The 124,668-nt window shown below is 41.3% G+C and overlaps 1 protein-coding gene across 1 annotated transcript; it reads right to left on the reverse strand.

The window, feature by feature from the left end:
* Positions 1-40,631: 40,631 nt before the first annotated feature.
* Positions 40,632-117,040, reverse strand: TRPC7 (transient receptor potential cation channel subfamily C member 7). Its single transcript, XM_026063348.1, has 12 exons — positions 116,270-117,040; positions 91,458-91,640; positions 74,627-74,791; positions 67,901-68,117; positions 62,716-62,949; positions 60,826-61,090; positions 52,952-53,147; positions 49,342-49,563; positions 46,451-46,531; positions 43,188-43,241; positions 41,486-41,561; positions 40,632-40,774 (listed from the first exon to the last, which is right to left on the reverse strand). The coding sequence occupies exons 1-12, from the start codon at positions 117,020-117,022 to the stop codon at positions 40,632-40,634; spliced, it is 2,589 nt and encodes an 862-aa protein (XP_025919133.1). The 5' UTR covers positions 117,023-117,040.
* Positions 117,041-124,668: the final 7,628 nt, after the last annotated feature.

A 124,668-nucleotide genomic window follows, 5' to 3' on the forward strand; every position in this document is an offset into this window, starting at 1 on the left:
CAGAAGGAGCTTGACTGTTTGTCCAAGAGGACACGCAGGGATCTGGCTGGGATGCACAACATGAAGGCAACAGCAAAAGGTCAGCAAATGTATTTTGCAAAACTTTGTTACGAGATTGATTTACAAGAACTTAAACATATAAGCCTCTTATTTGGAGATAACTATGGGTCTAACACTGGAAGAAGCTATGCTGTAAAAATAATAAGTGACTCATGATGATAATGAGGCTATAGTTATGCAATAACAAGTTATCCTTATTTCCTTTGCAGGCACTGCACAATTGTACATTTTGATATTCAAGATAAGCTGGGTTGTTCCTACCTTGGGGCCTGTGTTCATATCTCTGTGGAATATCGTCTTGCAGAAGAAAATATACTGATATTTTCCAAAATAAAGACTTCCACAGTCTCTTTCACAGGCAAACATATCATAAAAGTTATTTGTCTACTAGATTCATTGACAATAATGTTCAAAGAGGCATTTTAAAACATATTTCTTCTCCTAATCTACCTTTCTATTTAGGGCATTTTGAAAGCATTTTCCAGGTTGTAAGTCCTAAGGAATCAGCCCTATATATGCTTGTGTTTCCTCGACAATAAAGTCTCTTAACTCCCAAGAAACACTTGGCAGTCTGAGTTGCGTAGCTGCCGCAGTTCAGTGGAAGGCAGAGTTCACAGCAATTCACTGTGACATGACCAATTTACAGGAACAGGAAAGTGTGCTGGGCGGCCAGTGTTTGTATTTGACTTTCCCCTGGCAGCAGCTGAGATGTAATAGACCTATTACTGGCAAGAACACACTATTTTCTTAGACCATTAACTGTGCTTGGTATCAGGGTGGATGTGGCCTCCAGCAGAACGGGCAGCTGGGACAGAGGACATTCAATTCTGGGTCTGTCCGAGGCTTCCCAGCAGGTCTGAGTGCCTTCACCAGGTGGTCAGCCTGGGCCAGGCGCTTGCTTGGGTGTCCTCTAGGCAGTAGCTGGCCGGATCCCTGAGGATGAGGGGCAGATCCTGCATCTCGTTCACTTGTCACAAAGCTTTGGACACCCGTAATCTAGTTGGGGCAGCCAGTTTGAGACCGTCACTGGCTGCAGAACTAAAAGCTCCTTGGTGTCAGAACGGAGGAAACGGAGCTCATTAATCCTTTTGGAGGTACTGCTGATTTTCACTTCAGGAGTTTGTATCTTTTCCTAAGCCTTAGCCTCAATGGAATATTTCCATAACTCATTAAGGGAGCTAATTCCAGATGACTGTAACAAGATCCTGGACTGAGATAATGGTAATAATTCACTAACATCAAACTCAGAAATATACATAGATGCAAAGCAAATTCTCTCAATTATAGTTATTTTGTCTTGAGTTTGGAATTTTCTTCGAAGAAGCTCTAAGAAACCTTCCCTCCCTGTTAGTGTTACTACTGAGTAAGAAATAAACTTTGCAAAGCTGTTTATTTAAATGAAGGAACTGTTTTATGTATACAGCTGCTAGAGATCATACGGGAGCTATTGTGTTCTACTTGCCTTCATTTCAGTGTTGTTATTTGGATTGTGGTTAATGTACTTAAAGCAGATTACTGTTTTCTATTTACTGTATATTCTTGGTAAATTCGTTTAGTTCAACTTGTTTTTGAGAAATTGAGGGCTTTCTTACTGAAATGTTTTTATCAAAGGCATTTCTGAGGAGTCGGTTCAGGTAACACATCAAGTTCCTTACATTCATGTGACAAACAGGCCTGTTGAAGATGTTTTTCCCCTGAAAATATTAGCATAACCCTGCTGGAAGCAATTTCCCTCATGTTTCTGCTAGTGTACGAGTCTGAGAGCTCTCCCTGAGCCACGTCAAACTCGGACTCCTTCAGGGGAGGAATAGCAGTAGACATCTGATTTACCTCCCATCGCTCTTGTCCCCTCCTGACTCCTGATTCAGGCAAGCTCTGTGCAGCAGTGTTGAACAGAGCCTCTCTCCGACCCTTTATTAGCAACATTTATCATACGGCTCACAAGATGCTAGACTAGATTCTGCCAGTCTTGTTACCCTCTCTAACACCTTCCCAACCTATGGTTCAAGTGTGGCCGCTTGGACAGTAATGTACATGGAGGTGTCAGTATTGCAGCCCTCTAAGTACGGTAGAGATATGATTTATCAAGGACACTTGGAGAAATGGAAAAAATACTTCTATGCACAGCTGTTTCAGTCCCTGCTGCAAAGTCAGCCTGTTGGCAGGGGCAAGTAATCCCCTGGCTATGGAGAGAAATTAGGCCATACTTCTTCAGCTACTTTAGGAACACCCAGAGGCATAGTGGGATTCTCAGGTTTGATAATTCTCTGCCTCTCTCCTTGTCGTGATGTGAGCAACTAATTATTCCATACTGTGCTTTCCCTTCCTAGGGAATGTGTCAGCGACATCCCTCCTGCCCCTTTGCTGATCAAAGATCCATTTTTATCCTCAGGCAGAAAGCTCGTTATATAACAAGGTCTGTATTTTGCAGTCTCTATCACCGGTCCCTTCAAGAGAATGTGTAAGCAGTTATTGACATAGAGCCAAAACAAGACATCCCAGTTATCTGATCGGCTACACTTTTGATCCCTCCTGATCTCCTCAAGGGCATGTCCTTCACCTCTTCAGCCCTCTGCTCTCCTGAGTGTCCTGCCTGTGGCCCACTGTGATGAAACCTCAGCAGACCTGAGTGACTGCCAGTGCCTGCGGTTTGGCTCCACCGGGACAAATGACAGAGCTGGGAAGCAAACAAAGCCGTATTTATTTACCCCTTAGCACTGAAGACCTGCAAATGATTAATGTGCCTGCATGCGCGCAGGTCTGCCGTTTCCCACATGTGCAGGAAGGCCCAGGTTCATCAGATGGTGAGTACAGAATATCCCTTGTGTCGCTGCGCCCTTCTGGGTTGCTCCTGAAAGTCTTGCTTTCCCCCTTTTCCAAGCAGGGTGTTTCTTACTGTGCATATGTGATCTACAACCCACCATGGGCAAAATACCTGTCAGTGGAGTTTTGTCACCTGCCACGGGTGTAATTGAATGTTTTGCAAGAGAGTGGAGGTGGCAGCCGGCTCCATCAGCCTGCAAGCGGAGTGACCTGCTGGGCGAGAGCCACGATCGCTGCAAAACCTGTCAGAGGAGCATTGCAAGAGAAAAACCCTTCTGAACGATGGTGGTGTTTAAGAAATTCTGTAACACAGATGATTTTTCTAATGTGCAAATGTAAGTCAGATCTTGTGAAGGGCTAAGCATCTTCTTTTTTTCTCCCCCCACTTTGTTTGAGAATTCAGACCATCTATTCAATTTGCCTGGAGATAGTTTGCTTTTACTGAACTTTGACACTACAGTATGTAAATGCTTATTCTACTTAAATGGTTGGTTTGAATCGAAGAGCTCTGAATGCAATGTAGCACACCAACCTTGCTTACACCCCTTAGATCACATACCCCAAAGAGCTGCAAGGGAAGTGTAGGGTTACTGTCTCCAGGCCCCCAAAGCCTTCCCTGACTCATGAAATCTCCAACACTTCCATTCTCTGAAAGGGAGAATTACCACCAGCACCACAGCAGTGGCTGCCGGGACTATTAGCTAGGCAAGTCCCCCGTCATTTTGCTAATCTGCTCATTGCATCAGTGAGTGTTAAACTGAGGCCATCTCTTTATTCTTCCCTTTCCACCTGCATCTTTTTTTTTCCTCAAAGGCTGCATCACTGTTCATGCCAACGCATCATAGAAATTGCTGCACTCTGGCCTTTGTGTTACTGCAGCAGTATTCGGTTTTTCTTCATTTCTGAAGTGGAGTTGTGAAAAGAATTGCCTAAATCCGGAGAAACCCCACGATGAATCAGACCCGTTAGCTCCTTGATGTTTTATTCCTTTGTTCAGTTTCTGTTTAAAAGTGTGTGGTGACAACTGACATAGTGAGACAGAACCAAAAAGCAAATATCTGAACTTCCCCGACTGAAGCCCTGGTAGAGCATGTGAATTATATATATACACGACAGTAAACAGGCTCCTCTCCTCCCTTCCATTCCTTGTTGCTGACAATTTTAAGCCTGCCAAGAATGAAAGAGGTGCAGGAACTTGTCTCTGGGCTTGTTACAAAAGTTTCAATACAAAAATTCATGTTTCTATCCTCAACAGACTCCAAGCACAACACAGTCAGCTGGAATTGTTGGCAGCAGGTGTATGGTGACTCTCAAGCTTTTGAGAGCTACACAAAATCTTGTTTTGTTTTTGAGCTTTGAGAAATCAAGAAAAGATCCAAACTTGTGCTTTTGCAGGGAAAATGATAGGAAGCTCCTGGTGGAGGTGCCAGACTGTTTCCAAGTTGAGACTTCCTCCCTCTTCCTTTTAAGCCTCTTGGAGAATAGGTTGTTATAATTTGTTTATGAATTACCATATGGTGGCTATGCGGATATAAAAGGTCTTTGCTGGGCTGAGTCCATTTACAACTTGTGACCAAATGAATTAACTAGTGGGAAACATTAATATACTAAGTGCATGCAAAGACTGTTGGCTAGAGTCTTATTCCACTCTGCAGCCCCCACGGAGAGATCCAGCTCTGACTGACGTTGACTAGTGGGCCGTGGGTCAGATTGTTCCCCAGATACACTGGCTCCCGCTCCCTCATTTGGTGTCTGGTATGTCTGACATAACTCCAGATTTCAAAGGTCAAGGTGACAACTGATTTTATCAGTTTTTATGGCAATGTCTGCGCTGCTGTACGGGAAAGACCCGCAAGGCTGGGATGAAGGCCAAATTGCATGTTTTGGCTTGCACAAGTGCTCGGGGGGGGGGGGGTGGTCATGGGGTGGCCCTGACTGGTGCTCCCCGGGCAGGTGGTCTCCAAGTGCAACCTAAATGTCACGGTCTCCTCAGCAGCGTGCTGGGGCCAAGTCTTCTGCTTGCACCTGGCCTTGTTGGCTCCATCCAGCCTTCCTGGTGTTGCACGGGCACCACGCAGCTTCCCTGGACGTGTGCAGGAGCCCTCGGAGGGCAGCAGGTGTTGGGTGCACTGAGGTCCAGCCTTGTCTGTCCCCACGCAACCATGAGGAGAGGTTCCTCTGATCGTTCCTCCAGTTTGCTCATTACCTCCCTCTCTTCCTCTCTGTAGACAAGATGACAGAAAGACTTTGAAGGGAAGGATCTGAAAGAAGCAAAGCTACTCTTCATTAATCCATTGCAGGTGGTGATTTTTCTTTCCTCTGCAGAGGACCCAACCACCTCAGAAGTTTTAAGGAATATAGTGCTTATCACTGTATTCACTTGTCTCTTTGGTAAATTAAGAAAAAAAAGCAGCTCTTGGTTTTCTTTTATCTTTGAAGCTTTATTTACACAATCCATCAAGAGGTATCTTACCAGCAGCATCATTTAAGCTGAAATTGGAGACTTGCTATTAGTCTTGAAAATTCATAAGATAAACAGATTTTGACATTTAATTTGTTGTAGCCAAAAATAAAATAAATTTATGGAATTTATGGAAAAATAAATTACTGAGAAAGCATCATGCAGAAACTATTTAAGCAAAGGAGAAATCAGCATGCTCTGTATGTGATCTTATACCAGCACCATACATTTTGTGTGTTCTGTTTGTTTTTATATTGGGTAAGATTAAGTGTGCAGTTTGTATTGTTTGCTTAGGGAATAATTTAAACATAGCTAAAGATGGAGCATCTGTCGAACACCTCTTTGGTCAGTAAACATTGTGAGATATATTTTTATTAAACATATCCCAACTCACTCCTTTTACTTCCCTGCTGCTGTGAATGGTAGGCTCATTAGTTATCTTCAGGAGAACACACCAGGCTTAGTTGTGCAAGAATAAATGGCTGCTTTGTTTCAGAGCTCTGCATACATATAAATGATTTGTGCTGCAAAGAAAAGAACTGAGGGGTAGAGCTAAAACAGCTGGGGTCCGGAAGAACTAATGAACATCAAACAAATGAATGCCTGAGGTACCATCCTTCAAAAGAAAGTAGAAGTGGGATTGTACTGGTGGATAATAGGTTTTCCATTAACATCCCCACAGGCCCACTGTTTCACTAAGTTGATGTCAGTAGAGCAATGACGTTAGCACTAAAAGGGCCAACACATCCAATTTGAGAGATGTGCCTGCTGAAATCCAGGAATGGTAAATACAAACAGATGCCATGCAGGACAAGGTGTTCCTCAAGGGCGAAGACATGGAAAGAAACCCAGGCAGCATAATTGGGTCTATCATAAAAAGAAATGTCTTCCCTTGTGTTGTAGTTGACACCACAGCTGGGATGAAGAGAATGACAACCAGGAGCGCAAAAGGACTGTAGTGGATGGAGTCTCCTAAAAGTGTCCCCTGAGAGACTCCTCTCTCCTGAGCCTGAAGATGATCAAACCAAGATGACCAGTGACAGGCTGCAATGCTCAGCTGAGGACTGAAAGACAGCCAAGGTATTGAAAAGGTAGGTGATTGTGATGAGTTGTGTTAGGGAAACAACACACACAACAGAGTGTGAGCATCTGAAGAGCTTATGAGGGCAGTTAAAGGCAAAAGAGGTGTGGGTAAAGTGTCGGCTTAAATATTCCCCGGTTGTGATCACCACATCACCAGACAGCAACTGTTTTCCAAACCATCTGATGCAGAGACCTGTTCCCCCGAGACTCCTTGGTTCCCAGGACTGTCTTGCTTAGTCTGGCTTTTGGGACTTCACTTACCCCGCTGCACCTGACAATACTCAGAGCTGGCAGTCCCTGCCCTGATTCCTTTACCATCCCTGGCGCTGCCCGTCCTGACCTCTAGAATTGATTGTTATTGTGCTGGAAAACACCCCTGGCTTTGATACCTCTGATGAGCCAAACATTAAGGTTACGATTTTAAAAATGCCTTCTTCGAAAACTAGTGGGAAAATTCTGTTCAGAAAGTAGATAAGCCTGGTAGAGATGTACCTACTGCTTCTGATTTTTTTTTCTTTTGAGAAGTTATATTAATAGCTTCCATTAGAAAAATACCCTCATGAAAGTGTTATTAATCTGAAGTGAACATATGAACTGGACCATGGAGAAGTTTTGCCTGTCTTTGCTTGTCTTGCTCCCTCTTTCCTCTGCTTGCTTCTCCAGTGTGGACTGCAGCCCTCACCTGGTTGTGAACGATCCTGCAGCGGTGAGATCCCAGGGTTAGTTGGGTTTCTAGCTACTATTATCATGTAAATAATAAATGTAATGAAAAGACATTATGAAAAGACGTTTTCATGTACAGCAGAGCTATTTTGATTATTTCTAATAACATATATGGAGCTCTCCAATTCAGGTACCAATTACTTAATTATACTCTTCATTTTATCTAATGCAAACCGCGGTACAAATAATGGAGATGAGGCTGGGACTGAGCAGCCCTTGCTGGAGACCAAATATGGAACAGCAGATGCTAGAGACTTTGGTGAGAGATTGGATTTGATTAACTCTTTTGCATTGTAGATGCTATAAATCTGGGAGCGGGGCGGGCCAGACTGAAAAAGAACAGCGGCAGACGGAACGAGAGGAAGATGATTAATAGAAAGATAAGCAAGCATCCTTGTATTAGCTCCTGCTGTTTGTTTTGAAATGTGCGGACTGAAAATGGGACTAGCGGAAGGTGGCACAGATGGAAAGGGGACTGCTAGTGATGCAAGCTAAGACAGAGATCAGCAAAAGAGATGTGAAACTCCTCAGACCTTTTCCTGCGTGGTCTGGGTGGAGCCAAGTCCAAGGGAGAGGCATTAGTTGGAAGATGCAGATTAGAACGAAGCTGTCTTCTCTTTTCATGTATTTTGGTCTGGAAGGAGAATTTCAAATGGAGCCTGAGTGGATGCTAATGAGAGCTGAGGAAGAGTTGGCAGTGATGTGCTAGACTGAAAAGTGTTCGCTTTTAATTTTGTAAACAGCAGCAGAAACAGAATGGGTGTTGTGAAGACCATATCTCGATTTGGGGCCAATCTGCCTCTCTGTGTTTCCATATCAGATGGTGGCCTTCAAAAGCTCTGCGCTATCCAGGTTGCCTACAAAGCTGGGAAGTGAAGCAGCAAAGGAAAAAAAAGAAAGGGATCAGCAAAAATATAGGCCTCACACATGAACTGAGAAAGGGGGCAGTTCCGTGAAGTCCATTTTAAGTCATCTCTGCACCTCTCAACCGTCAGCAGCAAGAGGAGTTGTAGAAAACCATTAAATAGACAGCATTATGCCAGACAGGCATAATGATAGTGACAACCTTTTAGACCAGCAAGAAACCACGAGGACAGGTCTATTCAATAAAGAGCTTATGACAGGGAACCACAGGGATAGCATATACCAAATGACATCAATTATCACTCTGCTTGTTATCACTTATTATACTGTACACCCTAATACATGCTTCTTAACTGCAAATCTGGACCCTGCTGTGCTAGGCACATTACAGAACAAGAAAAAAAAGTCATTCCTTGCCCAAGGAGTTCATGATGGAAAGAAAGGAGTATTGCTATGAAAAATTGCATTGTCAGTTCTGTGTTGGAGGCTGTGGAAGAGAGTGACAGCTGGACAGTGTGTTTCTGAGAGTTCACAGTTTAGTAACAAGAAAAATTATATATATGAAATAGAAATGACTATCAGTTGACTAAATTACAGAGCGAACCTTGAGAGATACAGTGGTTTCAATTTGTAGGGGACAAGTGATTCTTTTTAGTGGTATAGAAAGCTTGGAAGAGATTTCATTTGATCTTAGATTTTAGTAGACTTAGCCCCTTCTAACCTAACTAGCCAAATACTATGAGGCTTGGTGGTATGTGCGGCTGCCGTTTGAAACCTGACAAACTTGACAGCCACTTTTGTTTGGAAATGATGACTTCTTCCAATGCCGAACTCAAAATTCAGCAGGTGATAAACCCCAGAAAAGGGAAGGATTCAGAAAAAGTCTTCTGATCCAAAATGATCTCTTTTTAAACAACTCTGAGAAATGTCTATAACAAAATGGCAGTCTGAGATTAAAGAAGGGGCAGAAATTAGAAGGAAACCGGTGGGGAGGAAACTGTGGTGAGACCAACAGATCTTAGATTTACCAGCAGGTGGCACCTGGAGATTCCCCTAAATAGGAAACAGAGAAAGGCCCATTTAATGCCCTCAACTACCAGGTTACGTAGCCAATGCTCCTGGTGTTTTGTTTCAGCAAAGAGTAGAGAACGTGAAAGAAACTAGCTACAGAGAGATTAAACTGAATTTAGGATAAATGAGAGAGGCTTGTTTTCAGCCCTTGTTAGGAGACAGCTTGAAGACATGTAGTTGGTGTTAAGAAAAAATTGTTTGGTTCAGCTGGCAGGGAGCATCAGCTACTAGGTGTTAATTCTGATGTTTTTGATGCCAAGAAATTGAATTCTCATCTTTCTTTTGACATGAAGGGACAATTGCTATCAGAAGCTGGCTTGTAGCTACAGAAGGATGCATTCCACACCCGAGATGCCCTTAACTATCCAAAATTACTCTGTAAAGCACAAAAGTACCCTGAGACCTGAGAGCAAGGAAGTTTCTGCTAAATTCATCTGCTGAGGTAAGAAGGCTTTGACCACTCTTTGCAAGGAAGGAAGTGTAAGGTACAAAGCTCAACAAATTTCAGGGTATAAATTGAACTGTGCAGAGCCTTTTAATACTTCTTCCAGTGTTTAATTCACACATTTAAGTGAGCAAATTCACCATGTAAGTAACAGCATAGGATGCCCCTGCCATGGCCCCCTAACCACTGTTGCCTTCCAAGCCCTGCAATTGCCCAATTGCTCTGAGTTCCCTCAACTTAGTCTTGGTTAACTGGTTTTATTTTGGGGAACGGGCCTTATTCTACAGAACATGCCCCTTTATTGTGTTTCTGTAAAGTCCTCATCAACTGCAGAGGTTTCCTTCTTTGTTTCACTAAATTTAGCATCAGAAATGAATTTTCTTCTCTCAACTGGCAGATTAACCATTATAGTTTGTGAAAAATACTGTCCAGCATGGTTAATTCATTCCACTTAGATGGAATTAACTTTGCTATGCCAGTTATTAATTTTCATGAATTTCAAAATATGTTTTATGCTGATAAAGCTTCTTAAAGCGTTTCCTCTAAAACTGTATTAAAGAAAGTGGTGCTTACATAAGTCCTTTGGAATACCTAATGCGCCATGGTTTTACTATAAATATTCACCAGTTCATTATTTTCACTAAACTTTGATAGTAGGTAGATATTGATTATTTAATCAGTTATGAGAGAAAAGTCACTTGGATGGTTGCATGCATTCTGAATAAGCTTGCAAAGCAATTTGCTGCTTTCAGCCTGACCAAGAGGGCAATTATCTTCCCAGTCTTCCTACCCTCTTTTTCCTCTTTGTGAATCTTCAGCTTTTTTGGCTTTTATATTTGAAGTTAATTTGCTGCCTGAGAAAGGCACCTGACTGACAGGATTGACTCAGGACCCCCTCACTCCTCCCTCAGGGCTTTTCACTGCAGGGAAGAACTTTTAAAAAAAAGGCTGATGCTTTTCAGACTAATATCTTGCCCTGTGAGCTTGGCTGCTGTGTCCCAGAGGAGCCGTGAAGGCATTCGGAAGGCCAATTTGTCCCTGGCATCGCTGTCTTTGACTACTCCTTATAATGCTGGCAGCCCCTTGGTGAAGAAATGCCGGTTGAGCCATTGCAGTGGGCTGAGTAGTGCAAGGCAGCACTTAAATGTTCTGACTTCTAATTGCTTCTTTGCTGCCATCTTTAACAGACCTAATAAAGAAAGCAACTGAAAAGCTGTTGGTCTGGAATATTTCAAGCACCTGGGAGCAAATGTGCCGTGCTCTGTTGTTAATGAAGCTGTTGTCAGCTAAAGGACATCTTGCAGGCTGCACTGGTGACATGCAATCAGCTCTGGGGCAGTTCTGTTTACTGCTTTGTTTTTTCCTGTCATTTTTCACACAGGAATAATTTCCAAGGTCTTATGTTCTATTCAGTATACAAAATCATCTTTCTCTAACAAAAAAAGAAAAGAAAAGAAAAGAAAAGAAAAGAAAAACCACACAGCTAATGGTCTTCTCAGCTCAGTCATTCCTCAGGAGTTCCACAGACATCCTGGATGCGAATTCCAGTTAATCCTGAAGTTTGAGAGTGGAATATTCCCCTTTCTGAATATCAGAATTTCCCTTTCTGAATGTCAGAAATGAGTTTGCTGATTAAGAAAAAACAAAGGTCTATCACTATGGGGAAGTTTAAAAGATCAAAAAAAGTGTCATTCTTCCATGACAATGACATTTAACAACAGTAGAACACCTTTGATGGCAGGAAAGACATTACTAGCTGCTGGTATTGCAGAAGTCTGGAACTTAAAAGGAGTAGAAAAGCTTGTTCTACAATTTGATCTTTAGAAGGGAACAAGAAGAAAAAGTAATACATGTAATTTTGTTACTTAAAATAAAATAGTGGGTAGGAAGTGAGGGAAGATGACTCTCCTACCTTCAAATGAAAATATGTCTAAAGACCAATCTGGAATATCTGAAACAGCAAGCAGAGCAGATGTTGCTGAGCTGCAGCTTTTTGCATTACTTTCCACAGCAACCCTTTCATTCCTCACTGAAATTCCCTTTATGTTGCTGAGGTCAGTCCAGTTGGGGAACTAGATTAGGCTGAACTGGGAAAAATTAATATCAGTGGAGAACAGGAGGACTTAATGTCAATGCTTATGGCACTCAGACTTCACATCCTAGATGATTTGCGCTAATTTTTCAGTGTAGACAAGCCCTAAGGATCAGACTTTGGTTATCTGAATCAGGCAGCTCCAGACTCCGCTAATACTTCTGCTGACTTCATCTGACTGTTCCCACAGGCAAGGCACATTAAGCAAGCACCAGGATATGGCCTTAAGTAACTGAGATCGGATCAGCTCTAGGTGCTCAGTGAAATCCTGGGAAATTGTGTAGTGATATGAAACTTTGCCAAAGGAGACTGGAATAGCAGCATTCGCTCATGACGGGTGAGCCCTAATTTATTTCCACTGCAAGAGGATTTGGAGTCATGTTTACCCTATAAATAATGTTTAAATTGTAATTTCACTAAATACCTTTATTCTGTAGGAAAAAATAAATTGCTTTCTTCTTTCATTCTGCCGAAGAATCAGTAACACATCTTCAGGTCCAATGGTGTCATTTGTTTTATATAGTGTATCTGTATTTCTCTATATATTTTTATCAACAGAAAGATGATTCATTGATTGATGCCTGATCCTAGCATGGCTAACATCTTCAAAAATCTGTCAGAGCCGAGGAGAGCCATCACAGCCATATCCACTGCGAGGTGACACAGAGCACCCCCGTATGGGACAGCTTGTAGCATTTTGGGGAATGTGCCGTCATGGCATTTCCTTCTAGGAGTACCTCCTCCAGCTCATAAGAAGGGAAGAGATGCTCTTTCCCACATGAGCGACAGACAAAAAGTGATCGAAATCATACTCCAAAAATGCTAATATGGAGAAGGAGGGAGAAAGCCCTTGTTTCCCTGGAGAACACACCAGGAACTCTCCGAAGATTCGGTGTGATATACCAGCACGTGAGTGGGTGTGCATGGGATTTGGTGTTGCACATGAAGTAAGTGAATTCCTATCTCAACCTTTACCCAAAAAGCCTCAAATGTGTGTTTGGTCAGATATTAAGCAGAGCAAGTCAGTGAACAGATGACTTCTCATTTGTGACTCCCTCATTTTTCTAAATCTCTTAACAGAGGGCATCGGAGTAAATTAAAAATAGGGACTATTGCCGACAGATACTGTGGCATGTGCATTGCTGTCCCAGCGATTTCCCAGAACGAGCTGTCATTTGTATTCTCTCTGTGCTGGTAATGTATATGGCTTCATTACGAAGTGGCTGACCTTTACCGAGCAGACTGTCAGAAGGAAAAGGTTTCAGCTTGACGATTCCTGGCTCCGGAAAGGCTACGTAGTGACTTGCTGCATTCCTGAGAGAAAGGCAAGCTGCAAACACATCCCTCAGAAATCCTGCTTCTTATTCGGAAGGCACGTACCAGGGCGCTCACAAACTTTTCTCTCATGATGCTTGAGACGGACAAATAGTGGCTGGTTCTTTTGAATGCACAATTATTATTACACTAGCTGGCTGTTAGGTTTCCCCAGCAAAGGAATGGGATGCTAATGGGATTTGTTTTAAAAGATTAATTTTTAATAGGAATTTGGCATTTGATGCCATCCTATTAATTTTCAGAATAACACATTGTGACAAGCCTGCATGAATTTTACAATAATTATTCCACCAAAAGCCCTTCCTATCCTTTTACAGCCATGTTAGTCAGATGCAACTTCAGAACAATAAACAAATAATATCTGATACTGTGTGGCAGTAGGAATTTAACAAGCTAGTCTGTTTTAGCCCATAGGGATATGTCAGCCAGCAAAGGGCTGATTGATGTCTCAGATTCAGGCTTGATCTCTTAAACAAGCAAAAATATTAACCTTGAATCCAGGAGATATGGAGCATGTCATTTTAAATAAACTTTAAAAAAACCCCTATTTGTTAAAGTCTGCTTTCAAGAATTCAGCAGAGAGGTGAGAAAATTTTCCACCATTGAGCGAATTTGCTGGAGCACAACGCAAGCTTGTAGCAATGCTAACAAAAGCAACATCACCTGTTTTACAAGCAGGTGTATCACAAACACCGTCTGGAAAAAAACATTTTGAAGGGTATCATTTGGAGTTGCTTTGGCTGGTATGAATACCTAGAGCAGAGTAGTGCAGGTTTAGCGATGAATAACAGAGCAGGCAAACTTGTCGGCTTGGTGCGTTGGAGAGCAGGCGGTGAGGAGAGGACAGCCCTGTGCTGCCCAGGTTGGAGGGAGGATCAGCTCCAGCAGCTGTGCTCGCCCCTGCCACACCGGGCAGCCAGCCTAAGAACTGGCATCCATCTTCAGCCAAAAAAATCCCCCCTCAAACAATCCAAAAAACCTTCACAAGGAAATCGAGGAATTATTGATACGAAGAGAAGTGAATCAAGATGCTTGCAAAGATGAAACAAGTGCTTTCTCCTATCCCAGACAGTCAGAAGAGCTTTAGGTTGGGTCATATTTGGTCATTGTCCATAAAGAAAACATAAGATCATGCCACAGGCTCCATGCCCAGCTATCGGGGAAGGACTTCCATGAGCTTCAGAGATGTGCTTTCGCTCAGTCTGGAGGGCTGAGCTTCCTGTTTCACTACAATTATCTACCACGAAGACTAACATCATAAGGCCTTAGCTTTTGGCTATGGGAAGTTATCTTAATAGCTGAGTCATTTGGCTTAAAAATGTATTCCTTTCTAGAGTGCTGCTACAGGTGAGACAGGCTTGAAGAAGAGCAAAGTGCAGAAGCTTCAGTTCAGCAGGTCCCATTATTGCCAAGTTAGAAAGCCTAGAAAATAATGGGTTGCAGAAGAACATTGGCTTAACCTTAACTACAGATGTATTGCCATAATTACGGATGTTGTTTATTTGCAGAGCCAAGTCTGTTTTGTGACTTTTTCTCTGCTTGAATTAATGAAAGAACTCAGCAGCCCCATTGACTGAGCAAATCAGCAGCCATTTAAGTGCATCCTGTCAGCAGAAGGTAATTTTAATGCTAGGCCAGTGGTCTCTCACTAATTAAAAAACACATTTATTATTTGTTTTTGGGATTCTTTCCAAGAAGGAAAATACAGTTCCAAAAGGTTTTCAGAGCAGATTGCCTTCAGCAGCCTAGTGCTGCTTTTTTGGCCAACAAAAGAAAGAACGAGGTGGGGGGGAGGAAGAGAAGTATGAGGAGGAACAAAAAGTGTTGAAAACCTCAGATTAGTCTCAACACTGGAAGAGAAACAAATCAATGTCAGGAATTAGAAAAAGAAATGACAAGGAGAGAAGAGAAAAAGGAGCAGAACAAACCCAAAAAAGACAAAACCCAATTGATTGGGAGGGAAGGTATCAAAAGTCAGCTGGGTAACTGGTGGATAATGAAATAGGTACAAAGCTGGGAGAAGTGGGTCTGGAGACACCATCACTGGTGTCACTGGTGCTGCCAGTATATGCTTTTCTCTAAGGAAAGGCTGGAGAACATTTGTCAGGAGTGACATTGGTATGCTGGATCCTCTTTCAGGGTGGAGATGGTAGGATGAGCCCTGGAGGTCTCTCCTTGCTTGGTTTGTGGCCAGGTCTCCTAAGGTTCCCACTGGCTGGCTGCCTCCCACTCCTCCCAGACTGCTTAGGAACCACAGCTGTGTTTAGCCACGGACAGCAGAGTGGACACCTCATGGGTAAGACCTTCTCACAAGTTTCTTGGCAGTCAACACAGGAGGCAGCCAGCTGAGGGAAAAGCTGAGAGACCAGTTCTGCTTGGCCTGCAAACTGGCCAATGTCATGTATATACTGGCCGGCACATGCAGAGCTCAGGCCCAGCTGCAGCCAGTGCTGCTGGTGTCCAGCTGTGTTTGTTCAATGGGCAGATATCCGGTAAACATATCTTTCCTCCGGGAACTCAGGAGGAACTCCATGGTACTTCCATGATAAGTACAGCTAACAGTACAACAGCTGTCAATGAAACGTCATCAGTGTGCATGCGAGCCGGGGACTTCAGGTAGGTGCTTTGAAACCTGAAACAGCAATCCTTATCTCTGTCTCTGAAATTCCTCCTCTAGCAGTATCTTCCCTACTAAGAAATGGGATATTGCAAAGCCCCACAAGTATTTCTTCAGCCATCTGAAATGTTGCTGAGAGGTAGAGGAAGAGGAGCTCTTGGTCCCAGCTTCTGCTTTCTCTGGCCAAGCAGTGTCTCTGCAAGTCTCTAGGCTGCTTCTGCGCAGAGTGCTGCTCTCAAAAGGCTTCTTTTGCCATGTTTTAGCTTCTCCTTTTCTTTTTGCAGGGAGGAGAGAAGGAAGCAGAGGGTGTGGGGTGCTTGGCAGTGACAGTGACTGATCTGTGGTTGTTCCTTGGTGAAGTTTCCAGTGGCACACTCTAGCAAGCCACTGCTCTACCTGTTTTCATCGCTGTTATTTTTCCTTCAAGCCAAAGGTTCATCAATACCACATGAACGCATTAACTTTTCAAAGAGCAGCTGTGACTGGACATGACTTTGCTCACTGAGCAGAGAAGCTTTTGTGGGGTCTGTTTGTTCTGTGTGGACCTCATGTCTTTTCCTGTCACTGCAGGAGATGCAAGCCTGCATCTAGCCATAGTTTCTGATTTAAGTTTAGCTCCCAGTAGAATAAAGACCTGCTTCTCTTTCATACGAGGTGTCAGGCAGGAGATTTGAGGATGGAGGGAAGAAAATGTAACAGCTCTTCACATTGTTTCTGAAGAAAGAAAATAAAGCAACACAGTAAAATCTCAGATTTTCTTACTGCTTGATGCTACACCTACAGAAGTCAGAGGAAAATCTACCAGGGACGTCCACAGAACCATATTTAGTGTTAATGTAGGCACTTTGCATATGATATTGTCCAGTACCCTGCCAAGTGGCCACAAGGCTGGACCATATTTGGCAGCACAAGGTTTGTAGGCAGAAAAAAATCTTTTATCAGATGATCTCATATTAGTGGAAAATTAGGAAAGCTTCTCAGTATCCAAGCGCTTGTGAGTAGGAGCAGCAAGTTTCAAAGCTAACTAGAAGTTAAGAACAGTTGTTAAGAGCTTAAATGGATATGTGTCCCTTAGACCATTTTAGAAAGAAGACTAGCAGGTGTTGTACTTGTGCATGGTTAGAGAGTTGTCCCTCTCTTCCTTTAAGGCAGGACTGGAGGTGAAGGGATTGCTCCACAGTCATTTTGTGCTGAGCTGCTGAGAGCCAAGGCTATCTGGAAAGCCTGTTACTGAAAGTCCTGCTTCATTTACCCCGTCTCCTCTGGATCTCCGTGGCTGGGAGCACTCTAAACCAAGATGGCAGGAGGTGCGTATCCGCATCCCAGGTACTTTCACCAGTATGGGTCAGACTCCTGCAACCTTCTTGCCCACTGTTGGCTGGAAGGGTCAGACAAGAAGTGGGATGTAAACTTTGGTTTCCCCTGAACTCCAGCTGCCTCCAAACAGCCCAGCTAACCCAGGGCAGGATATTCCAGTTAATTAGACCGGCACAGTGCGGTGCTTCGCATGACTCACTGGGAGCAGTTAGTGGCTGCTGGGTCAAGGCAGTGTGGGCAGCTGCTTCCTCCTTGGGATAAAGCGGGAGCTGAGCTGGGAGACGCAGGGCTTGGCACACGTGGGGAGCTGGCAATGGTTGGGAAATTCTCTAATCTGGCTCGGATTTGCATTTGGGACCTGCTGCCCTGAAATGGCAGGGTATTTCACACCTTCCAACTTTCACCTGCTCATTTGCAACTTTGAGTGCAATCTTTTTTTCCCTTTTTAAGTCAAATTTGTTCTACTTTCAGGTCTTGCAGCAGAAGAGCCAAATGAGTGAAACCCATGCAAACCCTGCCCAGAACAAACCAGCCTCATTTGTCATGCCAGACATATTCACTGAATAAATGCTGCTGGAGCCTCAGAGGCCCTGCTGTTGGGTCTGGCTGCCTGAGAGCTGTACACAGATGTAAAGAGCCCGCCAGGATCCCCCTCTTCTCAATGCCCAGGTGTTTCTCACTCTCTTTACCAGGATTTACCCCAGGACAACACTCGGTGCCTTTTACTTCTTATTTCTCAGACCTAATGCAAAATGAGCTTTGACATAAACTCACAACTTCTCCATCCTTCTTCTTGTTCCTATAACCCCTGGGATCTTTGTGGAAGGGGAAGATGGTGTTGAGAATCCATGCCTATCACAACAGAATGAGTTTCCACAGTTTTTCACTGCTGCGGAAATAGCCTCAGGAATCCCTTAGGATTCCCAGGTGAGTATGGACAGAGAAGGAGCCCTGAGCTGTGTGGCTATGTGCAGTTTGATAAATGTTTAGGTGAATTCCCTACTATCATTTCGCTCCACTGGAGTTTCTTCTCTTTGATTTTGAAGCTAATGGCCAAGAGTAGTAAAGAGTTACCAATGATATATTCAAATGTCAGATTAAAGGCACGACATGGCTTGTGTACTGCAGACTAGTGACCATTGTTATATTAGAGCATTTGCTTGATTGTACTGTTCATGTTTTCCTCCTTCCTTTAATTAGCAGGGAAATCAAAATCCGCTTTTGAAACAACTATAGACAATGCCCATTTCTAATGGAGCCAGGTATGGCCAGATGCTCAGCACCTCCTGTGTGATTCTGTGCTCCTACTGAAAAGGGCAGCCAGCACAGTGCAGGATGGGGCCCTATGTTAGCATAAGTTACCTAGGAAACTAGCCTCTTCTACAGAAATCGAGCATCTGTTTCTATTAGCAACAGCAGCCTGCTCCTGCACACAAGTGTGTGTGCGTGCACGCATGTGCACTCCTCATTGCTAGATTGCATTTGGTGGTGGGCTTTGGTGAGTTAGTGAGCCTGTGTGGCATTGGGTAGGAAAGGAGTTGCCACTGGAGAGAAAATTGCTGTCGTTAGGGGGCAAACGGAGGGGGTGAGAGGCGAGCACCTTTCCCATATTCATGCTATGTAACAGCTGGGACGCCGTCTCTGCAGCCCGCGTACACACTCCCTACGAAACCATTGCGGTTCTGGAAGCTAGAGACAGGCTTGCCGGTTTGCGAGGAGCAGAAATAACTCATGCCCCACTGTGTCCCAGGAAAGGGCAGGCCCTTTTCAACCAGCGTTTGCATATTCAGAAAACGTGTCTTGGCCAGCAAGGAAAGAACTGCCGCGTGGGTTAGCAGAGGAGTGAGGTGACACGGGAAAGCTCTTTGGGGGCAGTTCTCTTTCAGAAACAACAGAATGCTGCCAGTATGCGCCTTGCAGCTGATCCTAGTAGGTACACAGAGATGGAAGGGTTGTTGTCTTCACCTTTCACTGTCAAAAGCGCTGTGCTCAAAGTCTACAGCCAAATTAGAGTGGGATTGGCTCAGACCTGTTGAAGTCAAGGCTCTCATCCACGTCCGCAGGCTGGTGGAGCAAGCCCAGGGTGAGCTCTCCGTTCCTGGATGTCAGTGCATCTGCTGCCAGTCATCCAGAACAGCACAACATGGACCTGCTGAAGGAGAGCTGGATGCGGGAGGGTGAAACTCTGCAAAACAAGCAAAATTCCAATGAAACGCAGATGTATGCCCTTGTCCACAACACCAACAGACCAGCAAAGATGAAAGGCAAACCTCTCACTGGAGAGTAGTTGCAGAGCAGTTTTGAAAATGTTACCCTGTTTTGCCAGGAGGAATTCTGTTACATGTTTCAAGGAGACTTTTAAAATTACCTTCAGAAAATAGGTTGCACTTGCCCAGAGAAATGGTGTGTGGAAAGACTAGGGTAATAATCACCAGTGTGATGAACATCCAAAGTGAGGCACAGTCTATATAAACACGTTTAATTAAAGAGGTGCACATTTTGTTCTGGTGGGAAAAAGTTGTTTGTATCTATAAAATATCAGTGTATTTTTGTTAAAGAAAACAAACTCATGTAGGTCAGAGGATGCATGAGGTGAAAATATCTCGAGGTTTATTTCAGCTTCTGACTTTTCAGTGCATATAAATATTACTCCTACAAAGCGGAACTATCATTTTCTGCAATATTAAAACTAGGTTCTTCCGACTCAAAAATTTTGCACTGGAATGACTAAAACTAATCAGGTAGGGTTGTTTGGTAGCTTATAGCAAGTCTTAAAAGTCAAACTAAGCTTATAGGAACTCAGCTAAGTAGATTAACATTTATGACTCTTCGAAGCTGTCAATCCCTTGTGGAGAATTTATATTAGGCACTTTTGGATGCATCTGGCTAGTCCTTCCTGGCTGATATTGCTTGCTCACTACAAGAGTAACTAAGCATGCACGCTTTTCTTTTGTTGTGGTATTTTTAATTTCTTTTTTTTTTTCCCTTGGGAAGGGGAAATGAAATACATTGGTGTATCGCCATGGTTGCAAACTCTGAAATTCAAAAAGCAAGTCAGTTCCCTTTGTGTGTTATTAGGTTGGCCATAGCGAAATGACGGGCAAAGAAAGTATCTGAGCCTTTCAGGTTTTGGATGCTCAGTCCGAGAAACATGTAAAGGGCATAGCCAGAAGGTCTCCTATGATCTTGCTGAAGCAGCTGAAGAAACTACCTCCACTTGGTGCTTGTTGCAAATCTGCTGCTGCTGCTAACTGCTGTCACAGCTGAAGTTGTCCAAAACTGCATAAGGGCACCTCTCAACTATTTCTGTGCAAAATCAGCTAGTTTATTTTAACAGCCTTAATTGACGTTATCGGTGATATTGGTGACTGTAGCCCCATGAACTGAACTAGGAGGGACAGTGAGTGAGCATTCACAAGGTCAGTTGCTCCAGGCTCGTGATGGAGGCAATCTCCTCCAGCAGAGTCAATAGCAAACAGGGGTAGGGCTGGAAGTGGAAGGGGAGCAACACAAAAAACTTCTTAAATTCTTCCAGGCAAATATCCTGGGAAGAATTCTGACGAAGCACATGGAGGCTTTAAGGTGTTTTAGCCATTGTTGAAAAATGGCACGCAACAGTGATGCTTGATGTGAGTGGTACTCGATGCAGAAGTAGATGGTGACCAACTCCTGCAGTCTTCCTGCTTTCCTGATGCCGGTGAGTCTCTCAGTTTTGCTCAGGAGAAAACTTAGGCAGCAGTTTTTGGTGTAGTTGCTCAAGGATCTTACCTGTATATGTTGTAACAAAGCAGTCGAGAAGATTAGGAAATGCTGCTGAGACCTCTCATTTTACTTCTCCTACATTCTTGCCTTGCTGTTGCTGTTTGGTAGCTTTCAAAGCAGAATATTTTCTGTTTTTCTTTTCCAGTGCTGATATTATTCCTTAGTACTGCCGTGTAGATGATGTTCCTAAATAACTCCTCCAATGGATACTATCCATGTTCTTCTCAATACAGCAGATGGTAACTAGGAAAATACACTCCTGTGGATCCTTCCGCAGAAAAATATCACAAGGCCATATGAGTCCTCTACATCACTGATGGAGGGGCTGCCCTCCGTGCTTCTGGCTGTCTTTGGTTTTCACTGAGTTGGGAGGGAATGCACAATGCTCAGCACCTCACTGGGCTCAGGCTGCTCCGTGACAAAGGAGATAGATATCATTCTGCTCAGGTTTCACTGCCATGGTATCCATCTATAATCACCTTCATCGTTTGCAGTGAGAATACACTAGCACTGTTAGGAACCATCTGTCTGGAAATGAGCTTTTCCTAAACAGCTAAATGTTCTGCCTCCTAGATGAATTATTATGAATGTGTTTATAGTTATTTGCCTAATTGCAAGTGCCTCCGCAAATGATTTCCCTGGAACTTAATGGTAAAAAAAAATAACATCTGAAGCTATAGTAATGGAAATATAATGCAACATGATAAGAATAATAACACCAAGACTGATCTGAATGGGATTAATATCTCAAGATCCCAATCACAGGCAAGGATAGTTAGGATATGCAGGAGCTTACAGTGCAGGGAACTACTCTAAACAGTATTCAATGTGAACGGGCAGCAGGCAGAGAGCACAGGCAGAAGGGCAGATCATGAGGACATTAAATAAAAGAAGTGTACTGCAGGGCAGCAAGTAGTAAGGACCCTTTTTTAGAAGCATTGTCAGGCTAGGGGTTGTGAGTAGGCACAGCCAGAAAGAAACCACAAGTTTATATTTGTTTTCACTGGACAGTTATTCCTTCTTTTTATATATATATATAGTGATAGGTACTCTGCATAAGGTATCCTAAATTTCTTTATATTTTTCTTCTAAGATTGAGAATTGCAGGCCTCCCTTATAGTGAGGTCTTGTGTCCGTGCTGTGACTGTCTTGGAAGTACTGCCAGGGCATAAGGCTATCATTCCCATCTTCATAGTGATAAGCCACATTAACTGCCGAATGAAGGATCACTGCTTCTCAGGCTGCAGAACAGTTACTCTTTGCCTGTTTGGTTCTCAGATTGCTGCTATCCACATGACATGCAGAATTTCTTACAAATATACTGACCATTTTACCTAGAAGAGTATCTTGTAGGATGAACAGTAGCTGGCAGTGCCCGGAGGGCAGCAGTGGATAGTGTGACTTTGTGCTGTCACCTGCTGCTATGCTGGAGAAGCCACTGATGCAGCTGAGTGAGAACTTTGTGCAGGTCCCCTGTGGGCATCTACTATTAGCCAGGAGGCAGGAGGCATGTGTGTACTGGGAACTTCAGAACAGGAGGTTTTATTTATGGAAAAGGGGGATCCAGGGACTGTTCAGCATGGACGTTTGGGCCTGTACAACAGCAGGTGGTCTGGGACTTGGAGCAGTTTCTAGCCAGCAGGATTTGACCCTTCACATTATTCTTCAGCTTATTTTGTCCTGTGCTTTGGATAAAGTCAAAGTACAAGTCAAAGTCAGTAACTACTGACTTGCCTGGGACACATTCTTGCTAGACTGTTAATTTATCTTCTTGAAGAACAGCTTAATTCTTAAAATTGTTATGGCCGCTCCAAGCAATGTATGCATTATTTGATACTTGGTACAAAAATTGTAAAGAAATTCTTTGTGACTTGCCTATTTTAGAGAAGTCATGGATGTTTGTATTGACTGGCGAACTGAATTACTTTAATTTTAGTAAGAGTGATATGAGATAATAACAAGTATCATTTCTGTCCGGATAGCAAAGCTGAGGGATGAGGCACTTTCTAATAGCTCTCACTTAAGACTCATTAAGAGACAACAACAGGGCAAGTAACCTCGGTGGCTCCAGCCTGCTTACCTGGGGAAGACTAAACCATTTTAAAAAGACGGCTTAGGAGGAACCAGACTGAGTTTGTGATTTGATGATGCAATAAATCTAGGTTTAGGGCTCTGCTGGATGTGAAGCACTGATCTAATAGAAACTCACTCTGCCGCTTAAGAAATTTTGGATTGATTAACTTTATCTCATGGGGTGACATCTGTCCTCCTCCAGCTTCCATAAAGTCAATGTAAACGCTGGATAATGTGGCAGAAATGCAATTACATGCTTACCTCTGATCTAGCTCAAATTGGTGCTGCTGTCTTAGGGGGTAGGCACAGCTCTAGTATTAATGGTTGTGAAACTAGCCTGAGGGCTCTAGAGAGCTACAGAAAGGACCAGGGAGGAGAGGAGACCGTAAATTGTGTGAGTGTTGTTCAAGGGACTTTGAGAAGAGCCAAGCCTCGACTACACTGAGAAGCCACTGAAGTGGGTGATAGACCCAGGACCTGGTCTCCATTCAAAGCAGAGTACTTATTTCTAAATAAAGACTATTTCCATCTAGAATATAGTGTCCTTAGAGGGGATTTGTATGGAGCAGCTGTATAGCAAGAGTTATTCAGCATCATTACGGCGAAGTAAAGCCCTTTCCGAAATCCAAACGCAGCAGGTACCGTGGGATGGGTGGAAGGCGCAGAGGTGACGTTAACCAGGCCAAGGGGACATTTGGCCCCTGTCTGAGAATGCTTCTGTTTATAAATTCAGCATCCACTTCCCAGGAACATATTTTTGATGTTGACTTACGACATCCTCTTTCTGAGAACACCCCAGCCTCCTAGCTTGTCCATCAGACAATAGAAGGAAAACAAGCACAATGGATGCATGTGCTAAACACTTTAATGAGCACTTCCACACCATTCTCCAGTATTTCCCCACATCCTCATGAGTCAATAAGCACCTCATGCAGCTTTCTAGATAGTGTGTCTTAAACTGATACAGTTACGGAGTAGCCCAAACGTTAGCTCTCATTTACTGAATATCTAATAGACATCTGAGCTTGGTTTGCTCCGTTGTAGTCTCTCTATATAATTTTACTAGTAATGCCTTTGCCTGTGTAAGCTTTCTACCATAAGCTTGTGCCATCTACCTATGCTTAAAATATTTTAGATACAGTTATACAGAATCACAGAATCACAGAATCACTGAGGTTGGAAGGGACCTCTGGAGATCATCTAGTCCAACCCCCCTGCTCAAGCAGGGTCACCTAGAGCACATTGCACAGGATTGCATCCAGGCGCATTTTGAATATCTCCAGAGAAGGAGACTCCACCACCTCTCGGGGCAACCTGTTCCAAGTACAAGTTTATGCAAAAAGTATTGTGACAAATTTTGCACAAGTGTGCATCTGCATGCACATGCGCAAATGCACACCCTATTTATCTGCACCTGCACACAGAGAAAGGCCTTTGAATTTGTTGCCCTGTGGCTCTTGAGGATGTGTATCTCTCAATTGTCTCCAGTTGGTTGTGAATAGCGAGATAATGATAGCACACAAATCTCCAGTGATTATGTTTCAGTTTTCATTGTCATCCATCATAATATCCTTGTCCAGTAGCCTTTGTCTTGTTGTTCTATGATGCACAGAGCATTCAGTACGAAGTGGTGTAAGTTCTGTATCAGAAATAATAGTTGCTTGGGACAATCTTATGTGCTGGAGACAACAGGGCTTTTGAGTTAGAACTGATATTATGCATTGTATCTGGGATCCTTTCATGTCCAACTTTCCCTCAAATATTTAGCTCAGATAAACTTATGCTATTTCCAAACTGCCCAGTCTTTCTCTTCCAGGCCACACTCCTTGGGAATAATTTTTGTGATTTATGTAAATGGCAAATTATCAGGTTTCAGAAATTTTATTTATTTTTTAATATTGTTTATACACACTGAGGAACCAGTAACAGGATCTGGAGCAAGGGATGTGGATCACAAAGCCTCAGAAAGAACAGAGATAGGAGTAAGAAGACTTAAGCTCCATTCTTTTAAGCATTAATAAGTAGAAAATGTGCTGCTTTGGGATGAAATTCTGCCTCCATGGTCAATGGGGCCAATCCATTGAGGCTAGCTATTATAATAATGTAGGGTTGGCTTTGAGATGTACTTTGGTGGTACCAGCTCAGGAACTGTTCTGATTATTTCTGCCTCTCTGCTGACTCAAGGGCTTATCAATGGCTTTGTAATTATTTGAACCTGTGAAAAGCTCATATTTCAATATATAAGAATTACATTTCACTTAGTATTTTCCATCATGCTTTAGCATATGCTAAATGCCCAACATATTTGCATGCTTTGGAAGCATGTGATTTCGAATATAATTCAGGGTGAAAATTCAGAATTAGGACTCATAGGGATTTTTTTCAACACAATAGCTTTGCAGAAGACTTCTCAAACTGGGAATGCACAAATATAAGCAACATTTCTACTGGGAAAGTTGAAGGGCCACAGAAAGTAGATTGCTTGGGATGTGGGAAACCAGCATGGACTGCTGTTCTTCACGCTGCCTTTTCCTCCCATCTCTGGGGAATGCCTTAATGCTGTTTTTGCTATTCTGGGCTTGGTTTCTCACTCAGATGAACCTGCTTTCTTATTGGAGGAGGGACTTGAACCTGAATCTCTCAGTCTACAGCCATGTTATTAAAATCAGAAATGCTTCCCAGTTCCTGGCTCTGGGCACCTCACCTCAGCAACGTCCTGTCTCCTCCTCCCCCTTGTATACTGATTTTCTTGCAAAGGCAACCCAAGACTGTGAGTGGGAGCTGTGATCGTATTTTTCTGATCTCTGCCAAGTGCTGTGATGTATCTCATGCACTTCTAAGTAATGCCCCACAGACTGCTTGCTTGCCCCTGCTGTTTGTTATACAGGAGGCTTCCTTTCATTTTTGTGTGAAAAAAAGGAGAAACATTTTTAGAAAGTTTTTGACTTCATCCTTCTGCCAAACCATACTTTCGTGAATCTTTTTGAAGGCCAGGAAACTTTGGCAGAAAGGAAGTGTTCCCCATTGCCCTTTTGCGCTTTAATCAGGCTGCTTTTCCTTGTTATTTGTACAATAATCTCCAAATTGTAGCTTGGTTGGCAGCTCAGCATCACTAGCAGTTTCTCCTATATCATTAATATTTTATTTATGTTTTATTACATTTTGCATCAGTCTCCATGCCAACAGCTCCTACCAGAAGCAACGTATGATAGAATAATTTAGATCTTCAGTGATAAGGGACCTTTTTTTTTTTTTTTTTTGATAGCATCACTTAGTCAGATTCATTTTCTCCTCTGTTTTACAGTATCGCAGAGCCAAGGCTGGATGCATTCCTCTTCTGTCTCTGTACCATGGTTATGGCAGCATCCAAAGAGGACACCTCTTCACACAGCAGGAATCCAGGTTTAACACTTGCTGAAGCTGGGATCAAGTGGGCTCCCTCTCATGTTGGTGCGCAAGCTGCCAGCTTTGTCACCTGCCCCGGCATCTGGGAGTGCTGGCAGTAGGATAATCTCCAGTCGGAGGCTGCCTTTCAAACGCCTGCCCTCAACAGGATCAGGGCAGCGGTTCAGGAACATTTCCTACTGTTGCCTTTCCAAAGGCAAATGAGTTTCCAGGCCAGCCTGCTGGCAGCTCTTATGGCCAGACAAACTACTGGGATCCTTGAGTCCAATCCCTGTGTTTTGCAGGGGTATGTCAGCCGGTAACACAAAGCCCAAGCCTGCTGCATGGAGAGACCTCACGGTGAGAAAGGAAAGGAGGGGAATCTCCCTTACACGTGCTGCTCATGCTGGGAGAGTGTAATCCGCAGCTGACCCCAATTCTGTAGGGAAAGGCAGTGCCTTTTTTTAGAGTGGATGATAATTCTGGGAAAAGACAAGGTTTTGGGTAGAACATCCATTCCTCAGGACACTTACAACTCTTGCTTATAGCATTATGCTATTATGACTATACCACCATTACCCGTCTCATTCCCACGTAAATATAATCCACGTAATTATTTGTTTTCCTTTTTATAGTATTTATCTGAACTGCAGGTTCCTATCTGTTTCAGCTACTAGCAAGCAAATCCCTCCAATTTTGGATTAGTGAAGAAGCCATTGAGAAGGGAATACAGAGGTCCACTCAGCTCCATTTTAACCTTTCATGGGATTGTCATAATTCTGATTTCTGCTGTAGATTTGTTGAGATCCATGTAAAGTGTCTTCTAAGAGACTTATCCAGTGTCTGCACTGAATGTCCTACAAGGCAAAGGTTGTTGGAAGTTATCTCATGTGTATCACACCTGAGCCGGATTGAGCATTACATTTGTTTTTCCAGCCTTTTATAACTATCCAAAAGAAAGAACAAGGAATGGTATTCAACCCTTCCTTTTCTCTTTGCCCAGTGGTTACAGGACTAGCCGGGAAGCAGGGTAAGTTTCCCGTGCTTCAAGCTGATATGATTCAAACCTACATGTCCCTTGCAAGAGGGGACCACTCTGCTGGGACTGGATGACTTTAGTGCTACCCTCTCTGGGATGCTCACAACAGCACCAGAAAAATGCAAAGACCAATAAGAAATAAGTTAAAAACTGAGTAGAAATGGAAAAGAAATGTAAATCACTCAGGTTTAAGTAAGAAGGATTAGCAGGAAGGTACAGCCTAAAAGGGATGGAGTATCCAGAGAAAGAGCAGCAGAAAAGCTTGAGGATGTTTCTCCATGCACAACAAAAAATGGCTACAAGGGACACCTGCAGGACTGCCATTTGAAATGTAAAGTCTGAATAAAATAATACTGCAGCAATTAGGATAATCTGATGCCACAGAGGAAACATATGTAGCACTAAAAAAGCACTTTAAAGACTCCTGAGGCCTGGCAAATTCAAGTTTTCTTCCACCGTATTCTTAAAATCCCAAGTCCTAAGACCCAGGAACAGTATTAATCAAAGGTGTAGCCAAAGGCAGAGATCCAGGAATCATGACTGCCTTCATGAGCCTCTGTGCTAGAAGGGATTAAAGAAAAATGAGTTTACTGGAGGGACTGTGTGTTAGCACATATCATCCCAGAAGCAATTTGTCAGTATATAACACCTCTATGTGAGCAAAGGAGAAGGAAAAGAAAGACCTAGGCAACAACCTTATCTTATACACAGGGCTGCAGTGATTTTCTATGCCAATTAATGCTAGCTAAGACTATATCCCTGGCGATCACACAGCAAGCACTATAGCCAAAATTTCCTAGGTTGACATTACAGATGTGTTTGCAGACTCGCAGTATCAGCCCTGTTCATTTACTTCTGTTTCTTTTATTAAAAATCCACAGTGGGAAAGAAACTGGTGTGTCTTCCTGGCACTTCTATATTGAAGGAATACCCATCTGTTTCAGCAAGTCAAATCTATTATCTGTCTTGCTATGTATTTTCAGTTATGTTCTTCATGAAATATATGGGTGACGGCTTTGCTTATTTTTCTCAACTAGCCATTCCTTTACAGATCAAATTACAAGCAGCCCTATAACTTTCTGACATGGCAAGATGATAAAAGACCTGCAGAAGTGTCATGCAGTCTCTGCTGTGAAATCTGTCAATTTAAGAGGTTCCATCCTGGTCCTGGCAGCGGTGATTTTTGATGCCCTCTTAAAATGCACTTCTATTTCTGCTCTGACAGGTATTGGAGAAATAAATGAAATCTGAAATCCTCTGTGCCTGTGGGAGGTCATTAGATGATTCACTGGCTTTGAGGGTGCTAGCAGCCGTCCTCTGCTCGTGTCCTGTGTTGGTTTAATGGGTAGTTTGCAGCAGTGGGATCATTGCTATATTTTGTAGTTTTGTTCTATTATTAACTATTAAAGGAGAATTAGGCTGCAGACAGCTTTGTCTTAAACTACCAGTTCCTGTATTTATTGGCACCACCTGGGGATTAAAACAGAGGCTGCCACTCTGCAAAGTTATCCTCAAAGCAAGGGAGATATAATGAATACTTGATCAAAGCATCCTCCGTTCATCCCATTGTGTCGTAATTATAGACAGAAACATTTTCTAAACAGGAAGCTTTGGCTCCGACGCTGAGGGGAAATGAGCAGTGCGGAGGCTTTGCTCTGAATGGCAGGAGCAGGCTGGGGAAGGCAAAGCCATTCCCTGAAGCTGTTCAGAGACGGGAAACGCTTGACAATCACGACAGCCTCTTCCAAGAAAAAAGGCCACTGCGAAAGGGTCTGCAATACTCTCTGGGGGAATTAAGTGCTCCGTGCTTACCAGGACTGCCAGGTTACTCACGCTGTCCTGGACCACGCTCATAAAAAAAGTTCTTTCAATGGCCCTTTGGGATTCTTTCAGCTCCTGCCGTGGCTGCTGGGCATATTTTTGCCTCTCCAAAGACTGATGGAGGCCTCTTCACCCAACAGGAAACATACTTATCTCAAAGATAGCACGATACTTTCTCCTTTGGAAGAAAAGTGAAAGAGACCATTGGATCTAGGATGATATATCAAATCCATAGCAAAATCACTAGTCCTTGTTCCTAGCACACATGTTCTTTTTGTGTGCAGTTAACAGGGTTGAAAATGCACAGTAAATCATTTAAGTATCATGGGGCTTGGCTGAGATGTGTGAGACACCTCTAAAATTTACAGTGCTTCTCTCTTTTGCATTGCAGAAAGCCTGCAGCTGCTCAAGCCTACGTCAGTGGCGTCCTGAGCTTATCCCATACCTGGTGCACATTTCCTTAGGCAGGTAAGTCAGCTACGCAAGAGTGGCACAACCTTTCCAGCACTCTACGTAACACACTTTGAACTCAGCTGAATTAGGGCCAGTCTTCACTGAAGTAGTCTGAGGTGCATCCATCAGCGGCAGCATTTTCAATGTCAGGTGATATCTTCCAGCCACATCAGGTCCTGGGCTTGGAGAAAGGTCACAAAGGTTTCCCTCAAGCACTGATGAACAACCTTGCCCCTTTCTCCCCCTCTCAAGCTCCTGCTGTCTTCAGATGTGGCTCCAGTTTGAGCAATTATCATGCTGAAAGGTGGCACTTTCAGAAAAGGTGAGTGTCTGTAGAACTGCTGATTGAACTTTCATTGGCATTAATGTTAAGCACATTTGTGCTACCTGGCTGCAGGCCAGTCCAGGTCAGCACGTGCCCACTCTGTTTAAGCCAGTGATTCTCCATCTGTAGTCTAAGGTAAGTCAAACCCTGGAACCAGATGGCCTTTATGGTGCTTTCAGTTCAAAGTTTGATGATAAGAATGTGTTGTGGTTAATGATAAATTTTATATTCCTCATCCAAAGAACGTGGGAACTGCTAAGGTAAACCTTAGTATAGGGCTGGGAGTGGAGCAAAACAAAACATCGAGGAGATCCATCCCTGCAACTCTTCTGTCCTCCAGGGGCTGAGCACGAGGCTGCTTTCCTCCAGCAGTGTGGATCTGTTACTAGCAGGAGTAATCCAGTACCCTTTGCTGAGAAGCTCTTGCCTGGGAATGGGAGGAAGGGCTGGATAATACCCAAATTACAACCCAACAGTGAAACCGTACCACATGATAATTATGAGTAAAGCACTGTTCTTCCAAATCACTTTATAAAACAAATCGTCCAGATGGCTGTAAGCGAAGATCTAGTCGTCAAGCTGAGTAAAGCATATTTCGAGAGCATTTACCAAGAAACATGCATAATCGTGCTAAATTATGCATGATGCAACTCAAACAGATATACACTCAGAGGCAGGAATATCACAAGTGTTAGACACCAGCAGCTCGTCCTGTCAGTCTCTTATTAGTCTTTGAGTCAGTTCTGAGATTTATGTAAGGGTATAAAACATGTAGTTTGTGTATAGAGAGGAAGAATGTCTTTTCTCTTCTACAGCTTTATAGGCACTGAAATCTTTCAAAAATTAACAGGAGGTATTCAATGCTAAGTGGCTAAGTGAAGATAAACGTTCTCTCTCTTGCTCTCTCTGTTCTTTTTTTGAGAGGAGGTGGAAAGGACAGATTTTGTTAGAGTTGGTGAGAACAAGGTTAGCTGGCTTTTCAGCTAGCACTGGTATTCCCCCTCAAGCCCCTAAGATGTCCAATTAAAACTTGCAAAAAAAAAGAACATTGAAAAAACGATACTAACAGAGGAAGGTAAAACCCAAGCGCTCTGCCAGGACTACACAGTATAAATTCACAGAGATGTTTTCCAGCCAGCTCTGCCCAGACTGACATGCTGGTTTAGTACTCGCACTGAAAGGTCTGGTAAGCGTGGAGAGGTGCGCTTGATTGCTTTCCGTGGGCGCACTCAGTAGGGTGGCTTTCAACCGCATTTGCTACGTGAATGGAGAGGTAATAGCCATAAGGTCTGTATAGCTGAGGAATGCTGGAAGGGTCTTGCTGGCTGCCTTCGGCGCTTTGTGTTTCCTGACTTCACTCCTCAAACTGAAACTAAAAGGCTTTCAGCCGGGACCACCTCCACAGTCCATAATATTATGGAAACTGCTGAAAACTAGCTCCCCCCGGCATTAGGACAGAAATGAGGCTTTATATTAGCATGGCCATGGAGTGTCCCACAGTGCCCTCCTGCAACTTTCAGAAGTTTCAACTGAGAAAAAAATCATCTGGAATCCGGTTTGTCCACTATGTGTCGATTTACGTAAGTAAACTTTGTGCTAAAGTACAGCCTGAGTAATGACAATTGCTTTATTTTATTTTTTTTCATAAATACAATTTTTATTAGCTGTGAAATTAAGCCCTTTCCTTAGCTGGAAGTATGTGAGCAACCTTCATGTATAGGAAAATTATAGTGGCATAGTGGAAAAATAAAACTATTAGAATTTCTTGAGGAATAAATTCAAACCCTCATTAATCTCCGTGGGCTGCATCTCATATCTGAATTTTTATAGAACGTGGGTGGTATTTTTAAAGCGCCTTGGTAGAATTGGTTGGTTTAGAGGGCTGACTTAGATGTTAATATGTTTCTAAACTGCAGTCCTGTGCCCGAATAAGATGCAGGTTGTAGTTTATTCCATGTACGTCACCAACACACCAGTGCACCCGTGGGGCAGAGGTGGCTCCGGTGTCCTGGCAATTCTTGTGCTGGAGATCAGAGTGCCTATGGGGAACGTGTGGGACTGACAAATAGAGGCTGTTGATAGACTAGTTTTGATATTTCTGATCTTCACTAATAGAGTTGTGACATGTTCTTTGTGAGTCTTTGCTTAATTCTTTCTCAAGAAACTGTTGAACTTCCCTATTTGGGACAACTCAGCTTTTCTACGGTGAAACCCCAATTAAAATTGAAGAAAGTGTAGTAAATTTGTCATCCTAATAAATCCGTATCACTACCGTCTTTCATCCCGCTCTCAGAGGATTCTCTCATTACCGACAATGCATCTCTGTATCACTGAAGATCTAAATGTCATTAATGAGGTTGTGCTGGATCCTGTGCAGGAGAGGTGCACTTGACTCCTTAGCTACAGCCTGACTCTTAAATTGCATCTGGTAGCACGAAGTTTGTTGGTTTAAACTGTCAAAATGCTAAAAAATATTTCTGACTCGTCTATGTAAGAAAATAGCAAGAAATAAACCGTTGTACTTTTGGAAATTTCAGTTATTACTGAAATGGAAAGATTTTGTGCCTATAAACTCTGCAGTTTCCAGCTATGAAGACTAAATTCCAGCTCCATGGGGCTGCATGGTAGAGAGATTCCCTGCTGGAATTTGAGAGGAGTCCCAAAGAGACTTTTGCATGGGAACAGTTGCTGGTCACCTACCATCAGATATTTTAAAATGCTTCCTATGGTACCGACCATATGATATTTGTATAATACATATTCAGAATGTACCTCACATCTAGGTACTTTATACATTTTGGTAGTAATACTATTAAAATCTGAAGGCTGGATCAAGAAAACTCTGCTAATTATGTGAGATGATAGTAGTCAGAAATATGATTTTGTTTCCAAGTTTAAAGCAATTTGGTTTTGGCTTATATCGGTATGGATCAGAGGAGAGCCCAATCTTTATATTTTGTAAATGAGTATAAATAGCTGAATCTCTGCTTTGGGGAAGCAGTAGGTAGTGATGTGGCCACAGTAGGTCCTAAATGCAAAAGCCAGCTGAAGGGAAAATTCTGCTTAGGTATCTTTTTGTCTTTGCTTTGTGCAGGTGTGAATGAGTGGACACCGAAAGCTATGGTCCACTGGTAAGTATGGTCCACACAGTAAGACAGAGATTTAACAAAAAAAACAAAAAAGAGTAAGATAGTACAAAGAACAAAATCTATTTGAGGATGAATCAAAAAATGAAGAAGTGCTATTTTTACTTTCAACAAGAAAGCATTCTAACATTTCCTTGCTTTAATGATACAGTTTAATAAAGCCAGATTCTTGTGCCTTTGTGTGTTGTTAAAGTGTGTAGGAAGGTTGCTATAATGAGCTGAAGAAAAACCTGCAAAAAGAGGGTTTTTTTTCCCCCCGTAGCTTTGGTTTTAGTTCAGAGCACCACAGGAAGAGGCAGAGCTGTGGATTACTTGTTCTTGAGCACAGCCTGCTGGTTCTGCCTGCGAAGGACAGAAAAGAGCTTGTGTATGTGCAGTCATGGCTTCTCCTCAGAAAATCCACATTAAATCATGTTCTGCCTTTGGGAATGCTTTAAAGCTACCTCAGTCACTTGGACAGGAACAGCGATGTCCATGTAGTCAGCTATGTTCAGCTAACCCTCTTTATTTAATCAGCTTCTTTATCAGCCTGGAATTCTCTTAGGTCTCCGTGAGGTTGGAAAGTGCGTGAACCCCACAGATCTTTTCTTTAAGGTAAAAGAAAAAAGTTTCTAGTTTCCTCTTTACCTTTATTCCCTCTGAAACTTTACCTTTAGTTTAACATGTAGACCTGCTCTGTTATACTAAGTCACTCTCTTTAAGTACACAACACATGGTTAAGTGTGTTTAATAAGTAATCTCTCTCAAATTGTGTCTTTCTGCTCCGCTGTGATTATTGCTTCTAACAAGGTATCTACTATCCACTCACTGTCTCCCTTTAATCTCAGTAACACTACTTTCTGGAAATCAAAAACTGCCAGGAAGCTATGTGCTGAAGTACTGCTCTTAGGCTTACTCGGTGACTGCCCTTCCGACAAAACTGGCGTCCTCTCCTGGGCTAAAGGCATGCCTAAGTGTTGTTACCCGACAGGCTCTGAGAGCTGTGACACGGATGTGGTGACACTCCTGGACTTAAGGGGAAAAAGAAAAAGAGCAAAATGAAAGTCACTAAAACATGAGCTCACTCAGCTGGCAGAAAATGCAGAGTTGGGAATTGCAGTGAGTTACTTGCTAGGGGAGAAGAGTGTGGTTTTAAGAGTAGCTTTTTGAAGGGCTGTCTGTCTTTTATCAGCTGGTTCAGGTACGATTGACAAAAACAAGCAGTGTTGTGTCTACATGCAAGTGCACACCAAGGTTCTTCATAGGATGAATGAAGTTTTGTTATCTGAGTTTGGGGTTCATTAGGCAGATTTGGCCCAGAGCACGTTTTTGTATAAAAGACACTTTTCCATAAAATCGACTTTTTGATTCAGTGGAAGCTTTTTTTTCTTTTTCAAATGAAAGCCACCTTCTGAGTTATCATAAACCCTTCCCCACAGCCCTTGCAATCAGAAGTGGTGCTGAGTACAGAAAAATGAAAAGTGGCTGGGAGACCTGCTCTAAGGGAAGGAGCACGACTGCAGTGCAGGGTGTTGCCAGATCCTGGGTACAGGTAGAGGTTTCCTTTGGGGATTTGTTGGTTGTTTTTTTGGTCCAACTTGCTATGAAGTCTGTGTGACACTCTCTTCGACATGCAGGATAACCGCTGCCCCCCGCCTTGCTTGAGCCACCTCATCCAAAGGAAGATCTGAAACGGAGGTCTCCTGCTCCTTCGCTAAGTGTTCACACCGCTACGCTGTTGTGCACAGGCCTAAATCTGCCAGCGCCGGAGGGCTAATTACCGGAGGAGAGCCCAGAATCAAGGTCAGCTACACTGGCAGGGAAATTCAATTGGGCCAGAAACCCCCGGCCCAACCTGCTATGTAAGCCCTAATTAAGCCCTTGCAGCAGAATAATTAATAATTAGTAAGAGAATTAAATATTAGTCAGTGTTATAGTAAATACTAGTTAAATATTAACAAGGTTGTTAGCTACTCATTAACCTTTTAAGCCCTTCCAAATCCTCTTTATCACACTGCAGGTTTGTGTTAAATATCTCCCTCAAATGACCTTATGTGAGTGCACTTTTGCTCTCTGCTAAAGGCATTAGTAATTCCACAACCAATTTAGTTATTTTGCCCCTTTAGGCATTATCTCCCTTTCCGTTTGGCTTTATTTTAATTAAACTATAGTCAAGATTTATCTCAGTATTGATATGGACCCATTAAAACCTCCCAGCAATTTAGGGAATCGCTTCCCAAAATGATATATGGTAATTGAGGCAATGATTCTTCTTTCCTACTGTCGTTCTTCTACTTGCACTGGGCATTGTAAGATCTTATCCCTCACAGCAAAGGCTGTGACCTACAAAGACGAAGGACAGGGAGCGGGAGATGGGGAAGCTAATGGTTATAGCACCAGATAGGACTCAGAGTCAGGGATCCATTTTTGGTCCTTGATTTCCAGCTCGCTAAGGGCAAGTCCCTGAATTTCTCTGAGCCTCCATTCCCTCACTATAAGCTATGGATATTTCTCCTGCTCACTCTTTATACTTTTTTTACTAAAAATGTAAGATCTTTAAGGATCTTTTTCTATTAGCTTGTACAGGCTGGTGTCCAGCATGTGGGTGTCCACCTGCAGGGTTTGCAGTCACTGACGAGGTAAAACAGGGGGAACGCTTCAAGAGGATGAAGGGGGGTACGCTGGGACCTGCTGGCAGTAGCATCTCTCCCTCCATAGTGGTGAGAGATTTGTGGCCAAAGCAAGAGCCTTGTTGCTTGCTAATTAAGCCAAATTAAGAAAAAGAGTGAAAAGACCTGCCAGCCTGTGAGTGCCATGGGATTGCTTCTGATGCAGAGCAACTTGCTAGAAAAGTAACGCAGCCTCTGATGGCATTGGGCAGTTTTACAACCTCTTGAGCCCAGGCTATAGATTGACCCGTCTCTTCCTTGATGAAGATCTTGCCAGGTTCCTCCTCAGGGTGTGAAAAGTAGCGGAGGTTCTCTGCGGGCATGACCTGTCCTCTGATGCTGGCACAGATGCTCCCCCCATCTGCCCCCACCTGAGGACCATGTCTCCAGTGCAGGCCTGGGTCCAGCCCACATGTCAGGGAAGGGAAGGACTTGCCACCGGCCGGTGGATGTGTTTGAAGCCCTGTCTATGCTGAATGTGTCTCCCAGCATTTGTGGTAATCGACTGCCTTCCGGGTTGTCCTTGCTAAGTCTTCCTTAATCTCTGACATCTTTAAATCAGGTTTTGGCTTACTGGAGGTGCATTTCTTTAGTAGATTAATTGAAAATAAAGCCTCAGTGACAATTTAATGTGCTGTAAGCTCTAATCGGGATGCAAGCAATCCTCTAAGCAATTATTCATGACACTGTTCTTGCTTTTTATTTACTTTTAAATGGTGTCTTGCAGGGAACTGGGGACAGCAGCACTTCTCTGTGAAGTTATGGGCAAAACTAATCCAGAGGTCAAAGCTATGTATAAAACATCACCGTCACCCTGTGGGCTGTAAGGCCCATCCGGTGCAGCTGAAAGCAATAGCATGATGGCTTGATGCCCTTGGGCAGCTCCTTTGGTTCAGGATTTGCATCTTTGCCCAGCAGGGGTTTATGATTTAAAACTTTGCAGTCCAGCTATTTAAAAAGGCATGTTAATTCTTTCTGCTGTTAGCCCCATTTCTGTTAGCGGCAGCTGACTGGTTTGGTCTTTGCGAGACATGAACAATTGACTGAACATATGGGGGGTCAGTGAACCAATACTGGGCTAGTTAATGCCTTCGTGCCCTCTTTCACAGTTTGCTTGTTGAACTTCTAGCTTGTTGGCCTGAAGGACTTGCAGAATTAGAAAAATCTCTTGGAAGAATATTCACCCTTGTGTGGATGAGTTTAAGTTAGTTTAATCTTTCTCTGACCCCTCTCTAGTATTTTTCCCATAAAATGTCATAGCTCTGTATCTACAGACAGTTTGGGCAAAGCCTTCATACCCTTAGTGGTATGAATTTGTCCAAGGAATATTAACTCTCACACTTTAAGGCTGAAGGTAAACACTGTTTAGACTGGATTAAACCCAAACTGGCAGACAGCTCTGTGCAACACTGGCCTGCCATGAGGTCCCCCCAGGGGTGGGAGACAGGGTTTGGGTTACCTGCACACTCCAGGTCTGGGTCCCATCTGCTCTTATTTTTCCTCTTCAAACTCTTGGTTCTCTCAGGGATCTTTTAGTAAGGCTTTTTAATTTCAATTTCTTCTAAACAGAGCTTGGAGAATAAACCATGCAAGGAATTTAACATCATTTCTGCTGATAGAATATTAATAAGTTATGTGCGGCTTCTGTGTGTGTATTCCTGGGACCAGATGAAAAAAAAATGCTCTCTGATGAAGTCGGTTTTGCTTTTCATGAATATTTATATAAGGAGCCTCAATGCCTTGATAGTTTTTGGAATATAAATGTGAAAGCGGGGGGGGGGAACTACATTTTTTTAACAATATTTTCTTTGTGCTTCTTTTAGTCTCCTTCTGAAGTCCTAGGAAAGTATCGTGGTCGTTCATAGCAAATTACTGTAAGCAGAACAGCATGCTAACTACCTGCCTGTGGCAGGGCTGCACTGCTGCATTTATACACTCGAAGCGCAGGTGGCAGCTGACTGGGCACAGCTATGCCTCCGTGTAGGACCACATCATTCAGCGAAGCTATTCACTGTAGGGTGTTAATTGTGCTGACCAGATCATACACTGACTGCAATATTCAGCATTAGGAGAACACTCCTATAGGCCTTGCTGGACTTTAGAGCAGGCCTTTTGTTGAGTTGCATCTAAATATATGGAATGTAAGTAAGTGCATTGTAGCAGTTCTTACATTTCACACGCAGCTTGGCATACAATATCATGAGAAGTGGAAATTATGGGTATTATTACCTGTTCTACCTAGAATAAGTCTGCTTAAGTTCCTAGGGGATGTTAAAATACAGAATGGGAAGGGTAAAGCAATGACTTTGATCAAGAGCCAGGTTTAGAGCTGTAACGAAACACATCTTTAAGACAGTAGCGTGGCAACAGAGCTGGTTTTCCAAAAATGAAAAAAGCTTTACACCGTGGCTGAAAGCAGGGGGGGAAAACAATATGACCATGAAAGCTATTCCTTAGCATTCAGGGAAAGAAAAAAAAAAAGTATCAGAATAGTGGTACTTTGACAGACAAGGCGATCCTTCCCTCTCAACCAGCCTCCTGCCGCAGCACTGCCAGCAGTCCACGAGGCACTTGCCCAGTGCCCCAAACTCTACCCCAGGCAGATCCTGCAGCGAGGGCAGGGTGGCTCCAGCAATGGTTATGTCCTCTCATTGCAAAGATCCCTGTTACAAATCCTTCCCTTGCCAGCTACAGACTTGACATTTTTTTCCTACTCTTCTCATGGTGAAAGTCGAATATTTGCAATCAGCAACATTTTCTGGTTTAAGTAGAAGAAGCTAGCCCAAAGTGATGACCGGTGGGTTATCATTCTTGCAAATACTGTTGCATGCAGTGTCTGTCATACGCAGGCATTTGTTACCCTCTGATGAACATTGGCACCTAAGCGTTTTATCACGATATTACATTGCAAGCACTGTAATGCAAAGGCAACAGATTTCCCACTCTTGGAAACAATAGCTATGGGAAAGGCTACTCCGCTGGAACACTGTAAAGTACCACTTCTCTGGACGGGGTAATTCAGAAAGAAATGCAGTTTCACCTCTGTCCTCAGCTAAAGCCTCTAAATTTACTGCAAAAATGTTACTCATTTAACTTTCGGCTGCAAACGCAGTACCAGAAGTATGCATGTCTGAAGCTAGCTTAGCTGAATTTCTGGTCTCAGTTAGGTAGAAGATAATTTTACAAAAGTGCTAATAAGGACACAATAATTTCAAATTAAGCACTGCAAATAAGAAGTCATTTTTGTAGACTATGGTTGGTTATAGAACCTACAACTTTTTACTTGTACTGCCTTTAATTTTTTTTTTACTTTAATTTTTGCTTTTTGTCTCTTTCAGGCTAGAATTCCTATAGCAAAATTACTTCATACAATGATTTCATTGCTTGCACATCACAGAAAGCTGGCAAACTGTCCATGTACTGAATATTCAAAAGATCAGGCAAATATTTCACTCAGTGTACAACAAAATATTATGAGGTAATTTTATTTTTTCCCATTTTTAGGTAAAAATATTACAGTATACAAGATAATCTTATTAAAGGTAAAAATACAGTATTTTGCTTTTTCTCTAAACAGATCTACATACAGTACACTTTTTTTATTTAGTTTTCTGGTTTTTTTACAAATATAACTATTATTCTATTAGGCTATCTGTGTTCTCATCTGGCACTTAAGAACTGATCACAGGTCACGTTCTGGTTCTGCTTCTTTTTCTTAGCTGATATCTAAATGCAATGGTCATCTTATAGGTGTATCTTGTAAACAAACAGTACGGTTTAGTGGTTCCCAAGTAGTAAGGTGTGCTTTAAATAGTCGAAATCATGTAGCTAAATTTAAAAAAATTCCAAGCAATCCAAGTTTGCAGTTGCGTTGCACAGACTGATCACTCTCCTTTTGTAAAAGCGCAGTCTGAGTACTTGTGTTACTGCAGCCTTTAAAACAGTTTTAATTCCTGTCTGTTCCTCTGTAAGAGCTGAACACAGCAGACAATCATTTCTTTGATGATTTTTCCTTTTTTCCTTTTTTCGTCAGAATGTCCTCAGTGGAATTGAAGACTTTCCTTATTGATTTAAAGGTTTGAAACTATTGGACTATGATGTTCTTCGTGATGTGTATCACGCTATGGCTTGCTATTTGATCTCTGGAATCCAAAAGCTGAGCTCAGTTGCGTGGCTGTCCTTGGATTACTTTTCTTCCTTGAACTGAACAAGTTAGAGCAATGTATAATGATTCTGGTGGGGGTATTCCTGGGAAGTGAATTTCGTATCACTGTATTTCAGTATACCGCTGTTGAAGCTGGGATCATCTAAGGACAAAAGAGAGGCAAAGTCTGTATGAAGAGATCATATCTATTAGTGGACCAGCTAATACAGCTGGAAAAGGCAGACAGGAGATTTTGGCTGGGAATCCCTTTAGCAAATTCAAGCAGGGGGATGAAAGGACTCTTTACCCAGCAAGCTTGGCTCATTTTTTCCAGCTGTATCATCCAGTCTAATCGAATATATGACCTCTACCTGACACACCGTCTTGCTCATTTCAGCAGATGATTTCTCATTTGCTTTTCATTAACCACAGTGCTGTTCGAAGTCAGCTTCACAGATGCCCATGTAAACATAAAAGGGGAGCACACACCTAAGAATAGGAATTTTCAAAAATTTTCAAGGAATATGCATGGCACATTTCTTCTTCAGACTTCACCCAATTCTAATCAGTTCGGTCTGAGTTGATATAAATCAGCACAGTTGTGTTGCCTTCAGCAGAGCTAGATGGGTGAAGATTTGGCTTTTTTGCCTTTAATTAAAGGTGCCTTCCCTATCTAGGGTAGGCGTGATTACCTTTCGGAAGCGGTACATCTATTTCTGATGTCAAAGGACATGTATTTTTACCAGTAAGTCACTTTCCTATCATAAAGGATTTAACTGGTAATTCACCAAGCACAGGAGTAATGCAAAGTGCTCCTACCAATACTTGCTAGTTAGCAAAAGTTGAGTGTGCAGTACCCATCTTTTGCACTGTTTTGCCCTCCTAAGATGCTGGTTGAGACTGAACAATGTTTATAAAACCAGTTGTCTTTCTCTTTGTTCACCATCAAATGTCCTTATTTAAGTTCTTCCCAAATTTGTCACTCAGCTGCTGTATTAGTCTTGCCAGCTCGCCAGTAGCTTGCGACTTTTCCTCTAGGAGTTCATAGCGAAGACTAGAAATATCTTGCTTAATCTCTTTAAGTTCTCCTAGAAAGAAAAAAATGTTCATGTTAGTAATACTGAATCAAATAAGTCATCCCTTCAGGTGTGCTTGGTCATGAACGTGTGTGAAGCTGCATATGGTAGCAGTGCATTTATGGAGTTAATATTCAGCTTATAGGAAAAAAACTCTGCTTATGGTAAAGGTACCAACAGTAATGATGTATGGAAAGTTCTTTTTTCTCAAGTCTCTTTCCTCTTCACACATAGATCTCAACATACACAGGGCATTTCCAGGAGGGTAGCAGCAAGGAGGTGTTAGAAGAAGGGTCTTTTCTATCTGCTTACAATTCCTACATGGCAGCATGGTCATGCATATCCTTACCCAGTTCAAAAGAAGTCCTCAAGACAGGCATGTGCAATAAGTTAGAAATTGCTTTACTCAGACACCGAGACAAGGCTAGATATTGGCAATACTTTAGGTGTTGTAAAGTAAGGATAGGTAGAGCTGTGGGGCAGAACAGGACTTCATAAAGACAGATCCTACAGTACACGTGTTCTGCAAAGGGAGGTGAGAGTCCCAGAATTTCAAGAGCGTAAAGTTGGCGCAGAGTGACCACTGCTCACTTCTTGTGAGCCTGAACGTGCTCTCTCCAGAGGATGTTACCCAAGCTCAACCATCTTACTGGATGTGTTATTCTGGAACTATGCAATAACATTACATGCTCTACTATGTGACAATTGTAAAAATCCACTTGCCTTCATTGACTTCATCATTTTCTCGGTCAACCTGAGCCTTCAGTACATACCGCTTAATGAGGCGTTTCATTATTTTCTGAAAAGTGAATAGAAAGAGTTATCTAAACATGGGCTTATCCACACTGCCTTAATTCTAGACTTACTATGAACAATTCAAGCAACTGATATCCCTATGAATGAAACCTGGCTTCAGAGGAGGAAATGGAATTTTGTCATTGACTTCCCATTGATTTTATACTTTATAGTATGCACTTTACATTGCAATAGTTGATTGACAGCCATTCCATAATGATCCCACATATAAGAAACTTTGAGGTATTTTGTGAGATGCACATGAATGCAGATATGCCCCATAGACAAAAAGAAAACACAAATGATCCAATAGCAAACTAAGAAATGGGATCCAGAGTCTTCATTTAGCATGTTGCTGTTTAATGTATCAATAACAAACAGTCTACTGAAAGAAATAAGAGGTTCATTAATCATCTTAGCAAACTCAAGCATGATGATGAACTGAACATCTGACACAAGGCTAACAGAAAGATTCTGTTTGCTTGGGAATTGGTATTTTAGGAGAAAAATGAAATGTAGTGAAGGACAGAGAAACGAGAGCGTTTGAACAAAAATGAGGAACTTGGCTTAAGTGAGTGAGAAGTGTCTTAGGGAATGGCAGAGTTTAAGGGACATACACAGGGAAAAAATGATACCAGGTAGACTTACAAAATGGGAGAAGATCATTAGTAAAAAACAGCATACATGAAAATGGTAGGAGACAATTATGGATGCAAGCTTGCAATGTGATATTGTTCCAAAAATGAATAAGCTACATTTATCTAGACACAGGAGAAAAGTAACTGAGTCTTGGGCTACACAGTGGGTTACAGCTGAAGGCCTGCAACATTTGCAGTTCTTTGCTACTGAAAAGAATATCATAAATGGGAAAAAAATCTCAACTGTGATAAAGGCAAAAGGGATTGCTCCCAGAGATGATTTAGGTGTCCAAACTAATACACCTAAATCTGCTTTTCAGACATTACTTCTTTGGGCACCCAAGTGCTTGATCACTGTAAGTCAGTCTTGGAAGGTCTCAGGCTGATATGGAAGTACGTGCTATCTTGCTTGGGGGCAGTTTCTTGAAACAGAGCAAATTAGGAGCAAGCCTTTTACCCTGTTTCCTATTTGACTCCAGCACTTCCAGAAAGAGGCAGTATTAAATGGCACATTCCCTTCTGTTCTCTCTGAGAGAAATGAGTAATAAGTTCAACCAATGTTTCTGTGCCCTCAAGGCTTTCCACATCCTCTGCAAACAGAGAGCTAAGTGAATATCCAGCAACAGATGCACAAATGTCCTGCCCTCGGCCAGAAGGCCATTGCTAAAGGAAAAGCCTCTCTCCAGTGCAGGCTCACCTATTCACTGAATAATCACACTTCTGCTTTGAACATCACTGAAAAATACGGCAAAGAGTTTGAAACATGAATTAAGGAATTAATACACCCGCCCTTTTTCCTTTTCTTAGTAGCTAGGTATGAATTATAGCAGTGTAAAAGGCACGTGAATGCAAAAAAAGGATCCAGTCATTTGCATGTAGGTCATGTAGCCATGCAATATGGGTTGTTTAAGACTCTGTCCTTGAATCAAAGAGGTATCTGGCTAACCAGGTGAGTCAGTTAAGGAAATAGAGATGAGGCACAGTGCACGTACGGTGTGTTGAAGATGGCCAAGGTAGTAGAATCCAGAGGGAGGTAGGGTTGCCACCTGAGAAAACATAAATGAAGTAATGTTTGGGGGAAAGTAGGGAAATCCTGGATCCAAAAAAATATATATATTTTTTCAGAACAGACGACAGACACAGGAAATTTAGAATAAAACAAGGAATCAACGTACAATGAATGCTGGTATTACCTGGAAAAATATGATAACGTAACATCAAGATACTCCAATTCCCATACAGCTTATATGTTTGATGGTCACTACTCAAATGCTGTCCTGTATTCACCACTACATGTTATGAAGGTCAAAAGCTTAAGGGTGCCTAGTTCATCAAATATATGTTGTAGTCAGATTTGTCCAAATACCTAAAATGTGACCACGTTTAACAAGAGTCTACTTAGTCATTTAGTAGATATTTCTGCCAATAGCTCTAAGAAAATGATTCATTTCTGCCTCAGTGTTACACTGTGCCTTTTAAGCTTTGCTTCTCCTCTTCTCCTCAGCACTATTCCCTATAGCTACAGTAAGTGAAATAGCTTCTTAGCAATATAATCATTGTTACAGTAGAAAAATTCTGAATAAACCTTCCAGACAGCCTCAGATAATGAATGAACTTGAAACAATTCAAACAGACCTGAATTCTAAAAAAATACTGTTCCCCCATTTGCTGAAAGTTAATTGAAATTCTTCAGATCTTAGAAATCTTTTATTCTATGTAAAACACAGCAGCTGAGGCTTTCCTCACACAAACACCTTAATTACTATCAATCAGTGGCAAAACAGTCTTCAGAGAAAGGGTTCTAGGAACAGGCCAGTCATTTGTAAATTATAGTTCTCTGCACTGAGTTCAGTGCTTTGTATTTGCCATCAGCTGTCTGAACACCTTTTATAGATTCTAGTGTGGTGGGAAATGAGAAGAGAAGGACAGATTTGTGGCTGAGGCACTGGAATTGGACGGGGGCGATCTAGGCTCAGTTTCTGGTTCAACCACTGGCTTTTTGGGTACAATAAGTCCTGCTGGACCTCATTTCCTTGTCTTTAATGTGGGGGTCGTGATGCATTTCCACTTCACTATTTATGATGACTTATCCTGCCTTCATTTATACGTGCTTTTGAAGATCACGTTGTTACAGACCTTAATACTGCTATTTAATTCACAGGTTTCTTTTGAAATAAGGAGAGATGTTGCTCTGCTTGTGGACACTGCAGATGTTGCTTGGCATGTGTATGGTATGTCCCAGGGCAGTACTAATGGGAGGAAATGCTTTTTACCTTCATGGCCCTGATCAAGATCGGACACAGTCAGCAGTGGCCAGAGAGCACTACCACTGCCTGGGGGAATCAGATGTCACCTGGCGATCTCAGACCCACACATTATAAATTAGGTAGTAGAAGAACTCAGGAGTGAAGTGAGCAAAGGAATTTGCTCATTTTTCACTTCTTTGTTATTTTCCCTCTCCAAACAGGACAGAAAGATACTTCTGAGCCTTTCAAAGTACAAACTATTCCTTCTATTTTTTTTCCTGACAAATCCTTTCCTGAATTTTGTAGACCAAGATGTTGTTGATCGGATGACAGACTGCCAGCTCTGCAAGTGGGAAAAACTTGTAAGCCCAACACAACATTTTAGCAATGCTCCATCTTGGAGTCTCAGCTCAAGAGTGTCTGGTAAAGGCATCATGATTTTGCCTAGACTAGTTTATCCCCCAGATCACGGCAGCTGCATATTGACTTGTTCTTCCTGCTTTTTAAATTACTGCACATTTAAGTTCTGTAAATTTTTGTTATCCCTCAAGAGGACGGTACTTATGTACATACACTCGAGGTACACAGACTGCAGATGCATCATTTTATAAGTCTCACTAAAGAAAACAGTTCAGAGAGAAGCCACTACTTCAAAGGTTTTCGCAGTTGCAGGCCGGCCAGATTATCAAACTGTTCTTCTTTATATTTAGATAATCAAGACCATTACACTTTTCTTGTATTCTTTTCACAATTTCTTACTGCAGCAACTGAAACTTTCTAACATAATTTGAAGACAAGTCTAGTAGGACCATTATTAAAGCAAAAGAACATGTAGTTATCACTTTCTTTGAAAATACATCTATTTTTCACAGCTGCCTTTGCCTTTTTCTACCTTCTTCCCTTGGAGATAAGGGTCTAATTTACCACAAATATTAGGCACTCTCATTTAGAAATAATAGCTACAGGAAGAGAATGAGTCCCGCAGAAGCTGACACATCTTTCTGTTACCTATGGATTTGAATTTACGGCAAAATGACAAAAATGCTTAAGTGCCTTTCTAGTGGAGCGTAATCATTTCTCTCCCCTCTGCCTTTGAAGATGTCAAGTCAACTAACTCCAGATGGCTAAAGTGAATGAATGTCATTTCTGACTGAGATTTTCAGATGCACCTTTTATCCTGGCACAAGAGCCTACACACCTTTTAAAACCAGTGTAAATTTATTACTGGTGTTACTGTACAGCCTAGGAGCCCACTGTGCTGGATGCTGTACCAACAGAGAAGACGAACCAATCCTAGAATTGCCATTGCACATTATATACCACTAAACTATTATTTTCCTCAACTCTAATGTTGGTGTCTTCAGACATTTCACTTATCATCATTCCTTTTCACTTTATATAAAAAGAAAAAAAAAATCCTATGGGGGACATTTTGTTTATTTTCTTGAGCTACCACACACAAAATCCACTGTTTGCACAAGAAATAATACTTCTGCTAGCATGAACACTCAAGCTGAGACAGACAGTTGTGTTAGTTCATGCGATGGCTAGGGTAACCCATGCCACCGCTGCAGTCACGGGTATTTTTGAACCATACCACATTGCAGGTTTAGCTCGGTAGGACAAGTCACTGCCAGAGAAAGCACATGCAAATGTTAATGTAAAAGCTAGAGAGATGACGCTGTGTCATGACAAAATGAAATGCTGTCAATGCAAGACTAGGGAATTAAAGCTTGAATGATATTTCTTGTATTAAATTAAATACACTTGACTGGAATTAATTAGCACGACAAACGTTAACACCATGTGCTTCCATAGGTGGGATGCTGCGTTTGTCTATAAGTGCGAGGAACATGAAGCATCCCAGCCCCGTCCCGTGACAGTGCTAAGTCACGGCTTGACACGCCACAGGATGGCACCCACTGTAAGAAAGCAAATACGATCCTTGCAGATCTGAGCTGCTCACTGACAAATCTCTTCCCTTGCTCTTGCTTTCATGCTGTTATTACCTGATATCTTGTGGGCTTGTTATAAGCGTTCTTCCCAGAAAAATTTTCTGTATTTCGAGTGCTAGACTGAAAACGAACTTTCTGAAATTATAAAACATCATGAAATATTAAATCAATGATAGCGTCTCACCCCCAGACAGCCCAAAACTAGAAGAGCCTTATAAAAACAGCAGGAAATTGTTCAATGTATGGGTAGAATAAAGCCAGCACCTTCAGGCTAAAAAAATTAACTTTTGAGGGGCAGAAAAGGGTCGAAAGGCACAAATTACTAAAAGGAAAAGGATTCTAAATTATATAGCCAAAAATGGTAACCTCATACAATTTTTAGATAAGAAGGTGCTAAGAGGAACAAAAGATGTTAATCTTAATAGACTGGTGATTATGACAGAAGATTTAAGATTGAACATAGTATAAAAAAAGAAAGAAAAACAATGCTCAGGTTTAAAGAGCACTAGTCATGAAAACAAATCCTGAAACAGAATTTTCTTCAGCAGCTCTTATTAAAACAGCAGTGCAGCTTGCTATTTCCTTTTTTGTTCAAAAGAAATATGCAATTTTTTTAAAGCCAGAGCAGTATATTTTATGGCATCACACTACGTGACTAATTTTATACTCTGGAAGCTTCCAAAGTGTCTGCAGAATGACTATACCCAATATTCGTAAGCAATTTCTTTGACTCTGTTATTCATCTATGAACTTTTTGGTCCAAATGCCAAAGAAAAGAAAAATCACTTATTAAGAGATGATAAGTCATATTGTAGACCCCTGCACCTGTATGCAAGAATATGCACAGAGTAGGCCTTCATTAAGGGTTTTCCTTCCTAATAGGACTAGAGATCCTGAGAAACAGGTGAAATTATTGCATCAAGATGGTAATAATGATTGGACAAATAGTCTAAAGTAACCGTGTAATTTTTTTGCTTTGTCACTCATTAGGCGTGCCATGGCGTTACAGAGACTGGTTTGAACATGGTCTGCAAACAAAAGCAAGAGGCAAGCAAGAAATGACCGTGTTTCTTCATTGCTTAGGTCAAAGCCATGGGAGCTATGAATTTTGCACGAGTTTCATGAAAAAAAGCAAGCCAGACAGCTTCACTCATACGGCTTGGGGAAACAGGGACTTAGTGAACAATTTCATTACTTTGTTTTATGCTTTGAAGCAGAAATTAAATTCCAAACCAAGTGAGCTTTGTGTGGTTTGATTCAAATATATTATGAAAATATTATCTTTAAAAATTATTATTTGCAATAGTTAGAGGTCAGGCATTCCTTTTAATTTCAAGACTCTGCTGTTTTAGTGGGTTGTTCAGTAATCAATATTAGCATTAAATGAAGTAGTAGCATAAAATGTCCCCAAATGTTTGTCTGTCTTGGCAGTGCTCATATAAAAACAAGTCAGGTAACTAAATTAGTTGAAAACAAGGAATAGATCCACGTGCTCAAGCATGTCTGGTGGGCTTGGTCCTGACTAGGACATAGCCTGGCATGGTGGGAGGGACCCAATTGTTTCCCTGCCCGGCATCAACACCTGCAATCTCTGCCATGGTCCCACCAGGGCAGGGGAACTTGTGGTCCCTTCCTCAGTGCTGTGCAGGGCTTTCCCTTTTACCGTGACAAGTGGCAGACACATAGCTGAAATTCGTAAAGCATGGACTGATGGTCTTGGAGGAGGCTGCAGGAACATTAGCAGCCCCGAGAAACGGCTGGTGAGAGTGCTGAGGAACAGCACTTCAGCCTATCATCTCCTGTGCAGCGACAGTAAGAGAAAACAGGCTGAACACATTTCTGCGGGCTTTTTCTTTATTCCAGGAATCGGTTCCCAGTGTGGTTTTCTTGTTTCAAACCCAGCTTGAGCTGGGAAAATTAAATAAAGGCCAGGACACTTTTAAGCAAAGCTGTCTCCTCACGTCTTTCAATCCACTGAATTAGATGACTACAGCCAAGCAGCTGCAGCTGAATTCTCCTAGTTGGTGTGAATGTTTGGGGCATTTTCTGCACTAATGTGAAGCAGAAATGCTGCAGGTGGATTTGCCCTCTGAGTGTGTTTGTGAGTGTTACAAATTCACTTGCTGAGAAAGCTTTGGTCCCAATGACTTTCTGCACAGTATTGCAGATAATTTCCTTTGGCAACATCCTTCTCTGTGATTCTTTGGCATTTCCTTGAGGGGGGAGTGAAGCTAATTCTGTTGGAAAGTGTCTGACTTTTAAGCAGGTTCCTGTGTGTGTCTCTCCTGCATACTTGTGCTGCGGAAAGCGTGCCGCTGTGCAGGCAGCAGGTGCTCCGGTTTCCCAAGCACATCTCAAAGGACCAAACAGGTGGTGAATGCGGCAGGACCTGCGTGGTGGTGGCCACGCTTGTCATTAGGCAGATGCAAGTAGAGAGATTGTTAATTATAGCGTCAGGTATTTAGGAGGTGTCATTAATCCCTGCTTGGAAACTTGTACGTAAACCTGGAATGGCAGGAAACGTTGATATTTATGTAATGACTGCAAAGTTAGTTTGGAAATCATTTAAAGGAAAAAGGATGCTTTGACGAAGCAGCAGGGCCCAGTGGGTAGATTAGGAGTCAGACAAGCTGGGATCTTATCTGTGCATCTGCTTTGGACCTTGGTCTTTGACATTCCCTATTCGGCCTTGGGAAATTCCATTATAAAAGTGCCTAAGTTTTTTAAAATTGCTCTTTTCCTGGTGTCTGGGCAGCATCTAGTGCAATGAGGCCATGAGTCTGGGAGGACCCTCTAGGTGCTGCTCTGGTACAAGTAACACGTAATGACAAGGCTGAGTAAGAGGCTATGCTGGTCTCTTGTCTACCTGCAAGCTATGTAACCCCCTCCCAAAAAGTCCTTGAAGCCTTTCTAGAAAGAAGGTAAAAAGTGAAGTTGCAACATACCCGTTGTTTGGAATTCAGCATCCCCATCTCAAGATCATTTTCACAGTTTTTGGCCTTAGATTTGCAGAGTTTTATGAGGCACAGTTTTATTCTCAGTATGAGATAATAAAATGATTTAGGGCTTGGCACTAGGTTAAAAGGAGCAGGCAAAGTCCTTCCTTCGTCAAAGTAGGATAGCCAGAGCTTGGCCCGTGCAAACTTCCACTCCACATCTGCATCCTCCTTAGGAAGGGAAGAGGGGGGAAAAAAACCCAAATGCATAGTTAGTACATAGGAAGGGATTTGGCTACCAGGCTTCATTAGCACAGGGACAAACGTACAGATAGGATTTAATAAGAATCAGACTTCTGTTTGCCAGACCAAGACCCCTGCACACACGACGTCTTTCTAGACTTCTCTGTGGTGATTTCAGAATAAGGAAAGTTTGACCAAAGCAATGGATGTACAGAGTACAAATCCTCCACATACTAGACTGAATGTCATGTCATTTCCACTTAGGCAGAATTTTTCTACAAGCTGCTTATTAAGAACCAGCTGGGAATGGACAAACTGTTTTTGTCTTCTAAACCAGGCAAATGTCATGAGTTTGAAAGGTCAGTGTGAACTCTGAGATGAATGAGCTCACATTTGTCTCCAGCAAGGGCTGCAAAGACAGAGCAGAGTGCCGCAAAGAAAGAAATGTATTGGAGAAAGAAGGGTGGGGAGGCACGAAGCCTGGAGCAGAGCCGTGCTGCAACAAGAAGGACGGATGAATGAAGTGTGATACAATTCAAAGTCTGGTATTTATCCCCCAGTTTCTCTGTCTCATACTGACACGGGGGCAGGCTATAGGAAGGTTGGTAGTGGTGGCCAGTAAGTAGATTTGCTGAAGATATTTTGCACATTGCTGTGATTCTTTTATGCCGAGTCAAACACTTCCTTGAGTATCAAAGGCGTTGTTTTTCACACCTAGGAAAAAATAATAATCTGGTGCTTGCGCTATGCTGATAGATGGAAGTATCAGAACATATATAGAGCCATGGAAAGCAGAAAAAGCCGTTATGTATACATATATATCCAACAACAACAAAGCCTGCCTCCAGTTAACTGCAATGTTACTTAATTGCCAGGGAACCATTATCACTGGATTGACAGGGAATCCCCACAGGATTAGGGGAATCAGGTTAGGTCCCTGACTTCTTTTATCATCAGCCGATTTCCTCATTGATCCTGTTCGCATTCACCATCATGTGTCCCTACATCAGTACGTCTTATTTCTCTCAGCATTCCCCACATGCCACATCATAAGCAAGTAGAGGACAGGTCCATCTCTCAATGCCTGTGAAGTTCCCTTAGGAATTGGAAAGAGGAGCCAAGATCATTTCCAAGCACAAGGTTAGCATATACTTTATGGATCTGCTTGGCATTTATATAGGAGGATGGTCAGACCCATATATCAAGACCACTTACTAGGCCAAGGAAAAGCTGAGATATAGCTGCTCTACAGCTGTTTTCATTGGAGTTTATATGGAGGCCAGCAGCATCAGTAGAAGCATGGGTCGCCTTACCTCGTGCTCATGCACATCAGCATCTGCTGAAATTAATAATGCATGCATCTAACTCTCTTCTCAGTGTATAGCTCTGATTACCCCTTATGCCTGAAACGCAGTCAAAAACTGGCATAACACAAAACAGACGGTTTGAACTTAATTCTATCACAGTTACAGCAATGTGCCTTTGCCAATGGAGCATTCACTTCTGCCATTTGGCCTTTTCATTGCTTGCAGTTGAAGCTGACAAAAGTCTTAAGCCTAATTACAGTATACACAACCTGTTAGCATTTTTAATGCTTTTCTGCTACTTATCTAAGAATATACTGATGGAAGTAGTCCTGGTTTCTGGCTGGCAAAAGGATTTTTTTCTCTGCATAAATGAAAAGTACGCTGGGAGCACTGATACTTGAGAGTCAGCAATAAATAGGAGTAAAATAGAAGTAGCTGAAGAGAGGTGTCCAATGGAAAGTGCAAGAAGATGGTCCTGTAATTTCAGCTAACAAGAAAGCATGGCCCCAGTGGCCATAATGGAATTTAATTTCTAAGTAATTACCGTCCTCTGTTGTCATTGATACTGTTGTTGTCAGATAAACACACTGTCAAAAGCGACTTTCTCTGCAGCCAGCAGGAAGACTGTCTTTTTTAAATCTCCTTGTTACCGAGCATTTAAAGGAATTAGTATGAGATTTCTCCCAGTCCTCAAGTAAGGAGAGTCTGGGCCAAACAACTCAAATTTGTTTTCCTTGCTGGTAGTTAAGACTATTTGTTAACAAATTTTTGAAAATTTCCAGACAACCAGAAAGGATGATAAAGCACTCTTCCTGCAAACTATCTGGCCATCATGAAGTTTAAACTAAAAGACTAATACAGGCCACCTAGTCGGACACTTTTAGAGAGGTTTTTCTTTTGTAGACTTTAGAGAGCACTTCTGCCTACAACAATAAACTAGAAAATGCAGTAAAAGGCTGAGACCCCTTTAAAAGTAAATCTTGTTTCAGTAGAAGAGGACTGAGGGAGAAGCTTGATCTTAAGTGATTAGAAGCCTTTGGGGAAATGACTGTGCCTTCTGCATGCAGGAGGGCTTCTGGGGCAGAGTACAGAGGTAAGGTCTCGCTGACATTTAGACTTAATTGCAGCACACACAAGACAGAGCTATATTTGCACTTCAGTGCATGGAGGAATCAGACATTACAGTGAGAAAATATTTTCAGCTCTGGCCTTTTGCAGTGTCAGGTTCTGAGGGAAGATTAGAGCAAATAATTAATACAAACCCTGCTACAGGAACTTGACATTTAAGAAATCAGGAGAAAAAAGAGGTGAATCAGCATTAACATTGCCCAAATATTAATCTTTTTTCTGGCTTTATTTATATTAGCATGAAGTTGTTTATGCCCAAAGCATTTAGCAAGTCCAGTCTGTGAATACCAACAATATTGAATGAAGTCGGGTAAACCCTACACATGCCTCTCTGCAGAAACCTATTAATATTCCTCGAGTCTTGTGCTCATGCCCTTTAAATGTTGCTTTTTGTGCATGTGCATGCAGTTATGATTCGCTGACTCAGGCACTCCTCAAAAAATCTATACCAAGGTTATATGCCTAGTGTGTGGAAAATAGAGGATTTTAGATATTCCTACATGAGTTTCAGACCTAGATGGGCCTGTGCATTTAACCAGTAGGGAATGGGGAAAAAAAGCCAGGTGAAATACTATTTGATCTATCATAAATAACACAGCTAAGGTAATACACATGGATAACTGATCATAACCGCCCCAGAGACTAAAAAATATGACAAACTTCTTTCATTAAATACATGTAAAGGAAATTGGGGTTTGCTCACAAACAGTCATTAAAAACAGGGAAGTTAAGTTGTTACAGTAATGATTCATTGTTAATTATTAATTCAGCCCCGATTTGGGGAGAGAGACAGCTTTGATGCTCATGCAGTTAAAGACTTGTGTTTCAACAACACTCGAATATTGCCCAGGGAATAAGTTGTAACTTCCTTGTTCTTTTAACATTTTCATTTTCAATGATATTAATGTACATTGAGTCTGTAATCCAGTTTCTTATCTTACCTCAATTTCCTGATAGGAGTTATTGATCATGGCTATTAGCATATTAAGCAGCACCACCACCATAGTCACGTTATATACTCCATAGAGTACATATCCAATATTCTCAATGAATTTATGATCATACTTCAGCACCACAGATATCACTTCAGATAAGCCAAATATTGACCAGAATAAGGTCTTAAAACTTTCTTCCACCCTAAAAAACAGAATAAACAATCACTTTCTAGAGTTGATGCCAGGTTAACCAGGCCAAATGCTAATAAGAAAAGTGGCACGCTGCCAATATAAATATGACATCTTGGCACAGTCATTACAAGCCATTATCCATCACCCAGGGACCTGCCAAGTCGTATTTCCTGACCTGATAAAGAAATAAAATTTCTGACGAATAATAGAAAGTGACAGTGTCCCCTTGTCTGCTCCATCTGTTCTTCTCAGATGTATTATTTGCGACTTCTATTTTGTGTCCTTATAGAGATTAGGGATTTCTTATCCATGGGCTACCTATAGCTGGAAGCTTTTTTTGTAGGGTGCATATTGCTACTCACTCACCCATTTGCCCTCTAGAGAAGACAGGCAGAGGTTGTGCAGGAAAGGGAAGAAGGACCCTAGTCCAACCTCCTTATAATGGAGTTTCCAGAGCAGAAGGGAAGCATCACTTTTTACCCAGGTGGAGCCAGGCGAAAGTCCTGATTTGTGTCATTAATATAACCAGCATACAGTGCAAACACAGACAGCCCATAACCTGGGTTTTCTTCCCATGCCAATTTGGGATTACAAACAAATCAGACACCCAAAGACCTGTAGCTACAGCTTAAGTTCCCAAAGAATTTGAAATGAAGGACATTCATGGATGGTAGAAGAGGTTGCAGAGAGGCATATCAGTTTGATTATTACCTTTGTTCGAAGGTAGGAAGGAACCAGAACAACAACAACAAAAAAAAATCGAGAGAAAGAAAAATTGGGGAATAAGCCAATGACAAAGAAAAGCGGGACAGGGAAGGATGAGGTTGGAGTGATGGGTCGAAAGCAGAGTCTGATTCAGAAAAGCCAAAGTGGTAAAAGGCAGCAGGGGAGCAGCCACAGCTGAAAAGGAGGGACAAGGAGGGATCCTGGTACATTTTGGAAGCAATTTGCATATTATTTAATTTATAAGCAAATTTGCCTTTGCTGAGTGATCCTTAGGGTGGTAACAGCTAATCACCTGCCCTCTCCTCGCTGCCTCCCAGGATGTAAACGCCTTCTAAGAAAACAATGGCATTTACAAGTCAATTTGATGCAATGTTTTTTTACTAGTGTGGCATCTTAATCCTGCTAAAACTGTTTATAAAAACAGATTATAGACACAAAACCACTACACGCCCTAAGGGAACAATAAGCTTTGCATCAGCTCCAGTGTCAATTACAGCATGCACGGAAACAAAATTAATTTCAACCCCTGGAAAGCACAGTGCGGAGCCCTGGGCAATGCTCTGCTGCCACAGCAAACTGGTATTGGCTCCCGTCATAGCTCATCCTGGTCCCTCTTCCATTTGCATGTAGCAGTAAGACTGCAGTAAATGTACAGGTGGCACGCTCAGCCCGTGCAGCTGCCCTGACTTGTGGGAAGTAACCCTCAGCGGCTGTTACAAATAGCTTTAAACATTTAAACTTTTAAAAAATGCGGGTTGCTATTCAATCTCTGTTGCTCAGAGAGTCACCGAAGCGGTGCTGACTGCTCCGGGGAGCGGTGCCCCTCGCTGGGAGGTTTTGCAGGGGCCGAGCTGCGGGACGAGGCATGGCTTTGCAGCGGCAGACCTGCTGCTGCCAGCAAGTGACATCACTTTTCCACTTTGTGGCCTTTTCTTCTCCCCTTCTGCCGCCGCTTTTGCCCTCTGCCTTCGTCTACAGTGAAAGGTAGCTTTGACTAATACGACACTTTGCTTAAACGGTAGCAATCTGGCCAATGCTTATTCCATTAAATGTTGGGCTTTTCAGTTAAAGAACATATATAACACCAAAAATCTTTGCCTTTGAAACCTGTCATCTAACTCACTCATCAAACTAGTAAAAACTATAACCACCAGCCTTGATCCCGGCAGCACCCTGCTATTAACCTTCCATTTTTAATTTGGAAAGGTTCCCTTCGTTTTCTACCCTGCTGTCAGATTTTAATACAGCGTGTCAACTCTGCTCCTTTTCCGCAGCTTAAGCATTAACCTTTGTTCTGGAGCGTTGCCAGACCCTCTCTGAAAAGTTAATTACGAGCTGCACGCAGCCCTGGCCGCCAGGAACGGGGCGGAGAAGTCGGGCACGGGCCGGGCACTGGGGTCCCGCGCGGCCGAGCCGGCCCCTCTGCCAATGCCACCGGTGCTTATCTATCTCCAGCGCCAGGGACGGATCCCTGTTTCGCTGTTGCCACCTATGCAATTTACCCCCCTTCTGCAAGGTCAGTGGGGTTTTCATGCTCCCCTAAGGCAGACAAATGAAGGTCCAGAGGAAGCCAGGGATCGTGGCCAGAGCGGCCACCACCGACAGCAGGAGGAGCTGAGCGGTGGCAGATTGACTCCGGGTCCTCGCTGAGATGGGCATGCTGCGCTCGCTCGCTCTGCCGTGGCAGAGCTGGCTGTTACAGGGGGAGAGAGCACAGAGATTTTTTTTTTCAACACTCATAGTCCTGTGAAAGTTAAACAAAGATTTTTGCATCAAGGAAGAAAACATGACCATACTTGACCATCTAGTTGCAAGTTTTCCTTGTTTCTACAAACAGCAGTGAGCTTTTCATCAAAAAAAGGTCATGGCAAGGCCATGGTTTCATGCCAATCTCTCTCTTGCGTCCTCCTCTTTAACAAAGCTTAAGGCATCCTTTCAGACTGAGTTCTCCCCTTGAATTGATTGGCAGAGCTTCACACAGCAAAACAAGCAATGCAGTCAATATAATCTACAAAAACATCTCATTTTGACAAAGCAAAATGAGAAGAAAAAAAAGCCTTCGACCCTCTAAGTAACATTTGCACTGAAAAATGACTCACGCTTTGGGGAGAAGGAGACAGAAAAGCTCATATTGTGGCCTTCAGCCTGATTTGTGATGCAGAAAGCAAGATGAACGCAATCAGTCTTGCCTCCATTTCAGTTTTGTTTGCATAGCATGTTCTTAATTACAGGCTGTTTCAAGAGCTGTGTTCTGTACACAGCATACAATAAACAGATAAACATAACTGAGGTCGGTTGCAACAATCATGAAAATTGTCGACTCTTCAGCATTTAAGAACTTCAAAAAATATTTTGAAAGTATACCATGGTTAGCTAAATAATCTTTGTATTTAACAGTGTGAAATAAACCACACTGCATTTTATTTCTGTTGCAGAGAGAGCATATAAATTCAAGAAACAATAGAAACGCCGCGTGATTCCTTGCTTCATAAGCCACCGGGGTGCTAAGTGCCTGCTCTTTCAAAGGCAACGCAAGCAAAGCCAAACACATGCTTTCAAAACTGCGGTAACACGGGAAGGTGAAAACTAACTCACAATGGATATTCACTGATTATTATCATTAGATCTAAGCAAGCAATTTCTTCTCAATAATATTTGGACAAATGTAGCCTTTTCTCTGCCTAAGTACTGCCCTGGGAAGCTATGGTTTTCTTGGATGTATTCATCATTCAAAGTTATTTCACTGAGTAGTAGTTCTTTGTCTGTTAAGTTGCTCACTGATGCTGTGCAATGTGATATTCAGAGCGGGTTGTCCGTTCAATGCCTATTGGAACTAGCCACAATCTGATTAGTGCACAAATCAAACCGTTCTTTTTCTGTGGCACGATTAGCCAAACTGCTATCTGAAAATCAAGTCCCATAGTAAAATAGTCACATTTTTGAGTATAAAACTTGCTTTCTGTAAAATTTCACCTGTCTTAATTAGAATTTGCAAACATGCCTGCCAAGAAATGCATTCAGTGAAGTCACTGAAGTCACCAAATGGTTATGAGCAGAGCAAAGTAAGCATTATTTTTCTTTGCTTCAGTGAATTTTCAGAATAATTGCTCTAGTTACTTATTCAGCTCTAATACTGAAACCTTCCTTCTTTTCATGAACAAATTAATGGCAGTAGGAACCCACCACACACAACAGGCCCCACAGGCAGCTCAGAAAAAATAGAGAAGGAAATATTGCTAGAATGGGCAGATATCCATCTGCCAATATATCCTTGGCATTAGATTATTAAAATTGTTTGGAAGTGTAGGTTTCTGGCTTCCTGAACAGAGTGTGACTGAGAAGGATTTTTAGGATAAATGTTAATCTCTGTATATTTGTGTCATATGATGAAAAGGTTCATCTTTACTGATCATTTGACACACCTGTGTATTTAACTAGATGACACTAAGTCTGTTTTAAATCTTTTCCAAATTTTCAAAAGGAAAATCTGTGTCTATGGAAAATTTGTTTCATAACAACGTTAAGTCCCTCCAGGATAACTGATCTCTTGCTTGAAGCTGAGGAGGAAGAGCACTGGCTTTTGACAAGAATTTCCCCATAATCTGCATGTCTCTCAGGCACATGAGCAATCTTTAGTGAGCTGCCACCATTTCGGTCAACGTTTGCTCATCATTTCCATCAATGAATAGTGACTACTGGAAGATCCACTTGGATCATGTGTGTTAATCAGAGAGCAGCAATACTACTGAATCAGACTTGTGTTTGTTAACGGCATGCTCTGGAGGTGCATGGTGGACTACCACAACTGATGGTTCCTGCTCCACCAGGCAAGCAGGGACAGGATCTACTCAACTTCTGATTAACTCTTGTGCTTCAAGGGCATCTTCTCCACAAATAAGAAGCAAGTCACATCCCACACGTTCAATTTTCTTCTACCTTACTACTGGAAATGGATAAATATAATTGCACCTAGCCTCATAAATCTTTCCATTAAAATGTATCCTGAGGTTACAGGAGAAGTCTAGAAGGCACATTTGCCTTGATTAGAAAATTTAAACACTATGTTATAAGGCACAGGTCTCACTAGATGGTGGTGTGATAAAACTGGTTCCTGTGCATTTGGAAGGAAACAGCTGCTCAGGGGACAGAAATGATGCTGGAAAGGTCATTGCCTCATAGAGGAGCTACAAGCAAAGCCCCCAGCTCACTGTGTGACACATTAGAGAAATGACACATCAAATGCCAGCTGTGGTCTGCTCTGGATTTGGTAAATGCCGTAGGCTCAGTCATTGCAAGTCTGTAGTAGGGTTGCCTTAAAGTTAGATCAGAGTAAGGGGAAAACATTATGCCACGCTTTCCTCTTTCTTCACAGATGGAAGAATGAGAAGGAAAGTCCCCACCATTTCCCTAAGGCAAGTCATGGTGATTTCGTGAGGGACACAAAACTCACCAAGAATTTCTGCTGGTGAGGCAGCTCATTGAGAGGTTGCCGCGCTGGTACCACCTCATGCCACGGCGGCATGTGAGGGAAGAGGCTTTCCTGAAGGGGTTTGGCTGGGTTTGGGACACATCCCTCAGCTGCAGCTGAGCATCAGGAGAGCTCCTGCCCTGAAACCTCGTGTCCTGGTTATGTTACACATCAGTCTGCTCAGTACATGGGGTCAGGGAGCAGGAGAGAGGCTGCTGCCCTGCACTATTTTTATTTGAGATACAGCCCTTACTGCACAGGGGTGTGAGACAGGCATTACAAGTCTCATATCCTGCATCTAGGATTTGACAGCCATGAGTTCCCATCTTGTTTTGGGGTCATGTCAGGGAAGAACAATGCTCCTGCAGCGACCTGGTGGTTTTCTGGCTTGAGCTGCATGTTATAATGGATCGTACCCAACCTGCTATTAACATGCTGCAGCACAACCCTCCCAGGTCTGTGCTGCTGCAGAAACGTACTTGAAGAGCTCAGCTGTCACCTGCTTGGTTGGGGCTGAGACTCCTGAGCTACATTTCATGCTGCCTCCAAAAGCTTCTAGGCTTGCCCACTTCAAAAGCAGCATCAGCCTGAATCTCACTCCTGAAGCATTTGCCAGCCTCTCTCTCCCTTCCTGATAGCCCTGATGAGCTGAATGATGTGATTCATTCACTAGTATTGATCTATGCACACATGGCCATGGCCATGCTCAACACATTCCCTTACCCTGAATGAGGACAAATGCCAATGCTTTTTAATTATTTCCTCATGTATAGTCACACTGTTCTGGAGAGCCAGCTGACTACTGTTCAACCACAAACATTGCTCTCCATCAGCAAGTGCATTGTTCGAGCTGCTCCGACACCCCAACCGCACAAGCTTGCGTGCTGCTTGGCAGGACCGTGGCCGCCGTAGCGGCTGCGCGGCTCTGCAGCCGGCGCTGGAGGGCGAGCACAAACAAGGCAGCCTGCCTCCCCGCAGTGCCGGCTAGCTCGCAGCATGCTCTGTACAGCCTTGGCATCGCCTCTGCTGAAAAGGACCCAGCCGTGGTTTACAAAACACAGCCCTCCTGCACTAGACACCCTGTTTTGTTTGGCTTTTTTGAGCAATGTGACTAGCAGTTGGCTCTGCAGTTGTTTCACCTTATAATTAGGACCGCTCTCAGGTGGAATCCTAAAAACAGTTCACATGTAAGCAAAATCCTTCCTTATTTTACATATGCTTTAACTTGCAGTTTTAAAAACCATAATCTCATGTTTAACCTCTACTGTGTTGCTTCTCTTGATTCATTAAGCTGAAATTCCCTTACACCTCTAGCCCATACCACAAAACATTTTCCTGATCAGTTACTTTGATTTGCAGAAATAACCATTTCTGACCCAGATGTCTCCCTTCCTTCAGGCCTTGAGCTGATTGCCAGGGCTGGTGGTTGGTACAAGCTTCCTAGCCAAAGTTTTGATGTGCCATCCCTACTCAGCTGGAGTAGAAACTTTAGGTATAGCACTCCAAGGTGAAAAGAGCATACATTTGTATCATCTTCCAAGGCCCTGCCTGAACCCATGCGAAGGAAAAAATAGGCATTCAAGGTTAGTCTTTTACCACAGTAGATTCACTGTGCCTTGTGCCTGAAAAATTCCCAAGCAGCAGAATTCTTAAGTTTAAGGGTCTCTTATCCACTGCCATTAATTATTTGCAACGAGATCAAGCACATATGCAAATAAGAATGAGACAGAAGGGGATAAAATATATTAGTTAAATCACTTTCAGCCTTCTTTATAATTACTCACAGAAGAGCTACCTTCCTTCTGTCTAGCATATGGGCCTCCACATTTCATAGTTCTGTCCCTGCGTGCAAGGTCAGAAGCAGCCAGCCCAGCGAACACTGACCCCGCATATCCCTGCAGATGTGCCTTGGGTCCATGTCTGGCTGAGATGAAAGCTAATGAAATGAAAGGATCAGGCTTGAAGAGGAAAGTGGGAAGCCCAGGTAGCAGTAGGAAGGGTACAGCTGCTGATGAAGGGAGGATTAAGATGGTTGATCTCACATAAGAAAGAAAGAGGAAAACACAGATCTAACTCCAGCATGCTTCAGAAAAGGACCTGTAATTTGCATATAAAAGTACCAGCTAGGTAGACTATACATATCTCTCTGCTTTTAGCCAAGCATCTTTTTACAGGAGCCAGAGTGGAAAAGTGTTTTGCAGCATCCTGAATATCTGAACAGACCTTGCAGCAGCAATACAGTACTAGCAGTGTACTGTGTCGGGCAGAGCAGATACACAGAGCAGGAGCGAGCAGAACTAGCTAGAATGAGATGCCTGAACTGCCTGGGAACAATGGGTCTCTGGGTTTGCAGAGAAAATCATCTCATTGAGGGTGGGAGAAGGGAGGGACCCATATGCCTGGGTATAACCTGTGCCTGGGTTCCCATGAGTTCGGTGCCAAACAAGATTGGATCGAGCCCTGCAAGAGCAGCCTCTTTTTCTTGGGTACTCACGTTGTAAACGCGGGGTTATATTTTGCACCAAGGTAGTAAGAGTAAAGGTTGAACATTCCAATCATGAAGGCCAGGAACACCATGATGAAGATGACCATGAACTTGAAGATATCCTTCACAGTCCTCCCCAAAGAGATCTGGAGGGGGCCGAAGCTTTCGTTGGCTGGAAGAATGTAAGCAATGCGGGAGAAGCTGAGTACCACAGCTATTGCATACAGTCCTTCTGAAATGATCTGAGGATCCGAGGGAAGCCACTTGTTCCTGGCTAAAACAATACACGTACATTAGGTATTAGTAATGAAAAGTGTTAGTTGGAAGTTATCATGATAAATGACCCATTTTCAAGACTGTGTCTCAATTTTGTCCAGGAGCTAAGGAAAAAATGTTTAAAATAACTGGTCACTGAAGTCCTCTGCATGCTTTACAAGGATGGGTGAGAAGGATTAGTCATATTTTTCACATGGAAAAGATAAGAGAAATAGGCAGGTCACTGGGATTTACTGAGATGTCACAACAAACAAATAACATAGCTTTAAACCAAGTAGATACTCTCTGTTTCCTAGCTGTACATCAGCTGCACTGTCCCTTTTCCATCTGAAGCCCTTGAGATGGAACACTGAAACCACAATGAAGTGGAGTTTGCCTATAGCTTTGGATATGTGGCACTGTGTCCGTATAAGGAAAGGAAGCATTAGCAAGGTTGAGATCTCTTTCCTACCACTAGACAAGGAAACTTGGATTTGTTTGGATAAAGCAAATGTAATCACCAGGTGTACCAGCTTCATGTTACCTTTAAAGTAAAGCCAATTCTTGTAGTGTGGTCACTCATACATTTTTTTCTCTAAGAAGCTTTTTGTTGATACTAGATATACATCTATTTAATCTACTGAAAATGTGAACATTTTTGTTAATATAGGTTATAAACATTTTTACATCAGCCAAGATTCTTGATGGAAGGATTGAGACTCAGAGCTAAAACATAACATCTCTAAGGACACAGCAGTAAACTGAAGTATTATTTGCAATAATCTGAGCCAAATGAAAGCAGCAGATGGAGCAATTCACAGGATACAGTTGGGCCATTGTGTCCTGGACCCCTCGCACCAAACACAACAGTCTGCACGTGACAGCCTGACACTGCGGGAGGGAGTGCTGTACAGTGAACTCACTTTAAATGAGCCAGCAACAAACTAGAGAGAGGAAAAGCACAACATAACAATTTCAGAGGCAGGCATGAAGTGAATCCAGTCCCTACACCTTGGTGCAAAGCTCCATTCATTTGTGTATAGCAAAGGAAAAACCATTTCAGCCATCAAAAATAATGTTGTCAAGCTCTGCTACTGCTTGCATTTCCGAATGCTATCTACTGCTTATAAAAGACACAGGCTCTCCAAAATAAAGGTTCTCTCTTGGGGAAGGGGCTTCTCCTGGGTGTAGTCTATGTCTGTATTTGCCATTATACCAGCATTGGACATGACACAGATGCAAAGCAAACCACCAGCTGGAAATGCAGTTCTAGCTCTTATGTTTGTTAACACATCTCCCCCTTCTTACTTCTGGAAAAGCAAGCAGGTTCATTCACCTGTAATTTAAATTATATTCTGCTCACTCCTCATTCATGATTATTTGTTTCTCAAGCTATTTTGCCAGTAAGCGATTGACCTGAATGTAGCCTCAGTACAAGATCAGAGACTGAATGAGGCTCAGATCTCCGTTCCTCTCTAGCTGTTTATGAAGATGGCTGGAATGGCTAGATCTGAGAATAATAATTTGCTTTAGTTTGAAAAAGCTTCAGAGATAACAGAAAAAAGATAGTAAGCTGCGGCTTTCGGCACTACCACGCATTAGTCTGAAAGAACAGAAAGCATTAAATAGCAAAAAGCATCTTACCATAAGTAAAGTAAGCAACTTCAGGGGGGAGGGTGACATTATTGAGGTCATCATCTTGAACGTACTGATCTACGTACTGTTGTGCTTCGGTCGCTTTGAGAAAGGCCATGAACCTGGCCGTGAATGACGCCACGAAGATGGACAGCATCCCGAAGTCCAGCAGGTTCCAAAGGTGCAGGACGTACTCGCGCGGACCCTCTTCCCAGATCTCCTTGCACTCTGACCATATCATGCCTGCAGAAAGACCGGAGCACATTAACTGGCAAATACAAAAGGTGCTTTCTGTAGTCAGAGGTAGACCCACCTTCTGGCTAAGGATGGTTTGTAAGACCGAACCAAATAATCGTATGTAACACACCCACCTTTCAATTCCACTGAACTCTCCAGAGAATGGTTTCTGTCATCTTTTCCTTAAAATGATTCAAAACCTTAATCTGGTATATCCCCTTGTGCGTATGAGCTAGAATTTTCAAAGCTTTACTGTATGACTCAACAGTAAAGTAGACTTCTGGTGATTTCAGAGAAAGCAGAGTTCAGAAATGCTGAACACATTAGAAAAACTTGTGTCCTATCTTTTTGGAAATTTTGAAAAATACAGGGGATCAGTATAACCAGGGAAAAGGAAAGCCAGAATTTCTGTCCTTGCAGGACTTTCCTATAAAGTTTTATTTATTAGATATAACAAATTTCCACACATTTAAATCTGATCTATCACTTTGAAAATTCTGACTTTAGCCTGAATTTAGAATTTATGATCCTACTAACAATAGACTTACAGAAAAACCTAAATGCCAAACCAAGACAATTCAAAAATGTTGATATCTGTGTTCTGCTGGGGAGTGCTAGGGAGGAGAGGCGAATTCACTGGGCAAAGTGGAGCCAAGAGCTCAGGTCAGATTTACCAGCTTGCCCAACTTTCAGTCATAGTCGAGCTCCAGAGCCAAAATCTTGGTTCTGAATAGCTAGAATATGGGAATATTTAACCCACTGATAAATACAAATATTTCCTGAACTCTATCCAGATTGCAACCACATCTCCAGGTGACCAATCTTCTTTCCATAGCAGCAGCAAAATTCACATTTAATCAAGCAGGAGCAGGGCCTGCAAATTTCCAGGTGGCCTCCTGAGATTTTGTCTTTTTTGTGAACTCTTCTTCATCCTCTTTTCCAGAAGCTTTTGTGGTGTGGCATGAAAATGTATTTGCCTGACTAATTTAGAGACTCCTGGAAGCACGCAGTGTCCCAAGAGGTATAGTTGGAGGCTGGGTTGTAAGAAAGGAAACAAGTCACGGAATCTAGCCGGAGGGAGGAGGAATAAAGAATTGCCATGCTGTCAATCATCCTGCACTGGGAAGGATTTGAAAGAAAAAGAAAAGCTAAACTCTCTGTGACACCTGGGGTTAAGGCACCACTAGTCGGTGATGTCGGGAGCTGGAGACCTACCTTCTGGGGAAAGGCTATGGCCAGTATTTAGCATGCTGAAGAGCATAAGGTGTAGTTGGCGCAAGCATCTGCCTGTGTGTTTCCTCATCCTGGTGGCTCGTTAGTGCTTTATCTCCCCAATGTCTCTCCCAGGCAGATCCCATGAGCCACCCTGTGATATAGGCTGGGGCTCGTATAGCTCTGTCTCATGCATCGTGCAGAGCCGAAGGGCACGCTTGGGAGGGGACCCCTCTCACTGCTGCGCAACGTTGCACTCAGGCAGCTCCTCTGCTAAAATCTGTAGGTGTTTGACTGTGTAAAAGCAGGAACTTTATCCCTCAGCCGTCATTCACCACGAGTAAAATTTAATAATAAATAGCCGAAGGGAGAGGTGGAAGACTTGGTTTCTCAGGCACTGTCCCGGCGTGAGGTTAAAATATTAAAGAAATACATTTCTAGCTTAAAAAAAATATCCCAGAAGAAATAAGTATGAGACATTAACCCGAGGTATTATGTGTTCATATCGTATAAAAAGTGCTAAAGCGCTTGAGGAAATACCATGTGTGAGGCATTGCCAAGCAGATCACTTGTTCACTGATGCCCATAAATGTCTTTTCTGGTTTAAATATTAACTTTCTCACCCAAATTTATTTCTAATCTAGGTCACTTAATATACCAAAGTCATAGATTAATGAAGTAGCAAATGTCTAAAACTGAGTAGACCGACTAACATTAGAATCACTCAGTGGAAGTATCACATTATTGGCCTATAATTTACATCATTCTTTTTGCCAACTTTGTGACAATCATTTTTTATCCATCCATATGGGAAAATGTCTATTCAAGACATGTAGAAGGGTTATAGCAATTATGTGGTCAGTACTGCTGGGTAATTGTATATGCATTGTGAGAGAGTAACTCAAAGCATCTCCTTAAGTAAAAATTCTGAGGAGAAAGAAAGCAGCTGAAATTCAGAAGATAGGATACAAGATGAGATATCAGAACAGAAATAATGACAGCCAATATGAGATTCGGGCAGAGCAGGTTTGCTGGGATTTGTTTGTATTTCACTGCCCTGTTTTTGAGGCCCCCGGTTTTCTCCGACAGCTGTGTGACCTGCAGGCTCTGGGAGAAGCTCTTTCCCTCAGTCTGATGCCCGGAGAGGTGGGGATATGAACAGAAGAAAAATCAGAAATGTCACCTTGATGGGCACTTCTGGGTTTAGCGGGGAAAAGAGTCAACTTACAGGTACAGGCAGTCTGGAAGGAAGATGGGAGTATGCAGGAAGAACTGTTCACCACCCGCGCACAGAAGGGACCCATTTGTCAGATTTTTGTATCCTCTGGTCTAATACATAAATTACAAGCAGCTGATGTTAACGAGATGACTTTGAGCCTTCCCCAAGCCGCCAAAGGCTGTTGGATTAATCAAGACAGTTGTGCTCCGACTGCGTCTACTCCGAGCTTAGCTGCTGCCTCAGCTGCTTTTGCAGCAGGGATTTTGTCTCTCCAGACGAAACTTCTCTGCTTTCAGTGTGCGTTTTTGGCCGTCGCACTCGCGCAGAAAATCCCAGCCTTTCTGTGGGATGTGCGTGTGGCTTAGTTTTTACATCTCCAGCAAGATTAATTGCAGGCAGTGCAATCACAGGCTGTGCTCGCTCCTGGTCACAGCACGCTATGTTCAAGTATCACCTTATCCTGGAATAATGCTATTCTGAATGTGGCTCATAATTTTACGATTGACAGCCAGATAACTCAGACAACCAAAAAAAGAACTAAGATCAGGGACCTGTAAATTAATTACTCAGAAGTAGTCGGCTGTGGTTGGAACAAGTAATGTGTCATCAGCATTCATCATTGCTGCCACAGTACGAGGGAGAAAAGAGAAGATACTGAAACAGAAGAAAGGGATTTACAAGCGGAGAATAAGTAAAATTACACTTTTTGATTGTGCTATGAACAGAAATGTAGGTAGCACACCTACACTGTCCAGTCTGAAAACAGCAATTGCAGATGTTACCAGGCAGGTTTAAACACAGATGTGTAGATTTAGTGCATAATGTTAGATTTACTATTTTTCAGCATATACTTAGTGTATACTCATCTTTGGGAAAGCATTTTGTAACTTTGCCTGTGATATTTATCTATAGTGTTTGCTCTTATTTGTTAATATTTGCACTTAAATATACATATCAATGATATCTATAATATTTTTGCACCAAAAAGCTGGGCAATTCACCATCCATTCTCCTTTCACAGCCCTTAAAATTCTGGGTCACATACAGGGCCCAGCAAGTGCCCAAGCCCTGAGCCAGCTCTCCACAGGCCACAGGCACCAAACTTTCTCTTTACTGTTGCTGAAACAATATTTGAAGCAGTAGGTAGGGAGATAGGTAACATGGCCATAGAACAGTCAGTGCTGATGTAGGCAGTCATTAGAAAATCTCATTATATTCGGAAGCCTGTACAATGAATCACTATTCTTCTCCCAGAAAACTGAAAACCTTCGCTTTAAATGAAATGTTTTCTCCTTCATCTCTCAGGAACTCACCCAGGCAGGCAGATACCTACTGCCTATGAGAACATAATACCTAGTCTAAAAGCTAATCATCTTGTCCCAACTGCTTTAATATCATTTTAAAAATATATTTTACAGACTTACTCAATTCAGTCTGGCATCTATTCAGTTTTTTCTTGCCTAATATCCTGTATGGGATTCTGCTTATTGCAGGGACAGGGAACAAAGAAATAGTGGCCAGCAGGTCGTCAGACAGAGCAGCCCTACCCTATTTTTCAGAGGGGTTTAATGCCATCAGTACTTGTGGAAATGGGAATTATTTGTCATGCTGCAAGAAAAGAATCAAAATCATGGTGATGAGTAAAAATAGATACAGAAAAGGTAGATAAAGATTCTGCAGAGCTGATAAGCTCAATTTCCCAATAAATTTTTCTTAGTTTATTTAGATTAGTGGTTCAAGGTAGCAGACCCACCAGGAATAAATTGTGCCTACAGGAAAAGGCATACATCTCAATTTGCCTAAAACTCCCTGGCAGTTTAACTTGTGCCTCTGACATACTTTTGCACTTAGCAGAACTGATCCAAATGAAACAATACGTTATAATTTTCAGAGATCTTCATTTCTTTTAAAAGATTTGAGCACTGTGCTGTCATCTCACCAGTAATAATTTCCTACTATGAATTTCATAAAATCCAACTCATTTACTTAGCGCTTTTCAGCACTAGATCTCAGGCTGCTTTACAAAGACAGAAACAACAGTACACCCATTTTGCAGATAAGGAAACTGAGGTTCAGTGAGTTATAGTAGGATCCCATGGCAATGGATCCTATTATAGCCTAAGACAGGCTAGTCAGCCATGTCCCAATGGACACATTTTTTCTGCTCATTTTAGATGGACTTGAAAGGAGGTATATCCTGTAGAGAAGCTATAATTTTCTATGAATATGCTGCCTTCTTTAAGCTGCAATGATTAAACCAACTGAAGCAAGCAGACAGCATCTATAGCATTCATCATGCAAAGTGAGAAATCTGGAAAGTGGGAATTTTCTAAGAATCAATTAGTATTTTCAAAAGCAGTGACCGAGTCTTCTTTGATCTTATTTAAATCAATCAAAACACATCCATCGTCCCAAAATTTAGCCCCATTTTTTTTTCTTTGACATATCACCACCTTTAACGCTACAGTTATTCCCAGTCATTCTGAACATCCCCGAAGGACTAGGAGACATTTTGGTTTTACTTACCCAATACCCACTTCATGATCAGCAATTCTGTCCATGAGAACTGAGTTGTTTTTACTCTAAATATTTGTTTAGGATGATCTGTGATGGTCTCATTGGGAAGATTTTTTACTCCTTCAAATCGGTCTGAAGCATTCACTACTAACAGTCCAAGGAAGATTGTAAAAGAAACTGCGTGCGCCACAAACTTCATGAAGGGACTTCGGAGGGTCCGTCCCAACTGAAATGAAACATACACAAGACATAAGATATTTTTTTCTCATCCACTTCCTGGAAGATTTTTCTTGTAAAAATTTTAACAATTTGCCCGAGATGGAAATGATTTTAATTTTAGTAAAAACTTCAGAAATTAATTATAGACCATGAATTAAATCAGGTTTGGATTTGTTCAAGTTGTTCTTTGCTACTACTAGACATTATGTACTGTATTACAAATTATGCCTTTTGGATCATTTTCTGTGTGTGTTAGTATCTTATATTGCACTGCTATGCCCACACATGATACGTAATTGTCCTGTCCATGTGATGAGTGGAAAATGAAGAGACAGGACATTTATATATGAGACAAATGTATATCTATTCACACACACTTATGTATGTGTGTGTGTGTGATATGAATGTATTCATGCGTGTCAATATAAATCCTACTTCTCTCCTCCTTAGAGCATCATGAACTGTTCCACATCAGAATCGCTTATTAATGTTCAGTTCTTCATTCATCAACACTGAGTAAGACATAGCATTCTGTTTAAAGATTCTTTAGTAATGTTTTTAATATGCCCTGCTATGAGAGTGTTCTACTGTAATTACTACAAAAGTGGGAGATCCACTGATTAGAACACAGGGATTTATTTCAATACAATAAGCCAAGTGGAGTAACAGTGATCTGAGCCAAAATCTCTTCACTGTAGTGAATATTTGTTCCTTCTTGAAAAGTATTGCTTGCTAATTAATTTAAATAGTATCTCATTTTATATTTTCTGTGATCTAAGAAAATATTGCTCCAGAAATGTGTCAGAGCTAGAAGTTTTCTTTATGAGTGCAGGGACCAGTGCGCATGGCATTGGACACAACATACAGCAAAGAGAATGCCGTTCCGTATGGGCCTTTTCCTCAAAATATCCCTCAGCGTGCATGGGATTTTTTGCATTTTATTACTCATTGATTAATCTCCCTTGATGATAAGTCTTAATAGCTACTGACTTAATCATAAAATTTCATAGGAAATATGAAAAAGGAATGAAAAGCTAAATTCCTTTTTCTCTTGATTGTCTCCAACAGCAGCTTTGTTCAAAGCCCATTTCTAAGGAGCCCAGGTCTCTCTGGTCATTGCAGAGCAGTAAATATTTTAAAACCAGGGCACAGTTATGCCAGGATTCTTTAGGTATAACAGAAATTTAATGGAAGCTTTATGATTCTGTTTCTTATCTCTTTTTCTTCTCTGAATTTTTAAAATGTCAAATAAATCTTTTATGAGGTTGACAGAACAGAAATACTTATTGGAAAATTTGCATGTTTCTAAATCCCAGAAAGACTTTCCAGAAATGAAAATGGAAAAGTCTGATCTGTTCTTGAGCCCTTAATAACATGTGTATGTCTCAGTGAAGTCAAGGAGGAAATGTTTAAACAGGTAGATGTTCACTGAATTGAAGTCTGAGTTTCCTTAGTCTTGTCTAGGAGTACCAGGGCAGATGTAGGGTTTTCTTCTGTTTAAATGAAGCATGTTAAAAACATTCCCATCATTTGTGACACTGTCTCTCTCTTCTACTGATAGTGGTAATGTACGCCTTGGTGTAGTGTTAATTCTGAGCAGTTTTTATGGCTGGTGTTGGCTAGATTTATATTTTATAGCAGAACTCCTTGTATTTCCAGTACAGGGTTGATGGAGTCATGGGATATTTGAAAACGTTACGATAGAAGGAAAGTCCCACATGATAATGACCTCAGATACTTCCCTCATATGACCTGCCCAAAGAAACTCATAGGGATAAGTAAAGCTACAACAACTATGGGCATGTGGGTCATTACCGAGAAGGTTTTAGGAAGATGCATTTGCAGTCTACCTAAGACTCATTTCTACTCTGAATTCACTGAAAAGGAAAAAGTGCTCTCCTGTGAGCCATGAATTCTCTCCAAATAATTAGACATTTTCTCTTGCCTATAGAAACGTAAAAAAAAGAGACATGAGTTTAAAGCTGTACAGTCTTGGTTATCAGAGAAATAATCCTGACTATTACAGAACCAAGTGAATTATATGGATAATTTCACTTAGTTCTTTACTAATTTAACAAAAGTCTGCATTTATTAGTTTTACATCAATGTTTTATCCTCTTTATTACTGAGGAAAGCCTATAATTTTTTTCTTGAGCTGATGTTTTTCATATCTTCTCAGAAATCTGATTTTTAGCCAAGTGCTACAAGAGGTGAAAGTGTTGACTAGAATATTCTATGAAAAATTAATGAAGCTTGAATTCCTTCAGTCAGCTTAATGCCTTATGACAATAACATATTTTTAAAGCAACATGATACGGTTAAATCCAAGGTGTGTAACTACTTGGATGTATCAATTTCTCAATTATTTTATTAAATCAAAATATCATGTTTCATCAAACTAGGTTTGCAGGGAAGTGTCTGGTTGTTAAGTTGACAGAAAGACTGACAGAATGTGAGTGCAAAGGTTCATTCTTAGGAGAATAGCTCATTTCATTACTTAATATCCTATCTGTATTACTGGAAAATAATAAATCACACAGACATGTCAAAAAGAAAATATATAAAATGTGATAGTGAAACAAAGTTGTCAAAATCCAAATTAATCTCAAGTTCAAGAGGTAGGAACAAATAACAATAGAAACTACTTAAACAAAAGCTATTACTGTTTTCATTACTATACTCATAGCTTGAAGAATACTATGTTAGAAATCATATGTACGTTAACCGGGGAGGAAAATATCTAGAGTAAGAAGGTAGAGTTATGTCGTTAGGTGGAGTGAACAAATGAAGTTCCAGTGCTTAATTGGTGCGAGGTCTGTGCCGGCTGGAGCTGTGGCCCGTAAATCCCCAGCATGGCTAAATGAAAGCAAGGGCACAGCCCAGGCAATGCGAGCTGTTCAGAAATGATCTCTGTTGGCATTATAATATTTGACTGTGTACTTCGACGGATCAGAGAAGAAAGAAAATACTTCTTGAAGTTCTGCAAACATTCCAAACCTTCCTTGCTCTTGACAACATGAAACTGGGCAGTAGATTGTGCAGTTTTTCCATCCTGTCTCTTATTTTCTCTTTTGATCACCAGTGAAACAAGTATTGGACACCAACATATAAATCATCAGTTAATTTCAGAGTCACGACTGCCATGAGGTGGATGAGTCGACCCAGCTAATTCAGCATAGGATAGGCTTACACTCTGGGAGTTTTGTCAACAGTCTGTGCATCCAGATGTGAATAAACAAAATTGGACCAAAATTGTTTTAATAAAGATGGCTCTGTGCAACTGAGTGCAAGAAAAGACTTAAGAGTCCAGTTGCAAAGTCAGCTAAATACTGTGTACTAAACTTTCAAGGGTAGTAATTGTATGGCATGTTCAAACACCACAGAGCCTTTATTAAAGAAAACTTTCCATTAGGGAGTAAAGGCTTGAGAACATATTCTTTGCTGAGATACACTAGCGAAAGAATTATTCTGAGATATGAATTACTCTATTACTCTGTATCGAACTGCTAAATTTTACCAATATATCTTAAGACTGTGATGCCCCACAGTATTGGTCAGGACAGCTACTATAAGCTGTATTCCACATTACAGAGGTTTCCCTGACTTTTCTCACTGTCTTAGCTCAGAAATGGATCCCTGATAGGCCCGTATTCCCTAATGCAGTCACCTCTTACAAGAGCCATGTTAATACTCAGTTCAATCAACAAGGGGGGAAGGTGCAGATTTTCTTTCTGTAGTGCATAAGCAGAGGAGCTGGCTAAATCCACCTAAGCTAACTCCCTCCTTTCTGCCTGACTCGTAAAACAGACTCTTCCTCATTTCCTTCAGCGAAGATTGAACACAACGCCAGCCTCAGGCAAAGATCTGTCAAGAGACAGAGCCCCGTACAAAGGAGCCCTAAGCCATGTTCACCACGTCCATGGACTACGGGGCTAGTTCAAAACAGTAACTCTCCAGAGGTTTTGTCTCTGCATTTTTCATGAAATGCAGCATCTGCTGAAGTCAGCAGAAGAGGTCCAGGAAAGCGACTTTGTTCTCTGGGGCCAACGAATGGGTCACGCGGTGCTGCTGGTTCCTACAGACTGAGGAGCTGTCCTCGCACCGGCAGGCAGCACCTTCGCCTGGGCACCCATGTGGCTTTTAGGCCAGGCCTGACCTGATTTTAATCTGAGCATCTAAGCTGATTGCAGTGAAGGAAAAATTATTTCGTTCTTACGCAGTTGTACAACATCAAAATTTTTTACATGACTTACAAACAAACAAACAATACCCTTGCAAAAAATGACAAGGACAAAATCAGGCTGCTCAGAGCAGCCAGCATCACACGTAAATCTTCTTTTAGTACGACCATCCTTTTAGAGAATCTATTGCATATGTAATTGTCCACAATAACACTGTGAGGGGATACAAGGTTCATATCTCAGCCCTCAGCCCTTGCGTCTAATAGCCACGATTCTGGGTGGAGTGCCAATACATTGGGGGAAACTGTGTTCATTATATCATTATTCAGTTATTTATATCAGAAGTGCCAACCAAAAATCAAGACTACATTGTTCTGTTTGATGCAAAACCATGCATTAAAAGACAACTCTTGCCTGAAAAAACTTACAATTTAAATTTGATAGAAGGCTACATATATTTTCACAGTCTAAAGCAGGGAGAAGGAGAGAAAGGAGGTTCCATGAAAGGTTTAGCACAATGATATCAGGATCACTGAAAAATTAAGGGGGTTTGTGTTGTTCCCTTTCCCCATTTTTTCAATTCTAATACATCTACCTCGAGAAATTTTAAAAAAAAATTATCATTTCTCAATTATTTCTTATTTCTGCTGTAAAACTAATGGGTTTGCTTTGAAATGCTTTCCAGTTTAGTTCCTTTTCTATGTTTTTTTGTTTAAAGTCTCCATTTATTTCCAGCCTAGCTGTGTTCCCCAGCTATTGCTATATTCAGCCCCTTTAATTATGACAATATACCACAAATGTTGCAGTTGGCAGGTGTGTCAACTGCCAGCACACTGAAGAGAGGTGAAAGCAGTTAAAGAGCTTCCTAAATCCCTCCTGGACTGAGTTCTGAAATACAGGAGTCAACATGGTAATTCCATACACAAATTCCTGCTAAGACCTAGCCAAAACCACCCACAAAACAGCTCTGACTTCAGATGCACTTCTCTGTTCTGTGTGACATTTTAGAATCCTATTCAATATTTATAAAAGCTGTTAACTTTTGTGTTGATACAAATGTTGAGAAAATAAAGTTATATTCTCAAGCACTCTGAGAGAAAGTATTTGTCTTGAAGATGCTTTGGAGGACACCAAGCTTTAAACATGTTTTCTTACACGAGGTGTTCTGGAAGGCTATTTGTTTTCAGAGGTTTGTCTGGATGTACTAATGGATAACTCTTTTGAAATTATAGTCTTTCCTTAAAACCCATCAGAGCATCTATAGTTTCTTGGACCTGACAAATTTGGAAAGGATTCCTTACTGGTTTTAAAGGGAATGGGAGAAAATACTTTCAGGACTGAATAAAATACCCATGCCAGAGGTCATTTCTTTCAGATTTAAGCAGCTTTGATGAGCCTCTGCTGAAGACACTCTAACTTGGAATGGACGATATGGCCAGTATTGTTCCATGTGAAATGATTCCCCCCCGCCACCTTTTCTTTTATGTGGCAAGAACAGAGAAAAAGCTATTCATCATTCAGCCACACACCTATTCATCTCCACTTGTTTGAGCAGTCTCAGGATGGAAATCTCACTACAGAATTCAAACCATGGACAGCTCGAGCTTTAACACAAGCTAATGGCTGGCTCTGGTCCTTCGACCTCTAGGTCTTAGCAAAACTTTCCTGCTCCATCTGATGCTGTGAGACACAGCGCAACCGTAATTAGATACATAGCAACTTTTCGAGTTTCATCATCTTTTCCCTCAGCACTGCAGAGGTTGCATGATTAAGTCTAGTCTTCTCTGTGGCACTCAGCAGTCCCCCACGGCTTTGCAGAGCCTCAGATGCATGTGCCGTAATAATGCTCCGCTAACTAAAAATACAAGATCAGCAAGAAGTAGAAGAAAAGGGAAATAAGAAGCCCTGAAGAAGAGAGGAACCTGCAACACAGGGTACAGAAAAGGGAATGAGATCAGAGTGAACTAAAAGGGCAACAAAGGTCTTTTTCCTTTGTTATTCTCCATTTTTGTTGTTCTTCTATTCCTTCTTCATCCCACTTTCATACTGTCATCTCCTTTCCATTTCTTGTTGTTCCTATTCTTTTCTTCACACCTGCTGTCTCAACATTTCCTTCCCCCACCCCATCTTTTTTACTTTTAAGGATGAACTTTGGAGCATGCCTAATGGCTCCATTTGAGCATATCAAGAAACATCTGAAGTTTGCCCTCTTTTGAGGCAATCTTAGAGGCTAGAATTAATCATTTTGCAGCAGTATTACAGAAACATTTGTGACTTCATCCCAGGCCATGGATAGAAATGACCATAAACAAGATGCACCTTAATCAGTTTGTACCTTGCTGCAGGGAGCGATCCAGTATGCTATGGCGAGGAACGGCAGGCCGATGGAAACCCCGAAGACAGCCAAGAACTTCACAGCTATAGATTGCTGCCGTAAGCCTGAGAGGTTTTCATACCACATGGTGAGCAATTGCTGCTGGCAGTTGGGATGAGCAACAAACTGAAAGAGAAATAAAAATAAAAGTATCAGTAACATTGTCTGAAAGGGTGAGATTTCAGTGCATAACCTGCTGAATATACTAGCAGAGAGAGACAGGGACTTTGTAGTCCAGCGTGGCTTATGGTGCCACAAAACAGAAAACTGCACACCAGGCCCTTAAGGTTTCCACTTATTGGCAGAGCATGTTTCACTTCTCTGCTTCATGTCATTTATAGATATAAGCTATGTTTTAGCAGCCCATCTAGCTAAAACCCAAAGTCTGCCAGTGGCCAATACTGACAAAGCACCTCTGTGGGGTTGAGATTTGCAGCTCCATCTCCTGACTGTGATTTGAGCGTGTGGTCAGCACTGTCATCGTCAGTGAAACGAGAGACAAGTCTAAAAAACTTCGCACTGTATTAAAACCTCTGGGCTGCTGCACAGTGGATCTACAGACTGGATTCAGTAACACTTGCGTAGGTCTATTTGAACGGTTATACAGAAAGCCCATAATTTCACACATAAGCATTTGTCTGGGGAGGGTTGTATGTTGGCAAATATGTAATTGTTTTGCTAAATAGGGACAAAAATTAATAGTTTTGTTAATAACAGTTCAGCTAATGACATTGCAAATCAAGAGCTTTCCACTGGAGTAAGGCACTAGAAAGGCAAATCCGCTTTTCCATGGCCTTTCTACATGTACCATAAGCAAAAGCAAGTAAGTCTTTGATTTATGAAAATGACACTATCAGAAAGTTCACAGACCAAAGATTATTTACAACGCAATATCACATTCATTCTTTTCAATATTTAACTGTTAACAACACTGGCAGCGGGAGGGAAGGGAATCACACCTGTGGAAACTTCTAAGATGGTGTACATCGAGACTGAGAAAAGAAATGGAGAGGCACTTTGATGTTAAGCTGAAAAAAATCTCTGATAATTTGCTACAAACACACGACTGAAGTGTTAGGGCAGCTCAAACAAATTGGCTATTCAGCACTAATCGGACATTGTTTCTCTTCACTGCGTGTGGACCAGAATGAACCACTCTGCATGGTTCTCCTTCTCCTGTAACCTATAAAATGTCTGGCTGGTATTTTGCAGGGAGCAACTTTAAATGCTGTATCTCAGATTATCTTTAAAAAAAAATGACAGCTCATTCTTAACTGATGGGACAAATAATAGACAAATTTAAAAGCAGAAGAAAGAGCTGTGCTGCTCTGGTACAGAAAGTACGTGTTTTGTATCCTGTAGCTGAGACTCTTCTTCAGTTTATTGTTCAGAGGGAAAAAAGGGGGCTAGCAGCAGATAATTGAAAAGGGCAATTTCTTAATGGCAAAATTACAGCACCATCAGATCCTGCAGAAGAGTTTTATAATAAAGATTAAGCTTCTTTATTTCATATTGTTCTTCAGAGTGATTGAATTTAGAATGTGACTATCTTTTATCACAAAGAAAGATAATTAAAAAGCAAAATAACTAAGGGAAAAGATGAAAAATAAATATTGTTAATGTAGCTGATTGCATTAGCAGGGTTGAGTGTTTCATTTATGAGCTTTGAGGGTGAATATATGTTCTTAGAAGGGGAATGTAAAAACCTCAACTATTTCAAAAAGCAGAACTTTCTGGAGGTGAGGGGGAGGATAAGGGAGTAGAGAGAGACAGAGAGGAGGAAAGGGGAGGTTATATAGGGGTCTGCAGCTGCTGTTACCCCTGCCTGGCGTGGTGAACATGGTCCAGGTCTGGCAACCACCCCATTGCCCCACTACAGCCCTTCTGGCTGCAACCAGCTGCGATTTCAACAGTCGTGATAAAAGTGTGACTCTAGTGTCCACCAGAACGGGTCTTCAAAAAGCGATGCACAAAGCTGGAGAGTAGAGAAGACTCCCATCATGCTTGCATCCTCACTAGCTTTGTGACAGTGATTGCATGGGAAATTTAAAGGATTCTTTTCTAGATGTTTGCATAATAACAAACTGGTTATTGTGAGTTTTAATGATCAGTTCATTGCTACTGCAGATTGAAATACAGTCACACAGTAATTAGGATTGCTATGGAATAGTGCATTTTGTTCTTTAACAGCACATTAGTGGCCATTTAAAATGTGCTTCTTCAGATAAATTAGGCTCTGGGGCCTGCATTTTTCAAAAAAAGTTAAAAAAAGTAGAATTTACTACTCCCGCTTCAGAGTTAAGGAAGTTATTTGACCCTCTTTTTCCTTGAGACATTGTCCCCAGAAATATTACCATTTTATTATGCTTTCTTTTAAGTTATTTAGGGTAGGGGGAAAGTTTATCAAAAGATAGGTCTATAAATCATTAGTCCTAATCATTCTGAGCATTTAAAGCTTAAACTTGAAGTGATGGCAGCAGTATTACAAATAGGAATTTCCAAATGCTCAGTGTTTATGTTTGTTCTAATGCTGCTAAGGGGTATTATTTCTTTGGCAAATGGAAAAAAAAAGATTAACTGGAAGGAAAGTAGGCAGGGAACCGATTTCCTTTGTAAAATTTATTTTTGTATTTGATGAAGTCAACAGCAATTGTAGCAGCCAGTGGCATGGAAAGCCACGCTGGTACGTGTGCAGAGTCCGGAGGTGCAGGGCCAAAGCCACAGCCAGGGTTCCCTCGGCTCTTACAATTGCTCACCGCATTATGAGAATCAATTCAGACAAAGAAATTCAGTTGTCCTTGGCAATGAGACAGTCAAAGTCCTACGCTGGTTGGCACTTCAGAGAATTCCTCAGACATTTTAATCTGCTCACTGTTTCACTGTGTCTGGGAACAGCTACAAGGAAAATACAAACACGAGAAAATTGAGGAGGAATTGCCATAAAACTGAATTTATTGGGACAATTTATTTTGTACGAGACAATAAGGATTGGCAATGTGCCATAGAGTCTTGATGGTGTTCCTCTTTGATTATTACCAAAAATGAGGGGAAAATAAGATCAGGATAGGGAAGATAGTTCAAAATTCATTCATGCTCTTATTTGCTTACAGCAAGCAGTAGAGTGTTTCATTACACTTGCTCCATCAGCTACTAATGACATACCCAGTAACCCTTGGACAACGCTAACATCTCTCTATCAACATTTCAGAAATTAATCTTAGATTCTCATCAAACACATCACAGAGCTGTTTAACTTTCTCTCTTCCCTGGGAATGGGCACTGACACCAAGTTAAAGATTATACTAATGGTTTGCTTGGTATCATAGGCACAGAAAAGAACAGAGCTTGAGATAAAAGCTTCAAGGCAGAGTGCTTTAAAATGCAGTGAAAAATGGTGATATAGTAAAATTACAGAGGCCTAAATATTACAATGCTTTTTTCAAACAAAGTTCCTATTAAATATTGTTTTTCTTTATTCAGTACTGAAAAAGGGGCCAAGAGACTTTAAGGGACAAGCTGTGGCTGCTCCTGAGCTGTATCCCGGAAGGAGGGAAAGGCAGCAAGTGCTGCAACAAGCCAGTGTGGCTGGGGCTTTGCAGAAGGACAAGATATCCCTGACTGAAAGGAAGGCACTGGCCATGGACGAGATCGCATGGGTCCAAAAAGAGCTATTTAAAAGCACTAAGTGCTTATGCTCATGGGCAGATGGAGCCCCCTCCAAGCTGATAGAGCTAATGCATCAGGACCCATGAGCTCCAGCAAACCACTTTCCACCACGTCCCCGCTCAGAAGCTGCTGCGGCAGCTACGCGACCCCCTGCCACAGGGATCCTGCTAGGTGGTGGCCGTTCCCCTTATATCATGCACACCTATGTGATTTATGAAGAAAACTGTACTCCCCCCCAGCCTATCAGTTACATGTATTTTCTAAGTTACCAAGGTTAAAAAATCAGCATATTGGGCTAAAGAGCCAGTCTAAATAGCAAAGCTGCCAAAGTGACATTTTTGAGAGCCACCGAAGGACTCGGCAGTGCTGACAGCTCCAAAAGCTGTTGTTACTTGCTGGAGGTGATTAAACTAAGGGCTAGGTGTACCTTTGGCTAGAACAAGGAAAAAAGCTCCCAAAGCCTTCAGTGGGGATTAAAAGGGCCCAAAGGAACAGCTTTCCACACGGAAATAAAGACAAGGTTTTTTGGAGACCCCTGAAGACACTGCATTAAACACTAACTTTTCCACATGGCTGTCTAATTTGACGTATGACAGCTCTTTCTCCTGGCTTATCATGTATATGCATTGTGGGAAAGTACTTTACAGCTCTCACGACAGAAAGTGAATTTTTTCCTAAACACACTTGTTCAAAAATACATGAGTTTCTCTGCACAGACAATAAAGTACCTTTATATCTCTATAACTGTATAGGAAGTTCCATGAAACTGTAATACAGACACTTCCATGTCTTATTTACTGTCCATTATATTGAAGAGAGAAGGGGTCCGTCATGATGACCCCACTTATTGGTGCTGTTTAATATTAGCACTGCAGGTGCCTACAGCGTCCCTGGGTTAGGTACCACAAAAACACCCTTTCCAAAACACACCGTGGTCCCTGCCTGAGCAGCATCCCTCCTGTCCCGTGGCATGCACTGGATGAGTTACACCCGGAAACTAAGGACAGAAATTGAGGAAACTAAGAGCGTAAGCCAATGCTCAGACGTTAAACAGAAAAAAATAGATATACATTTTAGATAAATGAATGCTGTAAATCCATCAGCAGAAATAGGAAAACTTATGGCAAGTAAATGCCAGAGATCAGCTTCAGGTGACTGGAACTAATCACACAGAAACAACAGTGACTTTCTATAACTGAAATAAATTCCACTTCTCTTGAATGTAGAAATCTACCATCAGTGCAAAAGAATTAAGCACCCAGACAGGATTATCCTGCTTTACTAATGCACCTTGCGCTAAATAGCCAGGGGCTGAGGTAGGAAGGAAAAACTCATCAGTGAACCAGTGAAAACACTAAAAATCTCCACATCGGAACTAACAGCGCAAGCTTCTGACTTTAATATTCTGCTTCCAGCCAGGCATTCCCGTCACGTTCCCACCAACTCGTCCCTTCACCGTAAGCCTTAGAGCAAACGCAGGCAAAAGCCTGCGAACAAAAGCTGTAACTCAGGTGAACCGTGGTGTGTTTAATCAGTGAATGAGAGCTAGAAATGGAGCTACAAAAACAGATTTTCAGGAGAACATTTGTAATGTCAGGAAATGCTGCAAGGGGCAGGGAAGAGCCATTTTTCTTTTGATCGTGTGGCTGTGTTCATGCCCTCAGAACAATCTTTCTGGGCTCGTTATTAAACATTTATCTTTTTATGTAGCTACTGTAAGCCTTCCATAACATCAACTAACACATTTTAAGCTGTAACACCTGCTCGTGGGAACCCTGACTTGGCTGTGCAATGCTTCAAATGCCAGAGATCCTAGTGGAAATGAGGAAACTTCTGGTGACTCATTTGAGCTAATTGCCGTGCTGTGCCTCAAGTTACAAAGGAAAACGAGGGGAGCATCGAGTGGTTTTTCTACATGGATTTTCCCATTTTGACTGGTGTGTGACCAGGGAACAAAGGAGAAAATGCTGCATTAGCGTCATGAAGAAGACTTTATGGCACATCCTGGCAGAGAAAGGCAGACGGAGCAGCTGGACCGGCCGCACTGGTGTTTCCCGGAGCCAGCTCTGCCCTGGGGGCGCATTGGCATCACTCATCAGCGGTGCTGGGCTGGAGCCAACACGCAGTGGGGCAAGGACCAAACCAGGGCTTCCCCTCCACTTCCGCGGAGACAATATCATGTTTCTCCCATCAAATCATGCAGCAAAGGGGATGCCAAAGTGCTCTTTCATTGGGTTGCTGGGGGCATCCTGGGAGTCTCAGCAAACAAAGGCAAGGGCGGAAGAAACTCAGAGAAAGGGGAAAGCAGAATATTACTGCCGTGTCCCTGACTTCTCCAGTCAAAAGATAAAAAGTTTTCTGCTGTTTCACAAAAGAGGATCAGCTGAATCAAAGGGTCAGATATGCACACACACACAGACGAAGAAAAAAGACAAGGAAAACACCAAAACAAAACATTGCAGTTTTTTGCTTCTGAACTACTTTTCAGTTTTTCCTTTGGTATTTTAAGTATTTTTAAGGATCAAAGCCTAAATGAAGCAGCTTGACTTGTACTGAACAAAATATTTTGCTTGGACTGAAACTTTTTTTTTTTTGCAAAAATCTTGAAAAAACAAAATTGAAAAAATTTTCAGAACAGTTTATGATCTGGAAAAAGACCCACCTACTTGCACTGTTGTTTCACCCAGCGCAGAGCAGGAGACAAGAGAGCTCAGTGGAGATTGCTGAAGCTTTCTATGGAAGGTACAGGGCAGGGAAAGGCCCATATATACATCAGCCTTTTTTCTTTTCATCTTTTACTTTGTGTTCTGAGTACCTTGACTGAACAAATGGTCCTTTGTTTTGAAGAAACTACTTTGGGACATTTTAACAAAACAAGACGGGATATAATATATTTGTTTTATGATCTGGAGTGTGAAAGGGACACAGAGATTTGCCTTTAGTGGTGCTCGCGCTACTAAATTACAGCAAATGAGATTGTTAGAGGGTAAATGTGGATGGAACTTGGCTCATAGGTTGCTGCAGTTTCTGATAATGGGTTTAAGTGATACTGTAGAAAGTTTAAGAATGAAATAGAAAACCACTTGGACTCAAAATCATTGCTCTCCTCTTTATAAATTAAAAATAATAAGTAAAATGAAGTTCCAACCCAAATATACGCTCTGTAGGATCTTTTCACAAAAGAAATCTGCTCTATTTATATAGTCAAATTCTGCCTGTGGCTCCAGGCCCAGTTTTTAAAACATTTTGCATGTGAGAAACCTAACAAGGGACAGTAAATCAGCTGACCCAAATTTCAACCAGAAAAAAATAAGAATTACATGAATCCCTGTTCAACTTAGACTGAAGAGAAACTTCAATAGGTCAAGACCGCTTTCAATAGGATATGACCAAGGCATCAGATAAAGAGAAATACTATGTGAGGAAGGGTCTCCTGCAGTATGAACCCCCTGGGCTATTGCAGTAATCGCAGAGACGCACAGAGAACATGAGGGATGAAAATGCCCCTGCCCTGAGAATTTCTGGAGCTTTTTCTCTGTTGCTGGGGTTCATTTGACTGTCTAATGGCATCACGCAAATATTCATGAGGTTCTTGCTCATCCAGTAGAAGATCTTTGTTACATTTCTGGTGAATATTCAAATTTAGTATCTAGAGTCTAAGATCAGTATTTACAAAGCAAAGAGAAAAGCATTTTACTTTAAGCAGAGCACAGATGACCTGGAATTACCAGGACAAAATAAAAATGGATTGTGCAATGTCAGGCTCTGAATTACTTTCAAGGTTTAGGAAAAATGTTGTTACGACCTTAGTAACAAATTACTACCTTTTGTAAAGCCTTTCAAAAGCACCTTTCTTAACCAAGAGAGTTTTCTTCTTAAAGCCATTTTGCAGTGGAGAAATACATTCTTGCATCAAATCCCAGGAGAACCATATACTCTCCAGCTTTATGGAAGTCCAATATCTGGACCCACTTGCTAGTTGACCTGAGTTATCTAAGCCAAATTTCTGATCCTGAACACTTTACGTCTTAGCACAGCAAGAGTTTACAACTGCATATCCTTCCCATCACTCAGTAAGCAAGTATGCTGTTTGGAATAGATATTCTGCTAAATCAATGACTATGTGAAGAGGATCAGGATCTCACTTTGCAGAGGTGACAAGAAGACAGAGCTGAGGGAATGGAGGTCAGCCCAGCATCCCAGTGCTTGCATAATTGCCCAAAGCCACCCATGCGTTGCAGAGCTAAAAATGAGACAGCGTTGTTCCTATGGAATGAGTAATGCGGATGGAAACAGGATTCAGCCAGGCTTAAAATGCTAATTAGACAGAAAATAAAACCAAATACAAACAAATTAGTTTAACAGAAAACAAAAATAATGGGGTAAGTAAAACTGCCAGGACCATTTCAAATGCAATTCGCCTATTGACAGAAATGCTCTCGAGTGCTCAGTGAAAACACTGTTAATAATCCTCTTGGTAATGGAGGGGATAGAGGAGAATTTTTTTGTTGCTGCTGTTGTTCACTGTTACATTTTGAATTCATGTTATAAAATTAAGTTTGATATATTTGAGACACATAACTAGAGAATGTAGAGTGTACAGGAGCTCTGTAATTGGTTCAGTTTAAAGCTTGTTCTATCTAAAGTTTCTTTATAATGTCACTTCCCTGAGATAAGGACATGGTCTCTTTTATGCTAAACATTTTTCTATAGTCTAGTGAATAAGGTGGTTGGGTTTCAAACAAATTCCAGTTTCATATTTTAGTGGGCTGTATGTTTTACCCAAAGATTTTTTGCTGATGTCTAGTTTCTCCTCTTTTTACATGTATGAACAAATTCTTATCACTGAATTATTTATTTGAAAGCAAGAAAATGAATTGGAAGTCCCAGCATCTAACATTCCAGGTTTTTTTCATATCTCTGCAGAATCAAGGCCACTTGGAAATCTTTATTATTTAAGTATTCATCCGAAAAAAAAAAAGCTAGAACAGAAAGCCACTGAACAACAAACTCCCTTTGGTACCTATAAAAAAAACAATCACAGAAGCAAATTCATGGAGGGGGCACGGAATAAAGAAATTTAAAACACTATAGCCTGTCCCACCTTGAGAGAGCCTGAGCCATGGGCAGTCCTTCAGCAACGTAGTGAGGACTGGCTGGGTTGGTGCTCAGACTCAAACACCCCAGAGCAGACGTCCTGAACCCCGCAGAGCTGATGGAGAGGAAGAATCGCTCGTAGGACGAGACTCCTCTTGCCATAAGGTGGAGTCCCGACAGCCAAGTCGAACGTAGACATGTAAAGGTAGGTGGTGAAAAACCCAGGCAGGAGAGCTGCACACAGGGTCTCTGCCCATGGAGCCACCCAGATTTGAACACTGCTTGGCAGAATCCCCTCAATAACTTAAAATACTGAATCTTATCCTCTTCTTGAGGCTTTGTACTCCTTTTCCTCTGACCTTCCATCCAAAATGCACATTAGCAGATCTATGTCTGCAGAGGGAGATGAAGCCAAAATTGGGAGCATCTGAGGTCAGGTTTATAGCAGATCATTTTAATTGCTACTTTCTAAGATAATTTTAATATTAATAAAGGGAATTTTAAGTCCTTTTATCTGTGATGGGGATGTAGGCAAAGGACCCAGTGCATGCCCCTGCTCTCTTGTCGTTGTCTTGATGGACTTCTAAGACCCTGTGGCACTTTGCAAATGAAAATAATTAAGTCTGCATATTACAGTAAATTGGGAATATTGCAAACACCAGTCAGGATGGAGAAATGATTCATTCGAGCTTTGAGAGGATGGATGTATGGGCAGGAAATAACAAAATGAGATTCATCTTGGAAAATAAAAGAAATTAAAACATCTGGGTGAAAGGAAATCATCAGAACCACAGATTTTAGTGGGAGGAAGGAACCTTGCTAATGAAATACCCAGAGACATAGAAACACTTTCTGTGAGGAAAGGAAGTAATTCCTTCCCTTTCCAATCTCTGACTAAAGGCCTGTAATACACAATTAAAAATGTAGAAAGAGGCTGAAGAATTACATGGAAAAGTTTAGAGTCCAGAATGACCACCGTGTTTCTACAATTCACACAGAAAGTAGACTACATTTGTACTTTATTGACTGGCTTTCCAGTGTCGGAGACACGAGACACTTTTCATCCCTCTACCAGAATCCAGGCCAGCATCGAAGCCACATGACCTGTTAAATACTTCTGAAACTAAAGAGGTGAGAAAACTTACCAGGGATTATAGAAAAAGAGCAAAAAGCCAGCTTCCTAAAAACATTTCTTCTTGAGAAGCTCTCCTCCTTCTGGCCTCACATTTGGACAATAAAACATAACCCTTTCCTGCTTCAAGCCATACCTGCAAGATGTTATAGAAGATCACAGCTCGTCCTGTGGGAAATTTCTAAATTTCATTTTGATCCAAAGCAGGGCAAGCAACCACAAGAGAGATTTCCTGTGATCTAGACATCTCCGAAAGCTGCCAGCTTGGAGCTGAAACATTTCATTTTGGTTATGACCACGTAGCTTTTTGGTGGCGGTAAGAAAAATGTTTGGGCTGTCTGAGAGGCAGCAGGCTGAGGACCCCTCTTCCCTCTCTTTCCCTGCAGCAGTTCATCCCCAGGACACAGCATCGCGGGATAACTGCAAATTCAGAGTGCACAGAGCCCTCAGCAACCCACCATGGCGCGGCACACACGTGCTCTTAGCTCTCACAAGGGCCAAGTGTCTGCACTTCTTGTCAGCTCTGGGCTTTTCCAGCCCTCCGCTCTCTGGTGTACTTTCTTCTGCTTTGCTCACAAACACCGAGCTTTTCCAGTTATCCTTGCAAATGATGTGTTAGTCAAGCCCTGCTCCAGCCTGTGTCAGTTATCGCACATTTATCGGAGGGGTCAGAGCTGGCTCCTCAGTGGGAGCAGAAGCTCGTGCTTTTACCCATCAAAGGACTACCCTGATGTTCCTCTAGCTCCCGTGCGAGCATTTAGCAAGAGCTAGGACTTCGTATGCCCTTGAGTACCTGAGTTGCATGACCAATGCAGTGAAAAATTATAATTTAATGCAGCCAGGAGTATTCTGCTTGGAGCATCATCCATACGTTAATTATTAATAATATAGTTATGAGAAAAGTTCCTGTTCCAGCTCTCTATTAAATAGGATTTACACAGCCATCTGGTGTTCTGTTTAATTCTTATTAATTTTTTTCCCTCAAACCCAATTTGTGTGTCTTACTGTTAATTAAATTAAAACTCGTGAAAGAGAAAGGTGCTCTGGCTTTGTGATGGCCATGAGCTGAGCTGCTAACTGAGAAAACAGAGTTGGGCACTCGACATTTGCAATTAAAAAGAACACAGCAACCATGATTCTGACATTGGGAGCAAAGGAGAATAGGTGTCACCTCCTAAAGAGAAGCTCCGGCTTTCGACCTAAAGGTAATGTCAACATGTAAACAACTTGCCAACGTGAAAGGAGGACAAGAGAAGAGTGTAGCAGTAAGGACAAAAAAGAGAACAGAAAATATTTAAATGTTCTGTAAAGCTAATATACACCACTAAAATGGTTTTGTAGTGCTATATCAAAAGCTGTGCATTTCCTCACTATCAGTTCTCCACACGAATGGATAAATCTCTGGCCTAACTTTTCACTAGCCCCTTTTTTGAGTAAATGTCCTGTGATGAAAGGACAGCTGGGTTCAGACAGAGGAAGGGAAAGTCTTCCCAGCTGCTCACTGGTAGAAGGTTGGTTCCCCTCACTGGAAAAAATCACCCCCAGGTTTAATAAGAGATTAATTCACTCATAAGGAAAATCTGTGCCACCTTTGTGTTTCCAGTATCTGACTGGAATCAAAATTGTTTAATTGCTTCAAGGCAAGAAAAAGCATTGCTGCGCAATTTCCAGTCAAGAACATGAAGTTACTCTCACTTAGATGTTGTACGCCTACACGGCGAATGACTGAAAGCATCCTTGGCTGAAGGAGCTTCCACGGTAAAGCTGTATGAAAAGTGGTTGATACTACCTCCCTCAGAGAAGGGGGACGCTCTATTGCTTCAGGACAGATGAACTTTTCAAGGGTCAGAACTGTGCTGGAATGCACCTAGTTTGGTGTTAGTCTGGTTCCTGCAGAGTTTAAGTGAAAAAGCATAGAAAAGTTCTGAAACTAGCGCCGTGGCTAAAATCAGTTTTGTTTTCTTCCATCAGGACCAGAACTCAAATTTGGCAGCTCAAACCACTCTTGGCTGTTGTCCATCAGAAGCAGCCAGCCTAAACAATTATCGCTTCACCTTAACATCACTTTAAATTTTGCCACTTCCGTGCATTCTGAGCAAGTGCTGGAGAACCGCCACGGCATTTGCTCGCACACTGTGACAAGCCCCCTCTTACGTTATCCAAGGAAATCACGTGAACAGCCTTGCTATGCTCTGCATCAGCAGCAAGGCGCTTTGCTGCTCTTTCCCACACACCCCCTTTCCGCAGAATACAGGCACCCGCTGCCTTCGCCGGGGGGTCCGCACAGCTGGAAGAGAGAGAAACCCCTTCCTGACCAGCACATGCAAGGGCGAAGCATAGCTAAATAATGCCAGGGGAGACAACAGTGAATTTGCTACAATCCCGTAACACAGTCCATTTCTTGGAAAGTATCCAGGACTTATTAAATGCCCAAATGTTTGCAAATTGTTTATTCCACTCTTGACAAAATGTTCCCATTGTAACATTTGGAATTGTTTTAGAGGAATCATGAATCATTAAGACAGCTAATTTAAAGAGAGCCGTGCTTCTGTAAAACTTGAATTCGAGGACTTCTGAATGCAGTTGTCCAAGAATCCTGGGGTACAGAGTGATTATTTAGTTCTTTTCATGAAGAGTAGAGGACTGGAGAAACGTGGAGATTTTAAAGACCATTTTGTAAAATACAGCAATTTTAGCTTTCTCCTGGCTGTGAAACATGTACAAGTAGAGTTTCTTAATTCTTCAGTCACCTTCTATATAAAGTGCCTCCATTATGTTGTAGAAAGATGAAGTTGCTCTCTTGCCAGTGTCTTATATCTGCTAGTAGTTTGTTTTGTACAAAGAAAAGAAAAAGAGAGGGAAAAAAAGAAAAGAAACAAACAAGGACATGAAGTTTGGAACCTCTGATGCATTCCTGAATGACTTTCCAAGGTTCATCTCAAACGTTCTAAGGTACTAATAGAAATAAAAGATACTGATCAATAAAACTACCTCCTGTCTGTTGAACTGTGAATTGCTTTTTGGAAGAACAGAGGGACAAAGTAATAGAGAATCCTAATCCAAAATTATCTCTAACAACATGAACTGTGTATATAACACTAGCTGTGTCCCTAAAATTTTCATGTGGGTACGTAGGCAGAAAAAAATAAAAGAGCATAGAGCCGATACGGATCCATAAAATGCAAAGTGATGGGTGTGATGAGTCTCAGTTTCAAAACGGTGCCATCTCTGCCTCCGTGGCGATGTGGCCTTTGAGGAGGAGAATAGGTCCACGTGGGCTGTGAGCTGGGCAGGGTGTAGGAGAAGCCGGGAGACCACCTGCTATGATTAAGGGACACTGTGGCTGTTGCTGACTGCACTATATGATGGCTACCAAGTAAGAGATAAAGGAGTTAAAAAAGAAAAAAAAGAGGATTTTAAAAGTTTGTGCAAAAGCTTGATGAAGTTTGACAGATGCAATTGCTATCCTGCCTGAGGATGGGAGCCCTTGACATTTTTCCCAGACTCCAGAAATGATGTGATAAAATGTGGACCGGAGCAGCAGCTGGAAAAGTAAGTTCATGGATACTAAATAATAATTTTCAATATAAATTGTGCTCTGGAAATTCTCATCAAATAAAGCCTACCCCAGGCACTTAGAGTGCTAATAAGAAAATGTGAATTAAGAAGCATAATGGTAGAAATAGATAAAATATCAAATATTTGTTAAAACTTTGTATGTAAATGCAAATATTTAGACTGGAGACTAACTTAATAATAATAAAGAAAACCTAGCATCTACCGCCCTGTTCATTTTATTTTTTCAGCCCATTGTGAAATCTGTAAGGGCATGTTGGCTTCTACACTTCTTCTTGCTGCTCATGGGAAGGAGTGAGTATAAAGTATTTCATGCTCTGCCCTCTCTATACTCACATAAGTAAGAACATCTTTATTTCTTAATATAGAATTGCAACCCTGTCATATCTGATAAAATGTCCAGGGCAAAAATGCAAACACCGTTATTCCCGTATCATTCCAGTGCCAGAGCGCAGTTAAAAAGCTAGAAAGGAGCAGCACGTCTGGCCTACACATCTCTGGGATTGCTTCTGGGTAAGATGCAGCCACCTACATGTTGCCACCCTGGTTTGGCCGGGGCGGTCAGGGTTGTTCGACAAAGTGACGTGGCTGGGTGGTTTGAGCGCTGCAAGTGAGAAGTCACTTACTGTGCCTTTCTCAGTCTGCCTTTTATACCTGGAGGGCCACATGCGATCTTGCTATGCCTATGAATCATTTCATTTGCTTTGAAAAAGTGACTTGGAATTTACAGAATCATCCCCCAAATTAATTTATTAAATATTTATAATAATTCCCCTTCCATCTCTCCCCCTCTCTATTATTTTCTTAAAATGAAAATATAATTCAGAGCACAGATTTTGTACACATAAGCATAGCTGTCTCTCAAATAGATATAAAACCTGTACATCGAATCTATTGCCACTTAAGGAAACCATTACTGTGTTACCATAACACAATCTCTTTGTTCAGTAAGTATGTATGATAAATATCAGTCTATTATCATAAGTCACTGCCAATAACCAAAGCCATTTATCTGAATGCGTCTCTGCCTCCCACAAATGAAACTATCTTCCTTTGGAGTTAGCAGTTAAATGCTCATCTTAGACATAAGACATGCGCTGCCTGCTGAAAAGAATATGCTGAAAAGTTCTAACCTGAGAGTCAACGCGAGATTGACTAAAGCTCATATTTAGGTTCTATAATTAGTTTAAAAATTAGTATCTGTGAGCAACAAGCTGCTGCGATCCAGAAAGGATGCTCAGCTTTCCTGGGCATAGGAAGTTATTACAGACGAAGAGATCAGTTGCATATGACCTACCACCGATACCGTGTGGCTTCAGACCAGTGGTCATGCATTACGAAATAATGCGCTAATATAACAAATGAGAAACGGAGGAAACGTTCCTCTTAAAACAAACTGGCTAAGCTAGAACAAACGTGCTCAAAACAGCACAATAACCGACAGCAGTTCAGCTCTGGCGGGGGTGGTTTCAAAGGTCTCGGGATCTAAAGGATGAGGCCAGTATTCAGAAGAACAAACGAGGAAAACAATGCAGACTTCACACGTTCAGAGGGCTTGAGGTTCCCACCAGCTTCGTGCTAACTCTTAGGCCGTAGGTCGGCGGGGGCTGCTCCTCGATGGTGAGCTCCGAGTGCCTTTCAGGGAGCTGCCTTTCCGAAAGAGCAGCAGGGCAAGTTTGGGGCCAAAGCCACAGTTTCAATAGCTGCATCTGACCCAGCTTGCTGAAAGCCATCTAACTGAGGGTGGCCTGAGACGTTACGCCCAGCGCTGGTGATGAGGCGGTGCAGAGACACCACGTTTAGGGAGGAAATATTGGGCTCCGTACCATGTGTTCCTGCATGAAAGCAATTCATTTCCAGTAAGAGTTTTAAGATTCTCTTTAATTAATGGCTTTCATAACAGGAAGAGACCTTCTCTGGCCAGCACAGTAACACTGTTGAGAGACAGATCAAAGCAGGTGGCGGGTTTGTGAGGGGAAAGCGAGAGCAGATGTTAGCTGGGAAATTTGGAAAGCTCTCCTAGCCCAGTCGCAGGAGCCCAGTTTCCATCAATGCATATTGTAGGAGCAATTAATTGGGACCACCCAGACCCAGGATTTGCCAGAATTAAATTTTCCATTCATAGAACACACATCCATAAAGCTGAATTAAAAAAAAATAAAACCATTAAAAAAAAACAACCCCCAAACCCAAAACCTTCTACAAGTCAAACAATCTTTATGTTTTCCCTTAAAATATATATCTTTCTTTTATTGGTAGAGGAGTTTTGAGTGTCTTTCATATGAAACACCCCTATGTAACTAGTGAATCAGTAACATTAAAAATCAAAATCAGATTTGCTGGAAACCTGAACTCCTAGAATATGGGTCTGGAGCTTTGTAAGAGAGGGAACTGGGGATCTATTTAAAAAAAAACAAAAAACAAACAAACAAACAAAAAAACCAATAGTTATCTATTTTCCACATACTTCCACAAAAAAATTCAAGATTCAGCAAAATGTTCACCAAACATTGACTTCTGAGGTTTTGATATACTTCTGAACAAAAATCCACCAATGTCTTCTTTTAATTTTGAATTCTGTTTTCCATCAGACTGCAGTAAGGGCTCTTGCCTATGACAAAATTGCTGCTTTTTTGCATATGTTAGCTCTTTAGCATTACACAAAAGGTAAGACTTGATGGTTGCAAGTGACTGTGGCTTGTAAATACTATGAGATGTGGATCAGAGACAGGCTGTCAAGGTGCAGTTGAAAGCAAAATGAGGTGAGACTGGAAATTTGGTCTGCTGACTTCAGAAAGGCTGCAAAATCCAGCTATTTCCTCAGCCTATGGCAAAAGTCTAGTTTGAAGGCAAGGCACATTGTATATGGAGGGTGAGAAGCTGCTTTAATTTCTTTGCTTTTATAATTTGTGGCCAAAGCTGCCACAGCTTCTGCTAGGTTCACCCCTCCTCTTTATGCATATCAGAGTGAAGGAAGGAAGTTTGTCAAGGTAACAACCTTTGGTCCCTGCTGAACCCTTCATAGATTCACAGTTGTGGCCTGCACAAGAAGCTCTGTGCCACGTGGACAGTCCCTCGTGCCGCCCATACATCCACTTCTATCACTTTAAAAGCAAAGCCATGCCTGCTGTAATGCATACTTTGGAAATACCCTTCTCCACAATAAAATACATGAAAAAATGCCATAAAAATGTTAAAATGCAAGGGATAACCCTGGGCCCAATGAAATCTATGTTTCATTTATTATTTTCCAAGTAGCATCAAAGCAGCAGCATTTAGCTGGTAAGATGGATTCACCAGGCATCTAAAGGAAAAGCTTACCTTTTTGACCTCGTATTTAATAGCAAGCCTAATTCTGCTCAGGCTTGGCCGATGGTGCTCAGGGCACAAATGTATGTTCACGTCTCCGTTCAGAATTGCCTCCACTTCCTCGGTGTCTCTGCACAGGTCCAGCACCCCCACAACAAAGTCCTTGCATTGCATAGATAGCTTCCTATAGTCGTTCTAGGGGAAAACAGAGACACACGTGCTATTTGACTATGCACTTGAAGGCATGCCGCAGACAAACAAAACGAAATCAAAAAAGCAAGAGAGAGCAACTATGAGCAAGGTTATCTCTGCAAAACCTCCCGGCTGGAATAGTAAGAAAGCACCTGATTCATCTAGCATCTAGCTCACTTTTCACACATATACATGAACTTCTCCCAGAACTGATTAGCAGTTTTTCTACCAGCAACATATTTTACAGTGCAATAAAATACACTTTACAGAACAATAAGTTTTGTAAGATACTTTACAAAGAAATTTTGAAGTATGATATTTTAAGCAATCACCTCACCTTTCCTCACTGTGTGGCATATCTTCTAGGAATATGAAGAGATGATCACACCGAGGTCAGTCTAATGGGGTGGAATTTACAGCAGATTTTACGGCTTAGATTCTTTCTTAGTAACTCCAATTCTTTTTTCAGGAACTTCCAAGGAGTTACAGATTGTTACATTAAACTGTGTCATCGTATCCAGATGGGTTCAAATAAATTCTATAGCTGTAATACCAATTTCACTTTAAATTTTATTACCCAACAGTTTGGTTAACCAGTCCCAAAAGAGTATCCAGAAAATAATTTCTTTCATAGTACTCCTCCAGGAAACATGTCCTCAGAAACTCAACATGAGTTCCTAGGAAATAATTTCACCTTGAAAAAAAACCCCTCCCACCTTACAAACCCAAATTATACTTATGGAAAAAGGGATGGTATGTAGCTGACTTGATGGAAAGCTGCAAGAGCAATTTCACTGCCTTAAATTAAACTGTGATTGATTTTCACATGCTGGCACTTAAAAAAAGTGAGGAAAATGGCACCATCTGAGTAAATGCAATAAATTAGAACACAATTAAGGCTATTGTTAATACACTAACAAAATGGTGATATTAAAGACCTGGTGCAACAAATAGAGATAATAAGCATAAGACAAGCTCTTACTGACTTGAGAGATCTTTTCAAATTAGGTTGATGAGTTAATTAAATTCAGTAGCTTATCTAATTAAGCAAGCAACCAAAGAAGAAGATAGTTAAACCTGGCTTTGATGAAATGATATTCCTTTGTACTCCTATATTTTTTAAATTATTAGTTCTAACATTTACACATAGCAACATGCCTTCCTTGTTAGCCAAAGAGCTCAAAGCACTGTGCAGACAGTAGTTAATTAGGCAGCAGAGCACTGTCTAAAAGACGATGTTATTCTTGGAGGTGGCTAAATTTCCTTGGACAGTTATTCCCCTTCAGAAATGAGATGTTCCTAACAATGAAATATTTTCTTATGCAAGTTGGTTTGATGACTTTTTGTTACAGTTTTTTGCAGTTGGTTAACCCTTTCCTTCCCCCCCACCCCAAACTTTGTTTACATTTAATCTTTCATCTAGTATCCACTTATAGTCTGTCACATGCTGCCCTGTGTGCTGAAGACTTTTCCTTCCTCAGTCAGGTCAGGACAACACAAAAATATTGCTGTGCTGCCTTTTTAACACATAAGTGTTTGTTTGTGCAGCATCCACTTTTAAACATCTGCAACCCAGGGGAGTCTCCAGCCCCGAGTTTAGTACCTAGGCTTGTTATTGCATGCATGAAAATTTGGCACTAAAACTGGGATTCACATTAGCATAAGGGAATGATGAGGGAAAATGCGGTGCCTGTCTCTGCTTTGGGTTCCCAGCCATGAGCTCTCTTGCGGAGCAAGACATCTACCCCAGGCAGGTGTCTTACAGCATGTATCAGAGAGGAAGAGCTATTCCACTCAGCAGAGAAAAATTCAACACGCACAGGCAGCCAGTAGCAATTAGAGCATTCTCGCAGAAACAGGAAGATCCCATCTCAGATGGGTATTGAGGAGAAGAGGCCGAGAAGGAGACGTGAGGAAGAGCCTACACGCCAGTGCTTCTAAGAGTTGGAACTTGTGCTTTTACATCCTTTTACCTGTCCAAAAGGTTGAAATTCAGGTTTCCCTTTTCCTCCTTGAGCATTGTAATCAGACAGCATGTCCTAATTGCAGTATTCTTAAATGGTGATCAGCAAAAACTCAAAATCATAACTAAAAGGAGCCTTAATATACCAACAAATACATACTTATCTCTGGCAGAGCAGCTTCATGCCCCATAGCAGAAACTGGGACACTGAGACCCCTATAAAAGTGCCAGTTTAAGGGTCTAAGATTTAAGATGCCTTCACAGCCAGGCAGAAAGTGATTGTACATTTGCATCTAAATCTAGTTCCTAAATATTTTCTGAAGATAGAGTTTGTAGGGTGAATATTATCAAATATAGGGTGAAGTAAGGTCTGAAATGTAAATGAAAGGCAGATTGTACTTTATGGATTCAAAGCTCTCCTCTCTAATCAATTCTGTGCTTTAATCTTCACCATGCCAAGATGAATTTCAATAAATAGAAAGCTTGTCTGTTCACTGAAAGAACTGATGTCCAAACACAAATTGCAGCCTGGAAGTAACTGCAGGAATTGTGAAGGATGGCAAATGTAGATAGATCTGAAAATAGATGTAGGCTGGGAAGGAAATGCCTATTTTCTGCAGGTAATGGAGACACTTAATTAGTCCAGAAGGTTATAAAATTAAGGGTGAGAACTTTGCTAAGCTTTAATACCATTCTCTATTTATACACTGTTTGCAGAATTCACAAGTTTATCTCTTAGCCAGCATATTTTAGGTAATTCTCATCACCATTTCCACATCATCTGAACAGCAAATATGTGTTAGCTCAAATTATTTTTCTTCTGCTACTTTCTTTAAGGAAAGCAATTCAGTTAGCAGCTAGGAAAGTGCCTCTAAAGCAACTGTAAATGACAAGCTGGTACACTCAGTAAAGACCCAACTTCATTCACATCTCCTCCGAGCTTAATATTTCTGCTGGTTTTACACATTTTCAGAATTTTGTGATTCAAAAATTTTTGTGTTCAAAATTATTTTTAAGTTGACAAAAGCAGCAACACAATCTACCCAAGATACAGAAGGTATAAAGGATAAAATTAAGTAAACAACCTTCCAGCCAACGTGCAAGTGGGCAGGAGGGCAGCTTACTGCTGTCAGGAGAGCCTTCACATGTGTTAAGAGAGGCCTAAAGGATCACTGAATGTGCTATATCTTCTGACTAGATCCCACTTACAAAAGCACCTGTCATAAAGATCATCGCACTGACTTACTTCATGCTCGCAGTCAGTGTAAAAAGCTTATTCTGTCTGACAGTGCGAATACAGCACTCAATGATTCTCCTAAAGTATCCTTTCCTTTTCAAGCACAGCTTAATGGCTATATCTTCACTAAAATCTGAGATTACCAGGAGACCATCAGCCAAGCCTCTCATGTCTCTGGCTTGCATACAATAGCTCTGGTAATACAAGCAGGAGAAATGACCTGCCAGTGTTTAAAATACTGACTTGGGAGTCATAGCAAAGGGTAAGAAGTAGAGGGAAGCCTGGAAGGTTTGTAAGCAAAATGTGAGCTGGAGGTACTGCTGTATTGGTTTCTGCGCCAGTGCTGTATAGATCACATGCATTTCACACATTTGGGAGCATCCGAGACCCGGCATGCAGGACTGCGCTGAATGCAGGAACACTGCGACAATGGTGGGACTTGCTTTTGTGTAGGACCTGCTGTCCCAGGGCAGCAGTTAGTGAGGTATGGGGGCAACAGTCAGGGCGAAGATGTGAAAGAGCAGCAGAACACACTTCCACTTATTGTTAGTTACTCCAAGGTTTTCAACTTGAAGATCAGACCCTTAGGTGCACCCTGCCAGGAGACAGAGGGACAGACTGCCATCATGTCACGGGGGCACTAAGGGCAGGAGCAGTCCTGATCCCACCACCAGCCTCCGCAATCCAGGCTCATCCCCCAAACTAGGCCCTCCTGGCCTAAATGCCTTCCTGCAGGAACAGTCCCATCTGCAAGCCATGAATCAGGCAGCTCCTACCAGTCTGGGCTGCATTCTGGCTTGAACACCTGATCTGAAGCTGGAGCAAGCAAACCCAAGGTCCTCAGTGACCTCTGGGCTCTCTGGATGAGCTGTGACTTCTCCAGCAAGTGGGCAACTTTCCCTTCCCGCAGCAGCAGCAAACTGATGGCTGGAGAGGGGAAATTCAGCTCAGTTCTCTCTGCAGCAGGGCGAAGGTGGACACATTTTGTATCTAGACAATGACAACAGCCCAAACTTTCCTAAGTACTCTGATTACCTTCCACATTACAGAAGTTTGAGGACTGTGAGTTTCACAGATCAGATCAATCTATACAGTAATGAAAACCCACAAATCATACATGAAGCACACTGGGGCTTCATCCTCACATGTTGAGTGCTGTCAGGCAAAGAAGATGAAGGGTGCCAGTAAGTACACAAAAGAGTCAGTCTACTTCAAATAACATGTGGAACATGGTTTTATTGCCTATAGAGACAGTGAGCAGAGAAGGATCAGGATAATGTTTGAGAATGCCACAATATCATTTTTTAAAAACTAGAATATAATAAAAGGATTCCAAATTAGTCATTTCCTGCTTCTTCTGACACTGTTGTGCATGTGGAGTTAAAAATGTCTAATTTTGCTGTTTTGAAAAGGCTGATGGTACTTGTCATTCACTGCAATTTCTCTGAGTACCCTATTATTATCTGTTGATTATGTTCTAAATGAACTCTGTCATGTCTCTACATCTGTTCAAAATCACCCAGATTTCTTCAGAAAGGAGTTGTTTCAGGTCAGAGGGATACAGACAGAGCAAAAAGTTAGAGGAAATGGGAAAAAGAAAGACAGACCACCTATCTCAGTCAAGGATTGGAGAAGAACTTCTTCATCCATGGGAGCCTACCTCTGAAGTGCCAGCATTTTTTTCAGGAGCATTTTGGATGGCAAGCTGCAAAATCTGGCCTTGATGCTGCAACATATTGTGAGCAGGTCTGTGATTTGCTGAACCCCTCAGTGCAGATGAGCTTTCACCAGAAACTGAAGCGGTGCCAATGGTTCAGAAACGAATGGGATCAAACCACTTTATATGCAATTACAAACATCCTCCAGCTCCCTCAAAGATTTCTTTTGAGCCTTCTGTCTTCCCAGGCCCAGATTCATGAATATACTTGGGTTTACGTTTAAGTCCTACTGATGTTGAGGAAATAATTGTAAGCCTGCATTTTAGTGCTTCGCTGAAGCAATCTTTTTTTCAGACTTCAGGAATTTGGAAGTAGGATGAGTCTGTCTGGGTCAATGAGCTTGCAGTTTTCTCAGTTGTAATTGCTGTAGGAGATTATTCACTGCACAGTTGCCACGGTAAACAGGGCAATAGACCCACAGGATGGTGCATGACACACAAACACGGAGCAACCTGTACAAGTGCGCTATTCATGAAAATCAGTCCATATGACATCATTTAGGACATGTAATTAAATTCACTCTAATAACTGCTTCTGAATAACGGGCATAAAAAGCAGGGCAGGAACCACAGCCCATCACTAGATATCCTAAGCACAGATAATTCTGAGATTCGTAGTCTATACTGCTACCTTGTATACAACTAAATGTTCCATTAGCCTTTACTAAAGCTACAAGATCAGACTTCTGATCAGGAAAGCTAGTATCACAGATTAGTTTCCTTTCAAATATACGACCATAGCTCAGAATGATTTCATCTACAGACTTTTCCTAGAAAAATTACAGCCTGCTTAGTTACAGCTGCTTATTAACACACATATTTATTTACCCAATAAAAGTTAATTAAGAAAAAGTGGAGCAGACACAGGGTGACTGTGTTAGACATTTTTCAAGGGATCTGCTCATCACAGACTATATGTCTTTTAAATAGAGTTCATTGGAATTTGAGGGTTTCCACACCAATCCAAGACTTCTGGAGCTGATGGAGACGAATGTCCAGCATTCATGGCTGGAGCTATCATAGCACCAGAAAGCCTCCACATGTTTTCAGTGCGTTCACAGACTAATTGTATGACACACATCTGCTGAATCCAGCTTCCCGTCTGCGAGCAGCTCAGTACTCGGCAGTAAATCTGGCACTCCAGGGGAGCATGAAATTTACTGTGCAAATGAACACTATAAGCACATTGCATAGACCCTCTCTTTATGTTTCCTTGAAGCTCTTGGCTATTTGTATTTAATCTACATTGCACATGCACATACATCGTGGACAGAAATAATGCATTGCTTAGATTACCATTTTGAGGAGAAACAGCAGAAAGGAAATAAGATGGAGGAGCAATTCTGTAAAAATGAACAGAAAATCCCTGAAATGAAAAAGCTTGTAGAGACAAAATAAAAATGAGAGAAGGAGACAGAGGAGGAAGAAAAAAAAAATAGTATTACAGCTAGATTTGAAATGCACTTTGAACTAAACCATCATTTCAAACATTCAAAGCACTTACAAATATTTACTAATTAGATTTCAGATGAAATATGAAACTGTTGGACAAATTTCCTTCTGGGTATTTACATTGTCTCTGATTGGCCATACAGTTAGGAAGGAAAAACAGCACAAGGTCTGTGAGAGGGAAGGCGATGAGAGGAGAGGCTAAGAAATGGCCTAGCGCTGGTCCAGCTCATGCAATCGCGCTCTCTCCCAAAGCGCGCCACACTCCAGTGTCTGGCAGCGGGGCAGTGCTGCTCTTGCACCACTTCCAAAGGGCTCTGTCGACCGTGTACATCACTGCTGATAGCTGTGAACACAGCTGAGCGCGTTTCTATTATTTCCAGACTAAATGCCTATTGGCATAGATGATGCCAAGGCTGTACAGTTAATTTTCCAGAAAGCACAACATCAAGTTGATTTATGTTCTCTTGCTTCCCAAGTGGCGACACATCAGTGGTTTTTGGAACTTCAGGTGTACTGTGTCGTATTCTGTGGGCATATCTCTGAAAATAAAGCCAAGTGCTCAGCTGAAACGTTTTGCTACTCAGGTGCATGTTACTAAGCATGTCTAGATGTAGCAACAGATGCCACTGGATCTTTTTTTAGTGATCCACAACTTGACTTCTTCACCCCTGATGAGCATAATATAATAAACAAGCTGTTCACATACAAGAGTTTGACATTTCAAAAATGTGTCTGTTGCTTCCCAAACAATTTGGATCTTTCTAAAGGGAGCCAAGATAAGCGTGACAACCATTTGCTCTCCAAGGAGCGCCAGGCTGCAGAACGGTTGTGTGGAGGGGGAATACCTTCTAGGCAAAGAGTGCTTTTAAAACCTATGGGGAAGAGTCAGGAGACACGGAAGGATGTGTGTAATAAAGGAGCCCATGGGCAAAGCAGATGGTGCTGTTTGTGCTCACATCATTATTTTTGATCGAAGGAGTCCAGAGAACAAGTATGAGTTGACAAAGGACCAAAAATTGTATGGCTTCCAATGAGCCATGAAAATATCATCCCTTGCATTATTACAGGGATTTCGGTGACAGACACATTAAGGCTGGTTTGCCATAAGAATTGTTTTTGCATGCCTGTTTTCTCCTCCAAAGGTTAGGCTTCCTAGCTGCAATTCATCTCTTAACGGGGGCCACAGAAGCTGGTCACTGAAGAGGATAGAAGAGGAAGAAACTAACCACCCATGGACTTGGCATCTCGTTTTATGCCACTCTGGTACACGTATCAAATCAGTAAAGAAGCTAGCCAAAACTGTGTTAAGGATTTCTGTGATGGACTTGGGAAATCCCTTAAAATTCGTAACTGTGCTTTTACAGCATCCTCCACAAGTCCAGGCTGTACCAGTAACTTTCTACAGTAACATACCATTTGTCAAATAATTTGTTTGAAGTCAAATATAAATTACGCTAATCAGAAGGTTGTTTCTTTCTTATTTCTCAATATAAACCTCATTGTGCACTATAATTTATATCCGTTGTCAGTTCATAATAGTGAATGCAGAGTAAAAAACATTATTTAAAGTGATAGATATGAGAAACAGATCCCATAAACTTGTTTATTGCTGAATGTTCCAAGAACTTCAATGTGGGAACTATCAAGAGCAGCAGAAAATATAGGTTTGCACCCACCTGTTCCGTTTCTACCTATTTTGCACTCTACTTGTTATTTTTCTACCAGTTCTACTTATACTTGCTTCTGGCAAATTGTTCTGTTTTTCTGTGAAACACAGCTTCTGTTGGACCAAAACCAATGAATAGATTCAGTGAGCTGTTTCCACAAATAAAAACACTGGAAAATGCAAAACATTTCTCTTTGATATCCCTTTAAACCCTTTTTTAAACAAAGTTCTTAAAATGCGCTTTTTCTTTTCTTTTATAGTCTAAAAATTAATATGGCAAAAAGATTGTTTTGGGCGGTAAAGACAGCAATCTAGTCACCTAACCTTAAGAAAGAGCTAAGAACTGAGGCTGAAGGCAAAAATTGCAAATGGCCCTGACTTTTTAGCCTAAACTTTAGATTCTCTGCATTAAGAGATTTCAAGGCCAGTCCATTCAATTTTTTTAGCAATTGTGTTGGATTTTTTCCTACTTGGGAGACATAAAATATGGTCCCTGTACAGGGGAACACTGTGTACACTGAAGTTAGCAGATCCCTTGACTTACGTAAAGCCCTGACCCTGAACAGAGTATGATCCTTTTTTTAATTATTTCCTAAGAAATTGTCTAAAGACTGCCTCCAGCTCCTCTGCCCCAAAGTGACTTTCTTCCCCATAGTTTTCGTTGTCTGGCAAGATGACAGCGAATGAAGTAATCCTCTCCTTCCCATCTTCCAGCGCACACCACGTGCTTTCTCTGGGTGCTTTCAGAGGGCTTGCTGCCGTGCCAGGGGCTTTGCACGGAGCCTGCCGCGCCACAGCAGAGCTTTCGGCATGACACCAGACCCTCTGCACCTCGCTGGGCCACCAGCTCTTGGCTGTTACTCGCCAACGAGTGCTGTTATTGAGCGTCACCATGGTACATACGTGCACAGAAACAGGAATGCTATTCAGCATAGAGCTACCACTCTGTTCCAGAGCTCTGGAGATACTTAAACACCCAGAGAATGGCAATTATGCTGGTTGACAATAATTTTTTAAAATTAGAATATTTCAAATCTCAAGGTTGGCATAGCAGCTTCTCAGTATAAGACGGCATTTGATGCCTGATGTACTTCTCTTTCATATAATCTCTGCTGGTTTTCAAACCCACATCACAAGTAAAGCACATGCTTTTGATTCCTCAACTAATTAAAATGTGGGGTTTTTTTTCCTTTTTGCAGATTTTCTCAAGCTCATTTGAATGCTTTTGCTGAAACACCTGTTTCTAGAAGATAAACTATAGAGTCCCTGGATGTCAGGCAAACAAAACAGGCTGTACAGAGGTATTGGGTAAATGCTTTGGCATGCAGGGAAAGTGCAGGGAATGTACACATTCAGTGAAGGAGTGAGGCTTTCTCCCTGTGTCCTGTCAACAGCTTCTCTGAAGCACAGACTACATATTTCAAAATAATACCCTGCTAATTCTCCTGGTGAAGAAGAATTTAGGATCTGTTAATGCCAGAGGCAAAACCAAGTTCATCATCATGCAGTGCAAAACTCTCAGTGCCTCTGTATTATCTTCACATATTTGCTTGCTCCTCATGTGGGGACACGAAACTGAGAAATGGCTTTTTTATTTGAAAAAAAACAAACAAAACAACAACAACAAAACAAATGTCCCTTGCATTAGAAGAACATTTGTCTTAGCCTTAATATCCATCTTCATACAGAGAGAATTCCACTTTTATCCCATATGCATTTCACAAGGCCAGGAGTTCAATGCAGCATTGAGGTTAACTTATTTTGTTTGTCATTTATCTGTTTTTAATAGACCACTTACAAGGAGCAGGAGAATGGGCAGCAGATCTGCAGGTGTGACCTGGCAGATGTATCAGAGCGAAAATGTTACCTCTGAGCCACACTCCTCCTTTCACATGCTCTCCAGGCTTTTTTGCTATAGCATTTGACCGTGTTTATTACCTTCCTGATCTTTCTACTGCGTGCTCCACTGGGGAAGATCTGCATTTCCCATACATCTTGAGCCTGGGTAGATAGTTTCATTGCCCTAAATTAGCTACCCTCCTTCAAACTGTGTGGCTCTTTTCTCCTCTGCTGCTTGAAACCCATACAAGATGACAGTGCCCCTCAAAACCAGATGGGAAAAACAGGGAGGAAATAATAAATTTAAAGGATTTGTTTCCTAAGCTGAACTAACTTTGACACTTTTAGCCTGCTTAAAGAACACACTTATATGTTCAAAGGCTCTACAAGTCCTATCTCTCATCAGCGTTTTGGTTACAAGCTGCACCTGTATATTAGGAGAGAGATTCCTCCTAAATCCAACCTGCAAATGAATGATAGCTTAACTGCAAGTAATGATACCCCCACATCCATAATTAAAGTTAGCATGATCCTAATTAGATCCGAAACAGCCGACTGGTAGAAGTTCCCAATGTCCAACAACACCAGCACTTTGGAAAACTAGTCACTAGCAAGTCACAAGCACGAGCAGAGTGCAAAATGCTGAGAGTCCAAATTCAGGTCCCCACAGCTCTAACTAGCCAGGAGGCACTTCTGCAAACTCAGGTCCCAGCTGCAGGTGTCGGGCTTGCAGAACTCGGGCACTGAGGACTCCTGACCACACGGTTGGGCATCAATCCTCTCTCTAGGAAGCGCAGACTGAGAAGTGATGCTGCAGTGCTTTCTTAAGCAGAAATATGAATATAAAAAGTGTATAATTACATTTCTCCTTTCTGAAATGAGTCCAGTTCCTGAGGCTTGGATAGTGACAACAAAATGACACACTTGGCAATGAGTAATTTCCACGCTGTACTGGTGTAAAATTCTCTGCAACAAATTATGTTCCAGGGAACTGCCATTTTTGACCATATAAATGCCAAAAGCCATAAACACTAAAGTACCTAGTACCATTTTGTGGCAGTGTAAAATTGTTTGTATACCATTCCTGTTTATCCACAATCCACCGGATAGTCTGTCTAGATGCAGCGAGGATGAGTTCATTATAATTATCTACAATAACAACAATTAACAATACAATGAGGGATAAACTAAACCACTTCCCATCTGCATCCACTTTAATGTCGGACTTGAGATCCTCAGAATGTGTTAGTCTGTTTACATTCATTAATGCGATATTAATTCTCTGCAGTGCCTTGGATAAATGTACCTGCCTTCATTCTCCCATCTGCCGAGCTAGTATTATTATTCTATTCAGAGCAATAGTCCTAATTATGCTCATTTGTAGTTGCAGTAGATATTCTTGCCCAATGTGAATAATGAGCAGTAGTTTTTGGAATCCAGCTATCTTGGTCATAATAAACCGTCTGGCTCCTAACTATTCCCTAAAAAACAATGCTGCTGTTAGCTGGAAACTTGGGCATTTGATGTTACTAATTAAACATAAAGCTTACCAGTATTTCCTTTAATATTGCAACGGTGATAGTATCATTTCTTATCTGTTTTCCTCACCAATAATTCAATTTTGTCTTTTTGAAAAATGACTTGGTCTTTGGCATTCTGGAGTATATCCTCGCGGTACCATTTACTACCAGGGCGAGGAGAAAGGGTAATTCCATTACTACATAATTTTATATCAGCAAGCGCTCTGAGAAAACTCTCTGAAATGAATGGTGAGCCTGCTGATAAGGGCAAGTCCAAAGTCACACAAACTCTGTCTTTTTTGCAGGAAGGTCTGGTGACTAGTGTGAAAAGCGTGTTCTTCTTCTCCTTTAAAAACAACCACTTCCAAACGGCAGGAGCCCTCTCTGCATTACCATCGAGTAGGCGCACCATTTTTGAGTAATAGGACTCATTTTGCCCTCCACACTTGATGGGTAAGAAAGGAAAACACTCCACCGCCATAAGCAAACACAGGCAATTGCCCAACTTGGGAAACTGGGGGAACAACCTGCCTGTATTTCTGATTGATTATGCCTAAACCATAATAGATTTCCAATAACTTAATGATACTCGCTTTCAATCTTTCTCTCCCTAAGATCCTTGCACTGGTCAAGAACTGCAGCTTTTGGCAGTGTCTGATCTAATATGACTGCTGGATCGATTAGTTTGCTGTGATGGATCTTTTAATCAAAACCATGGCAGGTTTTTCCTCATTTCCACACAAGAGTCTCATCTGCGAGGCAGTCGCCAGCTTCAGATCTGACCCACAGATCATTGCACCAGCTTCGCTTTGAATCTCTCTTTCGTATGTCACCCCTCAAAGGCGAGAGTGATAGCCCAGTTTCGACCATGACTGATCCAAAGACGATATGATGATCAACTGAGCCATGATTTTACCCTGAGTACTGGCGCTTTCCCCCCATGTTAAAGCTGTTATAAAATACAAACTGTTAAAGTATTAATCAATCACGAGGAAATCAAGACACAGTGGAAAGCTGAAGTTTTAAAGTTTAATTAAATACCTAAATTATTTCTAACTCTTTGTCGTCAGTCTGTTAGACTTGTGACAGTCATTATGTCTGTTAGGTTCGTCCTTTTAACCATCTGTACTCAAAAAGCTGTTGCAGAAAGCTGTGTTTGCACACAAAGGACTAACACAATACAAGCAAATTATCTTCGTTCCTAAAACCAAAATCAGCTCTAAAACCAAACAATTTTCTTAACTCACAGTCTCAGAGAGGCAGGAATGAGCTGAAGAGCAGACATCATAGCATCACTTTGGGTGAAAGAGCTCCCAAAAGCTACTTAAACCAGCTAACTCACTTTACTCACCTATACGGGATGTATAAGGCTTCACAACAAACAATACTATATTCAATTAATCTAACATTATTTCACTTGCTTTTAAGTCATACTAACTGTAACTTAATATAACCCTGTATTTAACCTTGCCTTCCTACAAATCCTCTACAAATTCACAACAAATTACCTCAAAATGGCAGTTTTCTTCTTTCTACTTAGTCAAGACACTTCCCAGTCTCAATTAACACATTATAAGCTTTATTAGTCTTCACCCTGACTACCAAACATCCAGAAATGGTCCATGTCAAAGGTAAGTGACTCTCTCCCTTGTATTCATTCATCAAAACTTCAAGTTTGCTAGAGCCTTTCCTTTCGCACCCTTTCCTTTCTTACTAATTTCATCAAATTAATAAAATTAAAACCTTTACATGACACAACTCCAACTGCACAAATGACAAAGGATGAAAAAAAAGATCTTTCAACTCCAAACCATTTTCTTCTAAATCTATTAATATGCTCCATGTTACTCTGTGTAAAGTGTCGCACATTCAAATATATTTCCCGAAAATCATGGCTCAGTATTGCTATACTACGTGGTGAAATAAAATAAGTTGCCATTAGGCCGTGACAGTTCAGAATAATTTATAAAAATCACCCCACACAACATAAATTAACTTTTACATTCCTCAGTCTCACTCAGTGTTTAAAAGCTGTTTGGACTTTGTGCAATCGCTGTATCAGGCCACAAGAGGGGAAAAAAAAAAATCGCCAGCTGTTTACGCAGTGCACTGGTGCAACGCAGCCGCTCTTGTGCAGGCAGAGCCATTTGCCGGAATATTGAACCTTGAGATTCTGAAATTAATTGCCAGACTTTTCTGGCAGGGGAGAAACATATCTATTAAAATTGCTGTTTTTTCCCTCTGTTGCTATGCATTTCTCCCTGCTGTGATTCCCGTATGTATGGGAGTTACTCTGCTCACTGCCCTTATCAACTCCAGTCCTGTAGGTCCCTTAAAAGCGTGTCATATAATAGGGATTTTGCAGCTTGAAAGAAATGTACTCTTGATAGAGGATAAGCTGCATTTATTTATAAGAAAACAGCGAAATTCCAGGAGAAAAATGACCTTAAAGCAGCTAAATTGCGCTCAATTCCTAATCAACTAGCTACAGATTTCACACTTATTTCTATAGCTGGCTAAAAAGTCACATTGTTCTCCTTAAAACTTATCTGCATGAAAATGCTTCTGAAATGATTGACAATGGTGAGCGAGCTGCTCTGCTAAGACCACTCTCTTCTTACCTTAATGATTTCCATTGCTGCTTCTTCACACCCTGTTCACTAGATTCACCTGCTGCCTCCCATTAAAGTTTATAAGGGGACTGCATTTTATTTTGCATTTATATGATCGTGTCTGCTGCTTACCAGAGGTGGAATCCTGATCTACTATTAGGGCTTTTACGTGCAATCAAATGGCAACAGTAAGCTGTAAGTCCCACAATTGCAGTGCTGCTCATTCTTAAATGAGTAGAACTAGAAATTGCTTCCCAAAGAGCTGTAAAAGGTAATAAATATTGCACTGATGGTGTGCAAACTACCATTGCCAAAAGACTCATCTACAGTAGCATCAGGAGAAGCAAAGATGTTTTCAAGTTTTTTCTGGTTTGCCATCTCCAAGTGCAAAAGTTTCTTCCAAATAATTTTTTGAGGGGACAAAATCCTTTAGGCACCGATGAAAAGATTCCACTTTTTGATATTGAAACATTGTCTATGATTTGACATGCTGAAAGAATCTTTTATCCCCTCCATTCTTTTTCAAGATAAAGACATGGGCTTATTCCTCTGGGAAAGTGAGGAGAGCATTTTCCTGCAGAAAATATTTTGTCAACTTCAGGGCTTGTTTCCTTCTTTTTCTTTTTTTTTTTTCCTTTTTTTTTTTTGACCAAAGTTTGCTAGGAGATTTTAACAACAGCGTCACCCAATCATCCAAAAGGTAGGTTAAATGACCCTGTAGATAGTGGCCAAGATTCAATTTTATGCAACTGCTCAGTGGTTAATATTGTTGTTAGAGTTACAACTTTCCTGAATTACAGTCTTATTTTTTCCAGGTGTAGATGTGGGTTTTAGATGGCCAAATTGTACCCTTAGCTATGAATCACAGCATCTACCACTCTGCCGTACTGCGAGTAGACATAGACAGATGCTAACATACCTTCACATTCACAGATAGAAATATATTTTTCAGACAGCACTGGGCATCATGGCTTTGGCATCATTTTTAAACCACTCTGAAAAGCTTTGGAGAACTTCTTCACATGCACCATTTTAAAACCATTTTCCTTGGGCAATGTGCCAGGCACAAAATGATTTAATCACAGAACAGGCATAGAAAGAGCACTTACAATAACAGCTCTCAAAATATAGAGGATGTTTTTTAATTTATGAATATTTAAAGAGAATAATAGAAGAGTCACAAGTTTGTTTATAAGGTCAGGAGGATTCTCTATATTCATTTGCCACAGTCTCTGCTGCACATCATGCAAAATATATCTGCAATTAATTAATTTAGCTATCAAGACAAACACAATTTAACATCTATTAGTAGTACATTTGTCTTTGAAAAAAGAAGAGCATGGAAAATGAGTTCTTCATGTGTGCTGTCCCACTTAGTGAGCCAAACACAAATTTCACTACAAGGCTTAAAAATATTCTCCTCCTCCCAAGCTATTTCCATGATAATTTTTAATTTTCTCTCTTATTTCAACATCTATATAGCTCCAAAAATATGGTAAAATTTTAATAATGGGAAATGTACTTTCCTGCTTTACTGGGACTTGAATTATGGACCTATACTGGGTCTGCATTATGAGTTGGGTAATTGGCTGTACCTGCTAATGCATTTGCTTTGCAAAAGTGAAAATTGCAAAAAAAGAACTGTACCTTTTAAATACGTGCATTTTCAAGGCAGTGGAGAAAATTGGCTTTTAGGTGAGAGGAAAAAAGAACAACCAGTTCTTTTCCAAGGCTAAAAAAATACCAAACCACACCCCTGACTCTGGGGGCCGGGGGGGGGCGAGGAGGATGTCAAAAAACAGTGTTCTCGCTGAAGACCAACAGGAAACGTTCAGATCCAAAAAAAAGTAACTGGAAAAAAGACTGCAGATTATTAGTGTACATTTAGAATTACCAGTTTTCATCACTTCCACAGACTGCAGTGTAGAACTCTTCTGCCTGGGCTCCAGAGTGCAAATGCATTCAGTAATGTATGCATTTTTGTTCTTTCTCAGGGATTATGGTCGTCTGGGTGAGGAATGCTTTTGACATTGGGCATCCGGATGATTTCAAAGGCATGGCAGATTTCTGCTGGAGGAGCTGAAGAAGCTGATGCAGTGTAGAGCCAAGAGTAGGAGCAGAGAGCAAACTAATTGGGCTGTAGATTGCAGCACAAAATGGGTCTGAAAGGGATGTTTCTGGCCCAGCCACATCAAAGCCTAGTGTTATCAGGCAATAATTTGGGATAGAGCTGAATAGCCTGCTCTCTCAAATGGAAATTTAGCAGAGAGAGCTACAAGAGGTAGTAGAGGAAAGGGATGCACCTGGAAGAGGTGGTTTTTGTCCCTGGAGAGTCAGGCGAGATACAAGGGTTACATCAGCCTCAACTGCTAGCGCAAGATCAGTTTACATGTAGCCTGTGCTTTAACTCCATCAAACTATAAAATACCAGACAAAACTGTTAATTACTCTGACACACAATTTGCATAATAAAAACTTTACAGCGTCTCTGACGTGGCCTAAAATGTTTAACATGTGTCTGAAAAGTGTCTAGTGTGTACGAAGTGCTTAATTTCTTCACATTGAGTCCAAATATACAAATACTGACTTTAAAACAAAGGCAATGAATAGCTTTTGGAACAAAAGACATATGTACAATACACCTAATTAGGAACTAGATGTATTTATCAACTTAATAACATGGCTGCCACAAAATATTCATCAGCAATGACTGGATGAAAAATACTGTCAAGTAGTTTGTAAAATACTTCATGTATTATGTTGAATAATACAGGGATGACGCTGCAAGTACAAACAAGTCCTACTGTTTTCCAGGTTTGAATGATTATTTGTGGATGTCACCCAGTGATGCAGGTAACTCTGAAGTCATAAGCTTAGTGGGTGAAGGGAAGGGAACAAAGTAAAAATCATGTATGATTGATTCAAAGGCTACATTTTTATACTTTCTTTACAGCTCTGCATGGGACCTGGCTCAAGAGATAATCACTTGGTGATAGTGGCCATTCATATATGCGACAGAGTTTACAATGGTTATGCTTAATTTTCAAAATAGGAACTCTATAAGACTGAATATACTTGTGGAAGAGAAGACAAAAGCATTAGCAAAAAGGAGTGAATATACTCCACCTTTCGGAAAAGACTCTAGAAGAAGAAATTCTTCTTTTGCCCAAGCCCAGCAAAGTTAAACAGCACAAGTAAAAAGACATCTTTTTAAAAGAGCAAGCCCTGCCTGGATGAGAAAAATAAAAAAGAACAGAAATGATGGAAAATTAAACGAAGAACTAAAGTAAGACCAGATGAACGAAACCAACAGAGCTCCAAAGAACATCTTGCTTAAGTAATAAATATGACTCATAAAAGCTGTTCCCAAACATATCAGAAGCAAGATTCCTGCCAGAGAGTGTGTTGAGGCAAGAGATTATGGAGGAATAAAAGGGTCATTCAAGGAAGAGCAGGCCAGAGCAGAAAAATTAAGTGACTGACTTACAAGAGTGTTCATGAGGTTAATTAGGGAGGTTCCCACAACAGTGTCTTTCTTTATGGAGGAATGAGTCTCAGGAGCTGCCTCCGATCAGATAGTCAATACATACGGAGAGCAAACAAATACAAGAGTTTGTTTGTTTTTTATAGGAAACATATGTCCTCCCTTCCAAGTTTTAGATTATAGTGTTACTATTTTACAGCCTGATGTTTTTCAAGAAATATTGTCTTTCCAAGCTCATTGCTATCCTCTAGTCTCACAAAATATTTCCCCTTCTTACTATTTTTCTTCCCAATATTTTGTGCTTATTCCTCTTTCCTTAATCATTCATTCATTTCAAAAAGCAATAGCCTAATTAAGATTTTTAACTCCATGTAGCTTGTATTTTTCACCTCAAGGTGCTTCCCAGCCAGGACCACAGAGTTTACTTTTGCAGTTAGCTCTTTTCAAGTTTTCTTAAGACTTTACATTATTTTTTATTTTAAAGTCTCTATGTTTATTGCCACCACAATTATTTTCTCACAAGTTTAAAAATTAAAAAAAAAAATCTATTTTCTATTTGATGAGTTAGCCTTATTCTATTAAATCAAAAGGTACCAATTTATTTTAGCAATCAATATGGATTTCCTTACTGGAGAAACAAAGTAGTTTACAATCTCTAATGTATTTATCCTCACCATTGTCCATGATTTGCAGATGTCCTGAGAAATTAAGAGGCTGGGAGCTCTTATTCAGCACTGTGAAGCTGCCATTCCTCAGCAAGATATAACCAAGCATTTCAATGTTTATCACTTTGCAATAGCAGTACAGTGGCATCCTCAAAGTGCAGAATCTGGCCCCAGTTCCTCATTTGCAGAGAGAAGGTCAGAAATACTGAGAAACTTTACAAGGTCATTTCTATTAAGTTTACATCAAGCATATGCTATGAAGTTAACAATTTACATTCGGGTAGGAAAACAGTGGGGTTGAATTACTGGAACAAGAGTATCATTGCAGGAATGCCAAATCATCACTAATTGCTGCAGGTCATCGTGTCTCCCAGGCTGTTTTGCCAGTCTTTTGGTAGCAGAATTTACAGATTTGAGCCTCAGCTGTCTTACGTTACTGCAGCCCCACTGAGATGACAAGTAGTTCCTCGCAGGCATCTCTCTAGGCATCTACACACTTGACTTGGCTCCACACAAGCCACCGGTCCCTGCAAATAGCCCAGCAGCCAGCTGTGGTCTGTCAGCTGATTCTGGAAATGTCTGCTCATGCACCCAGCAGAGCAGGTTCACTGTGACGCTGTGCTTTTGGATCACTTCATCAAGACGCATCCCAACACTTTTTAAAGAAAGGACAACAGTTAAAAGTAGAGCGACAGCAAGAGGCATTTCATTTAGAAACAAAACATGTTTTGCTGTAGTAAGTGAACTGACAATGCTGGTAGGATGGATAAGCAAAGACCACACACCATATGTCTTCCAGGTGGTGGTTTTGATCAGGCCTTCAGTAACATTTTAATCAACATGAGCTGAGATCTTATTTACCACTTATGACTGGTGAGATCTTTTCATAGCCTCCTTTGCAATTCTGTAATTTAATTTGTCCAAACTGCTAAATGGAATGAATTGGCTGATTGTCTTCATCACAAGGACGTTCACTAATCTTGGAGCGTGTAGTCAGGTTGCTATTTTGGGAGTGTGCGAGGCTGTAAAACCAACCTGCGTGTAGAGTGGGATCGCACCAGAAACAGGAGCGCACACAATCGCAGCTTTAGGAAAGAGTAAACAGAGCTACTATTCTATATTTCCTTTGCTGTTTTCAAAATGCGCATAGTAATATTAAGTCTCCTGTTAGAGACAGTTGCAAGGGCATTTTCTGCAGCCTGTTTGCTAGAAAAGTAATATCCTAAGGGGATCAATGGACATATAATAATGATTCTGTTGACTCTACTTTTAATATTCCAGTCTTTGAAATGAGTCACCTGACTGCGAACAGCTGGCACCTATGCAGACATCTGCATATGGCTTCGCACCAAGGTGACACAAGGGAGATATTGATTTCTCTGGGCCGAAGCCTGTTCCGAATCGGAGAGCAACTCTCACCAGCCGGATTCTTGGGCAGTAGCTTGTTCTTATGGATAAATCCTGCCTATGTTATTGCTACTGGAAGTGACTTCAGGTTCACCTGCATGAGTAAAACCAGCAGGACGCAACTGGTAGATGAGTGAAGGGTTATTTGTTTTAAGACTCAGGTCCAAGGTCTGCTAGCTTTGAAAGAAATGGAAGTGTACATAGATTTTTCAATTCAAGTAAATGCACAGCATGCCCTTGTAGCTTCAGATGCTTAACATCTCCCTTTATAGTCAGCTGTGTTTAACACTCAGACCTACTTAGAAGCTGTAAAATATCTTAACACAATGTGAGATATATACACACTGATTGGGAGGTATTAAACTATAATTTGCCTAAATTCTAAGATGGGATTTCATTACATGCCATGCTTCTGCAGACTGTAAGCCGGACCAGGGGGGGAAACTGAGGGGTTTATTTCAATTAAAAAAGCAGAAGTAAAATTAAAACAAAAATACAGGACCAGGTTAATGCTCTTTTTTATTTTTCCATAAAGGGTGGGAAAGAGCCATTAGGCCAGGGATTAAAATATATGGCTGTTTTGGGGGAGACGACAACTAACTGTAGCCTGGTAGAGCTCAGATCCTGCTAATCTACAAAGGGAGAAAGGTCCCCCTCTCTCTCTCCCCAAAAGGGCAGGACGAAATTAGGCTCCTGATGTGCATTGTCCGTGCCCCAATGAATGTGGATTTTTTTACCCAAAATGAAAAATTTGGAGAAGGAGAAAGTCATGGCTTGATTCTTAAATCTGAGTTTTCAAATGGGATGTGTAGGAATGGCAGAGCAGTTTGTTAAGGCTGGTTTTTGGCTTGGGCTGTTCTCCACGGCGGAGGGGCCTCACTGCACAAAGGTCTGCAAGCACGCACAGTGACTCAGACGTTGCTTCTCTCTTTTCTGAATCAAGAATCCACATCTTGGTGGGGGGAGTGGGAAGGGGGGGTTCCTACCCCTAACCCTGTTTCTAGGCTAATTGCCAAGTTGCTTAATGGAATCACAATGCCAGAGACACTGTGAGAATCTTCAGTAAAATGGCCAGTTCAATATTTTTCATGCCTTATTTGGGGGGAGGTGGGAAGGGGTTGGATTTTTTTAATTTTAGATCCATGGATCAGAGCACTATGTCTTTCAAAGTTCTCTCACATTAATAAGAAATCTTTTTTGAAAGACTTTGGCACTGGAGAATTTAAGGAAAAACACAGCAATTACTTCTATACCAACACAACATTATTGAATAGTTTTCTTTTTTTTCCTCATCGATAAGCCTTACAAAAGCTGACATTTGCTTGCAATAACAGCTGAGTAACACTGATCCAAACCATGCATTTATTCTAAACAGCGAAACAGATCCTCATCTGCTGTGGACTCTTCTAAGCTTCAGTGGAAAAGCACTGCTTCACCCCAGTGGAGTGTCTGCTCCAGTAAACCTGTCAGTATTGATTGGCTCTGTCAGCTTCCATCTTACTTCCAGCTCCAAGCCTCCACTCTTATTATTCTTTTCAGCGTGTGGGAAGCCATGCAGTAGCAGACTATCTCGATCTTGCTTTTGAGGCAAAATCAACACATCAGAAACGGAGTTCAATAGGGCAGGACATCCACTTCCGAGCGACAGCCAGGATGCCTACTTGTGTTCTTAAAGGCCCTATTGATCGATCGACAGAAAGGCTCCAGAGGGCCAGCAGTGAAATTTAGCATATGTCTAGACTCCCATTTTCTCCTTAATTTTACTCCCATATTACTTTGTGATGTGTGATGCTTATGCCAAGAAATTGATTAAAAACTGCAGGGTAAATCTTGAAACCTAGCAATTTAGGGTGTGAACAATTTATTCAGCTTCTACCTCTGTAAAAAAGAACTGACAAAATAGTTGTCACTCAGTGATCCTCACTGGAGTCTCTCTCAAATTGTGGCCAACCATAGCTGATTCAACTTTTACCCTTAGTGGGGTTCACATGGCTGCTTTATTTCATATCTGTACAGAAAGCCTTAACTCTAATAAAAAAAATTTCATGTTCTCTGAAAATGCAGTGCATGTACTGTTCTCTCAGCTAGTCTTATGTGCTGCATGATGCTATTGCATAAGAGATTTAGGGCAGCAAGCAGCAGGTGAGAGGCACCGCATTTATATTTTAATTAGCTCATGCTAGGAGTTTCTTCAGAGGTAGGTTATCTAACCACCTTAATTATTATTTGTCCACCTACATTATTAAAATCTTACTCATGTCCTTCAGTTTCAAGGACTCTTTATACCTCCTGCAAATGGTATTGCTAAACTTGCACAGAATAACTATTCTCAAAAAACTGTAAGTGATAATTTTTTAAATCTGTTGAGCACTGATGGTAATTACAGAACTTTAGCAGCTGAAAGTAAAAGTTGGGGAAAGTATTATTTTAAGACACAGAACTTGTCTGATTTCATTAATTTTTCATCATTTGCAGGCTTCTTAAATACATTTTCAATGGCTGCATTCTTTTTCTAGCCATAAAATCACAAAATGTCATATTCAGTGAAAAAAAAATCTGCTGCACTCTTACCCTATTCTGTGTCACGCTGATTATGTTGATAAGAATAAATATTTTTGAATAAATACATACATCTCATTTACTCTACAGTGAGAATACATTGTAATAGTTCAGATGTTTATTATTTCTGGACACACTAAAATATTGAAAAAATGTGACAAATTTGAAGTAAACTATTGGTATGGGTTTAACTTCTGAGCTACTTCACTAACATAGGTAGATGCGTGTTGCAGAGGACCTTCTGTAGAGCGATGGAATAGGAAGACTTTCCTGAAAACACAGTAAATTGTCAGAGGGTTCCTGGTAATTTCCCTCTAATGATTTACCTGCACCCATTTGTTAAAGCTGGGGAGCTGCAGGATAACCCTTATGACACTGTTTAACACTGGATCCCTTGTTTGCTTCTGGAGGATTCATGTACCTGCCAGTGCTGGTTTAGACCACGCTGGCAGCTTAACGAACAAAAGGAGGGATTCTGGCAGAAATATATTTACATTTATGCAGCAAGACACTTATCAGAGCTGACAAGCATGTAATACTGGAGCTGCTGATGCTCCACCTAGAGCATATATTTCTACTGAAAATAAACTGGAACATTAATGAGATATTAGTGTTGTTAACGGTGTATGCGAGCGCTTTCATGCTGGAATAACCCTCACTCAAGCAGCCAGTATCACTGAACTCAGTTAGGCTGCTTCACTAGGGACAGTCCCAAAGCCAGGGCTGAATGCCATGCAATGAAAAATCCCTTCTAAAATTTCATCATGCTGGATCCCTCCAATTCTTATTCACATGGGTAAAAAGAGTTTGCAAGATTCTGACCTAATCTAATTCCTCAAAGAGATCAGCAGTTTGGGTTTTTTCCCCTCTCTTTCTACTTAGTTTCAAAAGAAATAGCTTCAGAATGTGCTTCTTGTCACTTTTAAATTGGAGAGGGTATAGTTATAAATTCTGAAAAGAGTGCTTGAACACTTGAATAGTTTTCTAACTCAAAAATAATGAAGTCCTGGCAGGCATCCTACCCTAGTTTACTCAGAACATGGACTTTATTACCCCAGTGCCACTGATCGTGATTGTAGCTGCTCTATAGTCATAAGTCAGAAAACAGTCTTAGGTTGATGACTGAGCCACTGAAAATGATTTTTTTCATGACTAATTTATTTTAGAAAGGGAGACAATGCTATTTATGCCATGTAAATGACTTAGAGAAATAATGCAAATGACATTGGACATTTAGAAACTTATTATGATAATGCAAATCTTGAATAACTTGTGAGAGTTCTGCAAGTTCCCCTGTTATGCTTGGCATGACTATAAATATCGTAACAATCTCCTGACAATTTTCCCCCTCCTTTCTCATGAAATTCATCATATAGAGAAGCAGTAATCAGCCATTAAGATGCATTGTCCCATATTTAAAATATTTAGCAGAGCACCAGAACTACTTAATTTATACCTTTTATAATTATAACTGGACTAGATTACTGGATTCCTAAACAAATAAGCCAACCTCTCTCTACACCTCTGCCTCTGAAACAGATTGCTAGATGAAAGAGACTTACCTTTCTTATAAGAAATAAGAGTTTTTGCTTTGGGGACAAAATAATCTAGTTTTTATTCCTGCTGCAAAAATACACATTCTAAGCAATCACAGTGTGCAACATAAAAATTCCAAGAAAGGATAGCTCTGCTATAATATGTGATATTCAGTCTCAAATATTTATTGACTGGAGAAGGTACAGTGATATGGATCTATGTGCAGTTAACACATTTGAAATGCTGAGTGATAATTTTGGCCTGCAACATTCTTCAGAACTTTTATGCTCCTCCTTCCATAGGGCTAACACATTTTATGTTCGTAATATATATGTATTTGCAATTGGAGCAGTAAGAATTGAAACAGACTATTCTGAAAATGGAAGGCGTAAAAATCAAAAGCATTAACATGCAGCTTTGTTACTATCTTACTTTGTGTCTCACCAGTTGCTCAAAATGGCTGTGGATTTGGGGGATGGCATGACTTTTCTCTGACAACATACACTTAACAATAAATCCCTCTTTTACATACAAAATGGTGGATGAAGATGAGGGAAGTCTGATGTATTCCCTCCTACACTGTTAAAAACAGCAATGAAAGTGCTTGATTTTTAATGCCTCACAGAAGGAAATAATATTTGTTAAACTCTTACAAACTACCATTTAGACAAATGGGAAAATCTTCATTTTTGTTTTGCCCTCTTCCTCATCAAGTATTGGAGCGGGAGTAATTTATTCCCAAGCTTACCTTTTCACTTGCAATAAAAGCTTTCATAAGGTCAAAATAGAGACCAAAGCCTCCCCTCACCTGGCTGTATTAGTATCTGATTTCTCACTTTGAATTCCTAAGATTGTTTCTGTAGCTTCCATTTCCTCCCTCTCCCAAAACTGTGAACCAAGACTCGATTACACATGTAGAATATAGAGTACCCTGAACACATTCAACCTGAGGAAAAAGGCATGGTGGTGAATTACCTTAAATTCAGTTTCAATGTTGGCTAGTCTGGCCAATTCATTGCTTAGCTCTAAAGCAGTAAGGACAGGATCTTCACTGGAAAGAGACAAATAAGCAGCACTGGCTAATCCCTTGTAGGCGTTCATTCTCGATCGAGAGTGACTAAAGGAATCTTTCCTCTGTTTCTCCACACATTCGTTGCACTTGCAAAAATAGTCATGTGGCCTTTCAATCCGCGCACCTTTTAGAAGTAAGATGTGGACAATTTCATACTCCTGGCAATGGGCAGCAAGTATGATAGGGGTAATGTCATGGGAGAACCGAGTTCCATCTTCATCATAGGCGTAAAAATCATCATCTCTCAGTTCCTGCTCAAGCGGGCTAAGTGTGAGACGCTGTCCTTGTGCAAAGGCTGGATGGTTCAATATTGCTTCCACAATGCGCACATATCCTTTACTGATGGCTAACAAAAGTGCATCCCCAACTCGAGCTAGATTCTCCTTTTTAAGGAGGAGTTCCGTCACTTCCAGATGCTCATTCCCTACTGCCAACTGTAGGGCATTTTGTCCCATGTAATCAACGCAATTGAAGTTCAAGGTTTTGGATTCCTCCAGCATTTTTCGCACAACAGGAATGTTGCCATATTCTGCAGAATCCAGAAAGCGTTCCTCTTCTGCAGTCAGGCTGGTGCCTTTCTCATTGAACATATAGGCTGGGCCGCGGATGGCCTGCCTCCGGCCCTTCTCCCGAAGGGTTGTGTGCCTTCGATGCATGTTTTTATAATTGCTGTTTCTCAACCTGCAGAAAACCAGAAAGTATGGTTGGTTATACTCTTAGAAATTCATAATCTCACATAACCTGAAGTAACATCTCATTAGGATCCAGTCTTGCCAGCTTTATATGATTTGAACCACACTTTAAAAATCACTTAGGATACATGTGGAATAAAGGAGAGTTTTGTTGAACAGCAGCCAAATTCTTTTCTGACTTTTAAACCCTTGTGGATTTTGACAGGGATACTTCAGAAGACTTAATTTGGAAGCAGGCAGAAAAAAATTTGCATAAACACCTTGTTTTCCATTTTCGTTTGTTGGAACTTCATTATGTGGTATCTAGGAATGGTGTCCACAACATACTATGTCTCCTAGTTACAGTTCTTGGGTTTTATCCTCGAGAACATGAGGCAAGCTAAAGAAAGTTAGTGAACTCTCCATTTCAATAGACTTCAGATCAGGCCCATAAACTATATTACATAATGTTAAAAATCACACATCTAACTTTAAAGACATAGGTTTAATGGTATCATTTATGCAATTAAATTCCATGGTATTGAATACGGGCTTAGACATACCTTAGGCGGTATTCATCTGTGCAAGGCAGGGGAGATTCTGATGTTAAATATGGCAGGGATAAATGTATTGCAAATTCTGCTAAGTTTCAGCTGCTACAAAGACACAAGTACATTCACATCTTGTTCTCATGCTACATAATACCATTTTCCTGTTTCCTGATCCAGGACAGTTTAATTAGACACTGTCTAATTTTCTCACTGAAATATTTGGCAGCTACTCTAAAGATAAGTACTGAAATCCAGGGCCTACTCTTATAAAACACTGGTATAACTCCTGATTTGGACTCATGCCACTCCCAAGCTAGCGGCTTTTGGAAAGCTACTGCAGGAAGACCAGATGACCTGTATCTGACCACAAACAAAAGGCAAAGGTATGAATGGATCAGAAAGGATCATTTATTTTCCCCACTGATCGTGAGGGTGAAATGCCTTTACTTGGAGTTGGTAGCAACAAATTATTCTTCCTATCCCATCTTCTCTGAAACTCCCCAAAAAAACCTATGCTATGTGCAACTGAGCTCACAGGGGAATTAGACATCCAGTTGTATGAAATTAACTGAAATCCTAAATCTCTCAGTGTTTTTGAAAGATTCACACTTTGCATTTATTGGCTGTTCATTCTTGCTTTTCTTTTTTATTTTATTCCAGTAGCATCTCAACAAAATCATAGTCTTTCTGTGTTAGACCCTAAGCACATGGAGTAAATCACCTTCCAAGCCCAAAGAATACACAACCTGAGTAAAAAGGTAAAAACAACTCCCCATTTTCACAAGGCACTTGTACTAAGTCCAGTGGCAAGTTCTAAATCACTTGGGTAGAAACTTCAGGATCCTCTAAACTGCAGTGGGCACGTGTAACAAATAAGCAGGTGATAATGCTCAGTGGGTGGCAAAGGTTCATCCTTCAACACTCCATCTGTTCTCCAAGTCAGTTTTGACCTTCAGTCAATGAAAAGTTCATGTGTTGCTCTGCAAAAATACTGTGGGAGTTTGAAAGCGTTGCCATGAATAACGAGAGGTAAAGATTCCAGGACACAATAAGGAGAAGATACAATGCCTTAAGAATATGCTCTTTAGGAGAAGAAGAGAGTAAGGGAAGCAGTGAGAAGGCAGAAAAACTGTCCCAGAAAGAATAAAATACTCAGAGTTCCAGGCCACAGAAATTCTCAAGGAATTCTTCATATGGAATTAATATATACATATATATGTATCTATCTTTTTAATTCATCCCCTTTTCACTGATCTAGAGCAGAAACTAGTCCTAAAGAGAGGTGGGGGGGTTTTAATACAAATTTTACAGCAGCTTTTTAGCAGCTGCATTAAAACCTAAGCAAATATTAAGAAAGCAATTTTGTGACCATACAAAGTTGAAAGCAAGGTTCATAATGAAGTAAGAACCTCTCCCACTAAGCTCTAATGCATCAGTAGAGCAACTTAATAAAAAGTGGAAGAAACTGAACGTATTATAACATACTCTGCTCAGACATAATGTGCTACATGACTCTTAAAACTGATACATTCCAGTCAGGAGGAAAGTTCAGGAGGTAGGCAGAGATCAGGGATGGAAGGATGATGAAGGAGTTATATTAAGTAAATTCATTCCTAAGGTTGCATGAAGTTTTCTACAAGAGAAAACAATAACAGCTGCAAAAATCGTATCATTAACATATCTAACACTAAGATGGAGACCAAGGTCTCTAAAGCAGCAGAATGCCTGGGGTAAAATCGTAACCCTTTGAAGTCAGCTGCAGAAATCGCGTTTTTTTTCCAGTGGAGCCCACATTTTACTTACACACACACACCCCACCACCTCGCGCACTCACACACTCACACTCTCATACATCGCCCCCAGCAGTTAACTTTCATCTCACAAGCAGTCCCAGTGAGGTCAACAGGACCAACACATGCTTAAAATTAAATATTTAACCATATGCAAAAATGCTTATCTAAACCAGGGCTCATGTCCTTAGCTATTCAGGATAGCGTTTAAGTTTTAAACCTGTGCTGAAGTCTTACTGAAGTCAAAACATACAGATAAACACTTCTCTTCTGAACCATGGCTTTGTTCAATGGGGACTTATGGTACCAGAAAGCACTTTAAAGTCTCGGGATTTCTTAGATGTTAAATCAAACCTCTAAAAATGTTAAGCACCTCAAAAGGAAGAAGTGCTGATAGCTCAGAGCAACTGGGATCAAGTGGAAATTGAGCTGGCTCCAACAATTGCTCAGTGATGACCCCTGAGAGTAGCAGGAACACGTGGCTGAATATTGCATGGCAGTTAATCGAAATTGCTGCTTTAATCAGGAGGAATTCCACTTGGCTTTTTGAAGTTCAAAAATAAAACCTTTTTATGTTCTAGAAATGTTGTATGGTAAGATATTTGATAAGCTTATTTTTGTTGTTATATTTAATGATTAGTACTGGAAGCAGCTCAGAAATATGGAGCATTTCCAGCAGAGAGGAATCTATTAGATATTTTGCTGAAGAATACCTGGTGTCTAAGTGAAGTTTGTGGTATTTTGTTTTTTAGAAAGCTTTTCTCTCCTGAACTGTTACCATGTACAAATGAGAACCCAGATAGGTGGGATGGATAATCTTATACTCATAACCTACTTGCCTCAACACACCTAGAGTAATATATAACTATATAAAGTGATGAAACTATATAAAATTTTACCATTGGACCAGTTCTAAGAGCTCTGCCTGAGAAAGGAGGTTAGAGTTTGGCCCAGAGCTAATTCACACCGATCTGATGTATATGTAATAACATGCCAGAACAAGGACCTTCACTTCAGTTTCCCCAGTTTAGAGGGAACATGGGTTTCAAATGCTGTTTCTAGCAACATAAACTGCATCAGAAAAAGAGGCAGCAGAAAAGTACAACTTCTCTCCAAAAAGATAATTAATATAAAACATTGTGCAAATTGTAAATGTTCTGTAGGGATGCTTTGACAGCACAGACTTAATCTCCACTGCCTGCAGATAAGGTCATCAGCATCCTAATTCAGAGGGCTTCACCTCAGATGAGTTATGACCCCCAGTCTTTTGCATGAGCAGGGAAGATCAGTATCTCAGCCATTGCACTTAATCATTTTTATAGAAAGTAGGAGATGAATAAAAAATTATACTTTTAACTTTGAATAATTTTATGAGAAATGTTCAGCTATCAACTCCTGTTCTGAAAAGAAAGTTATAATTATGTTTGACCTGAGCACTGAGTCGTGATAGAGAAGTGGCAGTGCAAAGAATAATATATGCAGTAGCTGAAGATCTTAGAAACTCAGTCCTACTTTAATGTCATGACTGTACTCGGCACCTTTTTCTGTTCTCCTTTTCAGTTACGTGCAGGCAGTTTTAGAACTAATCATATTTACTGAGCTTGTCTAATGTGTCCTCTTAAAAAAATATAATTGTAACTTGATTGCATTTATCTTACCATTTTTGTTTAAAGGTGCTTTGCATTGAAATGCCTCTGTATTTGCATATTTTATTGAGACAGCTAGTGATCAAACTCATCAGGCGCTGCAATTAAATATTGTGTTTTTCTAGGAAAGAATACCAATGCATGCAGTGTCATCGAAAATGTTCTGGGAAAAGGAAACAAAAAAATTCAGGGTTGAGGTACTGTTCCCAGCAATGCCTATCCAGCTGCACACAGCTGAGGTGGCCATAAGATGGCTAGACTCCTGTGGTGAGTGGAGAAGAAAGGTGATCACCTTTGAAAGGTGATTTAGCTCTTAACTAATCATCCTCTGAGGAGCATCTGAGGTTCCTAATTAAGGTGACTAAGAGTAGGCCCTTGCGACATCTACTGAAGGCAGTAGGAGCTGAGACTCTCAACATCTGAAAGGGGAACAGGGCATAACATGGGACTTGTTCCTGATGTGGTGTCCCTGAAAATACTGCTGAAGCTGGAAAATCTCCCAGCTGGCATCTCTTAGCTGGTCTCAGTGCCAGACATGCAGGATTAGGGAGAGACAGGGAAGAAACCAGTTGCTTCGTATTGAGCCTGCTCCAGCAAATGCCCTTTCTCCTCTGTACTCCTTTCCATAGGCCCTAAGCCTCTGCCATGCAGACCTTCTGCTGCCTCTGTAGAGGCATTTGCGCACAGCATATTCCTGCACAGTACGAGCCCATCTGGAGGGGCAGAGCTGCTACCTAGAGCTCAGGCTTTGAGCAAACGTTCAAAGGCCTAAAGTGTCATTACACCTAACTTTGAATCAGAATCTTAAAAGCATATAGGACAGGCTGAGTAATGTCTTCTTGAGTTCTTAAAAGATCTAAAGCCTGAATATGTACAGAAACCAATGGATATTAAGTACTGTGGCAATTCTGGAAGTGTCAGGAGATGCCAGCCTTTACATGCCTAAAAGTCTAAAAATTGAGAAGGGCATTTAAAAATGCAGCTTTAGAGCTTGTGTTCTCTGGTGGCTTCCTGGGATTCCTGCCACAGTCCATGAGGAGATGCTGTCAGGAGGCTCCCTTGAGCCCTTTCAGCTGCCCACTTCATCTACTATCACAGAGGGAACCTAGGCTAAGGAACTTCCTAACGTGACTATGCCTAAATTGGGGAAAGTAAAAATAACATTAAGCTTAGATGAGACATTGGTTCTGTCTTGTCGAAAATGAAATTTAAATTTCTGAAAGACATTTTGAAAACACTATCCTTGGTTCCTGCAGAGCCTCAGAAACTGTCAGATTGTCATTTTTTTATTTGTTATTTTTCCTTCTACTTGCACTAATATTTCTAAAAAGAATCAGGGCACAGAAAGGCTACAAGATTCCCTGAGGCCTCTTTGGATTTGCCACAGCTTTTATACATCAAATGGACTATTTTTCTCTATTAACTCTTCCATGCAGAAAACATGATAATCCAAGATATGCAATAAAAATGAACAAAAAATAAGGAAATAAAATTCTACAAGCAGACACAAATAGATACAGAAAATAATTCATTTGCAATAGTAAATCAAATTGTTCTGGGCAAAAACAGTAGGATGTTGTGCCTTTTAGTTAAGAAAAGGGCAATATATTTTGTAGCAGACTCCAGACTTCAGGTCAGGAGCACAGACTGAACACACGCTGCACATATTTAATTATCTTGCATATGATAGGCTACCCTAGCATTCCAAACACTGGACAGGCATATATTACTAGAGCTCTCTGATACCCACATTTTCTCCAATATCTTAAATAAATTTTTAAATCTCATCTTAAGACAAGACATCAACCTTTAATCAATAAGAAATTTAGGAAAAATATTTTAACAGAGTCAGTTTTCTGGTATTTCCTACTTACTCTGTATACAGTCTGAATATCATTTGGGATGGCAGCTTTTGATTAAGCAACTTATTCTGAAGCTTACTGTGCTTTTAAATGAGTAAGCACCATCTTACTTATCCTAAAATGTGCAAAGCACTATTTAAATACTGCTAGCAATGTGGTCCTTCTGCAATATGAAAAGCTGCATAAATAACCAGGATTAATTAATAGAAATTTTTTAGTTTTCTTTGGGGGAGGGGTGTTATATGCCCAAGACATTCATTCATTTTCAGAGCAGTTCTACAAAGCGGCTGCAGGAAGCAATCCCCTCCCCTCCCATTCCCACTGGTCATATAGATAAAAGAAAATGATATTTCAAGGTCAAATTTTGAAGATAGGCTTCCCTTGTATGAAGTACAAGTGCAAGCAGCAAAGCCACTCCTTCTCAAATCCCTGTAAGAAATGGCAGAGTGAGAAATATTCAGGCAGAAAAAAAACTCTTTCATGTCATTAATCATCTGACAAACAGATATATAGTAACACTCTTGTAGTCTTGTTGTCATAAAGCATGAGGTCTGAGGCCAACCCCACAAAAACGCTGAGGGCAAACCACCAAATCTTTATCAGCATCTAATTTTCAAGTCATCCCTGAGGATGGGAGAACAGCCATAGAAAGACTGGGAGGCAGCTCTGCCCACTGGTTTGAAGAAGGAAGTGGAATTTGTTTTTTCACAAAAAAAAATTCACAAAAACCCATACACTGCTTCTCTTTTGTCTCCTCCTTGTCAACTAAGCATCAGCATTTTCTTCTCCATTCCAGACAGTGTCACTCACCAATAAACACTAGCAAGAAAGACCATAAAATAATCACCTTGGTACTTGTATTCATTTATCTTTTGTTTTGTAAAACTTACTGTTCCTTCCCCCACCTTCCCTTTACATATACTTCTAAAGATGTTGAAAAATCGAAATATTATCATAGAACACATACAAGATATAAGGAAATCAAGACTATTCTTACATTCTCTTCTATTGTCCATTCATTAACTTGTTTGGCCACCCAATGTACTGGCTCTTTTAGGAAAAAAAATCAGTCCTGAAAATGCTTTTTTAAACCTGGCCTTGACAACTAATAATAATTTAGCCTCACTGTGAAGCACTTTGAAAGTCAGGCTTAGACCATATCCAGAACACAACAGAGGAATACTTGTTCATTCATAAATTTTTACTACTGAAGACAGTAACTAGGAATATTTCTAACTGTGCAAGCAGGGGGCAGTGTAACGCTGAATTACAACGAACAATTCCGTTAAAAAGAGAAAGAAAAAGCTCTGAAAAGAACTGGGAATCCTCGCTCTGGGTGTATATCATTTTCCCATTTGCTGCACCTCTCTTCATTGATCACTTTATAGTTATTACAAGAAAAGAAAAAACGTGGAGAGAAGGGCTCCTGACACCCATTAGACCCAGCAAGCACAAACAAGCTTGAAACAATGTCCCATATTTACACCTGTCGGTCTGTCTCCCTTCGCTTTGGCCATGTTTCCTTTTCCAGCACGAGCAACCCTTTAAACAATTCACCCGGCTACAAGAGAAGACAACCGCGCGGATCCAAACCATGTGGCCGGTAACAAACAGAGACCTTCGAGGTGCGCGGAGACCGAGCAGGTTGCCAACACCCTCAGAGGGTACCGAGCCGAGCCGCCTGCGCGCCCCGCCGTCCTCCCCGCGCAACGCCAGCACCGACCCCACTGCGCGGTGAGGTACCCCAACCCCAGCCAAACTTCCCGGCACGCAAGTAGGCAC

Source organism: Apteryx rowi, unplaced genomic scaffold (assembly GCF_003343035.1).
Source record: "Apteryx rowi isolate R43461 unplaced genomic scaffold, aptRow1 scaffold_2, whole genome shotgun sequence".
Lineage (NCBI taxonomy): Eukaryota > Metazoa > Chordata > Aves > Apterygiformes > Apterygidae > Apteryx > Apteryx rowi.

Coding starts and splice junctions, on each gene's coding strand:
- TRPC7 (XM_026063348.1), bottom strand. CDS start 117,022: ATGCATCGAAGGCACACAACCCTTCGGGAGAAGGGCCGGAGGCAGGCC. Junction 91,641..116,269: donor ACATTGAAACTGAATTTAAG/GTAATTCACCAC, acceptor GTTTTCCCCTAG/AACGACTATAGGAAGCTATC. Junction 61,091..62,715: donor AGTTGCTTACTTTACTTATG/GTAAGATGCTTT, acceptor GTATTGTTTTAG/CCAGGAACAAGTGGCTTCCC.